At 43.1% G+C, this 142591-nt stretch overlaps 10 protein-coding genes, 1 long non-coding RNA gene and 1 other non-coding gene across 18 annotated transcripts; 7 read left to right on the top strand and 5 right to left on the bottom strand.

The window, feature by feature from the left end:
- The first annotated feature begins 837 nt into the window (after positions 1 to 837).
- Positions 838 to 23007, top strand: LOC127768597 (probable polyamine transporter At3g13620). Of its 4 annotated transcripts, none has more exons than XM_052294206.1 (3): positions 838 to 1871; positions 3092 to 3161; positions 22237 to 23007. In XM_052294206.1, exons 1-3 carry the CDS (start codon positions 893 to 895, stop codon positions 22766 to 22768), a joined length of 1581 nt encoding a protein of 526 aa, XP_052150166.1. In that variant the 5' UTR covers positions 838 to 892; the 3' UTR covers positions 22769 to 23007. The 4 variants fall into 4 exon arrangements, with proteins under 4 accessions (XP_052150166.1, XP_052150164.1, XP_052150167.1 ...); XM_052294204.1 differs by lacking the exon at positions 22237 to 23007 and adding an exon at positions 7916 to 8764; XM_052294207.1 differs by lacking the exon at positions 3092 to 3161.
- Positions 8875 to 10819, top strand: LOC127768595 (uncharacterized). The gene has a single exon (XM_052294203.1). The coding sequence runs from the start codon at positions 8993 to 8995 to the stop codon at positions 10688 to 10690; it is 1698 nt and encodes a 565-aa protein (XP_052150163.1). The 5' UTR covers positions 8875 to 8992; the 3' UTR covers positions 10691 to 10819.
- A 7116-nt stretch (positions 23008 to 30123) lies between the features above and the next one.
- Positions 30124 to 38347, bottom strand: LOC127768685 (glucan endo-1,3-beta-glucosidase 1-like). 2 transcript variants are annotated; one of them, XM_052294314.1, is made up of 5 exons: positions 38035 to 38347; positions 33631 to 33749; positions 31754 to 32716; positions 31624 to 31651; positions 30124 to 31272 (listed from the first exon to the last, which is right to left on the bottom strand). In XM_052294314.1, exons 2-5 carry the CDS (start codon positions 33695 to 33697, stop codon positions 30891 to 30893), a joined length of 1440 nt encoding a protein of 479 aa, XP_052150274.1. In that variant the 5' UTR covers positions 33698 to 33749; positions 38035 to 38347; the 3' UTR covers positions 30124 to 30890. The 2 variants fall into 2 exon arrangements, with proteins under 2 accessions (XP_052150274.1, XP_052150273.1); XM_052294313.1 differs by having other exon boundaries at positions 33631 to 33758; positions 38035 to 38346.
- Positions 38348 to 43059: 4712 nt separating this feature from the next.
- Positions 43060 to 46437, top strand: LOC127765295 (serine/arginine-rich SC35-like splicing factor SCL33). 2 transcript variants are annotated; one of them, XM_052290160.1, is made up of 6 exons: positions 43060 to 43168; positions 44172 to 44323; positions 44874 to 44951; positions 45516 to 45680; positions 45784 to 45918; positions 46000 to 46437. In XM_052290160.1, exons 2-6 carry the CDS (start codon positions 44178 to 44180, stop codon positions 46127 to 46129), a joined length of 654 nt encoding a protein of 217 aa, XP_052146120.1. In that variant the 5' UTR covers positions 43060 to 43168; positions 44172 to 44177; the 3' UTR covers positions 46130 to 46437. The 2 variants fall into 2 exon arrangements, with proteins under 2 accessions (XP_052146120.1, XP_052146121.1); XM_052290161.1 differs by lacking the exon at positions 43060 to 43168 and adding an exon at positions 45212 to 45320 and having other exon boundaries at positions 44268 to 44323.
- Positions 46438 to 55999: 9562 nt separating this feature from the next.
- Positions 56000 to 59205, top strand: LOC127765377 (IQ domain-containing protein IQM2-like). The gene is made up of 9 exons (XM_052290262.1): positions 56000 to 56166; positions 56296 to 56853; positions 56966 to 57031; positions 57129 to 57217; positions 57310 to 57400; positions 57499 to 57645; positions 57745 to 57837; positions 57963 to 58064; positions 58209 to 59205. Exons 2-9 carry the CDS (start codon positions 56332 to 56334, stop codon positions 58830 to 58832), a joined length of 1734 nt encoding a protein of 577 aa, XP_052146222.1. The 5' UTR covers positions 56000 to 56166; positions 56296 to 56331; the 3' UTR covers positions 58833 to 59205.
- A 53-nt stretch (positions 59206 to 59258) lies between these two features.
- LOC127769136 (U5 spliceosomal RNA) lies at positions 59259 to 59377 on the bottom strand. The gene has a single exon (XR_008016704.1). It is a non-coding gene; the product is annotated as a U5 spliceosomal RNA (small nuclear RNA).
- Positions 59378 to 60088: 711 nt separating this feature from the next.
- Positions 60089 to 64404, bottom strand: LOC127768715 (uncharacterized). The gene is made up of 5 exons (XM_052294344.1): positions 64216 to 64404; positions 62166 to 62436; positions 61522 to 61758; positions 61189 to 61406; positions 60089 to 60733 (listed from the first exon to the last, which is right to left on the bottom strand). Exons 1-5 carry the CDS (start codon positions 64266 to 64268, stop codon positions 60472 to 60474), a joined length of 1041 nt encoding a protein of 346 aa, XP_052150304.1. The 5' UTR covers positions 64269 to 64404; the 3' UTR covers positions 60089 to 60471.
- Positions 64405 to 67907: 3503 nt separating this feature from the next.
- On the top strand, positions 67908 to 71853 carry LOC127768827 (protein COP1 SUPPRESSOR 2). Its single transcript, XM_052294481.1, has 6 exons — positions 67908 to 68142; positions 68245 to 68481; positions 68597 to 68711; positions 68814 to 68887; positions 69822 to 69979; positions 71167 to 71853. The coding sequence occupies exons 1-6, from the start codon at positions 68066 to 68068 to the stop codon at positions 71337 to 71339; spliced, it is 834 nt and encodes a 277-aa protein (XP_052150441.1). The 5' UTR covers positions 67908 to 68065; the 3' UTR covers positions 71340 to 71853.
- Positions 71854 to 90249: 18396 nt separating this feature from the next.
- LOC127768326 (uncharacterized) lies at positions 90250 to 91338 on the top strand. Its single transcript, XR_008016574.1, has 3 exons — positions 90250 to 90578; positions 90654 to 90759; positions 90955 to 91338. It is a non-coding gene; the product is annotated as an uncharacterized LOC127768326 (long non-coding RNA).
- A 4999-nt stretch (positions 91339 to 96337) lies between these two features.
- On the bottom strand, positions 96338 to 100024 carry LOC127768529 (uncharacterized). The gene is made up of 5 exons (XM_052294126.1): positions 99549 to 100024; positions 99075 to 99452; positions 97818 to 98423; positions 97201 to 97328; positions 96338 to 96605 (listed from the first exon to the last, which is right to left on the bottom strand). Exons 1-5 carry the CDS (start codon positions 99936 to 99938, stop codon positions 96602 to 96604), a joined length of 1506 nt encoding a protein of 501 aa, XP_052150086.1. The 5' UTR covers positions 99939 to 100024; the 3' UTR covers positions 96338 to 96601.
- A 2129-nt stretch (positions 100025 to 102153) lies between these two features.
- Positions 102154 to 103419, top strand: LOC127768360 (heavy metal-associated isoprenylated plant protein 43-like). Its single transcript, XM_052293916.1, has 3 exons — positions 102154 to 102491; positions 102590 to 102665; positions 102759 to 103419. Exons 1-3 carry the CDS (start codon positions 102480 to 102482, stop codon positions 103088 to 103090), a joined length of 420 nt encoding a protein of 139 aa, XP_052149876.1. The 5' UTR covers positions 102154 to 102479; the 3' UTR covers positions 103091 to 103419.
- A 2480-nt stretch (positions 103420 to 105899) lies between these two features.
- On the bottom strand, positions 105900 to 114173 carry LOC127766625 (protein phosphatase 2C 32). 2 transcript variants are annotated; one of them, XM_052291724.1, is made up of 6 exons: positions 113972 to 114173; positions 112778 to 113385; positions 109942 to 112449; positions 107772 to 107885; positions 107047 to 107311; positions 105900 to 106263 (listed from the first exon to the last, which is right to left on the bottom strand). In XM_052291724.1, the coding sequence occupies exons 3-6, from the start codon at positions 112381 to 112383 to the stop codon at positions 106148 to 106150; spliced, it is 2937 nt and encodes a 978-aa protein (XP_052147684.1). In that variant the 5' UTR covers positions 112384 to 112449; positions 112778 to 113385; positions 113972 to 114173; the 3' UTR covers positions 105900 to 106147. The 2 variants fall into 2 exon arrangements, with proteins under 2 accessions (XP_052147684.1, XP_052147683.1); XM_052291723.1 differs by having other exon boundaries at positions 112808 to 113385.
- Between the last annotated feature and the right edge of the window lie 28418 nt (positions 114174 to 142591).

The following is a 142591-nucleotide window of genomic DNA, read 5'->3' as shown; positions in this document are numbered from 1 at the left end:
ATCATCAACCCCTAAATTAAAATTTTTTATTTTTTCAATACTCTCTAATTGTCCACCTATCAATACTATTTTCTATTAATGAAGGATATTGTCGGAGGGTAAAACTCCTTTAGCGGGAAGCGTGAACTTCCCCATTGGAGATTCGGCCAGAGAGCGAGTGAGCGGAAACAAGGCAATGGATAGAAAAACGAGGGATGCAAGCTTTATTCATTGTTCGATCTCCTTCTGAATTTTTTAGAGTGAAAGCGATTATGTGATTGGAGTACAGTGAGCTTGATCTGATAGCCAGCCAAAAACATTTCTTCTACTATAGCTACTCTTTACAATTTGAAAAAAAAAGTGTTTATCACCAAAAAAAATAACTATGCATTACAACCGACTCATAATAATACATGATAAGAGTAAATTCTTTTTATGCTTTCAAACTTTAGTCTGTAATACATAATTTTATTTTAAAATGGTATTAATAGTTTTCTTATAATCATCCATATCAGTGGATTTAGAGCAACAAATAATTGTTATGTTAGCGTCTTTTTTTTTTCACCATGAAGATTCAATTCACCTATAATAACCTCAATTAACTTGGTGGCTTTATGCTCCCACCCACTGGCTACCACTTTTTTTTCCTTTGACTGAGTGCAACGCACGGGCATCTTTTTATACTATAACATATAGATTTTTCATATGTGTATGTCCTCTGTATGTACGAAAGTGATCACGCGATCGGTAGCGTTTTCGTGGCGATACGGCATAAGTGGTGTAGATTTAAATGTCCAAAAACTCGGCACGATTTAAATTCAGATCGCCTCGTTAAGGTCAGATCGTATTGGCCGACCAGGTTATGGTTATAAAAACACGAATGAAGAGAACACTAGCAACTAAGTAAGCTCGCATGAGTGAGCTCACCATGGACCAAGAAATCCAACTGAACCAGAGGCCATCGCCGCAGCGACAGCAACAAGCACAAGAACATGGCGGCGCCACCGCACCGGCGCCGGCGCCGGCGACGCCACAAGATGATGAACAGCAAGGGCACCAAGCAGCTGTCGCCAGGCATGGCTGCGGCGGCGCGACAGCCGAACGCCACCACCAGACCAAGCTCACGCTGCTCCCGCTCGTCTTCCTCATCTACTTCGAGGTGGCCGGCGGCCCGTACGGCGCCGAGCAGGCCGTGAGCGCGGCGGGCCCGCTGTTCGCGCTGCTCGGCTTCCTCGCCTTCCCCTTCGCGTGGGGCGTCCCGGTGTCGCTCGTCACCGCAGAGATCGCCGCCCCGCTCCCGGGGAACGGCGGCTTCGTCGTCTGGGCCGACCGCGCCTTCGGCCCGCTCGCCGGCTCCCTGCTCGGTACGTGGAAGTACCTCAGCTGCGTCATCAACCTCGCCGCGTTCCCGGCCCTCGTCGCCGACTACCTCGGCCGCGTCGCCCCGGCGGTCGCCGTCCCGGGAAGCAGGGCGCGCACGGGCACGGTGCTCGGCATGACCGTCTTCCTCTCCTTCCTCAACTTGGGCGGCCTAAGCACTGTCGGGTGGGGCGCGGTGGCCCTGGGGTTCGTGTCGCTGGCGCCGTTCGTGCTGATGACGGCGATGGCGGCGCCGAGGACGCGGCCGCGGCGGTGGGCGGCGCGGGTGCATGTGAAGGGGAAGAGAGACTGGAGGCTCTTCTTCAACACGCTCCTCTGGAACCTCAACTACTGGGACAGCGCGAGCACCATGGCCGGCGAGGTGGAGCGGCCGGAGCGGACGTTCCCGCGGGCGCTCGCGGTGGCGGTGGTGCTCATCGCCGTCAGCTACCTGCTGCCGCTCATGGCGGCGGTCGGCGCCACGGACGCGCCGCCGGAGGCGTGGGAGAACGGCTACTTGGCCGACGCAGCAGGTACGTAGTACGTGTGTACGTATATACGCTGACGCGATTACGATATTGATGATGTCACAGCTTCTTTTATCAACAAACAAAACACACATGATGTCTCCGGCAGATCGCCGTACCGGTAATTGTCGCCGTTGTTTATTACTTTATGAGTTATTTACTCATCATATGAAAAAGATCCAACCTTACATTTTCTTGGTGGAAGAAGTGGCCATTATTTTCTCAATTATTATTATATTATTATACAAAAATTGATGATGTTTTCGTCTAAATTTTAATACATCATTTACATTTGAGTTGGTTATATGTTGCTCATATCTAATTCGACACGAGTCAGAATAACTATTATACACCCCGTCATAGCCCAACCCCTCCTCGACCCTCTCAGTCCAACCCAACTGGCTCACACCATCCCATCACCCCATCCCACACGCCTCCACTTGAAGCTGGGCGCGTCAGTCCCCGATCGGGGTCCTTTTTCTCTTTTTTTTTCTTTTTCTTTTTCTCCCAATACAAAAGACACTGTAATTTTTTAAAAAGTATCAATATAAAATTTTTTTAATATTACTTGAAATGTATGTCCATATATTTAAAAAAATTTTGGCACACGGAGTAAAGAGAGCCTTAATTTCCTGGATAGTCTGCCACAACAGGCTAGCCTTAACGTTGGCACGGGCAGTTTCCAGGATAACCGGCGTCTGAATCCATTCTGCTGCTAGCCGAAGCCCGTTTCTGCGCGCAAACGCTTCTGCTTCCTCGGCCCACTGACAACTGCGATACATATTCCATGAAGTCAGGAGCACGTCACCCACATGATCGCGAATGACAATGCCAGTTCAATCATTCATCTATTCGGCTCTTCAGCGTTCCATTCAATTCTCAATCTTATAAAAAAAAAAGAAAGGAAAAACACCACTCTCGACAAGATGGGATAGAGCATCACCACCAATGTATATGTCAAAGTGATCCATATAGATGGGACCCACATAAATTGTTTTTCCCTATAGCAATCTCCACAGTGTATATAGATACAAGGTATCAATAGAAGAAGAGAGAGGAGTAGAGATAGATAATATAATTTATTCCATATGGGTAGTCTATATGCATATGGGTATCTTTTGTTATTTTTTTCATATAGACTAGTTGCACAATGGTTATAGATGGCTGAATAAAATATTCTATTGCTTATGAACTACTTTTACACCACATTGTGGATGCCCTTACAGCGACGAAGCTTGTGAGGAATCTCAAGGGACCAGCTACAAGTATTCCACTCTACCAAAACTACAATTCACTGTACGTTATGTTTAGTTCCCTTCAAACTTTCGATTTGTTTGTCACATAAAATGTTTCGACAGTACATACATGGAGCATTAAATGTGGACAAAAAAAACCAATTGTACAGTTTGCATGTAAATTGCGAGATGAATTTTTTAAGACTAATTACGCCATGATTTGATAATGTGGTGCTACAGTGAATATTTGCTAATGATAGACTAATTAGGCGTAAATATTTACTGATGATGGACTAATTAGGATTAATAAATTCGTCCCACTGTTGACACACGAAATCTGTAATTCGATGGTTCGAATATGTGTTTCCATAATCCATACAGTATACAGTAGCAGTATATCGCAAAAATCAAGGCAACACCACAGTAGAGGGCAACAACCAACGAGTCAATGCCAAAATCGGTAAAGAACAAACAGTAAATTCTACTAGCACGGAACTATTCCTTCTGTTCTACTCGCTTCGTCCCTAAATATTTGACGCTATATGTTGACTTTTTTAAATAGTTTGACCGTTCGTCTTATTAAAAAATTTTACGAATATTATTAAAAAAAACTTAAATAGTAGTAGTATATTTAACAATGAATCAATGATTGGAAAAGAATTAATAATTACTTAAATTTTTTTAAATAAGATGAATGGTCAAACATGTTTAAAAAAATCAACAACGTCAAATATTTAGGGATGAAGGGAGTAAATCATAAGGAGTAGGGGTATATATTTTTGCATGACCTTAAATAACATACTTTGACCATTCATTTATTTCATATTATGTCATCGATAACTATAAAATTAGTATCACATAAAAGTATTTTTAAAAATATTAATCTAATGATATAATATACATAATACTTGACTAGATATTATTAGTATAACTAGCTAGGTGGGCCGCGCAATTGCGCGTCTAGCACCCAAATAAAATCATATATTTTTCAGTATGATTTTACTTAAAATTTATTAAATAGATATCTTGTTCTCTTAAGACTTTAAAAGACCAAACCTTATCATCCTCGTATTTCCAATTATATAGTTTTTAAAAGTCACATCAGCTGCTATGCTACCCCTTACTTCAGTCATATCCTTCTTTATTTGCTTGCTCGATCTACCACTATTTCTATTCATTCTCTTTGAAACCTTTAAAAATTGGATCATATAGTTCTTAGAGTTTATTGTCTCATTGGGTTTCATTTTTATAATTTTTAGAAATCCCGTCAAACACTGCAATTATACTCCTCTATGGCCCATCCACTGTCTTTTCTCTTTATTGTCATTGGGATTTTAAATTTTGAACATAATTATCATTCGGGTTTATTTTTTTACTTTCTAGAAGTCCCGCCAAACCGTCAGCGACTTTGCCATTGTACTCTTTATGGCTTGTCCGCTGCCTCCCTTATTTATTGTCATTAAGATTTTAAAATCGAACATGATTATCATTAGATTTTTTTTTACTTTTTAGAAGTTCTGGACCTTTAAAAATTGGACCTTGTAGTTTGTAGAGATTATGATCTTATTGGGTTTTATTTTTTATAATTTTTAGAAGTCTCGTCAAACGATGCCTACTGTTTATTGTCATTGGGATTCTAAAAATCGAACATAAATATCGTTGGAATTCATTTTTTTATTTTCTAGAAGTCCCCCAACCGTCGGCTGTTCTACAACTATACTCCTATACACCCCGCCCGCTGCTTCTCTTTTTTATTATCATTGAGATTTTAAAAATCGAATATGGTTATCAATGAGGTTTATTTTTTTACTTTCTAGAAATCCCGACAACCGCCTTACCCATTTGCTTCACGACTTGCCTATCGTTCCTCCTTTTAATCGTCATTAGGATTCTATTTGATGTTTTATTAACAGTTTTTATATATCGTATCAACCGCCACCGCTCTACTCCTTTATAGGCCTGTTACTTGAATTATCTCATCATGTGTATTAGGTGATCTTTTCTTTCAATAGTATTTATTTTTTTTCACGAATTTTAGTTATTTATAAATTGTATTCCTAATTGAAATATTTTCTTTCTTTTTCAAATTTCAGAATTTATTTTTTTCAGATTTTAATTAATACCGTATAGTGTTCTTTTAATATTTTTTTTTAATTTTAGTTGTTTCAAAATTGTATTCCTACTTAAATTCTCTTTTAGTTTTTCTAATTTTGGATATTATTTTATTTTTATTTTGAATATTAATCAATCTCGTATTGGGTTCTTATATAGATTCTTCTTTCAATATTGCTTATATTAAATTTCGAATTTTAATTAATTTTAAATTGTATTTCTACTTGAACTCTTCTTTTAATTTTGCTAATTTCGGATTTTATTTTTATTTTTATTCCGAATATTAATTAATCTCGTATTGGGTTTTATATGGACCCTTCTCTCAATATTCCTTATTTTTAATTCATATTGAATTTTATATAAATATTCATATTGACTACTAATGTGCAATATTCATATTGTATTTTATCTACGTGTTAGTTATTAATTATTTTTAATATCAAGTTTTAGTTATTTCTAAATTATATTCCTATATGGACTCTAGACTCGTCTTTCAATATTTCTTTTTTTAAATTCCATATTTTCATTATCTGTAAATTGTATTTCTATATAGACTCTAGGCTCTTATTGCAATATTATTTATTTTTAATTCTGAATTTTTATTATTTCTAATTGTATTTCTATGTGGACTCTAAACTCGTCTTTCAATATTCTTTAATTTTTAATTTCGAATTTCAGTTACTTCTAAATTGTATTCCTATATTGATTTTAGACTCTTCTTCCCATGTTTTTTTTAATTTCGAATTTTAGTTATTGGTAAATTGTATTTTTATACAAACCCTAAACTCTACTTTTAATTTTATTATGTTTATTCCGAATTTTAGTTAGTTTTAAAACTTTTATTATGTTTATTTCGAATTTTAGTTAGTTTTAAATTCCTATATGGATTCTATACTCTACTTCTAATATTCCTTATTTTTAATTATGAATTTCTATAATCTCTTAATTGTATTTATATATGGACTTTATACTCTACTTCTAATATTTCTTATTTTTAATTCCGAATTTATATTATTTCTTAATTGTATTCTATACAGACTTTATACTCTACTTATAATATTTCTTATTTTTAATTCCGAATTTCTATTATTTCTTAATTGTATTTGTATATGGACTCTAGTCTCCTCTTTCAATATTCCTTATTTTTAATTCCGATTTTCAGTTATTTCTAAATTGTATTTCTATATAGACTCTGTTTTTTTTTCTCCGATTAATATGAGAATTTCTAGACCGTGGGAGCGAACATGGAGACTTTTTTTTTTATTTCTTATTAAGTTAATAGATTAGGTGCACGAACCGATTGCCGCATGAGATTTTTGAGGTTGTGTGCGAGCTGACAACTCTGCTCTGTCATGTAAGCGCGTTGCTCGAGTGGACCAAACCCACCACACATTCTCAAACCCGTTAGCCAGAGATCAAAATCTAACATACCCTGCATCTTAAAATGGTTTTTGTTAAAATATACAAGGAGAAATTGAAGAATTGCGGTATTATTTCAGTACAGCACGTAAATAGTAAGACCCCTTCCCACTTTATATGTTGTGCGCAATCCGACTGGGCTGGGCCGGAGATAAATGTGCAATTGATGGCTGATTTGGCCCAAGGATAGCATTATCAACAGGAATAAGTTCATATGAGATCCCTTAACTTGTCAGCGAATCCGATTTTCGTCCTTCAACCAGAAAACCGGATACAACAGATCCCTCAGCTGTCAAAACCGGTGTAAAATAAGTCCAAGGAGGTTTGGATGGCGATTACAGTTGACGTAGCTGCTATGTGGTTAATTTTACTCGGTCTTCCTCTAACGTGGCATTGACATGACGCTTACGTGGCAATTTGATTTGGAAAATAATAAAAACCCTGAGCCCACATGTCAGTACCCAAGAGGGGTGGGCGAAGCATGCAGGGGCAGCAGGCGAGAGCGGCGATGGTAGACGAGAGTGGTGGCGGCGAACGAGAGCGGCGGCAGCAGCTGCTGGCGCCCCGTCGCCGCCCAACTCCGGTGACGCCTGCCCCCTGCTCCGCTTCGTGAGGAGATCCACATTGACCTGCTCCGCTTCCCGGGGCGGCGCGAGCACTACACGAGCGTCGGCCGCGCGTGCCCACTATTTTGCGCGTCATCCCCTCCGCCTCTCGCCGCCAGCGATGTCATCGTGCCAGCCACCTCTCTCCCCTCTCCCACGACGACGACGACATGGGGCCAGATAATGGAGGAGCGCGGCCGGCATCTTCTCCCCCCTCTCCCACGACGACCACGGTGACATCGACGAGAAGGCGCTGGGGCAGCAGGGGGATGACACCGATGAGCACCCTGATCCCGGTGCTGCCTTGTCGCCCCGCCACCCCTGCCTGCTTCGCCTGCCACACGCTCGCTCGTCGTGCTCGCCCGCTTGCCCGCCGCCGCCGCCATATACATGTGGGCCCTGCATACTTTATTTTTTTTTTATTTTTCTGACTGGGATGCCACGTCAGCGAAATCAGGCGTCTATACTCTTATAGACCTAAATTGGAAGCTTTTATACAGTTTAGGAATGAAGATTTTTGATATTGAGGATAAGGGATGTAAAAAAAAAACTCGGTGTAAAGTTGAGGGACGGCCTTATTCCCCGTAAAATATGAACATGTTAGGCTCGATTTAATCTCAGCCCAGCCCATGTAAGTTTTACAGATTGGCCGTCTGATTTGACGTGATTTTCGATGCAGGCATCATCGGCGGGCGGTGGCTCAAGTACTGGACGGAGGCCGGCGCGGTGCTCTCCTCCGTCGGGATGTTCGAAGCGCAGCTGAGCAGCGGCGCGTTCCAGCTCCTCGGCATGGCGGAGCTGGGCCTCCTCCCCTCCGTCTTCGCCCGCCGCGGCCCCGGACGATCCGCCACCCCGTGGGTCGCCGTCGCCGCCTCCGCCGCCGTCTCGGTTGCCGTCTCCTTCCTCGGCTTCGACGACGTCGTCGCCACCGCCAACCTGCTCTACAGCCTCGGCGCGCTGCTCGAGTTCGCCGCCTTCCTCCGGCTCCGCGCGAGGGAGGAGAGCCCCTCCTCGCTCAAGCGCCCCTACCGCGTCCCGCTGCCGCTCCCCGCGCTCGCCGCCATGTGCCTCGTGCCGTCGGCGTTCCTGGCGTACGTGGTCGCCGTCGCCGGGTGGAGGGTCTCCGCCGTCGCCGCCGCGCTCACGGCCCTCGGCGTCGGCTGGCACGGCGCCATGAGGGTGTGCAGGTCCAGGAAGTGGCTCAGGTTCAACACCGCGGTTGCCGCCGACCATCGTCTGCAACTACAAGATGCTCCTCCTCCTCCTGCTGGTAGAGTCTGAACTCTGAACCCGTTTTGGCAGATTTCGTCTTGCGAAAAGATGAAACACGGTAAGAAACTCGAAATATTTGCTAGTAGAAGACTAATTGCAAGCTATACTAGTACAAGACTAATTACATGGTTGGATGAAGCTCTAAAGTTGGCGTTTTCATATTTGTTCCTCTAATTAATCACCGTGTACGATTGTGGTTCATTATCAGAGACGCGGTTTAAATTGAACGGTCTGTCTCTCTCAAATCTGAAATGGTCACATTTGTAGTGAAGTGGACATCCATGAAATGGCGACAAGGAGGCGGACATGATCATATTCATATCCACGTACTAACCCAGCTCCTCTTTTGTGGCACACGCGGCTCCACACTACAAACCTCCGTTCCGCGCCACAAACTGCAACCACCACACATGCTCCATCGCCCGTAGTCATCCTACAAACCAATAGACACCGCGCGCGCGGAACGCCATCGCTGCCACATCTCATGGACGACGTGTGGCCGTGGCTGGCCGGCCTGGCCGGCGAGGAGCCGCCGCCGCCGCAGGCCGTTGTCGCCCTTGCCGCCTTCGCTGACGGCACCACGTCCATTGTCCTGCAGGCCGACCACGTCGCATTGGCTGAAGGTGATGAGGAAGAGAACACTCTAGTAGATTTCTCTCTCGCCTTGAACAGCACCAATGGCGGCGCAGCGCGCGTGCTGTGGACGTCGGGTCGATTTGAGGCCGCCTCCGGTGTCGCGTTGCAGCGGCAGCTGCTGGCGAGGCTGCTCGACGAGGTGATCACGCTCTCGCCGTCCGTCTCTTGCTTGAGCGGAAACCTCGGACTCGGAGTCGGCGGCGCACCGGAGTCGAAGTTGGACGAGGAGATCGTCGCCGGCATCGGGAATGATTCTGCCGCCTCATTCTTCTCGCTGACTCTCCTTCTGCGCCTCTTCTGGCTGTGCGCCACCGAGGCACCCGCCGACACCGGGTTTCTCTTCTTCCAAGCTCTCGGCGCCGACATCCAGCGCGCTCTCGTGGACTGCCGCCCAGCGCTCGCCCTGTTCCTGGCCTCCCTCGGCCCGGACGTCGAGGAGCGGTTCATGCGGTCGCTCGGCTACATGCTCGCCAAGCTGTGCTTGCTACGGGAGATGCAAGCGGATGCGGATCAGCCGGCGCCGGCGGCGACACGGCGCCCGCGCGCGCTCCCCGCGGCGTGCCTGTCGTACGCCACCGAGGTGCACGGGCTGTGGGTTCTGAGAGGATACGCGCCGGTGCTCGCCATGCCCCGTGTCACCTGCGCGGCATCGACGACGGCGCCCATCACGGCGCTGCCGCACGAGGCGCCGGAGGAGCCGGCGCTGAGGTACGGACTGGTGCACCAGCAGCTGGAGGTCGTGGCGCAGCTGGAGTATGCCGTGCGCGCTCGCCGCGGCGAGAGGTTCATGACCGTCGCCGTGCGCGTCGACAACGTCCGGGTACGCGTCGCGCGGCTCGGGTTCCGGAGGGACGACGCGGACGCTGACGCCGACGGTGGCGACGCTCACGACGACGCCATGGACGGCGAGCGCCATTTCCCGTCCCGTCTCCGCCTCTGGGTCGGCCCTAGGTTCGGCGCGTCGTACGCGACCGGCCCGAGCCTCGGCCGGTCGACGGGGAACCCGGAGCAGGACGTCGAGACGACGCGCACCGTCAAGGGCGCCTTCGCCGCCGCCGGCGCCACGAAGCTAGCCAACGGCGGCGTCCCTCCGAGGATCAAGGCCAAGACGCGGTCGTCGGCCCGGGCACGCAACCGGAGCTGGCGGTGGGAGCAGGAGGCGGAGGGCAGCGCCGGCGTGTTCGAGGGCGTGCTGTGCGACCCGGCCACCGGCACGGAGATCTCGGCGTGGCGCGGCGACAACAACAACAACAATGGCGGCGCCGGTGACCCGCGCAACGGGATGCGGCGGCGGTACGGCGGGCCGGGCAGGGCGTTCAGCAAGATGCGGGGGCTGGTGGTGGCCGGCGACGAGCTGCCCGAGGAGGTGACGTGGAGGGTGGGGAGGGAGGCGGAGGGGAGAACGCTGCCGTGGCGCGTGGGGCTCAAGGCCTGGTTGACCTACCTTCCCAACCAGGTGAGGAGCCGCCATTTCGAGACGAGGTGCGTCGAGTGGGCACACGAGGTCGACCTCCCGCTTGCCGCCGTTAATGGCGACGAGAGGTAAAAAAAAAACAAAAGAAAATCTCTCTTTATATCACCTATGAACACATACTAGCCAAAAGAAATGAAATGATCTTATGCACGTATTTTGTATATGAAATGAACAGCTAAAATAAGAGATTAAGAATCTAAATTCAGATGCTGTCCATTTGCACCGATTTTTCTTTTTTTTCTTTTTTTTTCGCAGGGCATTTGCACCGACTTTAAGATAGATCATCTTAATACCTGATCGGAGACCAAATCGTAATGGATGCAAAACTATTTCTATAAGGGCACAACTATTATACCGCCGTAATGGTATAACCCCCCATTTCAAATGCTCATGCGTCCACTCACTCTCCCACTCCATGCGAGCACGCAACTCCCGACACGTGAGCGCCTGACACACGCCATATGCATCCATTATGTGTCAAGCCATCTTGATATGTATTTATCGGGCTGAACCTACTAGTCAAGTTTGGTTGGTTCTAGAGACAAAAGGGTGGGAGGTTTCGACTCCATTCGGTTGGGCTAGTTCGGTAGTTCCATCTAGCTCTTTTCTCATTATCAAGTTCTCACCACACATATATTCATAGTCTTGACCAGTACATGTCTATGATACTTAATTGATGCTTAAAAGTATCATCACATATATACCTTCCAAATGGTACTCGTGTCGAGCGATACTAGTCGGCATCAGACATCATCCCCTGATACCTATCGATACCAAGACTATACCAATCAGCACTAGGTCCAATAACGTTACCCTCTATTGGTACCAAGCCGGTATTAGGGGCCTGTTTGATAGAGCTCCAACTCCTATATTTATCTCTAGGAGTTGGGTTTGAAGTGGAGTTGTGGAGTTACCTAAACCTAACTCCACCTCTCTAGTTTATTTTGTGAGAGACCTCCACCCAAGCCCGCTCCCATTTTAGGTGGAGCTGAAACTGTTTGGCTGAGCTCCAGCTCCAGAAGAGGTGGAGCTGGAGTTGGAGCTGTGACAAACAGGCCCTAGGTCTAATACTCATCGATGCTACACATGGTACTCCTGATACCCATCGGTACTAAGCTAATACCGATCGGTACTAGGTAGAGTATATTGGTCAGTACAAACTTGTTACCCTTATTAGTACCAGGTCAATATCAGGTCTGATACTCGTCGATACCAGAGTTACTACTCCTAATACCCGTCGGTACCTATGCGATACCAATTGGTACCAGGTCTAATACCAATCAATACAAGACTTAGTAGCCCTGATACCCGTTGATATCAGACTAATACATGTAGGTATAAGGTTTGATACATATGTACTAGCCTAATATTTGTACGATATTAGGTCCTATATCTTAGAACAAAGATATGAACCTCCATCGGAAATAATATGTATATACCAATTGAAAAAAAAAAGAAGAAATGAACTCTATATAGCAAAAGAAGTGAAGAAAAATGTTCTCTTTTACACTTGACACCACTTAAGAAAAGAGTATATAAATTAAAAAGTACTAGCTATAATAAGTTGGCAAGAAGGTCACTAAGCTCAGTCTTATCGCATGATTAGGGTAATGGTTTTATTTTTTCATACATCTTTCTCTTTTCTTCTCATTTTGTTTTGCCGCCCCAACATCTGCAGTGAACAGTTAGACATCCATAGAGTAGGCTGATCGATAGTTGCACGTTCTGACACATGTCATCTGTACCGAACCACGTGCAAAGTTACTAACCATATATAGACTTGTGTACCCACGAAGTCTGTATGCAAGAAGGAATATAATTCCATAAGCTCATGTAGTTTCTTACATTAAACTTTTAAGTCAGTCTAAGAGCAAGTTTAATAATATTGTCAACTACTATCTTTAAAAATTAACACATATCATCTACAGCCAACCTAATAATCTGTTCACTCATACAATAGTTAGTTACAGGCCCGGCCACAGGGGAGGTTGGGGGGTGGGGGGGGCGGGGTTGAGCTGTGCCACCGCACAGGGCCCACAAAGTGAAGGGGCCCAACCCCATATATGTTGTAGATAATAGCCCATAGAAATTAGGAAGCCTATTAGCCCAGGAGAGAAAGAGACACACCTACATGAAGAAATTTCCATCATTTTGGCTTCCTTCCGTGCTATCGCCTATTCGCCTCCGCCGCCCTTCCGGCCACGTCATCTTATTAAAGGGCCCATTTTTCTAACTTCGTTCTAGGCCACTAAATTGACACGACAGGGCCTGGTTAGTTGTACATATGTATGATGCATCATTTTACAAATATGTGATCCTGTTTAACATCGGAAATACTAATCTATGTTCAGGTGTACGCATGGATCCTAATGCGAATCTGACGTCTCTCCACTTGAGTGCTATTGCACCCGGGTGCAAAAAAATACTTTCCACCTTAATCAACCAGGTTATATACACACGATGCGTACAAGAATGCAGGGCACTGGGAACACACTAACTAGCTTGCACTTGTGTTACTTAGCTAGTATAATTAATTAAGCTCACTCGATCGCCATGGACCAAGAAATCCAACTGAACCAGAGACCATCGCAGCGAGAGCAACAACAAGAAGAGCGTGGCGCCACCGCGGCGATGCCGCCACAAGATGATGAACAGCAAGATCACCAAGCAGCTGCCGCCGTGCATGGCCAGGGCGGCGGCGGCGGCGCGACTGCCGAGCGCCACCACCGGAGCAAGCTCACGCTGCTGCCGCTGGTCTTCCTCATCTACTTCGAGGTGGCCGGCGGCCCGTACGGCGCCGAGCGGGCGGTCCGCGCGGCGGGCCCGCTGTTCGCGCTGCTCGGCTTCCTCGCCTTCCCCTTCGCGTGGGGCGTCCCGGTGTCGCTCGTCACCGCCGAGCTCGCCGCCGCGCTCCCGGGGAACGGCGGCTTCGTCGTCTGGGCCGACCGCGCGTTCGGCCCGCTCGCCGGCTCCCTGCTCGGCACGTGGAAGTACCTCAGCTGCGTCATCAACCTCGCCGCGTTCCCGGCCCTCGTCGCCGACTACCTCGGCCGCGTCGCACCGGCCGTCGCCGTCCCGGGCAGCAGGGCGCGCACGGGCACGGTGCTCGGCATGACCGTCTTCCTCTCCTTCCTCAACCTGACCGGCCTCAGCATTGTGGGGTGGGGCACCGTCGCCCTGGGGTTCGTGTCGCTGGCGCCGTTCGTGCTGATGACGGCGATGGCGGCGCCGAGGACGCGGCCGCGGCGGTGGGCGGCGCAGGTGAAGGGGAGGAAGAGAGACTGGAGGCTCTTCTTCAACACGCTCTTCTGGAACCTCAACTACTGGGACAGCGCGAGCACCATGGCCGGCGAGGTGGAGCGGCCGGAGCGGACGTTCCCGCGGGCGCTCGCGGTGGCGGTGGTGCTCATCGCCGTCAGCTACCTGCTGCCGCTCATGGCGGCGATCGGCGCCACGGACGCGCCGCCGGAGGCGTGGGAGAACGGCTACTTGGCCGACGCAGCAGGTACATGGTTATCAAACAGTGCACTCTCAATGGCATTATAACGACGGCCAGCATGACAGCTTAGAAACTCTTTTCAAACATACAAGCAAGCATTGGAAAATGAAAAGTACCTCAACAAAATGAAGATGCAACACTAGAGCATACAGATAATTTGTCAAACAAGAGAAAAGATATATTTATTTATTGCCATTTTAATTTGAGATAAATTAACATAAATAAAAACATCCCCGCAAAAAAAAAATAAAGAAAAACAAAGGGAATATAAAGACAGTAACAGAAGAAGTTTGCCTCGCGGTCACCTAAAGCCTGCACCCTGTGGCCTGTGACATCCCGTCTCCATAGGAGCTGAGGATTATACTGACCCCTTTCGGTATAACGAATCGGATAATCATTTTCTCAGATTCGTGGTACTGGGAGAAAACATATCTTTTACTAGGTCAGAAACCAATGATCCAAGAATATCCAAAATGAATGCTCTAGTGTAATGCTCAATTTGCCTTTTTTCATTGCATTATCTGGCATCAACTTGAACTGATCCCGTAATTTTTTTAAGCTGATGGAGTAGTTAGAACATGTCATCATCCCGTAACTTCCAAGTCACCATCAGCTGCCTTTCGCTTTTTTTTTTTGCTTCATCACATGTTTTACTGGAGTAATTCCTTGTAAGGTCTCAATTTCATCAATCGATGGACCCTCTGACTTGCCTATGATAGGCTCAACTTAAATTGATAAGCCCATAGACAACTCACATCTTGCAGGACGCCATCATTCTACTAATGCTCCAATTAGAAATCTGTCTATACTCATTCCAACCATCTGAGCAACTTGATAAAATCTAAGCCTCTTCAATAGCTGCTCACATAAATAATAGTATGGAATGTCAACATGGTGATACCTGACACTTGCACCATCATTATCCTGCATACATAGGGTAAAAATTAGTCAATCATTCTTTTTTTGGAAACAAGTATATGAAACAAGCTAACGACAACTTACATTTTCCCAAACTATTGAGATTTTGTACTGGCAATGGGGCATCCACAGCACTGCACTGAAATGTTCTGAAACACTTTTTTCAGTTTGCTGAACTAAAGTTTGATCTCCATCTAATAAGCCTAGCTCTCCATCAGTTCTTGCAGCCGATCAACGAGCATCTCTAACAGTCTCTCCAAATCTAACTCTCCAAATGTCTATTTGGCCAACTCTCCATCTAATTTGGCAAGTCAAACTCATTGTTTACTCCAACAGCCTCCTCATTCATCCTCTCTATTATGAGTCTATGATAATAGGACCCACATGTCAATCTCTACAACTCTTTCTTCTTCTTCATCTTTCTCCCCTTCTCTCCAAACTCCAAACCCCCTCCCCTCTCCCCTCTGCTGCCATCCGCCTCCGCCACCGGCGCTCGGGCTCCATCCTCATCTGCTGCTGCCGCGGGTCGGCGACGGCAGGGCGGCGGAAGGCGAGGGGCAAACAGCGGAGATGTGGATCTTGTAGGGGATCCCGGCGTCCTTGAGCGGCTTGGCCAGGTCGTCGGCCTTGGACACGGTGAAGGCGTTGAAGTCGTCCTTCATCTTGCGGGCCGCAGCCTCGGCGTCGTCCTTGGCGGACAGCGGGTTGCCCATCTGCCCGCCCTCGCCGCTCTGGCTCCGCCCGCTGTTGCAGCTCTGGCCGAGCTTGGGCTCCATCACCATCCGCCTGCCATCGCCGCTCCGGCTCTGCCCCCATCAGCCGCTGCTTCGGCACCATCCCCATCCGCCGCCGCTACTTGGCTGAGCTCCCGTGCTTGTGCGAGAAGAGAGAGAGAGGGAGGGGAGAGAAAGCGAGAGAGAACGTGGGTCCCACTAGATGAGTGGATGGCCAGCCGGCTTGACTGGCTAGATTTGGCTAGCGGGAACTCAGGTTTGGCCAACCAGATGACTTGGCCATTCGGTTGGAGAGTCTGTTGGAGCACAATTTTTTTTTGTTAGAATTGCTAAAATTTAACTTGGCCAGCCATTTGGCCATTCTATTGGAGTTGCTCTCCCATCTAGAGTAGTCCTCATCTTACTAGTTGTCTTAAAAAAATTAATAGAGCATGTCCAACAATTTACAACTGGTGTATTTTTTTTCTGCAACTAAAAAATAAGGATTGTACGATGATTGGTCCTAAAGTAAAACTAATTCATTTTTTCCAGATTATGTGCACACTATTGTCTCCTTAATCATCTTGTTATGTTGACAAAACAGGAATTGAACAGATAAATCTTCTATTATATACTAAAAGTTCATTAAACTTCCTATAAACGCTCTCAAACTGACATGTGGTTTCCTACAAATACTCCTAAGCCACCACGTGGCACTCAAACAAACTAAACAAAATCTTAGAAATTCTTAAAAGAAAAAATCCGGCACAATATGCACCCTCCCGTATGCGTGGGTAGCATCAGGCCTGTCCCTCGCTCTTTCCACCTTTTTTTTTCTCTGCGGTAATTGAAGATATAAGTTGTTCCATAACAGATTTCATCCAACCATGCATACATGTATATGGTTCTCTCCTTTTCACCGTACGTGTCCATGCCTCTCTCCTCTTCCCTTTGTTGAGTATTAGTTGGGATAGAAACACAAGTTAATTAGGAAGTCATCAAGTTTCAATCCATCAACAGTAACTTTCAAGTTTTATATCCGATTTTTATCTATTTGAATCATTATATTTCGCAACTAAATCCACAATTCAATGCCCATAGTAATACATGCTAAACATATTTTAACATGTAAAATAATATATCATTTTGAGTTGTACTGCTGCCACGTGGCAATTAGAGAAATCTTAAAATTTTTAAGGAAAAACATTTAGCTATTAATGTATGCTTAAACGGATGGAACCATAATTTTGCACCATTAAATTAGATTTATCTTAAAACAATCAAACAAGACCTCCCATCTTTCTCGCCTGCATATGCACGTGTCGGCACACCCCTTAGATCCTCCTCCCTCTCCTTTGCTCTTTTTTTTATATATAATTAGGTAACATTTATTGTTTATCATAATAAATTTAAATCGCTATAACTTTTAAATTATACATATAAAAATTATGTTCACGCCATTGTAATCTTTTGAATTAAATCAATTACTTAAGATACATGTTGAGTATATTTTAATATATATATATATATATATATGTTAATATTATTACTGGTAGTATTTTGACCATTTGCATTATATCTTAGGGAAGAAAAAACAACAACATAGATTATTATATCATATATCATTTTACAAACATGCATGGCTAATAAATTATCTATATTTACCATTAAATTAACAATATAGTATTGCTATATTTAGGTCATATTTTGATTCTTTGAATAAAATCCAAACATATATGAAAATTATGAAAGATGATAATATAGAGCATATTACTAAGTATCTGTTATTAGTTCATAAATTTCCACGATTAAATCAGTACTACAATGTCAACAAGTAATAGGTCAAATATTGGTACTTTGCATGGCATTTTAGAATTATGACAAATCTTTTAGCCTCATCATCTCGCTTATGCTTATGCTTATAAGTCAAAATTTAAATTTTAAAACTTAATTTTGAAGTTGATTTCGTGGGGGGTTTTTTGTGGTTTATTTTATAGCATTTGTTTTTGAACCGCTAAAGACACGTGTACAAAAGTTTTACCCACAACACAAGCAATATAAATAAGCATAAGCATAAGCATAAGCATAATTGAAACGATGGAACTCTTGGAGAAAATAATGATATGGATCATATTATTATATAGGTATGTTTAACATGTAGAATCCAGTCTATTTGCCCATAAGGGGATAACCTAAAGTATCAATCCTATTTACGACCATATAAGTTATGAGAGTACATACCATGTGTTTTTTCCTCTTTGTTTTCTATTAAAAACGCATGGTATGTGAATATCTTATACTAAGTTTGGTTCATTAGAGAGTACAAATCATGCTAAACTAATATATCAGAATTCACGAAATGAAAATGTGCTTTATAAGAAGAATTGACGACCTAACAAAACTGTACTTTAGTCGATGGCACTAAAACTAGAAATGCTATACATATAGAATTAGATCAGTATAATTGCGCTCTTATTGCAAATTAAATTTATTTCCAAAGAAAATAATAAAGCATATGAAATAAAAGGAGAAGTGAGTAGAAGTATGTCTTTAATGAGATGAAACAATCCTACTGGCCATATTTTTAATAAAAAATATCATCGAGTAATATATCGTAAAATCCATAAAGATATCTATAATATACAATAAAATTTGTTACTTGAAGTTTAGAAATTCCCAAAATAAGATGTGCTACATATTAAAAAACAAGAAGAAACACGCGTAGTACAAATGATAGTTTCATATGAACAAATGATAGTACGGTTTCAAAGTAATTTTGGTTTAGAATCTACATGTTGGAGGGGTAAGTAGAAAAAACCAATTCAAAACAAATTATTGATAAAATATTTAAGAAAAGTCACCTACACATAAACATTCATAATAAAATTTCAAGCAACACTAAATTATATAATCTAGGTGCTCGCGCATGTGCGCGGGCTACTTTCCTAGTTAGCTTAAAAGCATTTGCTACGATGGCTGTTGCTCATATTTCAGTCATTGTCCTCTAAAACATACTCCCTCCGTCCCAAAAAAAAGACAAAGTCTGGTTTCCGTGCCCAACGTTTGACCGTCCGTCTTATTTAAAAAAATTATAAAAAAAATTAAAAAGACAAGTCACACATAAAATATTAATCATGTTTTATCATCTAACAACAATGAAAATACGAATTATAAAAAAAATTCATATAAGACGGACAGTCAAAGTTGGACACGGAAACCCATAGTTTGTCTTTTTTTTGGGACGGGGGGAGTAAGCACGAAACAGCTATTGCCTGAGACAGTATTAGTGCGATTAACGTATCAATAAAGAAAAGAATACTACACAGGATTTACTCATTTCCTCTTGAATGCAAAAATAGAAAAGAGGTAATCATACAACCTTGATCGGTGCTTCAATGGTGGGTTTCTCATTTGGGGTTTTTACTGTGAGAAGATGAATAGGGGATTCTGTTTTTAGGAAGTTTGGACGCTATATATAACAACGTCACGTCCGCTGGAAGACTGGACGCTCCAGATAGACTGCGTCTAATTAGGCTAACAGGATGCTACGAAATCACGCCGTCCTGTTTATAAATAAAAATTCACACCGCCCTGCTTAGAAAAAAAATATTTCTTGTTTTGCTCAGATAAAAAAAATCGGATTATTTTTCACAGAAAAGAGAGATGGATTAAGCGAGAATAAGCACATCATGGTTAGGAACAAAAATTGAAAGGGAAAGAACATAGGTAGTGGCGCCACAAAAAGAGAAACAGTTAACTTTTAACCATATATATTTTTTATGCAGTAATTCTATATATCCATACTGAAAATTCCACATTTTTAATTACACTACTTTAGATTCATAACTCTTGCAATATGTAATTGTACATTGTTTAAAGAATTTGCTATGTAGAGAACTAGGAAAAGGAAAATCGATTACTTGCCTGATTCAAGAAAGATGGTAGTACCAGTGCAAATTAAAGCATGTGTCACCCTCTATTTCGTTGTAATATGTCTCCCCTCAAAGTTTCTCCACTATAGTGAGCCGATCGATCCTCTATTCTTTTCGCTCTATATAACTTCAAAAAAAAAAAAACCTAATATAGTACATCCTTCATTGAAAACTGTATGCCATACTTTGTTTTGGTTAGGACAACACTACTTTATTATGATATAATTTTTATGGCGTAAAATTGATCTTATTACATTGGGAACGTACGTCTAGATTTTTGTCACTTTTTTCTACCTTTGATGGTAATCAGTGATTCTCATTGCTTCTTCCTTTTTTTTCTTCTAAAAAGGTTGAATAACATATTTAAACATAACAATATATGAAATAAATTTACAATTCATAAACTTTACAAATTATATAAAAAATATTCAAACCTAAATAAAAATAATGTAAAGCTAAATATGACAACACAATTATAGTTAAAAGGAGTAAAATTACACATTGCATACTACTGCAATTTTAGAATTATTATCAATGTGCGATGTTAGGTGACAAATTTACAAATTTGTATCCCCTATTAGATAGATGGATTTATATTCAGAAGTACTTACTTATAATTATGCTTTTGTATCACATAAATTATATTATTGGTAAATATATTGTTAATTAAAGTTTTTTTCTAATGAAACAAAATATTCTTAATAATAGAAAACAGAGTAGTAGCATCTATCATTGTACAGGCATTTAGGATCAATTTTGATATTGTAATACACATATCCTTGACCCACACACAGCACCTCTGTCTGAACAAAATGGGTTATAGCAGTGACGAAGCTGCTAGTGAGTTTTGAGAAATCTCAAGGGGCAGTTGCATATCTGTTCCGCTCTACCAAAGCTACTTACAATGCCTTGTCTGTTCCGGTATCGCAAAAGCCAAGGCAAGAGAACAATAAGATCAGCAACAACACCAACATGCCGAAGCAGGACCAATGCCTAGATCGGTTATGAAACAAACAAGCACACAGCTACCAAAACAGACAAAAGTAAGCATAAATTAAGATCATGGTCGGATGATATAAAGCTAGCAGTATATTACTGTCTCTATTCTAAATATAGATATGATATATTCTAATATTATAAAACTGATAAATCTAAACATGGATCGATATGTTAAGATTTATAGCACTTAGATATATCCATTATATTGCTATGTTTTAGAATAGAGGTAGTACGTTTTTTTTATTTATACATGCATCATAAATTCTTGATTACTACCTATCATAAATAACCTCAATCATAAAAGAACATTATTAAGGATGTGTAACTGGGGACGCCTAATGCGCGACTAATCGTGCGCCTGGGGCCGCGCGCGACTACTGCTAGTACCTTTTACTCCTAATCTATTACTACTACTAGTCTATTATTACTACTATTAGTACTACTACTATAAAAAATATATACACATTAAAAAACCTAAAAAATACGTGTATATAAACTTTATATATATGCATACAAACTTTATGTACGTGTATACAAAATTTGTATACGTATGTATAAAAAACCTAAAAATAAATATGTACACAAACTTTATATATGTATACAAACTTTGTATACATGTATACAAAATTGTATATGTACATATAAAACCCAAAATAATACACATATACAAACCTTATATACGCATATACAAAGCTTGCATACGTGTATACAAACTTTATACATGCGTATACAAAGTTTATATTTTTACGTATACAAAGTTTGCATACATACGTATTAAAAACAAAAAAAATACGGAAAGAAAAAAAGAAAAACGAAACCGAAAAAAATACGAAAGAAAAACAAAAAAAAAGAGAAACCGAAAAGAAAAAAAAATGGAAAACACGGAGCTCCTCCCGCGCGGCGCGCTGTCCGGCGCCCCTCTCCGCACGTGACACGTGTCCAGTCGCGCGGAGAGAGGCGCGCATGACTGGTCGCCGAATAGCAGTTTCGTGTGTAACTACCACAAGTTAACTTGATCAGGTTTTGCATATAAACAAATAGATATTCAAGTTTATCCTAATATGAAATTTATCGTGTTCCACTTTTGTAACTCTTTCTACACAAAAGATTAAGGACAAATTATTCAAACCAATATCGTGCTTTAAAAGAAGCATAAGTGTGGTGGTGTAATCATCTGTACATGACTCCACCCAACGTGTTTCAAATCCAGCGTCAACGAATATGGACAGGGTGACACGCATTGCCCAAAGAAGTTTTTACAGAACATACGACAACCTTATTTCAAGTAGGGTTTGAAATTTCGTTTCGAAATTTCTGAAATCCCCCCCCCCCCCCCCCCCCCCGCGCCAGCAAGCTCATATCTCACATGGAATTTTTTGTTTTTCTGCATATTTTTGAGAATTTGACCAAATATTATTCAAATTCATTCAAAATCAGTCAAAATTTTAAATAATTTCGGCCAAAAAAATTTAAAATTTCTAAAATTTCGGTGCCCCCAGCAGAAATAGCAATTTCTAAATTTAAAACCCTGATTTCTAAGAGATTTATTTTATGCAGGCATCATCGGCGGGCGGTGGCTCAAGTACTGGACGGAGGCCGGCGCGGTGCTCTCCTCCGTCGGGCTGTTCGAGGCGCAGCTGAGCAGCGGCGCGTTCCAGCTCCTCGGCATGGCGGAGCTGGGCCTCCTCCCCTCCGTCTTCGCCCGCCGCGGCCCCGGACGATCCGCCACCCCGTGGGTCGCCGTCGCCGCCTCCGCCGCCGTCTCGGTCGCCGTCTCCTTCCTCGGCTTCGACGACGTCGTCGCCACCGCCAACCTGCTCTACAGCCTCGGCGCGCTGCTCGAGTTCGCCGCCTTCCTCCGGCTCCGCGCGAGGGAGGAGAGCCCCTCCTCGCTCAAGCGCCCCTACCGCGTCCCGCTGCCGCTCCCCGCGCTCGCCGCCATGTGCCTCGTGCCGTCGGCGTTCCTGGCGTACGTGGTCGCCGTCGCCGGGTGGAGGGTCTCCGCCGTCGCCGCCGCGCTCACGGCCCTCGGCGTCGGCTGGCACGGCGCCATGAGGGTGTGCAGGTCCAGGAAGTGGCTCAGGTTTAACACCGTCGTTGCTGCCGGCCCTCATCTGCAACTACAAGATGATCCTCCTGCGGCGGACAGAGTCTGAACTCTGAACCCATTTTTGGCACAGTTCATCTTGCAAAACATGAAAAATGGAAGAAAATGGTAGTGTTTCACTTGTATATGGCATGTACCCGTGTTTTGCTTAGCCGATCCTCCCGATATTTCTTGCTGTAAGTGGATAATGGAAGGATTACGCTTATATATGTACTCCACATTTCTATCAATCTAATCATTCTGTTGAGTCATTCAATCTCAGGTGGTATCACAATGTTATATGGAACATGTATTCAAATACAAGGTAAATCACTGCCAATTCAAATCTATGCAAGGATTGTCACTCATCACCATGTACATGTATAAGAGGCATGTTGAAGAATGAAGTGTCAACACTACTACAGAAAAGACCTTTGGTGCAAGTTGGAAAGCGGTAATAGGTGTCGGATTTCCCAACCTACACTTAGAAGGCGGCACCATTGAGTCTCCTCAAAGGTGCCGGTACCTTTAAGGTTCCCGGGATGAAAAAAAAATGCTCAATGCATCATCACCGAGCACATTCCCCCTACTTCGCCCCCCAAAATCAATCCATCGGTCCGTATCACAGCAACACAACAACAACATCATCGCAACAACACAACAACAATCAAGCCGGATCCGCCCACGGGAGCCGCCGGCATTGCCACCGCCACCGGATCCGCTACGGGAGAAGCTTGGGGCAGATCCGGATCCGCTACCGGATCTGCCCGCCGGAAACACCTCCGTCGGATCCACCTGTCGGAAGCGCCACCGCTGGATCCGCCCGTGGGAGCACCGATGCCATCATCGCCACCGTGGGAAAAGATTAGGGTAGAGGGGGAAGGGGAGAGGGTAGAAAGACTATCGGAAACGCCATCGCCGCTGCCTCTGCTGGATCTGCTCGCGAGAGAAGCTTAGGGATGGAGAGGAAGAGGGTAAAGGACCGTCGGATCCAGCCCGCGGGGGCCGCCAATGCCATCGACTCTACCGGATCCGCTGATGGCGAAGGAGGCGAGAGAGGAGGGGGCAGGACGAGAGAGGGAACCGGCGGAGAGGGGAGGAGAGCTCGAGAGCTGGAGAGAGAGAGATACGGCCGAGAGGAGGGGGTGAGTAGATAAGCCCCCCCCCCCCTGGCTTCCACGCTAAAAAGAGTTAGATCCGGAATGGTTCAGTTTTTTTAGTGTCGGTTTTTAATTAACCAACACCTATAATATATTAAAGGTTTTGGTTCTTTTACACTGACACCTATAGTATAGGTGTTGGTTTTTCTCAAGAACCAGTACCTATAGTCGTTTAAAGGTATCGGTTTTTTTTATTTTCAGCCTATGAAGGTGAGAAAAATACTAGGCGTCGGTTTTCGCTATTCCAGCACGTAAAATGCTGGCTTGTGCGTGCCTTTCGTGGTAGTGCAAAGACTAGCATATATATATCCATGCTGATCAATCTTTTTTTCTCTGAAGAAAAGTCCTAAAAGGACAATGAATTTCTCAGTTTACGAGGTTACGAGGGAAACCGGGTCGAAAAACTTTACAACGATACGCTTATAATCGAATAAAAATTGGCAAAAAAAAAACAGCACGAAGAGCAGACAAAATCTTGCGGCAGCACTACTTAAACTCGTCATAAGTAATCATTGCCGATCTCATCGTAAAAACGATCCAGCAGCTTTAGCCTTCTATAGCTGTCTTCACCCCTGTATACAGGGTTGGATGAAGCTCTGAAGTGACATTTTCTTATTTGCGCAAGCATGAACAGGATGGTTTAGAAGAATCAATCAAGCAGCATCTTTCCATTCTAGCCTGGGGAAAAAAAGAAAGGAAGGGCTCTCTTTTTATCTCCAATAGGGTCACATTTGTAGCGAAGTGAACACTCATGAAACGGCAACACATCACCATGGAGGCATGGAACACCAAGCAGGTGACACGCACTATACAGATCAGCCTGCCACTGGGTATTCAGTACCCATCCCCATACCCATACACATTTTATTTGGGTAGGGTATAGGTAAAAGAATTACCAATTTAAATTTTGAATATGGGGAAGATATTACCCATTTTACCCACTTCATCTGTACCCATTTGCTATGGTGTAAAATTCGGACCTAAAATTTTTAAACTCGAACTCACATTACAAAATCTTATCAAATTTGACTGAAATTTGGAGGGATGATTTATTATATTAAAGAGCAACTTTGTACAAATTTTGATCCATTTCTACATGTGGAGCCCACATATGTCTCTTCTCTTATCCATTGGGTTACCCATACCATTGGGTAATACCCACTTAATTTATGTATGGGTCATATTTTTTTTAGATGGAGACAAATAAAATTAGGTATGGATATGGGTTACCCAATACCCTTCCCGTGGTAGGCCTAACTACTGATAAAAAAAACTAGCTACTAGCGTCTCTGAAATAGCACCCATGACGCTTTGAATAACATCATGTCTTCTTTATTCGATCGATCGAGGCCAGGCGCCACGCAAGTGCAAGACATTTGCCTAGTTGGTCCTCCAAAACAGAGTTTGGATCTCAGACAGACTAACAACCAGAGGATAGCCAAATGGCTCCACATGCCCACTCTATTGTCAGACTCAGAAGACGGCCCTTCACCTACTAGAAGGATGTAGATACATGAGAAGAATCTGGGAGGAGATTGCACGATGGATGGACTGCGACCATCTAAGCCTGTCGCTTTGGGAGCCGGCCTCGACGGTACATGAGTGGTGGGAGGCCACGGTTAATACGAGAGAAGCGCCGAAAAAAGCACTACATATGCTAACCTTGTTGGTCGGATGGGAAATTTGGAATGAGAGGAACCGGAGGATCTTCCAACACAAAGAGATGTCGGCCTTAAATATACTCTCCAAGATAAAAGGAAGAAGCAAAAACGTAGAGCCTCGCGGGCACGAGACACCTTGCCGCATGGCTGAAAGTGTAACCTTTTTTGGCCGCTAGGGCCGAGGCCTCAAAACTTTTAATTACTTACTTTTTGTACAATTTTCACTTCTCTATTCAATGAAAATTGGTAGCTTGCCGATTTCGTTAAAAATAAAAAAAGGATCGACCGAGGCCAGGCCTCTCTTGGCCAATCATCACATATACGTGCAGAGAAGAAACGCGTGCTTCTTCTAATCACCCCATATGATCGAGGTTCATTATCAGAGACGCGGTTTAAATTGAACTGTCTCTCTCGTACGGTCACATTTGTAGTGAAGTGGACACTCATGAAGTGACAACAACAACAACCAGCTAAGGAATGAAAAGAAATGGTCTTTAATTAATACGTTTAGCACTCATGTTAAGCATCATTAAGCCCTGAAAAGTATTGGTTTTACCAGTGTCTTGCATAATATCTTCTTGGAGCTTTATGGTTTATGCTTAGTGACATGGTTTCCTCCTGCAATGAAGAGATGCCAGCAAAGAGCCAGAATTAAGACGTGTATGCATTGCACAGTTGGCTTGCATTATAGATAGATGATGGGTGGTAGATGATGGATTAAAGTGGGTTTATGACAATTATTCAACGATAAAGACAAACAAATGAATTAAATGATAGACAGTTGAAAATTTATTAAAAATAGAGTCCACGAGAACACTCCCTGATTGTGAATAATTACTCATCATCGGAGCTCAAGGGTATAAGAATTCCTACCGGTCATGAATTGCTACCTAATATGATTAACCGGGAATTCTTGCCAATTGATGATGCATATACAATCTAACTTCCCAGGAAAGTTAATACAAATAATCTGAGCACAAATTAGTAGTTAAAGAAAGTAAACATATGGGAGGCGTACGTTGCCGTTTGCTGCTTCAAGCAGCATCTGCTAGAGGATGAAGCAGAAGTGCAGGAGAGAGACTAAACTTGGGGCTACATGTCATAACAGTATGTTTAGATATATAGTTAAAAGTTATTATATTTTTTTTACGGAGATAGTACTATTCTTGAGAAACAGAGAACTCGGTGTGTTAGAACTCAACCATAAACTAAGCATGCAGAGTAGAGAAACGAAGTAGGCAGAAGGCTACATGCAAGTGCAAATTACAAGTATGTGCTGTTTGGATATTTAGCTAATGTCAAGAGTCCTTGTGTAAGAGAATTGAAAAAAAAAACACTATATGTCATAAATTCATCTTCCATCTTTTTCTAGTTCCTTTTTACTTTTATTTTCTAATTCAAAATATTGGTATCAAGGATTTGTTAATTCGTTCAATTTGTTGATGGATGAGAAAATTTATTTCCACACGTTACGGTGTACGGGTATAATGCTAGTAAAAAAATAAAAATGAGGGGGTAATAGACACAATGAGTATACAAGATGAGGGTCATCCAGCAAGAAGCCTTTGTGGTGGCTGGACTGCGAGGCAGCAACGGCGAAGCAGAGGTGGTGCCACATGAGGCAAAGGCCGCCGGAGAGGAGGCGGTGGCCAAGTGCATGGTGGAGGCTAGCAGCAAAGAGGCAACGTCACCCGAGATGGAGGGGCCCCTAGGAGACGTTATAGTGCGACTGTACGAGGTGGAAGCCACCGAGATAGAAGGCGCTGGAGTGTTGCCTTGTGTTATCGGCGGAAGAGCCAGTTTAAATGTTTGGGCCTGAGTGAGCAGGTTAAGAATGGAAAGAGATGGGATTTTTTTAATCGTTAACTGCACATGACATTCAGCCCTTGCAGGAGTAAAAAGTCTATATGACTTAACGTCTTAGCATAGCTTTTCTTTTAAAACCCTGTATAAGTATAGTTTTTTCCATTTTATTCAATGAAATTAGCATGCTTTGCACTGGTTCATTAAAAAAATTGCACACATGGCATGAGTCCCACATTGTTTGGTGTTAGCAAGCGATATCGAACCGAACATGTGAGATTTTATACTTTTTGCTAGCTGCTTCAATACCACACTGTCAAATGGTGCTCTCCTGGTCGACTTTGATTTTTTTTTCCCATCGAGACACCACAGCCAATGCTCTCATGCCATTTTGAACACAATATACTACATCACTGTCACATCACATGGGCCTTGTCGCACCAAACAAAAAATAACCATGCTACCCCTGCCCTTCATACGCAGATCCTCCTAATCCCCATCGCTGCCTTCTCACTCTCCATAGGTACTCTAACCCAATCTTCGACGATGACGACAATGGTGGCGAGCAGCGCTAGAAGAACAAAAACCACCAACAAGATGGCAGCGGGGTTCGTGGAGCAGTTTTCGGCGAGGAGTTCAGGACTTCGGGGTAACACAGTGCTACCTCGACATGCATACTAGCGCTACCCTAGCCTACCAGATGATCCACCAAAAGGTGATGGCAATGCTGAGGACATGTGGTGCGAGGTGAAGATCATGCATGCTACGTCCACCTCGTCATGGTGCTTTGCGAGAGCAGCAAGATCACCCCCACAGCGTGGGGAGGGAAAAGATGGGCAATGGTGGGGAGATGGAGGAATAGAGCACCTGAAGTGGAGGCACAGTTGAGGTGGTCAGGGTAGATCTGGCATCCTCGAGCTCAATAGCAGACTAATATGAAGCCCTCGGGCTCGTCGCGGCTGGCTCTGGCAAGGAGAGGCAACCAACTTGCTATGTGGTTCTCTGCGTTGGTGGTGGCAGCGGCGATGGCTCGTCATCAGAGAAGGAGGTTGGTGCCATCACCGTCCATTAGTTGTTGCCAGTTCGTCTCCTCCCGCATGAACTATATCCAAAAAAGTGGAAAAATGGGCAAGAGAGTCAATTTCCCCGAATTGCATACTTATCATGCTGTGTTACAAGAAGTGATAAAATAAAAACAATTCAGAGTTCATGAGTGTCAAATAATCAAAGTCACTCAAAGATGGCACTCGTAGGGTTGACTTCTCCTGCCTGGTTCGGTTGCCAACATCATTGTGCATTGGTAGAGTTGTGCATACATAACTTAACTCATCATGATTAAAATCCGACTATATCCATAAATTGAATTATATGCTCTCGCAGAGTCTGTAAGTTATACCTCTTTTGTGAAAAGAAAAAATAACCTCGAAAGCCTAAAGCTACATCAATGTAAGTCAAATTAGCATATAGTCCTGCCAAGCCGATTTGCCATGCAACACTATACAATGGATTAAAATTTGTACCAAATTTATCGAGCCAGATCCACTCATGCAAATGGTGATGATATTACATTGAAAATAATTGTCACTCTCTGTCTCCCCCATGTATGTAAGGCATATACAATTATAAGAGTTTTATTTCAACTCAGTATCACAAAAGATTTGATAGAAAATGGCTCTTAGAGTATCACCTTCCCAAAACAGATTTTGAGGGATTTTAGGTGAAAATTTTGATCAAATCCCCTATAGTCCAACACACGTTTTGGAGTTCTTTGAGTTCTCTTCCCTTATTTCTCGCTCCGTTGATTTAGGGGAGAGAAAGCGCTCCCCTCCGACTCGTCTCTCACATGTGAGGGAGGAGCGTGATCTATTCTGCGCGAGAATTCTATTTGTAGTTTAACAGAAAGGTCCACTTTTAGTTTTTTTTATAAAATTTAATTAGGTTTCTCTTGAAGATATCAGTATATTTATTTCTATTTTTAGTTTAGGAAACCAAAAACAAATTTTTAGGAGGAGATTATTCATAATCTCTTGGTAATGCCCTTAGATAAATGTGCAATTGATGTCTGGTTTGGGCCAACTATATCAGGTCTACTTTACATACCTCACCTAAGGTTCGAGTTTCAGTCACATCCCTCAACCGTTATACTAGGTATAACAATCTCTCATCTTTTAAAATTAGTATAAATATAGTCTCAAGGCATTACTAAGGCTGATTTTGGTTGATATCGGCGTTCACATGACGTATTAACTAAGTTCTCGTCCCATGAGGAATTTATGTGGCACTTATGGTTAGAAAAAAAAAATGGTAAGATCCACGTGGGGTGGGGCTCACCTGTCAGGGGTCTTCTTCTTCCCCTTTCTTCCCATCTCTCTCTACATCTCCCCTATCTTCCTCTTTGTCTCTAGGAAGGCAGGCGGCGGGGATAGGGGTGACATCTAGCAGGAGAGGAGCAAGGCAGCGGCAAACTCGCCTCCGTGGGGGTGGGCAAGGTAGAAGGAGTGTGATCGATTGCCCATGTGGGTCCTATCGTTATTTTTTTTTCTAACGGTAAGTACCACGTAAGCGCTACGTGGCACAAAGAACTAGTGAATACGTCACGTGAGCGCCGCGCCAGCTAACACCAACCTCAATATTGCCTTAAAATTATATTTACACTTGTTATAAAGATGATAGATGTGTTGTATTCGGCTTTAGAGTTGACAACGTGATTGAAACTCAACCCTTACACGACGAATGTAAAGTGGACTTCTTCCTTATGGCAAACATGCCACGAGAGCCTCTAAATACAGGCCCAACACTGATCTAACATGGACATGCTCAGCTCATGCAAATTTACAGGTGGGCTCCCAGAATTAATGAGAATTTTGTTGCAGGCATCATCGAGGGTGCTGGCTCAAGCATTGTAAGGGGAGGCCGGTGCGGTGCTCTGCTCCGTTGGCTTGTCCATGGCGGTGCTCTGCTCCAAGGTCCAAGCAGTGCCTCATGTTCAACACCGTGGTTGCCGCTGACCATCATCTACAACTTCAAGATGCTCCTCCTGCACTGAACTCTGAACCATTTTGGACAGAGTTCATCTGGAAAATATGAAACATGGAAGAAATACATGTACTGTACTATGTATTTAGTGGAATTTTGAGATGTTATGGAACATATATTCAAATGCGGGATCAATTGTATATTTGTATCGCCAATTCAGTATCATGTAAAGATTGTTTTTTTCCAGATCCAACTCAACCATGCGTGAGGCTAGTGGCATGTACATGTATAACCATTAACTGACAGGTCGAAGAACAGAAATTGTCAGCGACTGACTAGCACATATTTTTTTAGATAATGTCCATGCTGATCAAGTATATATACTATACATGCATAATTACATATATATATGAACTCCTAATTTTTCGTATGCATAATTTCAATCCGCCGCCTACAGAGACCAGCAATTTCTCAGAGCAACATCACAACGCATGATTCCCAAATTTACACAAATAGAAACGAACTTCACATGAGATCGACGGACAGGAGCAGCACGGCGAGGGCAGCGGCGGCGGCGAGGCGAGCGCCGGAGGCGCCGCCGTCGCGGTGGCCGGCGCCGCCGTACGGGCTGAAGGCGCTGCTGGGCCCGAACGACGAGCCGCTCCCGTTGAAGCTCCCCGGCGGGCCGAACCCCGACGGCGGCGTGCCGAACCCGCCCGACGGCGGGGTGCCGAAGCCGCCCGCCGGCGGGGTGAAGCCGCCGGCCGGAGGGGTCGTGCCGGCCGCCGGCGGGCTGAAGTCGGTCGGTGGGCTGGTGCCGACCGGCGGCGTGAGGCCCGCCGGTGGGGAGAGCGTCGTCGGAGGGCTGGCTCCCGGCACGCTCGTGTTCGAGCCTCCTGCCATCGAGCTGCACAAAGTAAACAGAAATAAATATGATATTTATCCTTGTCGCATTCTTGCATTGCTAATTTGAAAAGCTAAATTTCAAACAATCTTTTATTATTCACGTTTCGTTTTCAGCTATCCTTTAAACATTTAACATTTTTATCTTTATGATACTCTAGATCATTTTCAACTCTTTTATCAATCTATATCCAATTTATCATATGCTGAAAAATGGTGGTTACATATAGCTATTGAAGTTCATTGACGAATATAAAATATCGGCAATAAAACATGTCTAAAGTAAAATTTACTCTCGTATGAATGTAATATGTGGCTGATTTGTTCAAGAATTTCCACATTTGAGCTCACTCACCTTCCTGTGAAGACGCATGATCCTGAGCCTGAGAGTATTCAAAAGAAGAAGAAAAAAATTAAATTCAGCAAAAATTCAGTGACCGAGGAGGGAGTGAAATACTCCGTATTACAGAAGAAATGGAGCTTACTGGGATCGGCGGTGGTGGTGGTGGCGGTGCCATTGAAGGAGCAGGTGGCGCCGGTGGACGCCATCTTCTGGTAGTAGTCATTGTAGGCGTAGGACGCCAGCGCCGGCAGGTTGTTCTGCTTGTAGCACGCGCCGCCGGGCTGGATCGCCGCGCAGTCCGCCTGCCCGGGCCCGCACGCCCAGTTCAGCCCCGCCTGCAGCGCCGCCGCGTCCGCGTTCTGCAGCGCCACGCAGAACATCCCCGCCGACGTCGCCAGCGACCGCCTCTCGCCGCCGCCGACGCCGCCGGAGGCCTGCAGCAGGTAGCTGTGGTACACCACCGTCGTCGCGCCACCGCCGAATTCTTCTGTCTCCACCGGCGCCGCGATCACCGGGATGGCGCCCCCGGGGAACCCCAGCGCGCGCATCGCGCCGTAGGCCGCGTCGACCATGCTGTCCGTGGACTCCGACGGCCGGGTCTTGAGGAACAGCGGCGCGCCGGTGGCGTTCAGGTACCGGAGGAGGCCGCCCGCCACGGCGGCGGCGGCCCACGCCGGGGGAGCCTGCAGCGCGGCGCCGGACACCGCGCTCGACACCTTCACGCGGCCGTCGAGGCGCGACGCGGCGAGCGCGGCGTGGAGGTTGGCCATCGCCGGGAGGAGGAAGTACGCGTTCCCCGGTGACCTGGCCACGACGTCGTCGCCGGCCACCACGTGCGTGATCCTCGTCGCCGGGAGGAACCGCGCGACGTTGGCGGCGACCCAGAGCTCGGCCTCCTCCAGGAACTCGGCCATGTGCTCGAGCTGGTCGTTGGGCACGGTGAGGATCACCTCCTCGCCGGTGTTCGCCAGTGATCGCAGCGACCGATGGTCCGCGCCGCCGATGAACACGCGCGCATGCTTCGTCTGCTTAGACTGAACAATCTTGGCGAACTCCGACGGCGAGTTCTCCGGCGAAGGGATCGTGTTGGCGCCAACATAAGTCCCTGCTCATCATTGGAGCAGAAAATTTAGTGTAGAACAGGCGAACACAACAGGTGATTTCTGAATTTCTGATTAGTGACGAAGTGCAGAAAGATAAAAGTTCAGTTGGTTCAGTCTAGTCTACTTATCCTGTTAATCCATGTTAGTAATTGATTGGACCAGAAAATTTTAGTGTAAGACAGGCAAACACAACAGATGGTTTTGAATTCTGAATATCTGATTACTGACGAAGTGCAGAAAGATATGAAAGTACAGTTGGTTCAGACTAGTACTTAATCCTGTTAATCCATGTTGGTACTTGGTTGTAGTACATGATGGTTGTGCACTTCATAGTTCATACAAATAATGCATAGAATGTTAGTACTCTTGTTAGATTAAGAGTGTTAGATCATGAAGCCCTGGAATCATTTGCTGTCATCAGGGAAAGAAAACATGACCTGCTGCATGAAAGATCAGAACTGGCTACAGTTCAGGTTTCAGAGTGTTCAGTATTTGAATGTTTGTTTTCTCACAGCTGACTGATATGATTTGGGTTGTATCAAACAAATCATTGGCTAAGTATATATTATTCGCACCATTCTACTATTTCTTAAGCATGAGATAACTGATAAGTTTCTAGATGTCACATGTATGGCGTATGCTTTTTGTGACTGAAGATAAGGCATGCAAAGTGGGGAAAAGCACAAGCATATCAGAAAACTTTGTACTAGCTTAAAAGTCTCCTATAATGTTCTGCACTTTAGGCATGTATGTTCATTTTTTTTGTAAAGAATCTCAGTGATGAAAAAGAAAGTGAGAAAGGAACCTGGTTCTGTTGTTAACTGAAACTGAAGCAAAAACTAACAAGAGAACAATTGATACGGAGTACTAATTAGTAAATGATAATGCTACTTTTGCTACTACAGAGTGCACATACCTGATGCATTGCAGACAAGACAGATGAGCAAAAGTATGGTTCCCCGCCATCTTCTGTCCAACATCATTGATGATAGATGGTGCTACAGGAAGGGCAACTTCTTGATGCACCTCTTGGACCTGTTGAACCTAGCAATACCATCAGAGAATTCCAGAAGATTATAGAAAGTATTTGCAATTGGACGCTTGCATCATTGCATGCTCATTTTGGAGTCAGGGGAAAAATGACCTGTTTCCAGATCCTCATGAACTAAAGCACAAAATTCCCAAAAGAAAATGGGGCAATACCCCCTTGCAAAAAAGAAGAAGAAGAATACCCAAAAGAAAGTGCCTCTTGCAAAGTGCAAGCAAAGCTAAAGGACTTGCAAGGAAAAGACTACAATATAATAAAATCCTACAAAAAAGTTCCTATCAAATTCTCCATCATTGTTCACACAACCCTTAGCAATTACATGCCAACTCTATAAGAACAATACATGTCAACCAGCCCCGTGCATTGTTTTGATGATTTTCTACTTAGTAATATAGCAACCTAATATCGAATAGGACAAACACTTCATATTACAGCGAATCGAAAAAAAAGCATGTCCGGATCTGGAATTTCCAGCCGATTCAGCGAGAAGTTCCATGTCCTCTGAATAAGTCCGGTAGTTGGGACGTTGTTGGATCAGAATTCAGAACAGAACAGAACAGAACAAACACAGCAATATTCATAATACGGATGCTGCGTTATCTGAGGTCGGCCGGGCCATACATTGTAGCCTTGAAGATGCTTCGAGAGATGGAACCATATACTCACCAAACAACCCTACTAGTCCTACATGGCGACGTCATGAAGAAATTAAGCAGGGAAAATAATTGAGATGCGACACGACACACATCGAAGAAAGAAGAAGAAGATGAAGATGGACTTGAATTCGCCGGACCCAGCCGGTGATCTGATCGATCACCGCTGCCTGGTGTCATCGGCAGAGCGACACGAACTAGGCTAGTCTTGAAGCCAAGTGTCCGCGTCTTATTGGGTTGACCATGAATGATCCAAAACAATTTCCTAAGCTAAAACAACTATTAGTAGTAAAGAATTTTACGGTTATTGAGAAGGTAACATGAAGTACTACAATTTGGTATATTTTGGTACTTAGGTATTATGAGTTACCAAATCTATCTATCTATCTATCTATCTATCTATCTATCTATTATATACTAAAAGTCCATTAAACTTCCTACAAATGCTCTCAAGCTGCCACGTGGCGCTCTAATAAATTAGAGAAAATCCTAGAAATTCTAAGAAAAAAGCAAAACATCTACCCCTTGATTTTCACTTAAATTGGTGGGTCTAATATTATACACCGTTAAATAAAATTGATCTTAAAACAAACCAAATACTATGGGGTCCCACCTCTCCTCCTTCTCCCGTGCATGTGTACGTGGGTATATATACGTACGTACCATGTATGTACACCCTTCTTTTCTTTTCTTTTTTTTTCTTCTTGTCCATTTATATAATATGGATATATACCTTTTTAAATAATCATAAATTTACAACACAAAGAATCTACCATCATACAACTCACTGGTAACTAAATTAGCTCTACAATTTTTGAAAATAAAATTTAAACCATTATATGTGACCATTAAATTAATAATGTAATATAGTTTCCACTTAAACATGTGTACTCATTATTTTGTACTATTATTTTCAAATAATGCACTATTTTAAAATAAAGTTTACACAATTATATTGTGTACCTATCAAATAAACAATTTAAGATCTATATTAATTGATTTATACGTGCACTTAAACCGATGGACCCATTACTTAAATTATCGGAACTATTTTTTTTATTACATTGGACTATTATTCTCAAATAATGCATGGTTTTAAAATAAAGTCTACACCATTATATTATGTACCTATTAAATTAATAATTTAAAATCTATATTAACTAATGTACACTTACACTATAACCGGTGGACCCATTATTTAAATCATCTGATATATTATTTGCTAATAAATAAAACGTTCGAAGTTCTCTTTTTTTGCCCGCTGCACAATGCACGTCTGCACCTTTACCTTTTGCACGCGTGACAAAGCATCGTGTCTGGCACTACCATTTTGCCACATATCAAATCATATATGGAGATGATTAATTTTGTTAATAACATGAAAAGAAAATTAAGGTGTGATGCAGCGAGAGAAGAATTAAGCATTGTGGGTTGTGTTTTTTTTCCAACACTTAGCTCTGTTTAAGCTGAAACCGAGAGTTGATTACAGAATAATTATAATGTATTGTGTTATGTCGTATTTGGATTTTGCACTATTTGTTCGTATAGATGAAAGAATTCATTATGTTATAAATGTGAGCACAATATTAATGAATATCAATAGCACTCTTACAAAGACTAGGGTGTTATAAAGGAGTTTAAGATCCTCTTTTTTTCCCTGATTTCATAGTTGGATTTTCGTTTGCACGCTTTCCAAGTTTCTAAATGGTGTCTCTTTAAACAACATTTTAACTTTTTATAAGTCAATTTATTCGTTTATACCCTCAAATAGCTATCATATAATAAGATAATTCATCAATTTCAGCTGTCCTAAACCCTAAGTAGTACATATTTTTTTTATGCGAGTCATGGTGATCAGTAAATTGGGGATCAACGGATAATCAAAGTTGTAAGATGAATATGTAAGAGCGACTATGAACAACTGTAATCGGTGTCAAAATTAATTGCTACTAATTAGACATCTAATGGCTTGCTAGCCACGTAATTAATTTCTCTCAACATGTATATAAACATGCACGAAGCTGGAACAAATATTACCATAAGCCCTATACATATATATATTAAGCGGTTAATATTCTTATTACATGTGTTAAGTCCTTTAAAATTTCTTAAAACACTCTCAAGCTGCCACGTATTAGAAATTCTAAGGGAAAAAAAGCAAAGTATCCATTACTTGATTTTTCACTTAATCGGTACGTCCAATATTATAAACCGTTAGATTAAATTGATCTTAAAAAAACAAAATACTATAAGGTCTCACCTCTCGTCCCGTGGCATAGGTATGCACCTACTTACATGGTTATGTACGCTTCCCCTCCCTTTTTTCATTTTTCCCTTTTTTCTTTTTTTCCATGCATACACTTCCCTCCCTTTCTTACTATATCATGCGCCTTCTTGAGACGATTTAATCACAAGAATTTTGAGTATCTTGCTCTCGCATTTTTCATTTGTGGCCATACTACACGGTATATATATAGATGGACTGTATGATAATTAACTAGCAATGGTTTCTTATTTACTCAAGAAAAAAATGATTTAAAACTCATACCTTAAGGAAAAGTTTTTGAATGGTTTTTTAAGATACCTTAAGAAAAATAGAACCCTTAAATTATTATAAAATAACATTATCCAAACTTTAGTTTGCCCTTAATCTATAAGACAAAATTTTTGAATAAACAATAATTTTACCTTTCAATAATATAAGTGTCGCGCATGCGCGCGGGCCACTTTCCTAATTTATAATAGAGAAGTGGTACCTCATAGTACCTCCTCAAGTACCGTAAAATTTCTCTTAGTAGTAGCACCCCAAGATTTTGAGTTCAAATCTTCATATGAGCGAATTTCAGATTAAGTTATTTGAGGGCTATATTTTCTATTTGATAGGTTCCTAATTTAAAAATACTGTCTATATCTGGTTGGATGTAAAGCCCGGGTAAAAAATACCCTTCTCTAAAAAAAATCAGTAGTAATCAGGATTAGCGGATTAAGTGCTTAGCTATCCCCATCAAAGGATAGATATGATATGATAAAAAAGAAACAACTTTTAAAAGTACTCTACTTAATCCCGTAGCTCTCGTATCTTCATCAATTTCAGTAGTATTGCTTTAAGCGTCAAGGTCACTGATTGATGCTCGAGAGTGAAATGAAATAATCATCACAAAATTTCCAGGTAGAAATATACTACGAGTTTAAATTGGTGGAGTAACAGTAATACGGACAACTCGGATTCAAGTAGCCTATTGGGTATGCGAGAATCCCATGCAAAGCTCTACGAGGATTTTTACAGTGAAAATAAAATCGCTCCAAATTAAACGCTTTGACTGACAGAATATGAATATCGCACATGAAGTAGCCAGCTGATTGATAGGAGAAATGAAGCGCAATAAATTTGAAATTGAGAAAAGGTTAGATCATACTGATAAGAATTAACAACGCTAGCATAACGAGGATGAACTAGTATAATTCAGCAGATAGCAATACAGAAACCGGGCAACACGATCGATTACCCGACGATCGAGAGGAACAGAAACAAGAAGCAGAAACAACAGAGTAAATCACCATGAACGAACGAATGATTTCATGCTGCAACAACTGGAATTTCACTGACGGCTGTATGTACCTGGGAGTAGCAGAGAGCTCTCCCAGCTCGCAGCCTCGGATCTCTCCTCGTTTCGCTTCGCCCGGATGAAAAGCCTGGCCTCGGAACTGCCGCTAATTTATGCTAAGCACTCTCCTCTGTTACTGTGTTCTTGGAGCTGATGAGCCAGCCAGCAGATAGCAACTGAAGCTGAAGCTGCAGCTGCGAACCGAGCAGGGAGGAGCAGAGTGATGGCAAGGCGACTGCCATTTTATACGCACGCTAATCTCTCCATCAAATATTCAATTAGTACGGTAATGACGCACGCTAAACGACGCTATCATCGGTGACAAAGGTGGCCCCGGAAGATGGCTACGAGGCGTTGGACCAAAAAAAAAGAGAGAGAGAGAGAGAGGAAGAGAAAAGGAAACCAGAAAGGAGAAGTAGATGAGCAGCGGCGGCGTACACACGCAGACACACCATCCATGCAGCGACATCTTCTGTTTATCTCGTCAGTGAAACTGAAACGTGTTTGGTTTGCACTTGGGCGCCGGCCTGCCTGCCACTACTGTAGATTGCATGCTTTGCTTCTTTCTGCCGGATAGTATACCGACGGATCGAGAATTGTCTGACCAAGACGGCATGCTTTGCCTTCGAGCCTGTTCACTTTGGTGCTATTTTCAACCTTACCAAATTTTGATAAAATTATTAAAAAAAGTGGCTATATTTAGTTTGCTGTCAATTTTTGGTAACTATATAAGAAATCCTGCTAAAATTTTGGCAAGTTGCTAAAATTTTGGTAATGCCAAAATTTAGTAAGGTTTTTTTTTTCATCAAAGTGAACAGGCCCTTCATCTTAGTCTTCAGTAAAGTTGCTAAAATTTTGGTAATGCCAAAATTTGATAAGGTTTTTTTTTTCATCAAAGTGAACAGGCCCTTCATCTTAGTCTTCAGTAAAGTTGCTAAAATTTTGGTAATGCCAAAATTTGATAAGGTTTTTTTTTTCATCAAAGTGAACAGGCACTTTATCTTAGTCTTCAGTTAGGTTTGGGATGGATTTTACAATATAAAATTTTGGTACCTGCATACAGATATTCAGTCTCGTCGTTCTATTTATGTTTATATTTGTTAGCTAAAATTTAAATTTAGAGTTGATTTTAGGATTTTTTTTTTCATCGTAGTTTATTTTTCAGCCTTTATTTTTAAGTCGTTAAGAACATGTATATGAAAATTTTATTCACAAACTATTTTTCATTTGTAAATATACGTGATGGAGCTGATTGCGCTTTGGCTTGTACTTTGAAGTTATCTAGGCTGATATAAATTCAGAGATGCAATTTCTTAACAACAGTATTTCATGGATCTCATGCTGATGTGACATGGCAATGCCAAAAAGGATCGGAGCCATTGCCTGACAGGTGTGATTGGGTGCCAACCCCTAACCGAAACATCAAGAGAAGCATCTGGTCAAACCGACCGGACAGTAACATCTGGCTACGACTTGGGAGTTTCGGACTTCAAAACAGGTGATCCATCTTCAGCTGAACGGCATATCCATTACAGTACTATCTTCCAACCAAACTTAACTGATACTCTTTCATCCGGCCGAGTAATTAACCTTAAGCAATCGATTGATTGATTAATTAGTCCCTCTCTAATCTTTCTTGAGGCTTCAAAAGCAAAAGAGAGTCTAATTTGCCATGTCATTAGCCGACTGCTTTTTTGCTAATCACCCAATGCATGATAAGGTAGCATTTCGTTGGTGCCCTGCTTCTGCTTCTGCTTTGCGCCGATGAGCCGATCTAGTTGCACCAAAAAGGGGCAACTAAAAGAGATGCAATGTGGAATTTGCTTTGTGCTGCATTGGGGACGGATAAGCCTCGACAAGTAGTCGACAGAGAGTGCTTGATGCGTCGCGCTTTGGACCTGCTGACGGGGTTTCTCACATGCGCTGATGCACGGCACACAAAAACCGACTAGATTTCGCCGTTCTTTTATCCGGCTATATCCTGCAACCTGCATTAGAAAATCGTCATCATTCTAAGGGTCCAAGATTACCACCCATCTTTATTCTGATACACTGCACGTTCCCAATACATTATACTCCTGCGTAAAAGTTAAGGGTCTCATTGGTTGTCCTATAGCTTATAAGTCAAAGCCAAAATTTAAATTTTAAAACTTGATTTTTAATTTGATTTTCAATTAACTGGTGCTACATGGAGTATGGGCTCCAAGATTCAAATTGAGTATATACCCAATTTAAATGAGTATGAACTTTTTTTAAATGTTTAGATATGAACATTAACTTCTTTACTAACAAGTTCAAACAAGTTTGAACTGAGTTTGAACTTTTTTTTTTGTTAGATTTTGGTTTTAGGTATATAACATCCAAACATATAATTCGTTAGGTATGTAATAATGAATTGTGAAATAAAGTTGAGTTTGAGTTGTTTTGTTGTTAGGTATTTGTATGAATCAAATTCATATACCTAGGTATATACTCACAATTTGAAAACTTTTAAAAATTTAAGAGAATTTGTGTGTTTTATACCTTGAAGCCCGGGCACCATGGAGTCCCATATGTGTATCCTCTCTATATATATATATATATATATATATATATATATATATATATATATATATATATATATATATATATATATATATATATATATATATATATATATATATATATATATATATATATGCGCACACACACAGAGAGAAATTTTACTCATGTATTTTTTTTAATCGTTAATAGCCCGTTATGGCTTATAATAAGTCATAAGCAACTGATGGGGATAATCTAATTTATTTTAAAATGGATGAAGTATCAAACAAACAAAAGTATCAACGTTATATATGGCCATTGGAAACTCGATGACACACTTTGGCCGAAAAGAACATAGTTGTACATCACCGGATCACCCCTGCGACACCATACGTGGATTCAAATGCAGTCGCACTCATCAGCACGGAGCACGTAATTAAGTAAAACATTATCTTGTGACAAGGAAAAAGGAGCCGGCACACGTTGCATCATCATATGTATTGTTGATATACACTTCTTCAATTCGTTGGCTTTTCTGCAGAGATCCATCAATCATAGCTTAGGAACAAAGGAAACTTTGGCTCAATCTCTCCCTAGCCTCTATGTACACATGGGTCGTTGCATTCTGCACACATCGATGCACATGGCTCGATTGCTTTGCTTGGGTTGGTTCTCGACCTGCTGGCCGGTGATGGACAAATGGCGGTGTGGCGCCCGGTAGCCGTGTCTCGACTGTTCTCTCTCTAAAACTTTAGTTTTGTGGTGGATAAGTGTAAAGTTAAGGTTTCGTTATTTTCGGCCTCATCTTTTCACTTAAATTTTAAATTTTCAACATTTAATTTGAAGCTGATGCCATTGCAAAGAGTATTAACAAAGAAACATCTAATAGAATCGGGAGAATGAAAGTATACCCCGAGAACGTCCCACCGCTGGATTTTGAGGCAGGATTGCTTCCGTTGATGTCGTTCATCATCTTGTCTCCAATCTCCGTCGACATCTTGGTGAAGGCGTCGATGCAGCAGCAGTAGCCGTGAAGAACAAGAGCAGTCGCGCTTGAAGCGTTACCCAAAAACTTGATCGCCCGCCTACCCGTGCAGGTTCTCAAGCGGACGGAGTTTTGGAGGCACCTGCTCGTCCTGTACACCTGTGCGCGTAGGTGAACAGAACCGGGGAAGGATTCTACAGCTCAAGAACAGAGGAGGAACTCGAAGTGCAAGAGAGGTCGGGAAGAACTTCTTTCGTCCTTCTAGTCGCTGCGGAGTATATATATGCGAGCGCGGGAGTAACGTTCGGAATTATCAACCGCGGTGTTTAATTTCGTAAGTGACGCGCTCGTTAATACGGAATCAATTCACGGCGTTTAATTCCGTAACCGACGGAATCAATTCACGATATTTAATTCCGTAACCAACGCGTTCATCGATACGAAATCAATTCTATGTGTGTTTAATTCCGTAACCGACGGAATCAATTCACGACATTCAATTCCGTAATCGACGCGTTCATTGATACAAAATCAATTCTCCGTGTTTATTACCGTCAATTCATGACATTTAATTCCGTAACCAACGCGTTCATTGATACGAAATCAATTCTCCGTGTGTTTAATTCGCGTTCATTGATACGAAATCAATTCTCTGTGTTTATTACCGTTCGTTACAAAGCGAGAGAGCGCAGCAACAGCTGTCTGCCTCACCCCGCCTGGTTGTCCGCGCACCATCTCAACCGGTCAATAGAGACTCTCCACTAGCTCTGTATTTAAGTTGAGACCTCTTCACTTATATTTCCAAAGTGGTATTATTACCCATAGCACTTAATGTGGGTCAATGGAATTTATTAGGATTTAATTGGGCCTAGCCCATTAATCTAACAGTTTTATTAAAAAATTACTCTTTGTTTGCAAATATGCCGTTTGGCTTATGATGGGAACCTTTGTTTTCTATTTTCTGCTAGTGTGTTTAGACCATTTTCAGCAAACGTAAGAGTTTTTGCGAAATGAGGTTAACCCCCTGTAGGAGCTGAGAAAATTCATTTGTTACAAAGAAGGCGTTGTAAAACGAGAAAAAGGAACAATACTGATTGAGAGGATGGAAAAGGCAGAAATGGGAAAAAAAGAATATGGTATGAAACAAAGAAAAGAGGGGAGAAAGTCAAAGAAAGAAAACATACCAAACTTTTTCATGAGGGGAAAAATATGCCAAACTTTTCCTGAGAAGGAAAAATTTATACTTCTACCAAACTCGAAAGACAAAAAAAGAGAAGAGAAAATGAACCAGACCGAAATGGGAAAGCAAGAAAGTAGCCGAAACCGGAAAGCGAGAAAACATACCGTCATGGGCCAAATTTCTCTACAGATCAAAGCCCAACACGAGCCCGTTTGTGTACAGCCCATCTTACCCGTCACGGCGTCACCTCCCGCATCCACCGTCCAATCCCCGCCCCCCCGGATCCAACGGTCCACGCGACATCTCTCCCCTCATTAAAGCCAAAGGCAGCACGCACGCACCCCTCCCCCTCCGCGCTCCTCCTCTCCCTCCCCCTCCGCGCAACATCCGGAAGCTTCTGGAAATCTGGAGGCGACGAACCCAGGAGCGGCGAAGCGCCTCCAAGCCCTAGGCGGGAAAGGTAATCATCATCCGATTCGCGAGGCGAGATTCCTATCCCCCCGTTCCCCTTCTCCTCCTTCTCCTTCGCCGGTGAGGAGATTTCTAGGTTTGGATTTGTATTGGTCGCGGGATTTGATGCGGTTTGATGGTTGATTCGTGCGCGCGCGTGTTACATACACGTCGTTGTGTGCCGCGCGCCATTGGGGAAACCCTAGCTCGCTCCACCGCGCGGTGTGGTTGCGGTGTGATGCCGCCCGTTAGGCTGCAGCGTTTGCTTGGAGGGTGGTGGTGTCTTTGAGGCCGGTTTTGTGAGCGGCGGGCCGATTCGAGGGGGTTGCGTCGCCTGATTTGGTTATGTTTTGCGGTTTGCGTGGGATTTCCTTTTCGCTAGGGTTTGGGTGTTCTTGGCGGGGTGAAGGATGGAGTGTTTGCTGGTGGGATTGAATGGCAATGATCGACAGCTGTGTGGATTGGCGGCGTGCTCATATTCTTTTCTAACTCTTGATTTAGATGCCATAGGAAGATGTTATGCATTCATTCACAACAGTTATTTCTTGTACTTAAACTTGATTGATATATAAAGTATGCTATTGAACGCTTCTAATCATTTCATCAGTACGGAAGATGTTATGTATTCATTCACAACCATTGTTAACAATACAGTTAATAGTTCTTATAGATTATTAAGTTGACGACTCTTAAGTCTTGAATGCCTTGTGTGCGTTCAAGGCACTACTTAAATTTACCATTGATGGATTTAAATTGGGAGTGGCAATTATTTGATGCATAGAAATATATTGTGATGTCTATTTTTCTCGAATGCTGAAATGTTGTAGCTTGTTTTATTCCCTACCAGCATCTACAGAACCTTTTTAGCTAAAAAGAGCTGAATGGAAGAATGAGTCTTGTTGATAAGGTCACTTGCTGTTGGCATTGTTCTTTTTAGTGGAACGAGTAGCTTATGAAACACAATCGCATCATTTGAATTTCCTCTAATGGCAATTTTTTTCCTGTAAGCTTAGATCACTATGGGAAGAGGCTATGATTATGGTCCATCACCGCCAAGAGAATACAGGAGAAGAGCCCGCAGCCCAAGTCCTCGTGGGCGCTATGGAGGCCGTGACAGGGATCTCCCAACTAGTCTTTTGGTGAGGAATCTTCGCCGTGACTGTAGGTAAGTTTCTTTGCACCTTGGTCAGTAACTGAATGAGTGTTTTCTTGTTAAGTAACACATGCAATCACACATTCCGGTTACACTAGTTGTAGTTGAGTTGGTGCAATTCATCATCATTTGGGCCAAGATAATGTCTCTTTATAAAATTATAATACTACTGATGTGCATTTTTGAAATCCGTAAATTATTTTTCATCTTGAGCTTCTATTGCATACAGCTCATGAGCTTGGTTTGCAATGCCAAAATTCATTTAGTCATCACTTATAAACCAAAGAAGCATTGCTTTGGCGCAAAACAGATTGGAGTGTAAATCTAAACATTGTTCTTCTGTTGTAATGACATAAGGCAAATGAGTAAATGTTTGTTGTTTTCCAAAGGATTTTTTTTGTAACCTGTGTTATTATTGTCATCTGTTGGATATTATATATTTGATTTACAGAAGTTCGTAACTGTAAGGATTTCTCGCCTTTTCATGTCTTTTAATTTCAATGCTATTTTACCACTTTCTCCATGTTGCATGTCTTTACCTTAGACATAATTATGAATACAGGCCTGATGATCTACGAAAACCATTTGGAAAATTTGGTCGTGTCAAAGATATATATCTTCCAAGAGATTATTACACTGGGTAAGGCACCTCAACTCAAATAGAGCCAGTGTTCATTTTCAACTGGAGGCCTACATGCTGTTTAGGGATCAAACCATGAGATGTTTAGGACGCTGTGATATTTTTTCAATCCAGTAATATGCTATTTTTGGATTCATTTGCAATTGGCTTAAACATGTGCTTTGGAAATGTTTGTTTGTGCTTTAGTACATTTGGTGCACCTAAATTGAATGATTTTTGCCCCACCTCTTAAGATTAACTGTGAAAATAATTTTTTGAAGACACAAGCCTTAAGAGTACTCTGTTGAAGAGAAGGGAAGAAATAGAGTATAAGAGATATGCAAGTTATGAAGAGTTTCAAGTCTATCTTTAAACTCTGATGAGTACAAGGTCAGCAGCCTAGTGCTTGCTTTATCTGTTGAAAAATTTGTGTATCAACATCCAGGGAAAGGAATCAAGGTTCAAGGATATGAATAATCAATTGTTCCTTTACTTGACTAAAGTCAAGTATCCTTTTCAGGATTTTCTTGTATACTGTTCAGAATTGTGCAATTAATTAAAGCTAAATCTTGTTATCTGTAACAGGGAGCCTCGAGGATTTGGGTTCATCCAATATTATGATCCTGAGGATGCTGCTGATGCAAAATACCACATGGATGGGCAAATTCTTCTTGGCAGGGAAGTTACTGTTGTATTTGCTGAGGAGAACAGAAAGAAACCATCTGAGATGAGGGCTAGGGAAAGAGTCGGGTATTGCACTGCTCTCTTTCATCTTTTTTCTCTAATGTTTTTTGTTTTGTTAAAGTATTATCTCTTTTGTGGCATATGTAACCAGTTTGTTCATCTTCTGCAGTAGCAGGGACCGTTCTTATGATCGCAGGTCGCGCTCTCCTAGATACTCCCGCTCAAGGTCACCTGTGTACTCTCCAAGATCACGGTCCCGTAGTCGAAGCTACTCACCTGCACCTAAGAGAAAGCACTATTCAAGGTTTGACTTCAGTATCCTCCATGGACGTTTATATTAGTTTATTCACAACAAAATCATTCACATGTTTTACCATCTTAGCAGGTCTCCTGCCCGTCGGGAGAGATCTCTGTCGCGCTCACCAGCGGACAGCAGATCACGAAGTAGAAGCCTCTCTGATGACCGCCGCAGCAAGTCACCTGACAGGGAGAGGTCTCTTTCTGTTAGCCGGTGAGGAGCTTAGGACCCAATGCCAACGGGGCACTGGGTTGAACCATGTTTCGATGATGACTGCTTCTTGTTACTAGGTTGAACCATGTTTCGGAATTTTTAGGCCATCCTGATCTTCTAGGAATGTTAATGATGTGTGGTCTTCTAGGATTTCCTTTTCATTGTTGGATCCTGAAGATAAAAAGTCGAAGCATCGAATAACTTATCATATTCTAAGTGACTGGTTATTGCCTTTTGTGGTCCTGTAACGTTACCAATGATTTCCCCATTGGCGAGCAGGCATTGTTAATGTAAGAACTCAAGTCAGGATTACTAGTTGTCTCAATTCTGCTTTTCATACTCATCATCTGGAGGTTATTTTGTTGGTTAATAAGAACAGTTTTTTTTTCTCTGATACAAACAATGTACCTGGAGTTAAAATCGGTATATACTCGAGAGATGTGACGTGGCAATCTTCCCTTCTTTTGGCGCCCTTTAGATCTGGAATTTCTTTAAGGAACCAAGATCATTGCCTCACAAAATTAGGACCTCACAAAACTCTGCTATTCACATGATCTCCTGGTTTGTGGCGGCACTGATTTTGTTTTGTTCCTCGCTTAGACGCGTAGTCGTAGCTTTCGCAAACGTAGCTGAGGATTTGGATCGTTCGCAGGCCGAAACCAGGAGACGATGAACGACGATGCAAATGCCAATTGGACGGCCCGGCGCTGATGCAGTTATGCTTATGCAACATATGAATGTGATGAGCGCAAAATGATCCACTGCTAAAAGGAAATTTATACAGATGTTGAAAGGTCAATTGAGAAGCTGGAACCGACCATGACCGCGCATGGTCCAGTACAATATAGAAATAGTAGCACATCAATGGGTTTTGAAGAAAGAAAAAAAAAAAGAACTGGGATCAGTAATAGGCTTATAGGCGTGCCAACTCACCTCACCTTCAATCAAGTACTCTACAGAAAAATGGTACTTCAACCAGCAACCAGTGTAGTAAAATGGTCGGTAAAGATAATGTGGCCCAGCAACCAGTGTATATGTAGGAGCAGCTTGGAGTTGGCGAGGATTTGGTCGGCAAAAGGAGGCCGACTGCCGGTTTGACCACGGAGTAATAAGCACTGCATTGCCTTCTGGTTGATCTCCCGGTCCTTACGAGTCAAGCAGTAAACTAATCTTTTAATCAGCCGGCAGCTTGGCCACGGTTAAATGTCCTGCAAATTTCGGTCGCACGTAGGAGTAGCTGCCTAGAAAGAGCGTGTTGACTCTCCAGGAAAGGCAACAATTAATTAAGAAGAAAAAACCGAATTAATTGCCGGACGAGGTTTCCGGTCAGTTTCATCGATGTCCCAATCCAGGACACCATGCAATGCAACTAACTTCTCCAGCAGTCAGCAGCACTGCGTTGGGTCGGGTCGTCCATGTGACGCCTCATTCCCGATAGTCATAGACAGAGATATCATATCCACTTACACTTGATTAGCTGTAGGATCTGAACAAGAACATACTAGGTAAACAGTTAACAGTCCTGACCACCTCTGTTCATGCCCCAGAAGAAGAAACATTGTTCAGAATTTTATTTTCTGTACTTGATGAAAGCAGGTTACAGTGTAATCTTCCTTTTTTATATAGAAAATTTTGACAACAAATTAATCCATGATCACACGTATATGCACACCATAATCTCTTCTTGGTTAGGTCATGCCCAATTGTCCATCGACACTAACTCATTGCATCCACAAACGAATGATGCAGATGGATTACTGCTTGCTGGCTGCCTACTGTTCTACTTCAGCTGTTTTGCCGGTGACACCGACAAGTTCATGATTCTCTGCAGGAAATCAGTGAGAATGCCGATCGAAGCACAATCCATGACATGACATGGCATATACGAGCCTGATTGATTACCATCTAGAAAATATGTAGTTATCATACAAATATATGCGGCTTGGGTCTCTTTAATTACGATCTGTAACTACGGTTTCATATGGCAGCAGGGAAAGGGCAATGCGTATCATGTCAGGGTTATCAGCCACCCATCAAAATCAAGCCAGCCATGTATAATTGTATATGAAGTGTATTTCTTTCAAAATAATAATAATAAAATGTATATGGAGTATATACATGCATACATGTCCGCATCTTGATCGATCGGTGCCTGTGATTAATTCAAGATCACAGAAAAAAAAAGATAATGCACAGTGTCAGCACAGCTGGAATAGTTGTTGGCCAAGCTGGATTCCTGTCAGGTCCAGTGTACATCATCTCTGACACCCTTTTTAATCGATCAATAATTAATGTTACTTAGTACTCCCTCCATTCTAAATTGATTTACATATAGTTTTTTTAAGTTATTCTTAAAGGATCTACATATTTGTATTCATTCATTAAGTCTATTCGTTATTTGTACATTGGAGTAAATAGACATTGATGCATGCATCCATGCATACAAGTATTTATAACCCACATGTAATATCTTGATTTGCTATTGGCTAGGAAATAGTGAGAATGGTGCATGCATCGAGTTTGTTGCTAGAGTAAATATAGTATGAGAGATTTATTAGTTTTTCTTGGTCTTGATATACCATGAAATATATAGATCAATTTGGAATGAAGGGAGTAGTACATTACCACTTAACTAACGAGGAGGAGGAGCGTGTAATGCTGCTTAATTATATAGAGCAGCTGATGCATGTGAATATATTGATGTTTTTGTTTCCGAGCGGATATATTAGATGATTTGACTCTCTAATCCAATCCATTAATTTTGCTCAGATATCCAATTAATTCATGTTTCTTTCATCAGGTCAAGCAAATTAAGTATACTCTCTATATCTCAACCATGTCAGTATGGTTCCAAGTAGTTGTGGTACTAAACAAATGGACGGTGATGGAATCAGTTTATTTTTTTAAGCTAAAAATCTTAAATGTAAATTTTAAGAACTTTTTTGACACTCCTTCCATTCTAAAATATAAGCATTTCTAAAGTTTCATGTGAAAATTAGGAAAGCAAGTGGATATAAATTGTAATGGTTGTGGTGGGTTGAGATGAGAAAGAAGATTGATTGAGATTTAACATGTTATATTCTGAAATGAGTATTAAATGTTCGTATTTGTTCCCCGCAAAAAAAAATGTTCGAATTTGTTATATTTTAAGATGGTGTAATATATTTGGACTAATTATCTACTTATACATATCTAACATGCACTAATTGAATAAATAAGTGACCAAGATCTACTAGATTTTATCTCGATCCTACGCGATATAGAAAAACATGAGTTTAATTAGTTTGGATGTCAATTTTTTCCCTTAGAATCATAGGAACAAGAAAGCTTTCTACTCCATCCGAGTCCCTAAATATAAGAGATTTTAGTTGGACGTGATACATCTTACTATAATGAATCTGAATATAATCATGTCCAAATACATTGTACTAAGATGTGTCACATTAAACCAAAATCTCTTATATTTAAAGATAAAGGGAGTATATTTTTCTTTTCCTCATTCTTTCGAATCAAATGCATGAACGGTAACCTTTCCTAGTACTCCTTCCGTCCCACAAAGGAGGTCATTCTGCTCGCAAGCAAATGTCCCATATTTTTTGACGTTGTACGCTGTACTTCCCCAACAGCACACAGTTACGAACTTCTAGAAAAGCATCCATAAAAATGTTTTGAATTAATTGAACCGGTTACATTAGTTTAATCCATTAAGTAGTAGATGTGGTAGTTCATTTTCACTCAAAACTAATTTGGCTCAATCATCCTAGAACGTCCAGCATTTTGAGACGGAGGGAGTATATGATTTCAATTGCTCTTTTTTTCCTCTACTTTTTGTCCAATTCAAATGGTTTAAAAGGGGTGTGTTTAGTGAGAATAACCATGGTTTATATGCAAATAATTTAAAACGGGAAGTACATCTTGAAAAGTGTCACGCGTACTAGTAGATGAACACTACAGCGTCCATGTCAGCTGGCCGCCGGCGCACGTGGGAGTTTGCCCTAGCGGTGTGACCCGTACGAGCGTACGTACGGACGCACGAGTGCGTCCTAGCTACACGCAGGCTAGCAGCTGGCTGATTAATTGGGCCTTTAAATGCAGTAACCTACGAACTGTACCCATCTTTGACCAGAAATCCCCGAACATTATTACTCCATTATCTTCAAATTTTCCAACAACAGTAGTAAGAATGCAAGACCGACAGTAGTCAAACGAATATGCAGTACAGCAAGCATAGACGACTTCAGGTCTCTTTAATTTAACGAAATAGGTAGCACGTTTTCTTTAAACGATTCCAATCACTCATTTTGCCATTCCTAAAACAGCATGATTATTAATGTGTAAAATTAAGTTTATCAATATGTTCTTTCCAGCTTCCTCTTAAAAAAAAACTTCCTCCGTCCCAAAATATAAGCATTTTTAGAATAATGCAAAGACGAAGATTTTTAACTTTGACTATTAATAGAAAAAAGTAAAAAAAAAACATCAATCATGTAAAATTGGTGTTACTAGATTTATCATTCAATAAAGTATCATAATATACAACTCATTTTATTTAAAACGTCTTATTTTTATAGATATTGTTGATCAATGTAGCATCTCAAAAACTGTGTCGAAATCTAAAAATGCTTATATTTGGGACAAAGGGAGTATCTTCTTTTTAGCTATTTACTATTTTTCAAATATACAAAGTTGTTACCTTTTGAACATCATTGTTGCACAATCGTCTTATTAAAAATAATTATGTAAGCATCATCTATTTTGTTTTGAATTGTTTTATAATTAAAGTTATTTTAAGCATGATTTATATTTTTTAAATATTCACACTAAATTTTGAATAAAATGAATGGTTAAACATTATGTTCAAAAGTTAATAATATTATGCATTTAAAAACATAAGGAGTGATATATATATTCTACAATGTAGGAAATGAACATACTATATCATCATGATGCCATCAAGCTAGCTAATTATAACATGTAAGTAATCATTAATTTGCACCATAGGACTATTGTTGACACGCTTTATTTTATCATTAAGTTCGTATGTAACCGGCGGATCGACGTAGACTCAATTCAAACCTTCATTAAATTTAAAAAGGTTATATATCCCCGTTTTCTCTCCCTAATCCAGTCTGTCATGTGCTTGCTACTTCTTGATACAATCGTTCGTAAAGTGCAAGTTTAGCAGATCCTCCCCACTTAAATTAATTATTATATCATGCCGAAAGAACTTAATTAGCAGGGCACACGTTGTTTCTAGGCAAGATCAGCAGCATTTCATAATATATATGTGCATGCATGCATATATGTAGATATGTCAGTGTCATGACACTGAGGAAGCTAGAAACTCTCACTTATAATTCCACCACACACCAAACCATTTGTCTCATCGATCAGTCCCCTACGCCATATTAATTGTTAAAATGACTTTTTGACCTAAATTTGTGGTCCAATATAACACACATTATATGAATACAAAAAACAGAAATAATGCTGTTTTTAAAATAAAATGTTGGCAGAAAAACATGAAAATAAATTAACAATGGGATTATAGGATATTTCTTAGATCCTTCATGTGTCTAAAACCCTAGTCGTCGCCACAGCCCGCAGGAAAAACAAGCTAGGCCTAACAACAGCAACACTAGTGCTGTACATATATAATTATATATTTATTCATGCTGCCAAATTAAACTAGATGCATGTACATTAGCTAGGTTGTGCGTGTCGGAGCCCATAAATCCCTCTGCCCTTCGCGTGATCCAGGTAGATTAGATTTGCCTTGCTGCTGTCTCTCATGTGCACCGACCCCCTGTCTGATTAATTAATTTATTACTAATCTATAATATAAAATACTTCTCAATTTATATAATATTATAAAATCGAGTATCCTGAACTAATTAATTCGTCCAAAATGGAAGCTTCCACGGAAGTTTCTTCTGTGTTCTTCTCTCCTTGGACGTACTCGACCCCATGCGATTCTAGGCTAGCAGCTGGGAGATCGAGAGTATAGCAGTTTTTGCTACGTCATCGATGACCATGCATTAGGCTAGCTAATAATCAAGCCATGCATTGGTTAGTTGATTAATTTCAACGCATGATTAAATTAGCGTCAAGAACACCCTGGCATTTCGGACTTGAAAACTGCATATCATGTTGCTGGTTAAGGTATATATCATCATGCTCCCAACGGAGAGTACGGAGAGATGAGCGATTAGATTAATTAAACAGGGTGCTTTCGGTGTCTTCTTCTTGGATAATCTTGGCACTTTTCTGCATAATTAATTGTTAGTGCATATATGTATATGTATTTGTGTCTGTATTTTGTGATATGTTTTTGGGCTCGGAGGTTGTGTGCCGTCGGGCTGGTCAGCAATTGCGTTCAGAGGGCAACGTCTTAGGGCTTTCTTTTTCGATGAATAATTTATCTAGGTATTAATATAATTCCTTCTGTCTTGAGCCTGTTTAATTCCAAGAGACATTTAGCATTTGTTGTTTGTTCCTGCTGCTAGCTTTAATTACTCTGCATCATTAATACGGTCCCAGTTTTGTTGGCAACACTGGTATTAATACGCATCTCTGTACTCTATGATTCTCTCTATATTTGCACTGGGATTAATTATGAGAGCATTTCCTGTGGTCTAGGGGCTGAGTATAAACTCTCAGCAAAATGTCATGAATTTAGGAGGGAAAAGAATGTAACGAAGGCTTTCATCCACTACTCATCATAAACTTCAGAAAAAACAAAAGAAAAAGTTCCCCTAAGAAATTAACCCGATATGAAATGGGAAAATTTTTAACTGCAGTTTAATTTACAGCCTCATCGTTTGGAATAAGCCAAATGGTATATTTGTAAACGAAAAAAATTTACAAAAAAATTTATATATGTGTTTTTAACTATCTAAAAGCAAAGGCTGAAAAAATAAACTACGATGAAAAAAAAACCCTAAAATCAACTTTAAATTTAAGGTTAAAAATTTAAATTTTAACTGATGAGCATACAAGTATAAGCGAAAAGATGAGGCTGTTATTGATTTTCCTTGCACAAGTCATGAATATACATTTGATTTGATTTTTTTTTCCTGGAGTTATAGATGCCGCAATTATGCATTTTACCAAAATTTTGATTACTCGCTGTAAGGTATTTTTATGGTTAATTTAGTACCCTGTTGACCATGCTTAGTTACAATCTTGTTGCAGATCTGCTCTATGATGTGCTAACCTAAGTAGGATGCACCCACATTTGGGTTTTTGCTTGGAGACCTAGCAACATTGAAGGAAAACAAAATTGTGGCAGTGTCCAATTTCTCAACTCATGGCCCATGGTGTCCACGTAGACAAAGAAATATACTATTTGAATAAGGCTGTGATCCAAACTTCAGTTCTTTTCTATCACATCAACATGTCATACACACAATTTTTCAGTCACATCATTTCTAATTTCAACCAAAATCTAAACTTTGTGCTGAACTCAACACAACACAACCGCACCGTCCAAATTTCTCGACAAATTTGGAGTTTTGGACTGTCAGTCCATCCCATTTTTGAGTCTTTCACACGGTATGGGCGAAAGTAACCGACCGACCAGCAGAGCTCAAGTCAATTTAAGCAAAAACAAGACAAACTGTAGCCATCAGGCCATGGCGTGCCACGTGCCACCTAGAATGGCAACCACGTCATCAACGTATATGCAGTGACGTGTCCATATACAGTTGATTTGCACGATAAGAGTCTCATATACAAGCAAAACTAACGAATATGTTTGTTTGCGTAAACATCATACACTGACCATTTCTATTAGGCGTAAACCAAAATCAACTTCTGTGTACACTGATGAAGAGAAAATGGAATCAAAATCTAGCAATGTGGAGTACGTACGGTAAATAGGTCAAATTCAAGGACAAATTCTTTCGTATACTAGAAAAATATCTGTGCGTTGCAATAGATGAATGTTATTTTAATTTTATTATTGTTATATGATTTAGGTAGAATGAAATTTACTGTGTTAAATTCACTTGGATAGAAAATCATGAGCTGCAATTAGGAGTCCGATCGTCTCAAGTTAGCATACGAATTATTTTTAATGAGATTTCTTATGCCATTCCTTTTGTATTTACAAAAGTGAACGAACTTAAAATCCAACTCAAATATGGATCTGTGTTTTCAAAAGCAAATGAATTTACAAACTGATTCATCCATAGATGACGTACCAAAGTACCGATAAAAATATCTTCAATTTTTATAATAGTAGAGATTCGTATATATAGTTCCTATGAGAGGCTATTTGGTTGGTGTTTATAGATTCTTCTTTTATAATCCTACCAATCTAGCCTAGAAGTAAAATTTACTACTCCTTCTGTTTCATATTATGAGTTGTTTAACTTTTTTTAGTCAAACTTCTTTAAGTTGTCTAAGTTTGTAGAAAAATATACTGATATTTTCAATACAAAACAAACATATTTTCAAAATGTATTTAATATTAAATTTAATAAAACTAGTTTGGTGTTGTAGATGTTGCTATTTTTTTCTATAATCTTGGTCAAATTTAAAGAACTTTGTATAAAAAAAGTCAAACAACTTATAATATTAATCGGAGGGAACAGTTAAGATTGTTTATGAAGTAAACATGCCATCTTTGGGCAATGCACAACACGAACTAAGTGAATCCTAACCATCTAGAAGTAAAATTGTTTAAATTCAAAATTGCTCAAGTAAATATGTCATCTTTGGACGAAGCACAATACAAACTGAATCGTACCCTTCTAGAAGTAAAAGAATTTACTAATCCAGATTGCTTACCAAGCAAACATGTCATCCTCAGATGATGCACAAAGTACAAACTAAATGGATCGGATAAACTGTACCTTTTGAATCCGTCCATAATTAACGTATCACCTGTCGCTGCCATCGTCTCTCCTTGTCGCTGCAATTGACTTTCAGCATCCTTCCTAACGAATAACCATGCATGGTTACAAGAAATTGCCGCGTGTATGTCATTACCTTTAGCTAATTAAGTCCCTTCATAAGCTTTGGTAAATTATGGTGAAAAGGTCCAGCACTCTGAAAAATTCCATCAAGAACATCAGTAAACAGCATTTGAATACTTAAAACTGAAATATGGGCTACATTCACACTCGATTTAACTATGTTGACGGAGATTAAGTCAGCTGATAAGTTTTGCCAGTCAAAGCGCAAATATTTCGAGACGAAAATGACTCATGACTATAAATAATCACTCCACAAGCAGAGTAGTAGTAGTAGTAACATTATTTGACCAAACCGACCGACCTATATGCTGATTCAGATTGCTTGTGTTTGTCATTTTCCTCGTTGCTCTGAACTTCTACGTGTAAAATCCATCGGCATTGCCATTTCACTTTCAGTGCATTGTAGAGGAAAAACAAAATCAATCCAACTTTAAAACAGGTCCTGCCTGAAAACGTCAAGAATTTGCAAAGAATGTGTAAGCAGTAATGTACAGAGGCAAATATTCAGACATTCCAAGCAGAGGCTCTTTTGCTGTACAAGCAATAACCGTATACCAGATCAGTAGAAATTCAGACATTCCAAACAAGCTAGTATTTGCAGTAACTAAGAATTTTCAGAAGAAAGAAATAGTAGTAAAAAACACGAGCAGATCCATGGCTAGAGAAGAGGAGACAGGAGAGAAGAGGACACCACCTACCCAAACAGCGTCGTCGCGTGGTTTGATACACGCTCTCACCTCATCTCATCTCGTCGCCATTGACAGACTAGCGCCGGCCTGTCCAGTGCCGATGCCGAGTGACACACCTGCCTGACAACACGTACGTACGTGGAAATCATAAACCTTTTTTTTTAATTTTATTTAGTTTCTTCTCGCCACCGCTCGCCTTCGCCGAGCTCCCTATATATCGCCGTCGTCTCGCATTGCCTCCATCGGATATCCAGCTCCTGCAGCCAAGAAACACTCGCACGCACAAAGCGATCAGGCACTTTTTGTTTTGTTGCTTTAGAGGTTAATTACAAACAGGAGGAGAAGATCCTAGTTGTCTAGTTGAAAGTGAGGTGAGTTCTTGTCGTTTTGAGTTTTTGATCCAATCTTGTTAGTGAAGTCGTGAGCTTGTTGTTTGTTTGGTGGTGTTTGTTGCTGTTCTTGTTCTTGAAATCTGAAGGTGTTGTGTTTGGTTGGATTAGGTGGTAGAGAAAGAGAGAGATCCGGGCTGCAAGCAAATGGGCGTCCTCTTCTCGTGCCCCGTCGATGACTACGACGCATTGGAGGAGAGCGCCGCGGCGGCGGCGGCGGCGTCGTCGGAGTCGAACTCCGGCGGCGGCAAGCCGGCGGCGATCCTGAAGGCGTTGGGATCCGGGAAGCTGCTCATCGAAGGGTCGCTCAGCTTCAAGCGTGACCAGCAGATGAGCCCCACCTCCCTCCTCCAGGTGGAGACCGAGATCTCCATCAAGCCCGCCGCCGCCGACATTGCCGCCGCGCCAAGGGCGAGGTTCGCCGCCGACGGCGGCGCGGCGGCGGCGGAGAGCCCGAAGCACGAGGCGGCGGCGGTGAAGCTGCAGAAGGTGTACAAGAGCTTCCGGACGCGGCGGCAGCTCGCGGACTGCGCCGTGCTGGTGGAGCAGAGCTGGTGGAAGCTCCTCGACTTCGCCCTCCTCAAGCGGAGCTCCGTCTCCTTCTTCGACATCGAGAAGCAGGAGACGGCCGTCTCCAGATGGTCCAGAGCAAGAACCCGAGCTGCCAAGGTAACAACACTGCCTTTTCTTTTTCTTTTTCTTTTTCTTTTTTTACCACCTGCAGTTTGTGTCTGAGTAATTTGATCTGAACATCTTTTTGCAAAATTTGGCTGAATTTCAGGTCGGGAAGGGATTGTCCAAGGATGAAAAGGCACAGAAACTCGCATTACAGCACTGGCTCGAAGCGGTGAGTACTGAGTTACAAGTTGAATGTGTGCAAATTATTCAGTTTTTTTTTTTACCGCTGTTTTATCGTTCAATGAGCTAATGTTGCAAATGTTCAGATTGACCCGCGCCACCGGTATGGTCACAACCTTCACTACTACTATGATACCTGGCTCCACTGCGAGAGCAAGCAGCCTTTCTTCTACTGGTCAGTATACTTGTCACTCAGATATCACAGTTTCAGACTGAATAGAAATGTTAGTTCATGGATCATGATCCTGATTTGATTATGTAATGCAGGCTTGATGTGGGAGAAGGGAAAGAGATCAATCTTGAGGGCAAGTGCTCCAGGTCGAAGCTTTTGAGCCAATGCATCAAGTACCTTGGTCCTGTAAGTGGTTGCAAACATGATGCTAAGAATTGCTAGAGTTAGAACATCACGAAGTTGTAAAGTGGCTAACATGAAAAAACTGAAATTATTTTGTGCAGAAAGAAAGAGAGGACTATGAAGTTATACTTGAGGATGGCAAGTTCTTGTACAAGAAAAGCCGGCAAATCCTCGATACCTCTTGTGGGCCAAGAGATGCAAAGTGGATCTTTGTTCTTAGCACATCAAAGAGCTTGTATGTTGGCCAGGTAATTTTCACATATCTTGTGTCATATTGGCTAAAACTATTGCCAGCCTTAGAAATGTCCGTTCATTGTGTAATTTTGTTTTTGTAATCTCAAATGCAGAAGAAGAAAGGCAAATTTCAACATTCAAGCTTCCTTGCTGGAGGGGCGACTTCTGCTGCCGGGCGATTGGTGGTTGAAAATGGAACCTTAAAGGTATGTATTGTTTATAGTCAGTCCATTGAACAACTTGTTCATCCTTTACAAAGAACTGGGTCATGTGTTGAGTTCTAGTTGCAGACAAAATGCTGACACAATCATGTTTCCTCTTTGTCTGACAGGCTATTTGGCCACATAGTGGACACTACCGCCCAACTGAGGAGAACTTCGAGGAGTTCAAGAGCTTCCTGAACGACAACTCTGTCGATCTCACCGATGTTAAGGTAAGCAAGCACATCATGTAAATTCAGACAGAAACTGAAAAAGAAAAATTCTCAATGCTGCAGTTATCCTGTAAATTTTCAAGCAAACTGGAAACTCCATTCAGCTGCGAATTTGTAATCTGACATCCTTTTGAATTGGTGCAGATGAGCCCAGCAGAGGAGGACGAGGAATTCTGGGGTAGCCTGAAAAGGATCAGTTCAGAGAGCTACCCCAAGAACACTGCCACTGACAACTCTGAAGACCAAGCCGCTGAAGCTGAAGAAACCGGCAATTCCCAGATGCCTCGAGTCTCTGACGAACCAACCTGTGCAGAGATCGACGGCTGCGACGAACCGGCGGCGACGAGGAGGGTAGATTCGTCGTCAGCTGTTGCTGCTGCTGCTGAGAACACTGAAGCCGAGGAGGAGGATCAAGAAGGCGGCGGCGAGCAGGCGCCGGTGCCGAGGGAGAAAATCCTGGAGAGGATCAACTCCAAGAAGGGGATGAGGTCGTATCAGCTCGGGAAGCAGCTCTCCTTCCGGTGGACGACCGGCGCCGGGCCGCGGATCGGGTGCGTGCGCGACTACCCGTCGGAGCTGCAGCTGCGGGCGCTGGAGCAGGTCAACCTGTCGCCGAGGAGCGCCGCCGCCGCGTCCGCGTCCTCCCGGTTCTCGTCGCCGCAGCGCCGGAGCTTCAACGGCGCGGCAGCGCCCGCCACGCCGAGGGAGGCGCTCCGGCCGTCGCCCCTGCAGCATGGGCTGGTAGCCACCGTCGCTGCGGCTGACTGATCATGGGCGGCCTTCGCCGTGGAAGAAGAAAAAAAGATGAAACTTTTGCCGAGTAATTTGTATAATTGCATACTAATTTAAATTTTAGTGTAGATCTTGTAGAACAGGTAATATACATTAATTACATATACATTGACATAGTACTAGCAAAGTTGTTTGACATAGTGTACATATACAAGTTTTTTTCATTCTTGGAAGAAGTTGACCACAAGTGCACGAATTGATATGATATGTTCCAAAAATATGAATGTATTTACATGCCCATATGTTAATTAAATTTTGATATAGATTCATGACGAGAATCTTGCGACTTCTGAATTGAAAGAAATTTATAAACTGCTTCGAAGTCTATATCGATACACTAAGAAAAATTTCAACCGCAAAATTTGATTACAAAGAGAAAAATGTTTGAATTCATTTGTGGGGACCTCCTCAGAAGAGTCGGTTCCCTCCAAAAACTAGCGTATGCTGCTAATTGCGGCGCGCACACGGTATTCTTTAGTAAAAGGCGAAAGAATAGTTCGCTTTGTGCTCACCGCGCAGCTGCGTGGGTTCAAGCGTTGGCACCAGGCCCCTATATATAGCAGAGCTCCCTGTGCCCTCCGACTTGGGTAGGCGAGGTGGGACTAAACGAGCAGACAGCACTCTACTCTCTAAGACTCAACTGTTCGCCCTCCGACAGCTGATGCGGCCCAGATACAACGAGGAGGCCTACATGGGCCGGCCAACCTGTAGGCCCAAAAGCGAAGACATTCATGCTGAAATTGGAAAGGAAACAAGAACAGCAGCAGCAGCCAATTCCAAATCCTAGTGCTACGGCAGTATCATTTCCCATGGCACAGTATATTTCCAACCATACCATTATTTACTAAAATCGACAATTATATAACTAAATGTACCCCTTTAAATCGCAGGATTAAAAAAACGTAGGAGTAAAAAACCGTTTGATTAAACGTAGAAATTGGATGAGAGAGATAGACTCAAAGAAAAATTAACAAGAGGTTGAAGCTCTTGCTAAATTTCCTTCAAAACCTCTGTAGGATTGTCCATTCCATAGGAAGGGCTTTATAGGAAATTTTTCTATAGAAATAAAATCCTCCAAAATTTATAGAAATAAAATCCTCTAAAATTCATATGTTTTTCCTCCAATTCAAATACTATTGACTATGAAATTTTGACAACATTATTAATCTAATCCTACCAGAAACCTACACTACCAAAATTTTGGCACCAATCTAAACAGAACCGAACCAATCTGAACAGAACCGAAGAGATCTGTATATTTGGGGGAAAAAGAAGGAACAAGGGGAGAAAAGAATCGACATTTTCACGAAGGTGGAGCATGCAGACATGCTAGTACACTTGCTGCAAGATCACCAGACAGCCACCAGCAATCACTAGTCAGTTGACACGCTAAAAGACTTCCAGCCAACAACAATGCAGTCAATGAATCAACAATTTTAGTTAGGGCGTGTATTTGAGTTAAGACAGGTGCATCCACCTTATGCAATTAGCCTACCTACACTACACCTCTTCTTCTTCCGCTGGAGAAAAGCAGACGAGAGATGAATATCCTACTTTCTCAGTTTCTCCCTTTCTGAAGCAGCCGTATGTACTTTGTCCCTGTAGAACAACGCCGTCATACAACATCATCCAATGGTACAGGCCGTGATGGAGAGCGCTCTTGATGGGGATTCTTGTGGCCGGTAGATCTGCCATACTCTTCTGTTAAAATACCTTCCGACTCTTTTATGTCATTCAGAGCTCTCTTGGCGTACACCGTGAAGGCGACCGTGAGGACGACAGCGATGACGAACGAGATGGCGTTGTATGTTATCTCCACCGGTGTCATCTTGTAGTTGCCATACTTCATGTCAGCCAATGTGCGTATCAACCGCCCGCTGCACCAAAACATAAAAAGATGAACAATCAAAAGCGCATCACTGAACACCATACCTAGTGCACTTAGTAACTCCTGAAAGAAAATTGCATGTGTCGGTGACCTGCATTAGTTGATTAACTGCAAGTGTATACACTACTGAATTGCTAAAGTTATTGTAAAGATAGTTATCCTGCACAGATAACTTTTCCTATATAATATAAATTTACTCTTTTATAATAAGTTATCAATCACAAACCTTCTGACATGTTTTCATGTATATATAGCTTGCAAAACTAGTATATCCAATACCGTTTTACTGGTGAGCTTATGCTTGAAAGAGAGATTCATTAAAAATCAGTGACTAGGTGCACTATTGTTGACAACATGATAAATAAACAGCAATGGAATACAGTGAGTGAGGACATATAGGTAGCAAAATTGGATGTCTGCAGATTGGAGAGGTATGTAACCAACCTATAAATATAGATGAACGCCTCGGGTATCATTCCAGCAATTGAACCACATAGATAAGGGTTGAACTTGATTTCTGTCACAGTTACAGCGTAGTTAAAAATTGTATATGGAAATGGCGAGATTCTGAATAGTGCAACAACTCTAAACTGCTGGAACCAATTTCCTTCCCCAGCAAGTTTTATTAGAGCTATCTGCTGAGGCCATCTTTTTAACCATGCCTGCATTAAAAAATGTAGAGGGAAGCAGAGAGCAGAAAATTAGGGCAAAGCTCCTTCAAAAAAGATGCAGGTCCTAAAATAGACATCACAAGAACAAGCAGTTCAGAATTTTTACATGCAGACGTTCGCGGAACAATGAGCCAATCCAATATGGAACCACCATGCCTATAGTAGTCCCAACCATAATAATCAAGAAACCCCAACCATAGCCAAAGATCATTCCAGCTAGCCACATGGAAGGTCCAGAAGGGACTAAAATAACTGGGAAGAGGGCTAAAGATGCAACGAGAACAACAGCCAAAACTGGACGCCCAAAGGCACTTGCTTCCCATTGCATGATTGGCAAGAGAACCTACAACAAACAGATCTTCCAACATAAGTCCAAACAATTTTCTGGAAAATGAATATGATTAAAATGTTACTCCTATCTGGCACAACATGGTACAAAAACAAGAGATAATTGAAAATTTTGTAAACTTGAAATTAAATTGCATTGTGACAGCCGTGCATCCATTAACCATACATTCATATAGCATTCCAACTGGTGTGCATAAACTAGGTATACATGGGAACATATGGACTAGTCAAACTATCAATCAACAGTTTGAAATTTCATAAGCAGAAACCTCCACTAATGCATGGTAGTGGAGGTTTCATAAGCAGAAACCTCTGCCGACAAACCATAAAAAGAACTAAAGTCAAGATTTCAGTACTTGGTCAACCTATGAACCTATGATAAATATTACCCTTGATGCTCACCTTCTCGAAGGCAAAGGGGACTCCCCATTTCACGAAGACACAAGATACTAATATAAGAAGGAAGCAGCCAAGTAGAACTTTCATCCACCAAATGGACCTTGAGGTAGGTTCTTCAGGTAGGACTACCGTGTTATCATCAGCTATTACACTATGAGCTGGTCTGACCAGCCTTTCATATTCATCATCCTTTGTGTTTTGCTCAGGTTGTTCGATTCCGTTGCCTGATGCCACTGCGGAAGAGCTTGGCATGTCTGTAACTACCTCTTCACCTCTGTTTACAAACCAAGCAGATTAGAATAAGAAGTTACTCAAAACATGTAACAAATTTTATCAATTTATCTCATTGAAGTAAAGATGCCATGTGCTTGTTTTGTTTTGTGTACTGGAAAAGCATGGAAATTAGTTGTATGGATTAAATCTAAACAAGATGTGCAACAAAAATTAATCTGATATGCTCACATTCACAAGCATGGCTCATATCTTTGTCATTTGATCTCACATTCTAGGCCATGATAATCTACATGGCTTTTCCATACAGAACCTGGTAAAATGAGGACGACGATAAAATGAAGTGCTAGATTTCATGACCGAACAGAGAATGTACATCGATCTATAGCTCAATCAATAGATGCCATCAGGGTGCTACATTTGGACAATAAAGTGCAGTAATCCCTAAAACTAATGCAATAACTGCATATCTATTCTACTGAAATACTCCCTCCGTCCCAAAAAAAGGCAAACCGTGGTTTCCCGTGCCAACGTTTGACTGTCCGTCTTATATGAAATTTTTTTATAATTAGTATTTTCATTGTTGTTAGATGATAAAACATGATTAATACTTTATGCGTGACTTATCTTTTTAATTTTTTTTCATAATTTTTTCAAATAAGACGGACGGTCAAACATTGGACACGAAAACCAGAGTTTGTCTTTTTTTGGGAGGGAGGGAGTACAGGTCATCTTTCTCACACCACAGCAATGTGGCATGAACTAGACAAAACATTTGACATGTGACAATCCTTGATCTAAAATTTGAATAACCAGGTCAAATGTTCCAGTTCGTATTTTTCTATTTGTTTAACACAATACAACAAGTATACTTAATTTACATATCTAGTCAAACTGCCAGCGGCCAATTTCTTCCCAGTTTATCTGCAATACTCAACACCCTACAACATTGGTTTCGTAAAGAGCAACAGACAGCACTCAATCATGACACTCCATCTTTCCATGCGAAATACTGCTATAACCAGAATTTCAGATATGGTTTTAAGCTGTAACAGTAAAAAAACCGATGTTGTAAACATGGTTAAGCAAGATTTCCCAAAATAGCTCCCGCATGAGTTGCAACGATTTTGAAAGAATCCCAAATGGATCACTCCATGCTCGCTGCCCTTCTTGCTCGTTCATGTGCCACATTGGCCAACAAAAAACGAGGCGTAGGTGAAGAAACAGTTAACAACACCCCGTGAGTCTTGTGTCCGTGTCCGTGCATGGTACTGCTGCGAGGGGAACATCAACCCGTGCCCATCACACATCACAGCGCCCGTGACCAAAAGGCTCAATGGGCTCTCTAATGGCGGATAAGCGGCAACGAAGAACAAAGTGCACCCACAGCACGCATAAATGCCACTTTTGTTTTCCTCTTGGAGTACGGAAAATTGAAAGAACCGAATAAGCCCAAACCACACGCCATGACGCAATGCTATTGCACTTTGGTGGGAGAACGCAACCGACCTCGAGGCTTAAAACCAACAACCACACCCGCAATCTTTGGCATACAAAAAATTCTCCAAAATTTTCGGCCGACAAAAATTCTATTTTGAATTTGTAAAAGAACAGATTAACAAGAAGCCTCCCAAACAAACCACCTTGGATGCATCGTCGGCTCCAACTAAACCCAAACTCCTTTTTTCTCCTACTAAGAAAATCGCCAACACACCACCAAACTTCCCCTTTTTTTCGAAGGAAAAAAATAACTCCAACAATCTGAACGCGATGAACAAGCAAACAAACAGATTGCAGCGAGAGCTTGGGGAAGGAAGAATACCTGGGCATGGCCATCTCCCCCGCCTCGATGCTGAGGGGGAGGACGCGTGCCATGGAGAGACGAATACCAAAGAGAGACGCGTGGTTTGCCTTTGCCTTTGGCTTTTCCACCTCCTCCCTCCTCCCCTTTCTTTCTGGAAGCTTTGCAGCAGCGGAGGGGGGAGGAGAGACGAAAGCAGCAGCAGCAGCCGCGCGGCGCACCCGAAACAAGAGAGAAAAACAAAAAGCGGTAGTAGTAGCAGCCGCGGACACGGCGAATTTACCGGGATGCCCCTGGGTGGAGGCGAGGTGGGCGCGACGCCGTGAGTGAGGCGGACGGAAGACGGAACTGCCCCTGCTCGCACGCCCGGGGGGTGGGGAATATTCGTCGGCGCGCGCGGGGGCGTGGAGTCGCTGACGAGGTGGGCCCACCGGCGGGGGGGCGGGGGTCGAGGTCTCGGTCTCGGTGCGTTGCCGCGTGGTGACGCGTGTCGGGGGTGGCTGCCGGGTGGGGCCCGGCCGGGATTGCTTCCGTGTGGGTTGTGGTTGGTTGCTGGGTAGTTGCGCGGTTGCTCCTACTGCTAGTACTGGTCAGGGTTCATAATTCCCACCAAAACTGGTCGAGTTTTACGAAATTTGGATATAGCTTGAAATTAAGTTCGATTAAAATTTTAAAAGTTAAACAGTATATTTGATCGAATTTCAGTTAAAATTTATCGAAAACCGATCAAAATTTATCAAAAATTGTGATACCAATGGAACTCAAAATTTAGTAGTCAATCGGTAATGTTAATGTAAATGCTGGTACTAGTTTCCCCATATTTCGAAGGGAAGCAGAGTAGTTAATATGGAGTTAAGTTAATTAATGGGTCGTCATTTTGTCTTGGTCAAACCATGCTAGCTGCTGCTGTTGTCGTCGTTAAGGTTTCGCTTTGAGAATTCTTCGCTTCTAGAGCAGCAAGATGTGTTGTTGGACGGCTTCTAGAATTGACCTGATCATTTTGGCTGGATTGCTGCTTGGTTTTATTCTAAAGTAAAAGTGTATGCATGGCTAGGGGTTGACTTTTGTTAACCATGATGTATGGGGTGATTATACTAGTGGTATAGTGGGCCGTGCTTATGGTGCTTTTAAAGCAACAGTAGTGCAGGATACGCCCTAAAACCTTTAGCGAGGTGTCACGTGCTATGTAGGCCAAGACACTGAAGCCTGGTTTGGTTCCCAAAATTTTTTCCCCAAAACATCAAATTGAATCTTTGAACACATACATGAAGTATTAAATATAGATTAAAAAATTAATTACATAGTTAGGAGGGAAATCGCGAGACAAATCTTTTCAGTCTAATTAGTCCATGATTAACTATAAGTGCTACAGCAACTCACATATGCTAATGATGGATTAATTAGGCTCAAAAGATTCGTCTCGCGGTTTACATGCGAGTTATGAAATTATTTTTTCATTCATGTCCGAAAATCCTTTCCAACATCCGGTCAAACGTATGATGTGGCACTCAAAAATTTTATTTTTGCGAACTAAACACACCCTGAATGGACACAGGTTTCACGTTGTATGTGGTCTCAAGGGTCTATACATAGGCTCCACAACAAATATCATGTTACGGTCTATCTCTGATGAGCTCAGGAACACATACCTCAGCTCCTCACATGGAGTTAGGCTTGGGCAGAATAAGACCGAACCGATGAGCCGAACCGAAAAGACTGAGACCGAGACCGAGAAATTTGGTTAGTAGTTTGGTCTTAGCCATCGAAAGACCGAATTTTTTCGGTAATTCGGTTATAGGCTTCGGTTAACCGTATTAACCGAGAAAACCGAATTGTGGCCCAATAGGCCTAGGAAGCCCAATAAGCCCAGTATATACAGCAAACCCTAGAGGAGGACAGCCGAGTAAAGTCAAGCACGCCCTCACCGCCTCACATCCATCGCGCTGCCTCCAAACCAATCCCCACCCTAGCGCACCGTCACGCCTCCGCCTCGCGTCTCCTCCGACCCCCGCCTCGTGTCGCCTCCGCCCTCCGCCTCCACGCTGCCTTCGCCTCGACGCTGCGCCGCCGCCTCCGCCTCCATCGTGCCTTTTATTTGTGACTTGTGAGTTGTAGTGTTGTATTATCAACTGTTGCTGTTGTGAAGTTTAGACTTGAGACCTATCTTGTGATATATTTTTTGGTGTTTGATGTTGCCTATTATTTGGTATTTTTGTGATATATATGACTGTGAAAAAATGTCTGAAAAGAGGGGAAGTGTTGTCAATTTTTTTCATTTCAAACTTATCTCCTGAAAATTCGGTCAGACCGAGACCGAATTTGCCGGTCCTGAGTTTCCAAAGACTGAACTAACCGAAAAACTGAAAACCGAGACCGAATTTTTTGGTCTGACCGAACGCCCACCCCTACATGGAGTACACCGAGCGCAAATATGGAGGATGAACAACACATCAACACAATTTCTGTTGTGGATGGTCTCATTGTAATAAGAGAACATTTTTATTTATCCACATGTCTGGTTATGATATGCAGTGAATGATATATTGTGCTTCACTTATTAAAAATGAAGTATATAAATCCACAAGTAAATAGAAATATTATTTATCCATAAAGATATTCCGTTTGTGCATAATTTCTGCACACATGATTGGCACTGATGTGGATGGTTTTCTAATAGTAACTCATTGTTTTGTCATTTCATCGTTGAGCAAAACGCATAGGTAGGAGTTAACATTTCTTAACCTTAACCAATAAGTTAAAATCAAACGCGGCGATAAATTCAAACAAATAGGATCATAAAAAAATTGTGGCGAACAAACTATGGTTTTGTTTAGTTTATTTTTCTTTTTAATGTTAATCTTCCTCCACACAAACCATCCCATCTACCTCACTCTTTTGTATTTTTCAATCTTTTCTACTTCAACCATTTGTTCAATTGGTGGTGTATAGGTTTATCGGATTGAACTTTTAGCATTTGAGCCAAACCATATCATATGGAAGGTATCATATGGCATGTTCGATTGCCTTCGCTGGCCTTGTGCTCATATCTTGGGTACACAGAGCGATTTGTTTGGTTACGTGGTTATGCGCTCCACCTAAATAGAATATGTATAAAATGCATCCCGATCCTAAACAAGAGTTGTGAGCTTTGCTGTGAGATAGGGATGCATAATGCAGGCGGACAACTTACCCTACGCACATATTTGTGTAGCCTCGTACTCACGCGCACGATCTTTATCAATAGAATCACTATTTCACACTCGACAACAACTTCATTTGTGGATATTTTTAAGGTCTCATCCCATTTATTTTAAATATATGCCATCAAAATATGGTACTTTTAGGTACTACTATCCTACCTTTAAATGCTATTTCAAAAATTAAACTAATGGTCATCAAATGCATGGTCATGCGAGGACTGATTACTGGAGGCAGGGGCATAAGAGTAGTTTACAATTAATTACGCAAACTCCGTTTTGAGTTCAAACTTTGAACGGTAGGGACAGAACGAAAATTTTGATTCAAACTCGATGGCTGCTGGACAGCTGGAAATTCAAAACACCCCACACGCGTCCGCCCACTGTCCTTTTGGACCCAGATCGCAGCGGAGAAGCGGACTAAGCGGTCCAGACCCGGTTCAACTGTCCGCCAATGAACCGGGTTCATCCCGACCGCCCGACCCGGCCCGCTGCCTTGAGTCGGAGGCGGCGGCGGCGAATTCGTTCCGATTTGGGGGAAAAAAAAATATTCGAACCAAACCTATCCAAAATCCCCATCTCGCCACCATCTGCAAACCTCGCCGCCGGCCACCCCGCCGTCGACGAACCCCACCCAAACCTCGCCGGGGAACCAGTCCAAGCTCCGTCCAACCATGCGGAAGAACTTCCGCAAGCGGAACCTCGAGGCGGACGCCGCCGCCGACCACTCCGACGACGACGACGCCCGCCGGTACCCCTCCCCTCTCCCCGCTCCCGCCGCCGCGCCTCTCGCTTGGGTTTTGTTAGGGATCTCTCGCTGACTGACGCCTCTCTCCCTCTCCCCCCCTCGCAGCGTCGCCCTGGAGGAGATCAAGTACATGCAGAAGCTCCGGGAGAGGAAGCTGGGCATCCCCGCCGCCGCCGCCGCAGCGGGCGCGTCGTCAGCGGCTTCTGCCGACGGGGCCTCCCCCCGCGGAAGAGGCGGCGGCGGAGGTGGGTTAGCGGCCGGAGGGGATGCCGAGAAGGAGGACCTCGTCCTCCAGGACACCTTCGCGCAGGAGACCGCCGTCACCATCGAGGATCCCAACATGTGCGTTTTTAACTTCGCGTGTGATTATTCTTGCCAATCTGTTGTTTTCATTCATCTTTGATGATGCCGGAATTGAAGCGGAGCGTATGTGCGTGCGTGGGTCTGATGTTTGAAGGCTGAGGTATGTGGAGAACGAGCTGTTGAAGAAGAGGGGCAAGAAGGTTGATGTGAAGGACAAGGAGGAGAAAGACCAGGTCAATGAGCTCTACACTGTGCCAGACCACCTCAAGGTTTGTAGCCGAACAGAGCTTCGATGCACTCCTGAAAGGATATTGCATGGTTTTGATATGTGTGCATTGTAATGATGGTGCCAATCAATTTTTTGCTTATAGGTTAGGAAGAAGAACTCGGAAGAGAGCTCAACGCAGTGGACCACTGGCATTGCTGAAGTTCAGCTGCCTATTGAGTAAGTTCTTGTGCCCCTTCGTTTGTTCTTGTTTATAAAAGGTTCATTTGTTCATGTTTATAAAAGGTTGTTAAGGTAGTCTTCCATATTATGTTGAATTCAAAGGGGAAGGTGCCCAAAATACTGCAATGCATCATAAGGAGATGTGCATATGGGCTTGTTAATAAGGATATTTTTTAATTGACTAGCTGAATGCCTGTGCATTGCAACAGAATTTTGGAAAAGAAGAAATTCATTATACACATTTTAAATACCCTAAACAAATTTGCCACATTATTTTTCTCTAATCATCTAGATAGATGCTTTCGCCATCACCTTCACACGGGAATTTAGAAGACACATGTTACGCCCTAACAACAAGTAGCCCACCTATCAGGGAGTGGGTGGTGGTGGGCGGCAAATTCACCACTCAGCACCACCATTGGAGTCTTTTAAAATGGTATAGATAACTGAACCTACAAAACTCCCTACAAGTATGCACTGGTCTTATGGACATCTCTGGTTGTACTTCTATTAAAAAAGTACAACTTTTCTTCTATCATACATGGGAATGATGTGATAATCCAATTGAGACTTTTTGGGACAGCATGATAGTTAGATAAGATAAATGGTCCAGTGGGATGGACAAACCTGTAACTGTTATTTTCAATCTAAAGTTCTAAACTGATCTATGCATACAATGGTGTGCTCGAATTATAATTCCTGATTTCGAAGGTCTCTGAAGGGTCAACAACTCAACATTGTACTGTCAGCATTGTGGGTTCAATATAACCTAAAAGGTTCCTGTTCCTCGTTAATATTCTCAAGGTTCTTGGTGCTATATATGTATATTAATCTATTATTCTGGTACTAGAGTCATGCACTCATGTGTTTCTTTAGAACTGGGCCTGCAGCTATATACAGATTCATGTTACCATCTTCTTGATTGTTGCAGGTACAAATTAAGAAACATTGAAGAGACCGAGGCAGCTAAAAAGATGCTACAAGAGAAAAGGCTTGCCGGTAAAACAAAATCAGATGCTAACATTCCGTCGAGCTATAATGCTGACTTTTTCCATCGCGGAAAAGATTACACCGAAAAGTTGAGAAGAGGTTTGTACATATACCTTTCAGTTTTCAGGTTATCATAACTAGTTTTACACTTGTAGTGTCATCACCAGAAACTATCGAGTCTTAAGTCTATCTGATATTGTAAGGCACATAATGCTCCCAGAGGAGTTTACCAGTCTAATAAACAGAAACGCCTTCAAAAAGTACTATATGTTTCTAATTGTGGTTTCTAGGAACGAATAATTTGTAAAAGTACAACTTTTTTTAATTTTATATTTACCTCGCACATAAAGTTAAATAACAGGTCAAGTCTATCAGAAATGTAGAATTGTAGACAGGCATAAATTTTGTCACTAGTACACTGCCGTAGTGCTGCACCAGTTCTTCAAATAAATATATATTCTATCTATTTTTTATTTAAAAAGCCAAAACAACTATCTTCCAATCTAAAACTAAGTAAAACATGTTTTCTTGTAATCTACATATGCACATGTGTAAACGATGCAATTGGTTAAAAAAGGATCATGCAAATGAGTAATTCATATGCATAAATACATAGATGATCAATGTAAAGCACACGAACACCATTATCGATTCCTCTTTTTTTTTTTTTTCATGAGTAAGAGAGAGATGCAAGGTATGCACACACCAGTCTTATCAGATGCCAGCTTTATGTAACAACTGATGATTGGCACTTGATCTAAGCCATGAACAGAGCTTTCGAATGATAATTTGCATATCAGATATTCCTCTTGATTCACTTCAATCACCTGGGCCTGCTGCCAGCTTTGACCAGTTGCAGAGCAACACTTCAATCACAACAACTTATTTCCAGTTTTAGCATACCGAATATAACTTTATTCTTAAGATATCCCTTTTTATTAAGAACAATTTGCTATATAAAGAAAACAGAGGTACCCAATGGACCTACAGCAGAAGTATTCAGGTTTTATATAAGAGTTTTGATCTTCAGCTGTCTTTAATACAGATCAATTGTTCCCCTCAATAGACCTGAATTTTAAATTAACATTGAAGGAATCCACTAATCGTTACATAATACAAATTGCAAATAGCCTGTGAAACAATCTATGCTGCATCAAAATCCACGAATATGGGAAATGTGATGGTAGCAATACCATTTTTGAACTTCTGTTTTAGAAACAATAGCTGTGGCATATCATTGATATAATTTATCGTTTAAGTGCTAAACTGTTCCATTTTCCTTGCAGAGCATCCTGAACTGTACAAAGATCAAGGTTCACAGGCTAATGGAACTGGAGGTAAATCAATGGGTGGTAACCATCCAGATGGTGCTGGTGCAGGGCGGAGAGAAGCTGCTACTGATGAGTTGTTGCTTGAGCGTTTCCGCAAGCGTGAAAAATTCCGTGTCATGCGCAGATAACATGAAATGGAATAGGATGCTAACTTATGCTATTTCCTTTAAAGGGCAAGCGTGTCAGTGTGACCACATGATGGCCCTCTATACATCGGTTGATTTTGGCTTTTGCTTCTAAAGCCAGTGTCCATGGCTCATCATGTTATAGGCGTATCTTCGAAGCATTTGGGAAAATTGGACAGGTCTTCATGAAACTGATCAATATTGTTCTGTACTGAGCAGCAATCCAGGATCTCGTTTCTCTCTTTTCTTTAAAACTGCTGGTTCAACCATGGATAAATTGCCAATGATCTCAGATATGCCTTTCCATCCCGATCCTGAGGCTTACCTTCCATGCTTATCATTTCTGCTGCTTACACAACCACCTTGCGGCTTGCACCTTATTACTGAAAATTTCCTGGATATAAGCAAGCACTGGCAATGTACCTTATGTTATATTTTCATCAGAAACACTCAGCTTTGTTGATGTTGCCCTTCTGAAACAAGGAAAAGCTGTCAGTAAAGAAGTTAATTTCTGCTCCGTGCATTGATGTGACCTTGCATAATTTTTTGAACCATCATTTGTTTGGTACATTATGATTATCGCTGTATTAATGTTGACCGGCTATTTTGCATCTATAACTGGATTGGATGGCGTAATGCTTGTAGTGTGCAAGCTGTTAGTACATATGTTAGGTTAAGAGAATGTGGGTTTGTCACAGTTCAGAAATATTATGTCATTTTAGCATGGTTGCATGTCGTATTTGAGACCGTACTGAAGTTGAGTTGGTGAATCATCCATTCTGTAATCTCAACCTGTGTACTGAGGCTGTTTATTTGGAAATATTGTGCATGCTCATACTGGGTGAGTCTTCTGCCCCTCGGATTGATGAGATTTTGGTCCATGTGTACCTTTTCAGCCGTCTGATTTTCTGCTCAATGTTTCGATTTTCTGCTCAAAAGGCTTTCTGGAAATTTTTTCCATTGCTTGTTGGAATATTTGGAAGCAGAGAAATGCCTTCATTTTTCAGAGTGTGGATCCACATCCTTCTGATTGGTTGGTTAAGTTCAAGCATGAAATTCGATTTCATAGTTGTAGGATGAAAGAACCTCTCTTATCTTCGGTTATTAGAGATTGTTTAGATCCCAAAAAATTTTGGTAAAAAACGTCACATCAAATGTTTGGATATATGCATGGGGCATTAAATATAGGGAAAAAACAATTTCATAAGTTTGTATGTAAATTGCGAGATGAACCATTTAAGCTTAATTACGTCATGATTTGACAATGTGATGTTACAGTAAACATTTGTTAATGACGGATTAATTAGGCTTAATAAATTCATCTCGCAATTTACAAGCGGAATCTGTAATTTGTTTTGTTATTAGTCTACGTTTAATACTTCAAATGTGTGTTCATGTACTTTAAAAACTTTACACCCAAAGAATTTTAAGGGTGTGTTCGCTATTCCCGGTTGGGAACTTGGAATAGTACGCACGGAAAACGGAACGGTCCATTAGCGCGTGACTAATTAAGTATTAGTTATTTTTCTTCAAAAATGGATTAATTTGATTTTTTTAAGCAACTTTCATATAGAAATTTTTTGCAAAAAAAAGTATCGTTTGGCAATTTGAAACGTGTGTGAGTGGAAAACGAGGGAGATGGGTTGGGAAAAGGGAGTGCTGAACACACCCTAATTAGTTGGTTGCAAGCTTTGTAATCATGGACTTTTTGTAAATTCTATATATTTTTACCTATTATAAAAGTTCAAGGTGTTTTTGCCAGAATTTTGGTACGTCATCCGTGTTTGAAACGATTTTAGTTTTATGTTTTGATTTTAATCTATACCTCTACTAAAAAAATTCCCGTCTTATATACGTAAAAAAAAAGAAAGAAAAGTCCGAATCAAAAAAGGTAAATAAAGAAAAAAAAGAAAGTCCGACTTAACGAGCTATTAAAAAAAAAGCTTCCGTCGTCGTTAGTAAAAAAAAAAAAATCTCTTGTCTGACTCTATAGAAAAAGGAAAAAAAATCTCCCAGTAAAAAACAAAAAATCTGTTTGATTTTGTTGGCACCGGTATTTTTTTTCCTTTTTTCTTTGCACGCAGAGTTTTTTTCCTTTTTTTCTTTGCACGTAGAAGAGTTCTTTATGCGGCTAAAGCTTTTGGTTTTTTATATTTTTTTAATCCGATCTATTCACCGTGCATCTCTTGGGTGCTTATAGTTTTTTCGTCAATATTTTTTGTCACCGGTTTTTTCTCCCGTGTGCTTTTTGTTTGTCTCATCCGGTTTTATAATCCCATCTGTTCACTGCACGCCTCCCAAGGTAAACCCTGCGCCACGCCGCTGCCATATTGATAGTGTGTTTTCTCCTCCAATTTAATTGTAAAAATCGATTCCCTACTCCTCTCTCACCATTTTCTCAATGATTTCCCCTTCGATTTAGCTTTAATTGCTGGATTTAATCTCTGTTCTAAAGTTGCTGATTTTGACGGCAATCTTCCCTGTACATTTTTATCCCGAATTTTACGCTCTGATTTTGGGGAAAACGGAAAGAGTAGATCGAGTGGATCAAAAATCTCGAACAATTTTGGTTACCCAAGAAAGATTCGTCTGGATTTGATGGGGAGATTTGCTTTGGCAAACATACGGGCACGAGATTATCTTCGGGCACGGGATTATCTTCGGGAGTCTTCGGGAGGTTGAAGATGGTAGTCATATTCGGAAAGTTGAAGATGGTAGGGTCGAAGAGAAGCAGACCAAATGGAGGGAGGTAGCGGGCTAGCTTAGGGCTAAAAAGGAAGGAAGTCTTTCGGCTAAAAACCTAGGAAATATTTTTATTAACTTTTTTTAATTATAATCTATAGCGATCCCAATGTTAAGATTTTTATTAACTTTTCAATTATAGTGTATAGTGATCCCAATATTTTAATTTATTACTTAGCTCTTGATATATCACTGCAAAAAGTCTTTACCCGTTGCAACGCACGGGCATCTTTTCTAGTATTAATATAATTTAAACTACTGGGCGAACCCCGGTAGTCTTTCTCTCTCAAAAAAAAAAAGATGATGAAAACAAAAATCCGCAAAATTTTGTTTCTGCCATTTGCTGCGCAATCCAAAATTCGTTACGCACCAAATCAACACGATGGAACAAAACTGTAAAATGTTGGAACAAAAATGGAAGCTAGAGGCGGTAGCAACACTGGCCCCAGGCGTGCAGCGACCGGGAGCGCGAGAGCACGCGCGACGCCGCCCCGAAGCTCACCTCGTGCGGCAATGGCAGGACGCCGTGCTCGTGCCTCACCATCGACACGTGCACCTTGCCGGCGACCGACCGGGCGACGTCGTTGGCGCCCTGCCACCTCCCTCGCCGGAGGCTGTACGCGTTCACCTGGCCGCGGGTGTGGACGAACACCTTGTCACCCTCCTCCTCCGCGCCCTGCACCGCCTCCACCTGCTTCAACGCCGGCCACAGGTTGCGCCGCCAGCGCCACCCGCGCTCGTCCCTGAGCAGGTCGATCCTCCTCTTGAGCTGCCAGCTCCGGCGGTGGTCGCGGTGGTAGTCGTCGAGCACCCACATGCTCACCGTCGTGCCGCGATCCTCCACGGCGAAGACGCACAGCTTCCCGCCGGCGGCGGGCAGCACGCTGATCCGCGCCGTCTCTAGGTCCATCGCCGCCATGCGCTCCGGCGTCTCCTTCAGCCGGAGCTTCTCCCGGGACATGTCGAACGCCAGGAGCTTCAGCTTCCGGACGGCCGGCCAGCGGCCGCCCGACTGCACCAGCCAGTGGAGCTTGCGGTGCAGGGCGGCGGAGCTAGCGGCGGCGTGTCCCGTCGTCGCCATGGTGATCTTGGGTGGCGGCGCGGGGCCCACGCGCCAGGCGGCGTCGCCGACCGTCTGGACCCGGAAGACGGCCGGCGCCAGCTGCTTCCGGTAGTAGTAGTGGCCGACGGTCTTGCCGGAGGCGTGCAGGATGTGGAAGCGCCCCGTCGCCGGGTGCGCGTAGGCGCCGACGAACTGTCCGCCGCCGCCGCCGCCGCCGGCGGCCGGCGCGGAGACGGTGGCGCAGGCGTTGGTGAGAGGGTTCCAGAGCACGTACACGTCGGCGCCCTGGCCACCCGTCGTCATGGCCATGCACAGCACGCCGTCCCATGAGCCGAGCACCAGCGACGAGATGCTGTACTTGTCCGTCGTCGCCGCGGCGCCGAGCGAGAGGACGCGCCGGTACGGCGGCACGGCCGCGCCGTCGACGTTCCAGTGGCTGCGGAACAACTCGAACCGGACGACGGTGTCGGTGGCGCGGGTAGTGTTGATCTTCACGGTGACCTTTGCGGCGACAGGCCGTGGCCGTGGGACGTAGGCGCGGTAGAATTCCGGCCGGGAGGTGGAGGCGGCGCCAGGCCTTGCACGCGGCGCGGCAGCCGGTGACGATGCTGCGCGGCGGCAAGCGAGAGATGATCTTCTCGACGATGTCGTCCGGCAGCTCGGCGGCGGCGGCGGCGGACATGGTCGTTGGAGTTGGAAAATAATCGATTGAAGAGGAAAATAGATCAATTAACGCACATATCTAGGGCAGCTAGGGCTGGCCTGCCTCCAAAGCTTAAATTTTGTTGATTCACCATGTAAATTTTTCAGAAAACTAATACTACTCCATTAGTCAAGGTCTATCTTAGCTCTAGTCTTGTATAATTTTTACTCCGTCACTGCATATCATGTTTACGTTAGATTTTGTTTTACTTATCCATCCAATAAGTAAAAATCCTAGTCGACAGTTTCAGCCGTTGGATGCGGCCATGTAGGCAATTTTTTTTTAACGCTACGCTAGATATGAGGGCATAGACATTAAACATAAAAAGGGAACGTATATTTGGTTATAGGCTTATAGCTATCCTGCCCTATTTTATTCCGCTAACTCCTCCGGTCCAGGACAGCTATACGAAAGATATTATTAAAAATAAAAATTACACAAATATAATCACAATGTAATCAAACTGTAATTATAATGTGATTACAGTGTACCGTAATTATAATTACAATGTAATTACAATGATACATCATATTTACACTATAATTATATTGTTCGTGTGCTTATTAAAACAAAATCGGTACCTACCTCATCTGGTAATGGCTGCATTGCATGTTCTCCACCATGAGATCCTGGATCATTCTCACCCCTTATGCTAGCCATTCTTTTTTTTTCCCACCAGCTAATACGTGAATCATTGGGATTGCTATACACAAATGGAGCCGCACGCCCACTTGTATTGGATCAAACTAAATGGACGGGCATGACGGCCTACATATATATGCAATGGGACCTTAAAAAGGCTAGTACGTGAATTATTAGGATCACTATACACAAGTGAAGCCACACGCCCACTTATACTGGATCAAACGAATGGACGGCCTACATATATGCAAGGGTACCTTAAAAAGACTAGAGGGGTGAATTGTGTGATTTTTGTATATATTTCGAGGATGCTACGTCTCTGTCAAAGGCTCCTGATCAGATATCGGTTGCCAGCTGATGGGGATTGGGGAGTTCCATGCAAGCCTATAGCACAACATTGACATGGCATAGTTGACCGGGAACATATCCTATGCACACAAACTTTCCGTGCACAGTACTCCGTGCACGTACACCAACTAGCAAATATTACAGAAAATTCTAGAAAAAAAATGGACACATACTTATAATAGTATTACATCTACACGTGAAATCTTATCTTCAAATTCATTATATTTTAGCCGTAACAAAAAAAAGATAAAATTCTGATAGATTTTTATCCTTTAAACTGTCAGATTTTTCACTTTTTTTGCCACGGCCAAATATAATGAATTTGAATATGGAACTTGGCAGATAAGTGTAGTACAATTAGGAGTAAATGTCTAATATTTTTTAGAATTTTTCGTGATATTTTGCTAGTTAGTGTGTACGGGAAGTTTGTGTGCGTAGGATATGTTCCCCTCTATAGTTTTGTTTCAGTGTTTATGACGCTGACTGCAACGGGGAGGTGTCATACTGTCATTTGATGATATCTTGAGCATCTTGCGAGATCTGACTGGTTCTTCTCTGACTGAGCAGCAGAGAGCCATAAGAATTTGTATAATTGCACGTAATTGTAGTTTGTAGATTATTGCTCATGTTGTTACAACTACATGCTGCGGCTAAAATGGGTACCTCACATGTCGCTCTGATCAAGCTGATAGTCATGAAGTGGTCATAAACTGTTGAACGACCCTAAATGCCATGCGCTGGACTACTTTTTTTTTTCCCCATGATCACATTGTTAGTCTTGCTGGCTGGAGTAATTGTTGGAATCAATAGAGATTAATTTCTACCTGCGAGTCTTTTTTTTTCACGAACGCGCAAAAGAATTGCACATCAGTATATTAAAAGAAAATAGAGTTTTAGTTACACAACGCAATCGGCCAGACCGGTCGTTGCCGGGTATAAGGAACAGGATTGCGAGAATGAGAAAAAAAAAAGGAAAAAGAGTAATAGTAATAGTAATGTATTTTTGGTGGAGCTAGCACTCGTGGAGAAGTGATCTTTTCCCGTGGCACCCAAAGTCACAATTGTCCCGATTAGATTAAGAACCGATACTAAAGATGCTAAAGATGCTTCAAGGCCCTTGAAACATTTTTAGTCTGGGTTTACCAAGCGGGACTAAAAATTGTTCTTTAGTCCCGATTGGTACTAAGACAAATTTTTAGTCCAAGTTGGTGTTATCAATTGGGACTAAAAATACCTCTAGGATTAGTTCAAAAGGAAAACATCTTTATTCAAGTTAGATGTGTGTAGTGTGTACAAGGTGGGATGGTTATGCGCGTGAGGGATCTTGAGTTCGAATCCCACATCCCATATATATTTTTTATTTGCTATGTAACTTTAGTACAAGTTCTCTGTAGTTCCGATTTACTCGTCCTGGTTGCTATAACCAGGAGTAAACCGTTTCTCCAACAGTATACACTACTACAAAAACCATTTTTCGTGGCGGCCATTTTGGGTTTTCGCTGACAGAAATTGGAGCCGCCACAAAGCAAAGGCCAGTGAAAATCAATGATTTTCGCTGGCGGTTACGATTTGTTTGCAACAATAGATTTTTCCCTTGTGGACAATTAGGAGGACAGCCAGCAAAAAACTATTTGCGCAAGCGGCTAATTAGGTGGACCGCCAGCAAAAATCTATTTGTGCAGGCGGCACCACTAAGAGGATCACCAGCAATATCTTTTTGCAAAAATAATAAAAATAATAATTCACATTCAGAAGAAGCATTGTTGCATTTTCAAATTTCAAATCCACATCAGGAGATCATATTCAGATCCAATCCAGATTCACATCAACATCCAAGATCACTACATCGATTTCTCAGTATTTTCAACATGCAAACATCAACACATTGAAATGAAAATAACATGCAATCATCAACACGTCGTCATCGCCGGCGACCTTGCTGCTGTTGCCGCCACCGAAGCAACTGTCGCCGCCTCCCTATGGCAAGAGGGAGGAGACCCGGGAGGGGAGGGAGGGCGTCGCCGGTCCCTAACCATCCTGCCACCGGATCCGCACCCGTCGCCATCGCCATCGCCGCCACGACCGCCGTCGTCTGGAGGGGAGGGGAAGGCAAGGTTGCCACCGCTGGATCTGAGAGAGGAAGGGAAGGGGAAAGTAGGGTGGCCGCCACCGGATCTGAGAGAGGGAGAGCAGGGTCGCAAACTCACCGTGGCCCTCTCGCTACCCAATCCGCCGTCCGTGCCCGTCCCGCGGCCGGATATGCCGCCCGCGGCCCTGCAGCGGCCGGATCCACCGCTAGCTCTTGCGCCCTGCGCAGTCCGCCGGGGTCGCCGCCGTTGCCGTCGCCGGTCCGCCGTTGTCGCGTGCCCGTCTTGCGGCCGGATCCATCGTCTGTGACCCTGCAGTAGTCGGATCCACCGTTCCCGTGCCCATCCCGGGCGGGGATTCGTAGCCCGAGCCCCTCGCAGGCCGTCGTGGTTACTGTCGTCTCCGTCGCTGATCCGCCGAGGTCACGCCGATCGATGCCGAGAGGAGGAGGAGAAGGTGTGGACGCCGAGAGTAGGAGGAGAAGCTTTGGCCTGTGGGAGGAGAGGTTGGGGGAGGTAGGGGGAGAGGTGGGAGATGAGGAGGAAGTGAGGTGAGAGGAGAAGATAAGATCGTCGGTGGGAGTGGAAAGAGATAACATCCGTGCGATTTTAATATAGGGAATTTCTTTTTGCAGTCGGTGCTTGTTGGCGGCTGTTAAATGCTGATTCTATACCGCCAACATCTGCATAAAGTTCAGATAATAAAACATCCAATATAGTGATAGGTGCTTAATCTTACATATTCCATAGTGTTGGTGTATATTTGTATGCAGGTGATAAACCCCAATGTTGGGAGGAAATCTAGACTAAAGAGAGAAGAAACATGTATCCATACAAGGAGGGGTTGTGAACTTCATCAAAATATCAGTAAATCAACCCAAAACTCCGAGAAATGGATAGAGGAAGGTCCAGGGAGTCCACCGACCGAAGGCCAGGCCAGGAGGGCCCAGCTCAGGTTCGGCCGAACCCCCCTGATCACCGTTGATCCTGGGGTTTGGCGTGGGCGCTCCAGATGAATTACCAATGACGGTTGCGGGGCAGTTCGGACATTTCCCCTTCTCACAACCGTCATAACTTGCCTATAAAAGGACCTCACTTCATTCACTCTCACACACACTTCCAAGCTTGAGCTGAATTATAAGAGGCTCTATTGTACTATATTGTATACTAGAATAGAAAAAGAGTAGAGTAGAAGAAGTCGGAAGAATTCCGGAGCTGTCGGTAATCTTCTCCTATTTATTTTATTCTGTTTATTACTTTGAATTCAATATAATATTCTCTTGAGTAATTTAGATTTATCTTGTGAGAATTATCTCTTGGTTAGTTCCTAAATAGCATACGGGATTATTGTTCACTATAAGCAACTAAAATATAGTGATTGCTTTGGTGAGTTATAAACACTAAAGTAGATAGTAATTGCTTAGACGTGGTGTTTAGGTAATTGTTATCTAGTAATTGCTGCGTATCCCATAGTATGTTTGAGGTAGGTGTAGAGGTGGTGACAACCCTCGAGATCACTTAAGTCCTCCCTGTCCGGGTACGTAGTAGAGCGACATCTAGGAACAACGGGTTGCCTTGGTCTTCCTCTTCCTACCGGCATCAGCTGGTTCTCTTATTTGCCCTTGGAGTAGGCTTGAGGTCCTGGGGGCATAACAGCCGATGACAGGGGGAGCTTGACCACCTCCATTTAGTAGAAGGCCTGGAGCATATTCTATGTCTTTGCCGCTATTGCTTTTGCGATGAGGAGAGGATTCTATTGTCTGCAAGACAGAAGAAGAGGTTAGTCAAAATACAAATCGGCTGACAGTCATTTTACATGATTGACAAAGTAAGGATTTACCTGAGGGATAACATCTGGGAATAGATCTGTCATGTACATGGAAGCCGATTGGTGGAACAAGTGTTGCTTCCATTCACCCCACCATTTGTCAAAGTTCGTGCTCCTGAACCTTGCTAGTTTTACATTATCGATGCTGCCCAAAGGGGCTCCTGGGATGTTGAGCAGCCGATCCATCATCAATGTTGATGAGATTTCGCCTCTGCATTGAATTTTATCGGCAAAATACAAGCCGATTGGCAGCTGTCCCATCCCAAACTGCCTAGCCGAGCTCATGGGATGGTAGAACTCATAAGATACTTGTATGTTTCTCCCTTGATGGATGCCAACAGGAAGAATACATGGACTGATAGCAGCCGAGAAGACTTCTCTAGACTTATCATATTTTTCAGAATTGATTTCTTCAAATATGAAGTCTGATGGTAGTTCAAAGCTCATTGAGTCTTCATATGCAAACCAAACTCGGGCATCTTTCTGAAAACCATCATAGAAACTGAAGAACTAGTCCTTCAGTAGCTCAGCCGATAACTTGGATTCAGAATCGGCTGGTGTGGATGCAGCCTCTCCATATGACATGCATCGGCGGTGGGTGAGTTCTTCTCCATCATCATTTATAATCGGTTCTAACCTTGGAAATCCAGCATATGTCAAAGATGACCGATTCACAGCCTTCATGGCAACAAGGTTAAGCCATGTTTGCAACAACCACCAAGGGCCACCAGCACCGACTACTGATCCACTGGTTATCTTAACCGATGCATTGTTTAACATCTGATACAGATAGCCGAGGATGATTTTTCCTAAAGGGATTTGTTTCTTCGCTTCAAGGCTTTCGGCTAAGAACTGCCAATTGGTAGTAGGGCCACAACTCGAATCGCAGAACAGGAATTTTTCAAGCCACATCAGTAGGAAGGCTACATGTTCTTGGGGAGTAACAGATCCTTTGCCCATGTATGCAGTAATATAGCCGGACCAGCAACCTATGGTTTTGGTCTTGAATCAAACTGATTCTTGGAGTTCAAGCTCATAGGGTTGGCTGATGCGGTGATGTCTAAGCCAGTAATCATGATGACATCTAGTAGAGTAGGGGTCATCGGCCCTTGGTTAAACATAAAGGCATTGAGGGTGTTGGACCAGAAGTATGTTGCAGAAGCCATCAGGGGTTCATCCTTAGCTGAATTTGCTAAAGTAAGAGCAAGGGCTTGGCTGATTCCTAGTTAGTCCCAATGAACCTGCTTGCTAGCCGATACACGCTTGTACCATACGGGCCAGCTTTTCTCAGGAGAACTTTTCTCAAGGGAAGGCCAAGATTTGAAAGTATTTTTCCAGTGACCTAGATTTGGGTTGGCTAATCTAAAGGGTATCCTGTTGGTTTCGGTGCTAATGAACTCAGTGGGGTCGGAATAGCCGATCGGACCAAGGAAATACTGATGCTCATGAGATAGACTGGGAATTGCAACCAGATTGAAAAGATGCTAAAAATGCAAAAAATAATAGAGAGGAAGAAACCAAGATGAGATAAGGAAAAACCAATCTACTGCACAAAGGAGAGGATCTAGCCGATGGGTAGTTACCTCTGCGTATTCGGCTGATGGCGCGGCAGACGGGCTGGCGGAAGTCGACATCTCCGCAGGCGGAAGCTTGGCCAAAGGGAGAGTCGCCTCGAGATCGCCTTGCGCACCGAGGGGGTCGCCGGAGAGAGAGAGAGAAGACGAAGTTGGCTTGAGCGGTGAAAACGGAAGTAACGGTGTGAAATTTCTCAGGGGTGACGGTTAGTATTTAAAGTGCTGTGGTAACGGTCGGAAAAACGGTAATGAGCGATATTCCTGGAGAAGTAGATATGGCAAATCCGAAACATTACCAAATATTCCGGACTTGGGGGGCATGTGTTAACAACCAAATTTGGTAATTTCAGTATCGGAGATGAAGATAAAACCGAAGCGGAATCCAAGGATGGATCGTTCCGGAAACAGAGCAAGAATCGGCTGAAGTTCGAATCGGCTGTGACTAGAATCGGCAGAATTTGAGTCGGACAAGGTTAGCCGATTAAGCCGATTCTGACAATACGACTCAGTACACGTCATCGGGTTAGGTTGAAGTGCTTCATGTGGGTTGCCATGCACGGATTGAGTCCTGGAAAGGCAATTGTATCTATTTCTTAGGATGTTTTATATAATTTCCTTAGAGATAAGTTTAGGCAAAAGTCTGCCGTAAAGACTTATGGTATCTTAGAGTTTGTTAGAGATAAGAGTCGTGTCCGACGAGGACATATTTTGTATCTCGGGTATAAATATCACCCAAAACTATGTAATCAAACAACACACATTCAATACAATATCGGCGCATCGCTACCCTTTTACTTTCGTTTCATCTCAACGAGTTCTTACTTTCGGGTTGAGCTGCATCGTTTCGATCTTCAACTAGAGGTAAACTTGTAATGGCGACTTGCGTTCTCAGGATTAGTGCTTCCATCTTTATGACACTCTAATATTGTTTATGTAAGTTGTCGAGTTATAATATATCCTATATAATCTCTGGCAATATTGTTATTTAATCCTCAGTCAGCCAACATCTATAACTAGAAGGCAGCCGATCAGGTTAAATACCGACGTTGACTTATATTATATAAGGTATCCACAACTCTATGAAACATCCAACAGCTTGATTGTCTAGGTATTGTTATTCTTTTCATACTTATAGCTGCATCAGTTGAGTTTGATATTATAAGTCGTGATTAGAATCTCAATCTCTAGCCTGCTTTTGATTGCCGATTAGGGTAGTATCGGGGTTTCAGCCGATCTTATCTGATTTAACTACTTTATATCCTATATGCGTGATTGATATGTTAAATCTGCTCTTTATGTTAAGATCTTGTTGCATTTAGGTATATTAAACTTCATGTCTGATATATTCTGCTTGCTTTAATATCTTAATGTAGAGTGATACCGGAGTATTAGCCGATACATGCTAGATCTATCTGATCGGCTATGTTATGAATGGTTATAATCTTTATGTTAATGTATATTTCGATCTAAGTGATTTATACTGTCTCGGCATGGCGACCGATCTATCCCAATCACTTGATTTAAAAATACATCGACAGAAGGATTATATATCATTAATATCTACAGCCGATCGAATAGATTTAGTTCTTTCTTGCTTACTTATGACTGCCGATCGATTCGAATATGACATCGGCTCAAAGATAAATGATATGTCATCGGCGACTGGCCGATCGGCTATCGTTTATGGATTTAACTGCTATTTTTCTGTCTTTGTTTCTTGTTGATTGCAGGATTAAATCAACTGGCATGCTCATGAATCTAAAGGCAAGATTTTTGGACCTGCACTGGAGTTAAGTAGATCTCCCAGGCCTTGTGTTTTTCACATTGACACCTTGCGTACCTCGTGCAGCAACTCGACATGCTTCTGGAACTTCCGAACTTGCCGATGGCGGCTTTGATCAATGTATGCCAGGCTTTTCAGCTCGGCGGCGCCGATGAGCACGAGGGTTCTCGGCACTTTCGGTGCTAGCTCTCTCCACTCCTTCATTTCCATCGATCGAGCTAGCTCTCCCCCGACGCAGAATCGTCCAGGCGTCGAAGAACTTGGGAGTGACCAACACCAGCGCCCTGGGTGTTCTGGCCAGGGCCTTGTCGGCCGGTGATGCGGATGGCGTCCCGGTAGTGTGTTGGATATTTTGTAATCTTGAGCATTTTATATTTCTGTTTTGCATGCACGTAGCGGTTGGCTGAAGGTTGTTTTGGCCGGTCGGTAGAATAGCTGTTTCCTTCTGCATGTTTTCAGTTTTGTTTAGCTGCCGAATGACCCGGTTTCAGATCGTGGGATGGCGCGGTCAGTAGCCGATCCGGGTTGCTCGTTCCTTTCAGTTGTGCATGTAAAAAACTCCGTTTTGGTGGAGGAGAATAAAGAGTGAAAATAGAAAAGCAGCAGAAGTTGCGCTGCACAAAAATTCTACTTTGTTCTTCAGTTCTTGACGTTTCCTGAACTTCTTCAGGTTACTGTCGTTGTCCGGCAATTTTCAGAGTGAGCGAGTGTGAGCGATTTCAGAGTTTGTTCTTTCCGTTTTGCTGACAATTGGTATCAGAGCGGTACCACGACGGTCCTACGACGATGTCTGATGATGGCGGGCGATACACACCGCCCGGACGCCGTGGTGGCGGTGGCGGCGGCGGAAGCGGCAGCGGGCGCGGAGGCGCAAGTGGCAGCGGCGCGGGGGGTGGCGCAGACGGCGCGAACCTTCCTCTCGTGCCACAGGGGAGAGATGCTGGGCACACTGCTCGCCTCCCGGTGCTGTCGAGGACCAATTATCCGGATTGGGCATTGTTGATGCGTGTAAACCTACAGGCGCAGGGGTTGTGGACGGCGATTGAACCCGGATACACGGAGTACCGCGATGATCGGGCGGCTCTCTCGGCAATCCTTCAGGCGGTGCCGCGCGAGATGTTGCGCGGGCTGGCGAAGCATGACACGGCGAAGGCGGCGTGGGACGCCATCAAGACCATGCGGGTCGGCGTCGACCGTGTGCGTGAGGCGAAGGAGCAGGGCTTCCGTCGCCAATTCGAGGCGATGCGCTTCAAGGATGGAGAGACACCGGAGGAGTTCGCGATGCGGCTCACTGCCGTCGTCGCGGACATTCGCGACATGGGTGGAGTCATGGAAGACGAACACATCAACAAGAAACTGCTGCGCGTAGTGCCCAAGAAGTACAAGCCGGTGGCGATTTCCCTCGAGCAGCTTCTCGACGTGAAAACGATGGCCCTTGAGGAGCTCGTTGGGCGGCTGTCGACGGTCGACTCATACAGTGATGATGAGGAGGAAGGTGGCGGCGGCAACCTCTACCTCACGGAGGAACAGTGGCAGGCACGCGCAAGGAAACAGGAGCAGGAAGGCTCCGGCGGCAGCAGCAAGAGCAGGGGCAGCTCTGGCACCCAGAACAACCATCGGGGCAAGGCCGATGGGTCACCGAAGGGGAAGGAGACGATCAATAGTGGGAACACCAGCCGTGACTACGCCAAGGTAAAATGTTTCAATTGTGATGAGTTTGGGCATTTTGCAAGGCAGTGTCGCAAGCCGCGGCGCCAACGTCGAGGGGAAGTAAACCTGACGCAGGGGGAGGAGGAGCCGACCTTGCTCATGGCTCACGTCATGGGGGTGTCTCTCGCCGGTGAGGAGACACTCGGGCGAACACCTGGTGTGCACGAGGTGCATCTCACTGAGAAAAAGGTGATTCTGGATCATGAGGTTGCAGAAGAGGAGGACAACACCATGGAATGGTTCCTGGATACTGGGGCCACCAATCATATGACCGGCTCTCGGTCGGCATTCGCTGACCTCGACACCGGTGTTGTTGGTACTGTGAAGTTTGGTGATGGCTCAGTTGTGGACATCAGGGGACGCGGCACTATGTTGTTCCAGTGCAAGAATGGAGATCATCGCTCGCTAGAGGCAGTGTATTTCATCCCCAAGCTGTGCAAGAATATCATCTCCATCGGCCGGCTTGACGCGCGTGGCTACGATGCTCACATATACCATGGTGTCTGCACGCTGTGTGATCCTGATGGTCTACTGCTTGCCAAGGTAAAGCGCTCCCCAAGCTTCCTGTACATTCTGAAGTTGAACATGGCGAGGCCCATCTGTTTGGCGGCGAATGGCACCGAGACGGCGTGGCGTTGGCACGCCCGTTTCAGCCACCTCAATTTCCAGGCCCTCCGGAGATTGGCGCAAGCGGAGATGGTCCGTGGACTCCCCGTGATTGACCACGTCGATCAACTGTGTGATGGGTGCCTCGCCGGCAAGCAGCGACGAGTGCCGTTCCCAGACGAAGCCAGGTTTAGGGCGCAGGATGCGCTCGAGCTGGTTCATGGCGACCTGTGCGGGCCGATTGCGCCGGCAACGCCAGGCGGCAGGAAATATTTCCTGCTCCTTGTTGATGACATGAGCCGTTTCATGTGGATACGGCTCCTCTCCGGCAAGCACGAGGCAGCGGCTGCGATCAAGCAGTTCAAGGCCGGCGTCGAGATGGAAAGCGGCCGAAAACTGCGGGCGCTGCGCACCAACCGGGGAGGAGAATTTACCTCTGTCGAGTTCACTGAGTTCTGTGCCGATCGGGGTGTGAGTCGCCAGCTCACGGCTCCATACTCGCCGCAACAAAATGGGGTCGTCGAGAGGCGAAACCAGACTGTCGTCGCTGCTGCTCACTCTATGCTCAAAGCGGCGGGGATGCCAGCACAATTCTGGGGAGAGGCAGTCGTGGCGGCGGTGTATCTATTGAATCGGTCGCCCACAAAGAGCCTGGATGGTGTGACGACATATGAAGCGTGGCACGGGCGACGTCCCTCGGTCGAACACCTGAAGGAGTTTGGCTGTGTCGGCTACGTCAAGATAGTGAAGCCAAATTTGAGGAAACTTGATGATCGTGGCACACGAATGGTGTTCATTGGTTATGAGCAGGGCTCAAAAGCCTATCGGATGTATGATCCGGTGTCACGGCGAGTTTATGTGTCACGCGACGTCGTCTTTGATGAGGCGGTAATGTGGCCATGGCGTGATCCGGAGGTCACTCAAACTGGAGGCGAGAAGGATTTCACTGTGGAGTTTTTTTCCACTCCGCTGGGTGGAAATCATGTTCCTGGCGTGGTTGTGGAACATGGAGGCGCACGAGAAACTGAAACCGCACCAAGTCCGCTGGCCACGCCCGACGCGGCGCCCGTGTGGTCTCCAGTGACATCAAGCTCACCTGCCGGTGTTGAGTTCTGTACACCACCATCTGATGCCAGTATTGAAAGCGATGGAGCTCCTCCCCGTTTTCGGATGGTGAACAATGTGCTGGCCACCACAACTCCGGTGCTCGATTTCGACTACGATGACGAGTGTCTCACAGCGGAGCAGGAGCCTTTCAGTTTCAAGGAAGCTGAGAAGGAGCAGTGCTGGATGAAGGCGATGGAAGAGGAGATGAGCTCCATTGAAGGTAGCAATACTTGGTTCCTCTGTGACTTACCATCTGACCATAGGGCAATTGGTCTCAAATGGGTTTACAAGATCAAGAGAAGTGCCCAAGGTGAGATATTGAAGTACAAAGCAAGATTGGTGGCAACGGGGTATGTTCAGCAACAAGGCATAGATTATGAAGAAGTATTTACTCTAGTAGCAAGGATGGAAACTGTGAGGTTGCTGGTTGCTTTGGCAGCACATGAGGGTTGGCAAATACATCACATGGATGTGAAGTCAGCTTTTCTCAATGGTGAATTGGAGGAAGATGTGTATGTAGTCCAACCACCTGGTTTTGTTGTTGAGCACAAGGAGAACAAAGTACTGAAGTTAAAAAAGGCCCTATATGGTTTAAAGCAGGCGCCAAGAGCTTGGTATGCAAAGCTGGATTCTACACTTGCAAATCTGGATTTTGTAAGAAGTGCAACAGAGAATGCAGTGTACACTAGAGGGGAAGGTAATGCCAGACTCGTGGTGGGAGTATATGTTGATGATCTTATCATTGGACAGAAATAGCAAAATTCAAGGAGCAGATGAGAAGTATGTTTAGTATGAGTGATCTTGGATTACTGTCCTATTACCTGGGAATGGAGGTTAAACAGACTGAAGAAGGCATTACAATGTCCCAAGCTGGGTATGCAAGAAGAATTTTAGAGAAGGCTGGGATGCAAGGTTGCAATCCTTGTCAGGTTCCTATGGATGCTAGACTGAAGCTGAAAAAAGGAGAAGTAGAAGATTGCATTGATGCAACACAGTTTAGAAGCATTATAGGAAGCCTGAGGTATTTGGTTAATACAAGGCCCGATCTATCCTACTCTGTTGGATATGTTAGTAGATACATGGAGAATCCAGGTGCTGAACATTGGGCTGCCATGAAACATATTTTGTGCTATGTGGCAGGAAGTCTGAATATTGGTCTCAAGTTCAGAAAGGGAGAAGAGAAATTTCCTCGGCTAGTTGGCTATAGTGATAGTGATATGGCTGGGGATGTGGATGATAGAAAGAGTACAACAGGGGTGTTGTTTAAGCTGGGAGAAAACTTAATCACATGGCAGTCTCAGAAGCAAAAAATAGTTGCATTATCATCTTGTGAAGCTGAGTATATTGCTGCTACAACTGCTGCCTGTCAGGGGATTTGGTTAGCACGTTTGCTGGGAGAACTGCAAATGAAGAAGCCCTGTTGTGCCATGTTAAAAGTTGACAACAAATCTGCAATCAACCTCTGCAAGAATCCTGTACTTCATGATAGAAGCAAACACATTGATACAAGATATCATTTCATCCGTGAGAGGGTTGAAAGAAAGGGGGTCGAAGTGGAGTACACAAGTTCAGCAGAACAACTTGCAGACATACTGACAAAGCCTCTTGGCAAGGTCCGATTTCTGGAGCTGAGGAGAAAGCTGGGTTTGTCTCCAGTGTGATGCGTCAAGATTAGGGGGAGAAATTGTTGGATATTTTGTAATCTTGAGCATTTTATATTTCTGTTTTGCATGCACGTAGTGGCTGGCTGAAGGTTGTTTTGGCCGGTCGGTAGAATAGCTATTTCCTTCTGCATGTTTTCAGTTTTGTTTAGCTGCCGAATGACCCGGTTTCAGATCGTGGGATGGCGCGGTCAGTAGCCGATCCGGGTTGCTCGTTCCTTTCAGTTGTGCATGTAACAAACTCCGTTTTGGTGGAGGAGAATAAAGAGTGAAAATAGAAAAGCAGCAGAAGTTGCGCTGCACAAAAATTCTACTTTGTTCTTCAGTTCTTGACGTTTCCTGAACTTCTTCAGGTTACTGTCGTTGTCCAGCAATTTTCAGAGTGAGCGAGTGTGAGCGATTTCATAGTTTGTTCCTTCCGTTTTGCTGACATAGTGGGTGTCCCTGCTGGTGCACGGCGGCTTGACGGCTCGTGCTGGATGCCGATCGACAAGCCCGGCGTAGCGCACAACGATGTGGTCGGCCATCGCGTGGCGAGCGGTGCCCCGCGAGAGTCATGGTGGGGCAGACTCCAACGGAGGCCGGGTCGCCGAAGAGGATCATGGCAATGGCCACCGGCATCCCGAAGCGTATGTTGCGCATCAAAGCAGAGCGCTCTTGGATCTTCCTGACGGCTCGCATCCCGGAGCTGACTTGCATGAGCGTCCATTGTCGCCGATCGAGCTCTTCCTCTCCCTCTCGCTCTTTCTCGCTTCGATTTGGTATTGGGATCTGAGCGTCTTCTGTGTGTGTGGCAATTTGGATGGAGACGAAGAGGAGTACAAAATTTATAGATAAGCGCTGTGTGAAGAGTGGAAATGGGAAAAAAAATTTGGTGCATACCGGATGTAAATCTCACCCCGTGCATACCTAGCTTAGATACGCGACACGTGGGCGAGGCGCCCATCTGACGGCCGGCCTGCACTGCGCGCGCACAGGCGCACAGCCATGCCTCGTACTCGGCTGGGCTTGCGCGAGCGATCTCCACGCTCGCCTACGCGGCTCGTACTCGCTCATCTCGGCTCGATCTAAATCCGCTTCGCTTATAGCGCTAGGCTCCCAAAAGTATTTCCTCTCCGCCGTTCCCCTCTGCGATCCCGCCGCCGCCAGCCGCCTCTCTCATCCGGAACCCGTCTGCCGCTGCTACCCTCTTCTACGCGTGGGAGGGCGCCGTGCCGCTGTCTGCCTGCTGGCCGCCACTCCTCGTCCAACTGCCCGAGGTAGCTGCCGCCGCTTTCTTCCTCCACGGCACCACCTGGGTAGCCGGCGCCGCCCACAGCCGCTGACATATTCCTCCTCACGCAAGAGGGCCACTGATGTGGTGCTGTCGTCCGTCGTGACTCGTGAAGGTGGCTGCTTACCATCTTGAGTGGTTATGCTATTGACTGTTTGTTTATAAACAATAATTATTTTTTCATATACAGTCATTTACAGTCAGTTGCAAGCATGCTCACAAATCGATATGCTTAGTCATGTTGGCTGATTCTTAGTGATGGGAGCTGATTCCAAATACTTCCTCCGTTTCACAGTGTAAGACTTTCTAGTATTGCTTTTATATATATATATATATATATATATATATATATATATATATATATATATATATATATATATATGTGTGTGTGTGTGTGGGGGGGGGGGGGGGCAATGTTAGAAAGTCTTACATTGTGAAACGGATGAAATAGTAAATTACTCACTACATTTTTACATACAACATCTTTGCAGGGGAGACAGACATATGGGGTGAAGCTTGGCTGATGATTTAACATTAGAAGACTGCAATGAACAAGAGGCCACTTAAGAAATACCATAGAACAATCAACGACAGAAAAATATGGACTGAAGGAAATTATTCTGGGAGCTGATGTGTGAAAGTAGTTAGTTTTGCCTCATGTCTGTAGCCTTTCTTTGTAAGATGCACTAAAGTAGCTGGGTAGTCTGTACATAGTTAAGAGTTTGCAGGGACAGTAGTCATAGATGCTACAAATTTGAACCCCCTTTTGGTTCAAATAGCAAAGAAACTCATATCTGTACAATATATTTCTTTTATCACCTGGCGTGTTGGATGTTATGAAATCTGCAAAGTGATTGATTTGTTAAAAAAACTTGTGGTTGTTTCTCTGATTCCTTGCGAAAATAAGATCTGCAATATTGTGTAATCTGAAATCGTGATGTTCAAATCTGGAATGTGGGGCCTGTTCACTTTGATGCCATTTTCAACCTTACCAAAATTTGGTAACATGCTAAAAAAGTGGCTACATTTTTCAACATAGTTGTCACACCCCAAACTGGCACCGCCGTACAACGGTACCTGATAGGAGCGTGTCGTAGGAAAAACGGCGCGAACCGCTTCATACGAAACCGCGATCTCAGTATCAGTCCCAGGACATAACGCTGGTACCCACGGTGACAAATATGAATCATTGCAATCCTTAAATAAATAGAGGACTTATTTACCTTAACTTAGGTTGCAGCTCAGACAGCCCGAGAATGCAACCGACGACACGAACGAGGCAAACACCAACAACAGCAGCAGCAGCAGCGGAACCAACGGTCTAACACCCAACACCACAGGCAACAACAGGGAACTAGGACGAAACCCTAATCTTTACTTCACTTCAACTCCATCTTCAGAGCTGGCAGAACTATATTTACATAGAGCAAGGGTGAGTACTTACGTACTCAGCAAGCCAGGGGAACTTAGGTGGTTAATGCAAGCTTCAAAGATAAGGCTGTTATTTTTCAATCGGTTTTATTTGCAAGTTTTCAACAATTTAAGTGTGTGCTTTCCACTACCAGAGCGAGACAAGTCTCAACTCGACCGGGGCGAGAAGTAACAAATTTATGTATCAAGATTTGCACAACTCCCGGAGTTGGCTTCGAATACGGTTTTTCCCAAACCAAACCAATTTTCCGAACTTCCCGATAATAGTGGTCCCCAAACGACCAATCACTTCCAGGGACTCCCGGTCCCACTGTCCCCCGGACAGCTAAATGCTTCCCAAGCATTAGGTTTCCCAAACCTTAACACCTTTTCATAAAACAGGGTAAAACAAAAACTACACTAAGGAATCACCTCACATCCGCCCATGACCGTGGGCACGGCTGTTCGAACAGTTTGTTAACCTCTGCAGAGGGGGTACACTTTACCCACACGACATTACTAACCCGGGTCACCCAGCCCGTGCAGAACAGCCACGTCTGGTGACTTTGGGGCTTTCATGACAAGGCATTTCGAAAGCCGACATAGGATTGCCATATGCCAACGAGAGGGGTTCCAGACCAACAACAAGTTTGGTCCTAGACCATACTGTGCTAGGAAGCCCGGGGGTTCTCCCCGACACCACCCCGTTGAATCCACATGTCTCTTGGCATCAAGGCTCCCCTGATTAGCTATTTACTCAGCCAGGGGCGTCTCATTCTACCCATGTGGTCGCACTATTGTATGCTCGGATGTAATTCCAAAGGAATCGGTCCTTAGATGCGACCGCACAAGTATTCCGCCCAGGAATGGCCTTGTGTCGCGAGTTTCATTTTTAAAACTCATTTTCTTTTACAAGGCACCGACCCAAGCGTCGGGTTTTCCAAAGCTTTTGTAAACCAAGTTTTACCTAAGAAGTTACTCAGATTTTAAGTTTAAAGGTGACCGTCGATACTCGCACAGAGTGCACGAATATCGAGGCACAACTAGATGGTTACAAGGGAACATGATATAACAATTAACAATGGAAGGATCAGATACAACAAGTTAGGTAGGTCCACCGGTCTGCCTCGTAGACGGGGCAAACAGATTAAGTGCAATCCTATTAATGCATAATATTTTGCAAGCAATATAATCCCTTCTTCCTATATATAGTTGGTACCCACTACAACATTAACTCCTATAAAGGAAGCACCAGGTTAAGCCACGTCATCGAGACTTTAGAGCCGTCTGATCAATCTATTGTCAGATGCCAAACACCGTTAGATCTTATTCTCGGCTGGACACAGAAATCAGGCCCAAGTTGGTTAGCAGGCCCTGTCAAGCCCGTCCGAACTCCTGCAAACCTCTGCTGGACACACTCCTCGAAGCCACGCATTGACGGGGATTTCGATCGGCTTGCTTCCTGGTCCTGGACCGTGCAATCCTCACATACTTGGGAGACGGAGCGACAGAGGCCGTTCATATCCTGCGCTCCACCCATCCTTTCCTCTTCATCAATCACTGCCAATTAAACTAGAAAAAACAGCCGCTATCAATTGCCTACTTAAACTATAACTGCGTCGATTTACCAACACTCGCAGGGTCTCTTCTTACTCATATCATCACCACGACGCTGGTATTCTCAAGCATGGCACCGGATTAATCTACTCTGCTTTCAGTTTGGTCACATCTTCAGCAGTTCTGCATGCGAGAAAACTGTGAGTTAGCTCAATCCATGTAATTTGCTTGCTTTGGATGGATCTACCGAGCACAACAGTTGGCCGCATTCTCCTCCTGCACTAAAGATGGTAGACCATACATCTCTGGCCACTGCCGTAGAAGTACTTCTGTGCAGAAGGTATCTATCTCCACTTCTTTTCTGGTTGGTTAATTCAGTTAATGGAAATTGTTTACAGATTATATTCAAGGTGAAATTGCACTACTGCAGGTTATAAATCTTTCCATTTGCAACAGTTCATGTTCTATCTCAATGATATTCAATGATTGTACGCATCCAATTCAAGGGTGGTTCGAACATTTTATAGGCTCGGCTTGAGCTCGATAGGCTTGAGCTTGTATCGAGCTCGAGCCTAGGCAGGCGAGCTCGCTCGAGCTCGGCTCGTTGACAGCCCTAGTCCCATCTTCAATCGGGAAACCACCCTTGAATTGGATGCGTACAATCGTGAGTTTTTGTTGTGGGCAAGTATTGGAAGGGTGGGATAACTGCAAAAGCACCGCTTCTCCATGGATGCAAGTGGGGTGAGCAAGCAAGTTTTTTCATGCTCCCCCGTTGAAAAAACTCCCCTATTTTCATATTATAAGTCATTTGATTTTTTTAGTCAAAGTTCTTTAGGTTTAACCAAGTTTATAAAAAATATTAATAACATCTACAACACGAAATTAATTTCATTAAATTTAGCATTAAATATATTTTAATATAATGTTTGTTTTGTATTAAGGGACTATTCAAATTTTGAGTATTTGAATTCAAATTAGATATTTGGACTCAGGAAAATATGTAGGAGTCAAGCATGGGACATCGAAGTGGGAGGTTGATATTTTTGAAATAGTTTTATATTTGGGGCTTGGAGAATTATTTGGGAGGGATTTAAGGAGAAAGGAAAGAATCTTAGAAATTGGGGTTCAAATAAAGGAATTGAATTTGGAATTTTCCTTGGAGTTGGAACAAATATTCGGGAAAGGATTCAAAGGGTTATAGAGATAGATAGAGCGAGGGAGAGAGAGATGGATGAAACTTGAGAGTTTGAATTCAAATTCGAGTATGGATTTCAGGGGACCCAGGAGAGAGTTTAGGGTTTGGAGGTGAATTGTTGAACCGAACTTGAATTTGAATATTCGACAAAATTTGTGGATAGGGTTTTAGTAGAGAAATCTGAATGGAAGAGATTACTTTGGAACGAAAATTTGGAGGGGTTGATTTTTGGCATCATGAAGACATAACAAAGGAGGGATTTAACTTGAGATCTAGGGTACAACTTAAGCTCAACACTCAAAGAACGAAATTTTCGTATATATAATTTTTTTAAATTAGTTTTTAATGCCACACGAAAATTGGGGTGTTACAGCTTTTAATAAATTGATCAATGCCCAATGAATAGTCCACATTAACTTGGTATACCGTGAAATAAATATGCTATAAATACTAAGGAAATGTCTATCTAACATTCAACAGAAAAAATCCCTAAAAATATGTCAAATGCAGTTGCACCGTAATATAATTAATATATAACTATAATGTAAATAGAATGTAAGTACTCCCTCTGTACTCGTAAAGGAAGTCGTTTTGGACAGCGACACGGTCTCTAAAACACAACTTTGACTTCTTGTTTCTATAAAAATATTTATTGAAAAGTAATATATGTATATTTTTATGAAAGTATTTTTCAAGACATATCTATTCATATAATTTTAACATTTTCAAATTCAACAACTCGAGAGTTATTCATGATTTATATTCCCAAGGTTTGACTTAAACATTTTCTTAAACGACTTTCTTTACTGATACGGAGGGAGTAGGGTGCAAGTACAGTAAACTTGGCAAAGCTCAGAGGCTGCGCGCGCGAGGGGGAGGTCGCGGGTTCAAGACTTAGCAATCTGTAGTCGAATCTCAGATGAAATCATCCACCCCCCCCCCCCCCCCCCCCCCGGGACACACACACACATAGAGCACGAATCTCAGATTATATTTCTACCCAAAAATCTGTCGAAAGTTTTTTTTAGCAATCCCGAATGCTAATTGGCAACAAATGCGATGGAACTTGATCTCGTGCGCCAGGCATGAGCTCGAACACGAGCACCTGCAGCTGCAACCAGCCAGTGCAGGACGACGGAGCGGGTTCCCTGCATCTTAGAGAGATGGATGTTATTGGCGCACCTACCTATTCGCCTTCCTAACCATGTCGGATTCTCTGGAGGTAGTAGGCAGTCGGGAGAAACATGCCGGATTCTAGGGGAAGGGGACCTGCGGACTTTGCCGGAAGCGGTGCAGGGGGTGGAAGCGCATGGCCGCCGCCGCGGCTGGCCCGGGGGGAGAGACAGTGGCGCAGGCAGTGGAGCACGGGTTCCAGAGCATGTAGCGGAGGCTTCGTAACCGCGCTCGACACAGAGACAGACCACACGCTGTCTCAGGAGCCAAGGACCAGGGTCGATGTACTCCCCAGTCCCCAGGCGAGGAGACCTTGGACGTTACCGACGGCGGCACGGCAGAACCAAAATTGTAGACTATTATGTAGACTAGCCTAGATCTATGAAAACATTGCCAAAATTGTCTGCCTAGCAACTTTTGTTTGTACCAGTTCTTTTCCGGCAAAACCAGTCTTCAAAACCCTTCTTGCAGCCCGTGCTTAGAGCACAACTTTTCTAGAGGAAATTTGCAGTGCGTATATGCAGATTGAAAATCTTGGGTAACTTCAGTGTAAAATCACATTCAAAATAGCGCCACTGTGTCCATTAGATAACCTACGTCTTACACGACATATTTCTCATACAGAAGTCCAAACATGGTATACACTGGGTATCTAGTCGACAAAAACCACAAACATGGCACAAGATGACCCAGGAGGTATCAGTGTATCATATCTTGCCGTCGTACCTTGTAGGATGAGGATCTCCTTACGACTCACATTGCGTCATTATCGTGCAGAACATGTTTACAAATCAACATGGTTATTACCTGATCAAGTAAAAAAAAGAGTCAAATCAGTATAGAGAGTAGAGAGAATATTTGTATAAATCCACTAAAAAGTGTTTACATCAAACCTAAGAAGGAACGTGTAGCGCAAAGCAGAGCAGAGCTAGGTGCAATCATGAAACCAAATTGGTTTTACAACATCAAACAACAAAGAAACTGCCAACTATATAGTTCTTAATTCTCTTCCCTTAATTGTTTTTGATGTTGGCAGCAAAAACAGGACAAAATAAAATTCAAGTAAATGGGAAGGGAAGAATTCACTCAAGATTAAAAGGTGACAACACTTCGTGAGCTGTCTACACAAATATCTTCTGTTCTGAGTTCTGAATTTCTTTCTAGCTGTTTCGATGCCCAAATCAAAGTTGTTGCAAACTTGCAATTGGATCATATTCTGCAGTAGATAGTACTACCCAGGATGGGTATATCTACATTTCACTTGACATAACACTACCGCTGAATTCTTTATCTAAGGAGCAAACAGTGGCGGAGTTCTTTTTCATTTCTTCCAGCAGCAATAAGTCAAAACCTTTGGGCATATTCATTTCAGATGGTGTAACGTGGCAACAGGGTGACTTACATTAGCCGTATAGAAGCTGGCCCTGTAACAGCAGCAACCTTCTGAGCCTTCTGTGTTTCAAATTTGTACAGGCCTTTCAGCTCTTTCTTTGCTTTCCGTGCTTCTCTCTTCTCTTCTTTCACTGCAGCCTACATGTATACCAAGAAACAGCCCAGATGACAAGGATGTTACACATACCAATAAACAATTTAAAAATTATTAAAACAAAAAAAAGTGGTTCACCATATTAAGCCGATTTACAAATCATTTTACAACACTGCTCCAGCTAGGAACACATTGTAATCTTGAAGAACACTTATCAATTCAACATAACCACCAAGAAATACGTTAATAGCTAGGCAACTGTTGTACCATAAATTAACGCTAGTTTATCTTGAAAAAGTTTAAACTAAACTTGAACCTACAGACAACTTAAAGATTAGTACTTCAAGATTTTTATACTACAAATGATGAAATGACTACATAGGTCGCAGGTATAATGCAGCATACATTTGGTCAACCGTTGAAGCCTCCAAATGAATCAAATAAACACAATTAAAATGCTTTCCCGGTATTCTCTACTGTTTTAAGGAATAACAGTACATGATTGCAAGAATATCCTAAAACCACTCTTTTACCTTTCTTGCTTTCTTTTCCTCCTTTGTTTCCTTTTGAGCTCCTTTCTTAAAACTTTCAGCACTTGGAGTTTCTGTTGGCTTTGCTTTCTTCTCCTTCTCACCATTTCTTTTCCTCTGTGGTAGGTATTCTACTGGAAGTCTCTCTTTGCCTTGAAGCCTGATGATATCTTTCGTTGTAGCTGTTTCTCCAGGAAAAACTTTAGGGAGCCTATTTTTAGGATTTCCTGGTGTTTGAATCTTTCCAGGATGGTTGTCAAGATTTGAGTATGTGGAAACAATAGTCTCACAGTCCCAAACTTCAGACTCATCACTGCTTTCTGAAACAAGTACAACTTCTTCCTCTTCAGCAGTTTCATTTAAATACCTTTCAGCATATTCAACACATTTTTGGATTACATTAGCAGATTCATCCACCTCCTCTGCTGTGCTTGAATCCAATTTTCTACGAACAAAATCTGCCGGCGTTCTATATTCTTCTGTGACAGATACATTTTGACTATGGAACAGTTTCAGTTCATCAATAACCTCAGTAGGCAGTTCACATTCCCCATTTCTAACACCTGGATCATCATCATCATCACTGTCACCATATTCTTCCAAAGCAAGCTGCAAGTTGATTCACAACAAGTCAGAATTGGGCATACCATTTGCGATTCGCAAAACAAACGAGTCCAAATTTGCACGATGAACTTCTAATCGTAGAAAGACATGACTGATTAGGCGTCTGGTGATGATTCCCTCAATTCATAAAATACATGTAATTTTGGACAATGGGACACTATCTAGAACAGTAGTTTGACCACTAACTTTTAGTGCATTATGTATATCAGACCGTGTAAAAAGTATAATATTCAAGAAAGTTCTTGAGACAAATATACTACATAGTGTATTGATATTCGAAGTTTCGAAAGTCAACTGGATGCATGTCTAAAACAACATACGCTTCCAACTAGAGGGAGTTGCACAAGATACAGCATCCGGTATGGTATGCTCAATTAGTTTGATGACCAGCATTATATATGAACACAATCATCCATTATGCGTAATCTTCAATCTAGAAGCTTCAGATCTACCATCTACACAATGATACAAATATATATTTGACAAGCACATAAATACTTAGAAACTTATGCAGCTATAAGGGTAGTCCCGTAATATGCCCCTATAGAATAAAAGGAAGGAAAGTTATACTGCCCCTATAAAAATGGTGTATGTGAAATCATACTGAAGGAAACACAAAATGCAAACGAAGCATACCAAATCAAACTGTTCATCCAGCAACCGCCGGACCCTCGGCTTGGGCTCACCCTCATCATCCTCAAACTCCTCTTCCTCTTCAACATCACTTAAGAACACACCATCCACCACTTCCTCCTCTTCATCATCATCATCTTCCTCCTCATCCCCCTCAGCCCGGTTTGCCATGATGACAAAATCCTCCTCCAGTCCCTCATCCTCCGACCCGCCATGGGAGACATCGGTCTCGTCGAGCAACCTCGCGATGTCAGGATCAACCGCCCTCTCAATCCGCCTCACAGGCGCTGTCTTCGCGGCCACCTTACACATCGTCCTCCCCTCGTCCATCTCATCCTCAACATTGCCAGAAGCAATCCGCACCCTACTGGCATCATACGCCTGCACGCCCAAAACAACAGCATATCATCCTAAGCATCAGACAACCGAATAGCAGGAGAAACGAAAATTGGGGTTTCGGGAAGGGAAGTCGCGGACCTTCACGTCGAGGGGGAGAGGCGGGGCAGCCTGGTTGGGCGCGAAGGATGAGGCGGCGGCGGCGGCGGAGGGGCGGAGCTCGCGGAGGTGGTGGAGGTAATTGTAGCCGTCGTCCGGGAGGCCGAGCTCGAGGATCTCGCGGCGGACGTGGTCGGGGAGGGGGCCGGAGGCGGAGGAGAAGTGATCGCCGGCGGCGGCGTCACCGGTGAGGGAGAGGGATGAGGAGTCGAAGGCGTCGTCGTCGCCGAAACCGGGGACGGTGTAGTCGTTGCTGTCGACGCGGACGAAGACGCGGTCGTTGGGGTCGGCGGCGCCGGCGCGCGGGAACAGCCGGAACGTGGCGAAGTTGCGTGGCTTGCGCCCTCCTCCTCCTCCTCCTCCTCCTCCCATGGCGGCGGCGGCGGCGGCGGCGGTGGCGGCTGGTTGGATTAGGGTTTTGGGGATTTGGAGTGGAGCTCGTAAACAGAAGAGACGGTGGCGAGGAGAGAGGAAATTTTGAGGCGACAAGACGACAAGTGCGTGTTCGTTCAGCCCATTTCTTCGAGCGGTTTCGGCCCAATAGTGCGCATAATTTCGGCCCAACCACGAGCGTTATTTCGGTCCAGAACTGCTCGCAACTCCGGCCTAAAGTGGAGCGTAAATCCAGCCCAAAAATGTGGGTAAATTCAGCCCGTAATTGTCTATCCGTTCGTTTAATTTAAGCCCAACTAATAAATAAATAGTGTTCATAACCGGCGTTATGGCGATAGCGGATATGACACAATTTTGCTATATATTTGTCAACAAATTTTCTCCCAAAAATTTAACAGATGTAATTACAGTACAATCGTAGTGTAATTACACTGTAACTTGCATGTAATTGCACTGTAACTATAATGTAACTTATATGTAACTTTCAAAAATCTCTCCGTAACATGTTATTTCGGTAAAATGGAGGTCGTGGGAACAAATCCTTTCACATATGTGTGTGCTGTGATTTTTTTTCTTCCTCACCAGAACAAATCTTGTAATAGATCTAACGATTCCAAATTACGTGAAACTTACATACAAGTTACACTACAGTTACATGCAAGTTACAGTGTAATTATACTACGATTGTACTATAATTACATCTGTCAAATTTTTAGGAGAAAATTTGTCGACAAATGTATAGGTAGTCCCGATATGACATAGCATGTTGGAACTAAGTGATCGCTTTTTTTAAAAAAAAAAGTACAAATGACAACTATTTTTGTTTCGCGGGCTGCTATAGCATAAGGCCATTTTTTATAACTACTAACCCATAACAAATGACGAGTTTATTAGTTGTTTTGTCTCTTAAAACCTTGTATTCTTGTGAGTCGGAACATATAATGAGTAGAACATCATATATGTTCACTTCTTAATTTAATTTGAGTTGAAATAAGACATCAACTCTTCGATTGCTACTAAATCTATATTTATACTCAGTTATATGAGTATTGCTTCTAATTTGTTTCTCAGTTGCTTTGTTAATGTTTTATAAGATCATTATTCATGGCATATACTCAAATTTATGCGTGGTTATTAAATGTTGCTATTGGAACCTAGCGTCTGCTATAATGCTCGTTGTCTGCGATTCGCTACATAGATATCAATATGCTACTGACTCATTATGTGCTATTTATTACTCCCTCTGTCTCATGTGTTTTTTTTGTGTCCAGCGTTTGACCATTTGTATTATTTGAAAAAAATATAAAAAAAATAAATCACACATAAAGTACTATTTATTTTTATCATCTAACAACAATAAAAATACTAATCAGAAAATTATTTCAAATAAGACGGACGAACAAACGTTGAACACACTTAAAATGGGACGGGGAGTACCTTATTTAGGCCTCCTTAACAAACTTCTTGTGGGCTCGATTTCTTCATGATTTTCCGTATCACCAAAAATTAATGCAAATTTTGGCTTGGAGATACCAATCCCTCATGTCACGCACACGATGTTCCCGTGGATGGATTATTAGTCCTTAGATTAGTGTAGAGAAAATGTTTTGAAACATCTCTCTAACATTCTAATCTGTAGTATTATACTCATCCTCTGAGAGAGTGACTGCTGACTGAATACTGTCATACGTACTGATCAAAGTTTAATCAGGCTTCACCTCGATCTACGTAATCAAAAGTCTTCGTGCTTGACCTCTGATGAGTTCAGAGAAAGTACATGCATCCACGTTCTCGAAGCAATTAACAAGAGCGCGCCGCATCTGGATTCTTGAAAAAAAAAGGAGATAATATTATGAAACTTAACGAGTAACCAGTTAAAGGTTATATATTATCCTGTGCATTACTAGGGACAGATTGCAGGAGAAGATTAGAAAAAGGTAAGAGGCGGCTGATTGAGACAAATCGTTATCGCTCAAAATAAAGTGCACTGATTCTTTGTAAGATTGTGATCGGCAATAAAATATTTATTCAACACACAATCTCTGCCTTGAGAGAACAAAACACTAGCTGTAATTTTTTTATAATCCCTTCTGATTATTTAATCTCATATATATATCAGATCAATCACCCAGAACAACTCACCAAAAAGAAATATATTTACAAAAGTACGGGTGATCTGACACCGCCGGCTTACCTCCGAGAAGAACAAATGTGAAATGCGTTCTCTAATGCAAAGCATTGTGCTCAGAGAGAGAAAAGAAAAAACAAAGAATTCGTTAAAGCTGTTGACCATTTCAGCAATTTAACACACTAATCAATCGAATTGGAATAGTTACGACAATTAGTTTAATTTGCAAAGCTCGTATAATGACGCAGATCGATGTCGATCCATACTGATTCAATTATGGCGAGATACACGCAACCTCCCTTTCTTAGCATCAAAGCTCCTCACCCTCTCACCTCACCTGCTCCACTTCGTCTTCCTCCTCCTCCTCGCGCTAGCTCGATCGATCGCCCGCCATGTCGTCCAAGGTCAGCTTGCTCTTCCTCTCTTCCACTTCCAGTTCGTCGTATATGGCTATATGCATTGCGATTATATTAGAGACTTAATCCTAACTGAAATCTTGCAGAAGATCGTGATCAAGGTGGACTTCGTCCGGGCCAAGTGCAAGGCCGTCGCCATGACCGTGGTGGCCAAGATCCCAGGTACTAATTTGTTGGATGAATCAGGTGCAACTGCAGCTTGAATCATCATCGATGGAGCTGAATTGAATTGAATTGAATTGATTAATTTTGCAGGGGTGAAGTCGCTGGTGGCGGACGATGAGAAGGGGACGATGACGGTGGTGGGGGAGGTGGACGTGGTGCAGGTGGTGGGCGAGCTCCGCAAGGCCAAGTTCGCGGCGGAGGTGGTCAGCGTCGAGCCGGAGAAGAAGCCCGAGCCGGCGGCGCCGCCCAAGAAGCCCGACGACCCTCCCAAGAAGCCCGACCCGCCGCCGCCCTGCCCGCCGCCGCCGTGCTGCCCCGGCTGCAACTCCTGCCGCCCCGCCTGCCAGTGCGCCGCCGCCCCCGGCGGCGGCGTCGTCCTCTACGAGGTGGAGGCCGACGGCTACGGCTGCATCATCGCCTGATTTTTTTTTCTCCTTCTCTGATTAGTTAATTATTATTATTACCACTACTCGACCATTGGGATCATTTTCTCTTTTTTTTTTCGAAATTAAATTAAGATTAAGCTTCTTGGTTATTTATTTATATATATATGTAGACATATAGTCAGAATTGTCAAGATATAGACTTTCTTGTACATTTCGCAGGAGCTACAAGTACTCCTCTAGAAAAATGTGATAATTAAAGGGGGGAAATGTGTACGTACCTACCAATGGTATGGGTGTTTTTCTTCAGTGTTGATTTTTTTAATTAATTATTATGTACTTGCATGCATGACACTAAACACCCATCCAGGTAGCTAGTATCAAATGTATTATAATGTTCACATTGTACAAAAAATAAATCAGAAATAATGTTATGGTTCATGATGGGCGAAATCATAGTAGCACAAAGATAATGATGAATTAGTGGGTTAGTTCAGGATATTATACTAGTTACATGAGCAACCGTGTACAGCCAGCGTGATACTTACTCGAATGCGTTTGCTTTGCAAAGTCAGCTGGGAATCCAAGATCCCATTAATATTAATTAACAAGACCAGCTAACCAGTCAAGTATTTCTTGGATTTTTTTAAAAATTTTTTTACAAAGAGAGCAGCGAAATTTGATTCTGCCAGTTGGTTGGACCTTCTGCACTTCAGAGATTGACAGCTACAAAATGCAGGACAGTTTGATGAAGTGGGGTCTGAGATGCCCAGTTTTTTGAAAAAAAAAAAAAACGTAGTCAAAACTTTGTGAATTGGAAGGCGTTTAGAAGTAGCATAATGGCGTATGCTTGGTGCAAGAGAATTCAACTTCTGCTGCAATTGGAGATACATGTACTAGGCCCTGTTTTGTCCTTTTCTCATTCTAGATTTTCTTTGCGCGCTTGCGTTTAGTGCAAAAGGTTATATAAAATTTTCTTGTAATAGATTTCTAAAGCAAATATTTTAACTTTATAGTGATTGATTCATTCAGTTATACCCTCAATAGCTATCATAAAAATTAGATAATCCATCATTTTCAGCAATCTCAAAAATGAGGCCATAGGTTTTTAGTCTCGATTTCACAATCTTAACGCCAATTCGTTGTTGTTTGCTTGCACATGAAGGAATCGAAAAATTTCCAAACTCTATTTTAGTTCAGAACGACATCGTGGATTATCCCCAACAGGTTTCCAAAATTTCTAAACGGTGTGATGTTTGTAAAACCTTTCAACGGTATTACATAGAGAACTTCAATAAATAAACTTCTCAAATTTCTAATATTTAATTTATTCTTTTGTGCCCTTAAGTAATGTGACATGAACTCAGTTTCATTCATCATCTATCAGCTGGTTCGAACTTTTGACTTGAAATGCTGCCAACTGAAGACCAAGTGCTGTAGAGTGTACTAGTCGTGTACATGCATCTGTCACAGATTAGCTCGTATAGGGTCGTACAGAAACCAAAGTACAACTATCTAGTGGGTGAAGTAGAAGTACACCCTTCCCTGCATGAACCATACACCAAGACAAAATTATAGACAATACTCTCTTCATTCTATAATATAAGACACAATCACTTTTTTTTGGTGTTCTATGATATAATACATGCAAGCATGCAATTAACTATGACATCTTCTCTATTAAATTATTACTTTTTTAAATCCTCCACTCTCGTGTTATCTAATCCTATTGGATGCATACATTATATTTATTAGAATGATTCAAACTACAAAATGATAATAATTATTTCTTGTACTTTGGGTTAAGGGTGGTTGTGTCTTATATTTTGGAATGGAGGGAGTAGTACACTACGGCATAAACATGCTATAGCTTGTACTCCGAGGGTGTGTTTGGCAAATAGGATAAAGGAGGTGGGATTGAGAAAAGGAAATGAATGAATGGCCAGGATTAAATGAGGTATGAAGAATAGATGGCTAGGATGCAATATTGCTCTTTAGAGCATGCGATATTATTTTCCAATCCCATTTGCCAAACAAAGCATGAAAAGTTTGGTGCATAACGAATCCAGCCTTTTCAGTACATGGATAATTGATCGACGTCACCACGAACTTATCCTAAGATAATTTTCTAAGGAGCAGGTAGCTTAAACAGTCCGAAAAGTACCTCTTTGAAAGGAAAATAGCAACGAACTTGTATATATATTTTAATCTACAATTTGCACGAATATGCACCAATCATCTGTAGTAAAAAAAAGAAAAGAAAAGGAAGTTTTCCATTTCCAGTTTTCCATCCTATAGAGAAGCGGATAACAAAACATACTAACCAACAACTCACTGCCGGTACATTTTTTAGCAGAGATCTCACTGCCGGTTCATTTTTTTGTCTAGCTAGTAACAACTCCAAAGGATTCTGAGCTCAGAAAGACAAGTGAATAGTATAGAACATGGATCATTCATTCATGATCAAGCCTTTAAGCTCCCTTGGAAATAGGGAAGTGTCTCTTTTGTACATTCCCTTCTGCACCATCTGAATAATGCGACATTTTGCAAAAACAAACCATTACAGATTAAACAGTCAAATTGGCACATGAATGAAAGCTTGAGAATGGCTACCAAAATGCACAATGCAGCTGCTGCTGCTCTACAGTGCACAACCACCAGCCATATGCCCCCAAACAGATGGAGTAATGCTGAAAAAAAGCCTGTAGATCAGACAACTCCAGCAGCAGTTGTAATGCACAAATTCCAATCCCCCACGCCCTGTTTTCAAATGAAGGAAAACAAAATGGAAACACAAATATACACAATACACTTAAAGTAAGCTAATAGAGGGCACAGGGAATAAAAATCCCCACAAAAATGAACCTTTTTTACTAATAAGAAACAAGAAACATGTATAAGTCAAAGTTGGACTGGCCAAGCATGCACCACAAATCCAAAATGTTAAGGCAGAAAAGGCACTATGTATTGCCTAATGAAATTTGATCAGAACTTCAAAAACTGAAGACAATGAACAAGACAATGATGCCTTTTCTGATTGATAATTCACTACGCTAAGTGAGGCTGCAAGGAACAGACCAAGTCACATCTTGATGCTCAACCAGAAGATCGCCAAATTCTGCCTTCAAGGGAAATTACCATAACAGAAACATCATCATGGTATTTTCGGCGATCACCCTGAGGGATATCCAGCAACTCATGAAAGTCCATGCCTGCGTGTATCATACAATACCCAAGATAAAAGGGTTAGCTTTTGGAGAATGACGAGCACAATAGTTCTTCCATAGTTTTATTTCAGGCAATAATTCAAAGCTTCAAAAAATAGCATTACTATATACAACTCGGTTCATACAAACATACATATCGTATGCCAAAATAGAAAAGGAGTTCCTAGGAGTCAGTAAAGTACTTCCTCTGTTTCACAATGTAAGTCATTCTAGCATTTCCCACATTCATATTGATGTTAATGAATCTAGATATCTATCTAGATGACTTACATTGTGAAACGGAGGGAGTAGCAAATATATATGGAAATAGCTCATGTGGTAAAGAAATGTTGGGTCAATCCCTTTAAAAAATAATAGGATATTTCCAGAGTCCTAATAGGACCGTGAATTGCTTCAACAATTTCAAGACAACCAAGGTATGACCGGAGTCTTGATTGGTGAAGGTAGTACCAAGACCATGAAGGATTCAAAGGTAGCAAGGCAATGCATGAAAGTGTCATAGATCAAACTGAGTGAGCATATATCATCAATTGACACGCCAAAGTTCAACCATGTTAATATACAAATGTAAAGAGGCATTAATAACAACGCTATTAGCAGTTTAATTTGTTATCAGATTTTAGTTATTATGGATCATAACAGATCTAGTTGAGTGTACTTGAGCCTGATACTCTCACTGATGGCATAGATAAAAATGCGCACCACAGTAAAATGACATTTCCTTGTATGAACCAAATAGTACATGCTGTATGAATAAAGACAACTCACCATTCTTTTTTGCTGCACGGCATAACAGCTCGGCTACAAGGTATTGAGCAGGATCACCCTCTGGTACATTTTCCATAAACCATGCAACATGTGAAACAACCTCATCATTGCTGAAATATTGGTACAGTCCATCTGAGGACAGGACAAGAAACCGGTCATTTGAGCAAAGACGGTGGTGAAGGACAGCAGGGTTGCAGCTGATATATGATGATGTTCCAACATAGTCGATGCGAAACATCTCAAGTAGTATGTCATTAAATTTTGGCTGCAACAGGCAAAGAAGATATTTTAACCATTTGCATAATAGAATATTACATTGTAATATAACCTTCGAAGTTACAACATATATAAATACACCTTTGGGAATGTCTAGACTACAAATGTGTGTATGTCATATCCAAAGAGAAACTTACTTCATACCTATTTATTTCAAAAAAGATTTAATAACATTAACTACAATCCTACAAAAAAAATTTCACATTAATGATTAATCTTCAATTTTCTGATTAGATGGTATCATATTGCTTTTCATTGTTATTTTGATACTGCCAGTTCATTTTTTCAACAGAATCACTGAAATATTTGGTTTGCATAGTAGGGTACCTCTAACTGTAATATTTGGTTTGTTCAACAGAATCACTGTAATATTTGGTTTTCAACAGAACCTTGGACATGAAAGCAGTGAACAACAGTCATGGACCAAAAAAAAAAAAACTCTAAGCTACCTTCTTTAGAAAACCTGCACCAAACGCTCTTGTAACCTTCAACTGTCCTTTCACCCTGTCATTAAATACAGATTGAGGGTCGTCAGGATGTTCTGCCCTAATCCTCGAGACTTCCTGCAGAGAACATAGAAAGAACAATGAGGTTAACAAATGATTATCATCTTTAAAATAGAGTACAAGATAAAAGGGTAAAGCCTAATTTTATAAATGTAAAACCTGAACAAACAACTTAGGTGTTTTAACCAAATAATCCCACTAGCATAAAAACTCCATTCTCCCAGTAAAACATAAGGCACAAATGAAGGATTCACACTGCGAAAGGATGAAGCAAATTTACATTGCCCGTTTCACATCCTGTTCTAACAGCTAGTTACAAAAGAGAAGACGATTGCTTCCAAGGAATTTATAGTCGACAGAGATGCTTGATTTCATCCATATGAGAATGTAACCAACAGCACATCAGGACACTTCCAAATAACATGACTGAATATTCAGAGTAGCTTTATCACTACCACCAAAGAAATTTCGAAAAAAGTATTCATTCTTTCAGAAGGTGTATTTGCAAGGTGAGCTAGTACCATTTTCATGATTATGCAAACTATAGAGAGAAATGTTCTCAGTGGAAAATAGAGAGGGTCAGAGTACTATTGAGGCGGCACTTGAAAATATAAATGTTTGACGTTAGGAGGGTCAAGGCCAACAGATTACTAAGAAATAAGTTATTAAATCTGAAAGGATGTTAATGTGTAGACCCACAGAGTAGATAATAGAGTTTTTGTTGAATAATTATAAAGTATATGGTATGCGAATCTTGTTTTATGTACCTGCGTTTGGTTTTGGTCAATCTGAAATAGGATTTGATATTGGGAACTTGGAAGGCGAAGACTGAAAACAAATGCAGGTTTTCCGCTTGGCTTATGGTACACAGGAAAATCTTGACCTCTGACAAGCTTCAGCTTAGGGGATGGGACAACAGCCCCATCTGCTCCCTATGCGGCATCGAGCCAGAGACAGCCCGACACCTCATCATGGAGTGCTCATTCGCGAAACAGGTTTGGAGCACAATTTGGTCCAAACTAGGACTCCAAATGCACGCTACAAAATCTCTGCAATGGAGACATGTTGGCATGGTGGGATACTTGAAGGAAATCAATGGTCAAGGAGCAAAGATGAAATTTGGATGGCCTAATGTATACAGCTTTGGAGATCTGGTTACAGAGGAACAACAAGATTTTCAATGGCGTGTATAGCATGGTTCCGCAAGTGGTTGACTCCATCATTGCAATGTGCAAAGCCTTCGATGAAGCTCAGGTTACGTAGATGATTATGCGTCGGATTTGATGCTTGTTGCTTTACATTTTCTTAAAATCTCCTGAATTCTCTCCCCTACCCCCCTGTGATTTCTTCTGTGGAACCTTTGAGAGGTGAACCTGTATCATTTCTATCCTCCTTAATGAAATTGGCAGAGCTCCTGCCTTTCCCCCTCAAAAAAAACTTGGAAGTACTAATTAACTGGCAGCCATGATTCATGCAAACAAAATATAGCATAACTATTTGGTATTCCTAGGACAACTCAATTTTGCATGTGGCAGCTTTGATCCTCCAAGTATGCCTCAAAGCAGATGAACAAACATTAACAACGACTCAACAAGCTAATAAAAATCAACTCATTTTTTGACATGTCTTGAGAGAAAGTCAAGTAATAATGAAGAACGTCCAGATAGCTCATAAGCTTCATTTTGTTGACCAGAACAAAGATAGCATACAAAATAACTATCATATTTTCTCTTCCAAATGATTTCCTCAATTGTTGTCCTCCTGTTGGTTAATGTACTTGACATTAACTTTAATGGTTTAACCCAAGTAATATGGTCATACGGTACCAAGAAAAATCTACAGCATTTTTTAGGAGAGCGGACTCAACAATCAATACCATCAATTCAGTGTAAGCCATCACATTAAGAGGACATATATAGCATCACTCTGGCTCAGGCACACGGTACATTTCATATCCTACCGAGATTTTCAGGGAATCACAACGATGGTAATAAATGACTTGGTAAAATATGCATGATTTGACAGATGAATCAAAATCACCAAATTGTGATGCAGGACAGAAGATGCTAATATCAAATGGAAGGCATGTGACAATCAAATATCAGAAACATACCTCCTCAACGCTTGTACTATGATCAGTCGATAGTTGAACTGCTCTCATCTTTAATTTACAAATAGTCAATTCCTTAGTTTTTGTGTTGCTGCTTAGATGGCTATTAGGATTATGCATTGGTGACTCCTCAGATATCCTATCAAGTTCAACACGAGCAAGTGACTCCCTTGACCTGTTACGATGTCTTAAATCACCTTTTAAGAAGCTTGAGTTATTGTATTGCTCATTATCTTGTGCCAAGACAACTCGGCTATCTCCAAGATTCATAACATATACATCCTGATCTTTCATCAACATCACAAGCACACATGAACCCATCAACGCGAGCTCTGGATTTTTATCAAGCTCCCTTTCCACTACGTCCATGTATGCTTCCTCAGTGTTTTCAAGCGCCCGTGACATTGCCCTCAATACAGCATCATGGTCTACTGGTCCTGATTTGCATCTCCTAGTAACTTCAGAAGGTTTGATAACACTTTCATCAACATGAGGTTGGTCTCTATGCCAATCATAGTTCCAAGGGAAAAACTTCTTCTGCAACAATTTTTGCTTCTTGTACATCTTCCTCAGCTTTGACCCAAACAAATATCTTCTCAGAATTTGTTTGTGCCCTGATGACGATGATGAAATTGAGCATTCATTACACTCTTTTGGATCTACCCCAAGCACACCGTCACCTGATCTTGAATGTTTATCATTCTCAAAATCATCAAGGCATTCTCCAGTTGCTGCCATTGAAGACCTAGAGAGCTCGGCTATATCCCTAGAGCTTTCTTCTGTAGTTCCTGCCTGCATATTAAATATGCTCCTCCCTTTCCTTCCCTCTGGTGATAATTTGGAAACATTTCTATTATATTCTTCGAGCAATTCCATCTCAAGTAGCTCAAAAAGTCGTCTGCTCCTTCTGATTTCTTTCGGTGATTTGACATCTTCATTACAACAAGTACTAGTGTTTACATCTGATGTACAACCAAAGCTAGTGTTTACATCTGTATTTGAAATATCTCTACCAGAGTTATAAGACTCTGTACTCTGGAGATTATTCCCCATATCAGCCCCCACCTTTTCCTCGACTATTTCACCAGCATTCAACTTCTGATTACTTGAAGCCTGCAACACTAAATCTCTCTGACCACTGGTGTTCAAATCCATCTGAACTTGCAAAGCACCCCCATCACTTATCTTCACATTGGATACATCTTGTTCCTCAGAATTAACAAGTTGTTCTGATTCAACACTATCAGCTTGGAACAGAATGTCACCTCCATCAGGCAGGTCCTGAGGAACTGCAACGGATTCACCCTCTCCAAGAGTAGATACATGAGCACTCCCTTCAGGACTGTCTTCATAAACCCAGAGAAGTCCTTCCAGCTCTTTATCAATGGCCTTGTATAGATTGCTCATTAAGAAGTCCGGTGCATCCGGACCGCTAAAACCATCATAAATTCCAATAAACAACCACCCTTGCTCTTCAGAGAGGACAACATGAACCCTATCCTCTCCTGCCTTGCCATGAGCCCACTGCAGGTTCCTTGTTACACTATACTCAAGCTCAGGGAGCCCAGCTTCCAACCCATTATGTGAATCTTCCGACGTGCCCTTTGCATCCCTTGACAAGCTCAGTTGAGCCATAGGATGCAACAGAAATTTTTGGACCCAACCAGTACCTTGTGAGCTCCTACTAAATGTTCTTGACAGCGCACTTCTCATCGGTCTGCTAATGCTACGTACAAGCTGTCCAAGACCAGCCTTCCTCCGACCATATGAAAGAGGTGCTGAGAAGTTGCTTTTGTTGCCACTGTCAATAGGACCAGACATGAAGACTCCTTTATCCAGTGGCCCAGACATGAACCCAGCGCCTTTATCCAGCGGCCCTGACGCAAATCCTCTCTCAAGCGGCCCTGACAAGAAGGTATTGAGCGGCCCTGATCCCCGTGGCACCGGCTGCAATGGAACGGCGGCAAAAGAGGCGGTGCTCTCGAATGCAGCGGCAGGCTCCTGCACATCAGCAGCAAGGGACACACACAGGTTGCCTGTCCGAGCCGAGGACGGGTTGGCGCTGACGGAGGCCCCCGAGATCGTTCGGAAGGTGGTCTCCGAGAAACTCTTGCTTGGCCTCTGCAACCCAGCCATGGCTGCCGCCGCCAGGTCGTCGACAACGACGACCTCCTGCCGGAATGACCCGCTGCGGGTCTCCGAATCCAGCACGGAGGAGTCGAGCGTGTACCTCTCAGAGTTGGACGGCGTGATGGCCGGCGAGTCAGTGATGGCCCCTGGGCGAACATAGCAGAAGGAATGGCCGAGTCCTTCGTCCAGCGGCTGCAGGAACTCCAAACCGACGCCGCCTCCGGCGGCCTTGTCTGCTGGTGCGAAGCAGCCGACGACCCTGGAGGTGCTGTTACCCATGGCTGGCTGGTTGGCTACACCCAGTCCCAGCACCATCCCTCCGCCTCCACCACCCTACCTCGACGGCAGCAGCAACACACTAGCGACCCCCAATGCCCGTCGCTGAAACAACCCAAATTTGAATCACCAATCAAGTTAACAGTTAAGAGGCTAAATCGCCTGACTAACTAAATAATCAATATAAATTATGGTAAAACAAAACCTCAGATTATTCAAATGCATCCACATAAACACAAATGGTTGAAGATTCAGTATTACAAGTGCCATCGTAATTAGTAAATGTTCAATTTACACATACTATGAAGAGCTATATACGAATACAGATACATCAATGTATTGAGGAATGATTAATTTCTTCTATCAATCAATAAACAGCTAAAGCAAATTAATATCACTCATTATGAACATGTTGCTTAGAATACAAACTGACCAATCAAACTATGCCGCACAAAAGCCACACCTGTGTCCACGATGAAGAGAGCCACATCTGAGCAAGGAGTCAAACCTTAGCCACACCTGAGCTCAATTAGTCAAGCCCCACACAGTGAGAGGAGTGGGCTGCCACCCTCAACCAGTGAGGAGCAAACAAGTGCTAGGCCACTTGACATTCCTTATTTAGCACAATAGTAGCCAAGCAGGCAAGCAGCGCAGTGCCATTCTTCCTCCTTCCACTGCCATCATCCTAACCATCGCCATGAACAGATGGTGACCCAGTTAACCATTGTAAGGCCAGCTAGCTAGGGGCCAATCAGTTAGAGAAACCAAGCAGCAGAGGAGGAACAAGGTAATCAGCTGCACCACAACATTCAATCCACAGAACAATGGCACCTCTATTCATGCCTGTAGATTCTTCCACACACCAAAACCCAACAGCAGCTCAAGCTCAACATGTTTATCTTGTCCACCACTAACTAGGCAGCCAGAGGAGATGGAGGGGCTGACCAGCATGTATCAACCACAGGAAAGCTTGGAGTAAATTCGTCAGCTACCAATAAGGTGATTCTTGTCTACTTGCCCTCCTTCCTCTGCACTGCACCCCTACACAGAACCATCCCCAAGCAAGTGTTACAATCACTAAAGTAGTTGGATTAAGCTAAGCAATGAGTTAGCCAAACCAAACAGATAGCAGTATATAATCCTTAAAAGATTCAGAATGTAAACTTAGCACATTTTATCTAGAAATTTCGGGTAGTAACCTGGGATTATTCACCAAGTTAACAGATTAACACAAGGAAACAATTACTTTCGCCTATCATTGCCGAATAATATAATATCCCAGTTAAATACCTCTTACTAATTTGGGGGCACAAATCATATTTTAGGCATAAGGAGTATCTACAACAAGAAGTTCACAAACTTGGGAACCAGATTAGCATGCATATATCAAATTAATAGTCAGTATGCTCACTCCATCGACTATATCTGAATAAAAGAGGAACAGCACACAGCAGGGGTAGTAGCAGCAGCCGCAGCAGTAGCATAGAAGGGAGAGGGGGCAAGGGGAGCTCGCCGCCGGCAGCTCTGCCCTTGCGGCGAGCAGCGAGGAGAAATGGCGGTGGCGATGTGGAGCTAGGGCTGAGGCTCAGCCCTGACAAAGGAGAAGCAGCTGAAAAAGGAGGAATACCTGAGCTGATGTGGGGGGGGGGGGGGGGGGGGCGTCGACGAGGGTGGCCGGCGTTGACCTCCGCCGCCGCCGGCGGTGGTGGATTGGGCGGCGGGGCGGCAGTGGAGGTGGAGATCAAGCAGAAAGTTGGGGAAGAAGAGGAGGAGGTGGCTGCTGGTTGTGTTGGTGAATGGGGAAGAAGACTAGAGAAGAGAGAGGGAGCAACCCCAACAGCCTGTGTGAGCTTAGGGGTGCCCTCCATTTTATATTTTAAGCCAAGAGCAAAGGCTCTATAAAATGCTCTAGAAAACAATGTACTCCATCCATTTCGTATCCTCCCTTTATAAGTCGTTTTGATTTTCTTTTCTAATCCAATATTACAAGTCGTTTGATTTTTTTTTATAATCCAACATTTTTTTAGTTTGATCAAGTTTATAAAAAAATTATAGTAATCTTTTGAATACAAAACAAATATATTATCAAAATATATCCATTGTTAGATTTAATAAAACTAATTAGATATTTTAAGTGTTGCTAAATCTTTTATAAAACTTGATCAAACTTAACGAAGTTTGATTAGAAAAAATTCAAACGACTTATAATATGAAACAGAGAAGTAGTACTAACAATTAACCCAGTTACGATACTAAGCATGACAGATGATAAAAAAAATTATGTACTTATATAACATAACAACATCCACTTAAATGTAAGTATATTCCTGACATGAGAATTCTATTTTTAATTAAATACATTTTATACCTATTAAAATTTTGAAGTACGATAGACGTTCACAACAGATGACCGGTGATGAATTTATTTTCAGGCACTAAAGCAAGTCTCCCTTTTGATATGTTGATAGATGACAATACTATTTTAAATTAAAAACCTATTTCATAAAAATATTTCTTCCAGTATTGCATCAAAGTATATTTTCAAAAATATAGTAATAATTCCATCCTACTCTCTGATTTCTTTTTTTTTTGGAATTTTCAACCCTGTTTATTTAGCACTACGGGGAATACGTGAGGATGAGATGGAGAGGAAGGGCGTGTATTGGGGGTAGAGTTTGTGTAAGTCTTGTCTTTTTTGGCTTTAGACAGTTTGTATTCCACTTTAGCTCCTTTAAATTTTATGCCTTAATTTTTACACTACAACTCTACTGCCACCGGTTTCCTCTCAACGACAACAAGTTCGTCTCTCTGCGCCTTTTGTTTTGCTTGCATGATTGGATTTGGTGCTCTCTATAGCTAATGCTTGTGAGAGTCAAAATAAAGTTATTTTCTTTTTTTAAAAAAAGGCAGGCTGGATGATCCCCTGCATGGGACCCTCCTAGCTTGGCCTCATCACAAACCCAATCCATCATGGATTTTATATATCATCACCATCATATTATTGTAAAACCATATATAATAATCAGATGGATTGATGATGGAGAGGGTGGACTTAATTGAGGTTTTGCTTACCCCAACAACCATGCAAGACATTCCTCAACGAGGATGATGCATGGTATGTGCTACTTGCATATATGATGTTGAGTCTTTCAATTCCTACATCATTTGAGCGTGAATATATATATACCGTTTGACGTTTATCATATGTTAGTTAAAGTTGATATGGGAGACTGTAAAGCCTTTTATGTCTTTATCCATGTGAATTTAATTACTATTAAAGTAGATCCTATCTAGAATATAATGTTGTATACATATATTCTTTTGTTTATTTTTAAAATAAATGCAGAGAAAGAAAAACACGGGTAGGACTTGTTATGCATGTTCATGGGCATCAGTACGTTTTCCACAATGTTGAATTGGGAAGGACATGCAGCTGGAGCCTAAGCATGAAGTGAACAATCAGCAAACATGTGTGGGCATGCATCCAAAGAAAAGTTATAATGTGCGAAGTTGTTAACTTTTAAATGTATGTTTTACTATTTTATTCAAAAGTTTTGTGTAAATATAAAAATTATAAGATGCTTAAAGTGTATTTAATAATAAAACGGATCACAATAAATAAATAATAATTTCATATTTTTTTTAATAACATGGATGATTAAACACGTATAAAAATGAACGACGTATTAAAAACAAAGGGAGTGTGTTTGTGTTACGTACAGTAGCAGCATTTCATAATGGCTATGGTGTCATAGAATCTTGCCAGTTTGCATGTTGAAAATAGACTGTTCGATGATGCCCAAGTTGGCAAAGTTAACTCCACTGTTATCGGCGTCATTGTCGCCTATTATTCTTGTCCCCATACTTCTCATGAAGAAGAGATTAATTGTCCACAACCACAAGTCAACTGATGAGTAATCGTACCATATTGTTTATTAACCACTAACTAGTCCAGCTAATTCTCGATCAACAAGTTATTAGTAGCACTCAATTACTACATGGAAAACGAAAATTGGCCCTATTAATTTACTCCACGTTAAGATCCAGAAGAAATAAATTAACCCAATTTACAAGGGAGACAAATGATGATGAGGAATATATATCAAGCTGACACAAACGGGATCTCCCTCTATATATATGAACATATATGTGGAAAAGACAACAAACTTCGGAACACAGAAACTTTTACAGGATTTTCAGAACAATTCATTTCGTCCAAAGTTCTCATGAAATTCTTCCAAATAGGCTCGACATATCTTACTAACCCTACCCTACAAAATTTTAGTAATTCGGGACCTTTTACACTCAAAATTTCTACCAAAATTTTCACAAACAAAATGCCACCAATCCTCATCTTATTACCAAAAAAACTTTGGTAGGTTTTTTTTCAACGAAATGGGCAAACCCATAACACCTGCGTTCCAAAACACAGAATTTAAATTATCCTCCAAATAAGCCTTACATTTTTAGAAGTAATAGATTGTAAAAATCAAGGTGTTTAAGTTTTTTCTTTGAATAATTTGTCGGTTTAATACTTGGATCAATAAAAATATAGAGTAAAGTACAAAGCCAACCCTTAAAGTTAGAACATGGTGTCACTTAGATCCACGATCTTACAACTCTAAAATTGACATCAAGGTCCATGATCTTATTTAAGTGAATCATTGTGGTCCAAAGCACGTGATCGGGTTAACCTGCCTATGTGGCTATCCAGCATGACTACATCTTGCAATTAGCCCCCTTCGTGCTTGATCCACCCACTTCACCCATTTTGTTCTCCTCTTCTCACTACGATATGTAGGGTTGTGGCGATAGCAACAGGGACGGAGGTGAAGACACAGGTAGGACGGAGATGGCAAGGAAGGTGGGTAGGGCGGTGCTAATGAGGAAGGCAACGACTAGGCTGATTCGTGAAGTACACTGATATATAGGGGAGCCTATGGCTACTTGAAACAATAGGTCTTCTTCAAGTGCCCAGATGAAAAGGCACGATCTTTCATTGATCTAGTGCCCTTTCTGCCACAAGAAGAGCATCATGGAGCCCACTACAACAACACATGCTAATGGGGGTTGCATTTTCTTCACGTGTCCTGACCAGGAGGTAAATATGATTTGATCTTTTTGTGCCTTCCTATTATGAACTGGGCATTGGTTGCCATTGATGCATGTGTCTAGAAGGATGTTTCTAGATGTAGTTTATGGTACTGGGCATGATCGTCAACGCCCACGGCCACGATTGCCGCCCTCAGAGTCATCACCACTGTGCGAGTGGGGGAGTGGTTTCGAGTGAGAGTGGAAGCAGTGACCATGGTTAGGTGGGATATTTAGGGGAGAAGTGGGTGGATCAAGCGCGGAAGGGGCTAATTGTAAAAATGCGGCCACACTGGACAGCCATGTAGGTAGATCAACCCGGTCAGACGCGTTTTGGATCGCAATGATATGATTCACTTAAACAAGATCATTAACCTAAATGTTAATTTTATAGATCATGGATTTAAGTGATACTACGCACTAACTTTAAGGATTGACGGTGTACCTAAGTACAAGAGTCACATAAATGTGAAATGGACAATTTGAACACAAGACTTGAATGGTCTGAACCTTTTAGCCTAGATTCAATATGCCATCTTTATATGTGAAGTGACACAGGCAAATGATCGAGTGTCAGCACTGTCAAATAGATACTTCTAAATGAACTCTTGCGTGTCATGTCATTGCAAATACAATTAATTATAAACTCTTAATTACCGTGTCAATAACTCCATCCGGCGTATTTCTTAAGTCAATTTAATCTGGTTGTCATTATCATCGATCATCATTATCATCTGATAATATTATCCGGATCAAGCTGATTTAAGGCGACGTGCTCAAGAAAAGCTGCATAATTCGAGAAATTATATATCTTAGATCAATGGTCTGGCTTACTCTAATTATATTTAATTATAGTCATGTCCATAATTCGAGTAATTTGATAGTAGGATTTTTTGTATATATAAATGCAAATGCTGCTGCATCTGCATATGATTCCGACATGTACGCGTAGCAAGCACGCCTAAATTGCCTATAGTTAGTCATGTGGCTGGCCCACGGGAAGACCAGCTCCACGATCACCAACAACAAACCCATCACCCTCTTTGACTAATTGGTACGGAGTAAGTAGTTAATTATTTATAAGCTGTTCCTCTAGAATCCATCGCATCCCTATCACCAATCGTGATTAATTTAATGGACAATTAGAGCATTAGTTTATTGGACACTTGGTGGTGTAATCAGGGAGCTGGAGAAGAGAGGTAGCTACCTAGTACTTCTTCTCAACCTTGAGAAAACAAGATAGTGGGTCATGTGGACAAATCAAAACCTCAAAGTGATTGTAGGTTGTCATCTCTTGTCTAAAGTCCAAATACCCCATTATTACTAGTGTTACTTTGTGTTTTCTTTTTCTAAAATAGTGTATTACTTCATCTTGGTTGCTCAAGTCCTCCCTTGGCTAGCTTTTGAGAACAGGTTTTGTATTGCAACAAGTTGTCTCTCTAATATTATCCATGTCATTTACTCGTTAATTAAAGGTTAACAATTATCCTTTAGTACAGTACTTGCCTAATTAGAGGTTAACGGTTATACCGAAGCTTAGAAGCAACGGTTGTATAAATATTCATCAACTTTAGATTTTTTTATATAATTCATCAACTTTAGATAGAGATTTATCAACAGAATTACTGTTCGAATAAGTTACGGAGTATATCTCTTCTTATTGTTGGTGGGTATTAATTTCTTCCTCTGGTCTTCCTTTGTGAGATAATACTTTAATATTTAATATTTGGTTTTGAGCCGGAAAAAAACTTTAAGTTATAATAAGGGGATGCAGTTTCTATTGAAGCAAAAGCTAGATTATATTAATTATCTTAAAAATTAGAGGTTAACACAAACACAACATTATCTTTAAGTGCACCTGTCCCAATACATCGCAATGGCTTTATTTTGCTCGTTGCGTTTTACTCCCTCCGTCCCATAATATAAGGGATTTTGAGTTTTTACTTGCACTATTAGACCACTCGTTTTATTCAAAAAATTTTGGAATTATTATTTATTTTTCTTGTGACTTACTTTATTATCCAAAGTACTTTAAGCATAACTTTTCGTTTTTTGTATTTGCACAATTTTTTTATTGAATAAGATGAGTGGTCAAACGGTGCAAGCCAAAACTCAAAACCCCTTATATTATGGGACGGAGGGAGTAATTAAGAGTATTGGTTTTCTTTTCTTTTCCTCTCTTAGAACTCATGTAAATGTTGCCTCTTGCACGACACGAGCCACCACTCCTTTCCTTCTTTTCTCCTTTACTTATCATTTGATCCTTGCACCTACGAGCTAGCACCTATAACTCCCCAACGAATCCTGGTAGTTTTTTTTTTCCCGCATGAACATTTCTCAATCGTTGCGTCTTCATTTTAAATCCATTTTAAAATGAATTTAAATCCATTTTAAGCATTATATCCATTGTAAATGAAAAAACAAGACCCACATTGAATTGTACATACTTCATGCTAAACAAATTATGATATTTGAGGGCACATACCATCTTCGTTCTATCAGCTTATTTTTGGAAACATCTTACTTATAATTTAAAATCAATTTGTTAGACCTGTTTCCAAAACAAACTGCTAATACGTGTGTCCGTGTGAATGCTTCTAATGATAGAAAACGAATCTAAATTATCCATATTCTACCACCGTCATATTCGATTGACGTAGATTCGTTTTGACCATTTGATTCAAACAAATACTCTACTTTGGCCGTATTTAGTTTCCCCCCTATTCCCAACTTTCCATCACATCATATTACATCAAAAACTTTTCTACACACATAAACTTTTAACTTTTTTTTCAAACTCCTAACTTTCTTCAAACTTTCAACTTTTTCAGGAACTAAACTCACTGTTTATTTCTAGAACTTGCTACAGTAAGTATTTACAAGTTAATTTCCCCTTCCACTATTCCTGGGCTCCCCATGAGAGACAATAGTATAAATTTTTGATTCCGAATTCCACATTATTTTATCTAACCAAAACTAATTAAATCAAGATTCACCCGAACTTTTCCAAGCATATCATCATTTCAGAACCTAATTTTTAAACCAAGAAAGTAGATCGATACAATGAAACCCACACATCGACGATCGATGGATCGATATCAGTATCAATCAAGCCCGGTCAGCATGTAGATAGGAAGATTCCCTGCACGGCAGAAAATCAAAGATTGCGCACACACGCAAATATATAGTCCATGATCGATATTGATCTGGCTCCATCACGACGTATATATGCAACGCAACAGAGAGAGAGAGAGAGAGAGAGAGATAGATGAGTGCATGCGTTGGCGTGGTCTTCCACCTTGCAACCGCTCCATCCATCCACGATTTGTTTGGAGCTAGCTCGATCGGTCGAGCCGATCGATCACGTGAGCCGCCACATGCGTCTGCATGGGACGACACGAATCAATTATCAATCAATATATACTCCGTACCAGGGGTAGTGTCTACGTGTCCTTCTACTCGATAAGGGCAGCCACAATGTGGCCATAAGAAGAGGCCATAAGGTTTTATAGTGACCATATACATTGTGAAACAAAGCCATAAGACATTAAATGCAAAAGAAAGCTTTAAGCTTATGGCTTGACCACAAGCAATAAAATAATAGGGTAAAATGAATGTGAGGATGAAAAATTTACATGGCTGATAAAAGAAGTACTAGAATAGTACATTGTGGGACCCATCTTAAAGTTTACTCTTGCTTCAAACATTGTAATAATAACCATAAGAATAGTGGGACCCACCTTAATGCTACTTATGATCATAAACATTGGAGATGCCCTAACCAAACCTGGACATATACACCCTCTGTCTCAAAAAATACCAACCTAGTACTAGGATGTGACACATTCTAATACAACGAATATGGACCTCCTAGTACTAGGTGGGTTTTTTTGACGGAAGGAGTACACTGCTTGCCTAGCCTAGCTAACACTGTATCACACTACTAGGAAAAGCATTTTTGCAAGCGACCAAAAGCAATTTTTGCATGCGGGGGAGAGGACCGCCTGCATATGGACGACGGTGAAAGTCATCCATTTTCGCAAGCGGGCAAATGGCCCGCCTGCGAAAATCCAATAAAAGAAAAAAAAATCGCCTCGCCGCCGCCACCGCTGCCGCCCTCTCCCGGCCTCCCTCTGGCCGGATCTGAGAGGGGAGGCCAGGGAGCCGCCGCCGCGCGCTCCACCGCCGGTGGAGGGAGGGAGGGGAGGGAGGGGATGGGATGGGGGAGCTGAGAAGCCGGTGGTGGAGAGAGTGAGAGAGTTGAGAAGATAGAAATGAGTGATAGGGATGGGTTGGAGTAGTAAATAAGGATTGAAGTTTTTTTTTTGGGTAGGTAACATTTTTGCAGGCGAACCACATAAGGTGCGCCTGCGAAAATAGATTTTCGCAGGCGCGGCTTAGGTGATCCGCTTGCGAAAATGATTTTCACAGGCGCCGCTTAAGTAGTCCGTCTGCGAAAATAGATTTTCGTAGGCGGACAACAGACTTCACCCCGATTTATATTGTTGTAGGCGGTCATTTGACTCTCAGGCTCATGTCCGCCTACGAAAAAAAGGACCCCTACGTTGGGAAAAATGTTTTTTCTAGTAGTGTCAGCTTAGGTGTACGTAGTATCTGTAGCATATGCGTATTTTGCACACACCCATAACACATTCTGATTCTGCAAAGAAGAAACAGCATATGGATAGCTCGATCGGAGTCTCAAACATTCTGCCCCTAGACACTGTCCCAAATGGATCCTAACTCCTGGAACATAATTAACGACAGGTCCAGTTTCGTGAAAAAAAAAAAATTTTAAGTGTCATATCAGACGTTTGATCGGATGTCGAAAGGAAATTTTAGATACGAATGAAAAAACTAACTTTATAACTCGCCTAGAAACCGCGAGATAAATTTATTAAGCCTAATTAATCTGTCATTAATACAGGTGGGTTACTGTAGCACTTATGTCTAATTAATTAGACTCAAAAGATTCGTCTTCAAGATTTTATGTGATGTTTTGGGAAAAAAATTTGGGAACTAAACAAGGCCTAAAGTCATCACTAACTTTAGTTTGCATGACGTATAATTGCCCTTTGACCCGATCGATCAGTGGAGCCAGTAGTAATTAAAGCAGCTAATTTTGCTCTCTTTGATCTTTTCTTTAACTACTACTCCGATCGAGCATCATCCATGGAATGGCATGATCGAGCGAAGGAGCAAGCTATAGGATTCGATGGCATATGTAGCCATATGATTCCAGCCGACCTCGATCGCAGCCTTTTCTCTTTTTTTTTTTCTTTCCCTCGTTCCAATCTCTCTGGCCTTTTCCTTTTCTCTTCTCGATCTCTTCTCTCCTTCGTTCTCTCCTAGGAGTATGCGTACACTGGATGCTCTTTTGTCATTGGGATGCTGCGAAAGACAAGTCTGGAAATTGACCTGTCAGTGGAGCAGCTTTGCTGACTCCGCCGGACTTTTGACCGCCGCCGGCCGGCCGGCCGGCCATCCCCAGTTCAGTTTGAGCTCGATCTGCCCTGTACTTACTCCATCCCATCATTTTTAGCTCATTCAATCTATCTCGTTTAAAGTAATCATTGTACCAGAGTGTATGAAAGTAGTACCAGAGTGTATCAAAGTAGGAAATAATTATACTGAAAGTAGACAAAGTAAGAAATAACTGTATTAGAAATTGATCAAACAAAAATATTATAGTCTTTTTATTTTTATACTGGTACATGTGAGATGAATGAAAAATAAACATATTTTGAGACGGAGGGAGCAGTAAGATAGGATGTTGTCAGGGTTACGGGTTAGGCATACCCTTTACCCTTCGATATACGTTACATATCGATATGGCATACCCACGCGTATGCGGATATTTCCTGTATATTCTAAGGAAACCTTTCACGGAATCTACAGATGGGAAGAATCCTACTCGGGCAGAACTGGGTCGTTGGCGTATCGTATAGGGTCTGATACCTCCGAGTTCTATGAGGAGACCTCCACATCTGCGATATAAAAGGGGCCCCCCGAGGAGGGTTTAGGCATCGAATCTCAGAGCCAACACAACCTCCACAGCCTACGAAGCCGGAGCTTACGAGGAGCCAAGTCATCGAGAGCTAGTCGAATCAACTCGACTACAATCTCGCCGGATCCGACAAGTTCTCTTGTTCTCTTTGTAACTTGTGTTTTCTACCATATAATCCCACATCAACTGGATTAGGGCTATTACCTATCAAGGGGCCTGAACCAGTATAATTCTTGTCTTTTGTTTGCTTGATGTCGTACTACGTAGATCCTTGTACCAACGTACCTCAATACCCTCTATATCCAATCTACGGGTATCACCCGTCGACAGTGGCGCGCCAGGTAGGGGACCTTGGTACTCAAGGTTCTACTACTATGTCATCCAGCTTCGTCGACAACAACGTCAGCACCAGCCTCAACCAAGTACTCCCTGCTTCAACAATGCTGGTATGGACTCAAGTCGGCGAAATCGTCTTCCCGGTTTACACCACGACGCCGATCTCAACCGGTCCTCCAATGACTGGAGACGAGAACGCAGTGGCTACGAACCAAGGCGATTCCATGTCGAAAAATCCTCCCGTCGAGACGGAGAACGGAATATCGACGACATCCAAGCTCAAGAAGGATTCTGATACGGCCAAACCTTGTCCTTCCGACATGAACCACGAGCCGACAAAGATGACTTCCGAAGCCACAAGGTCTTGGTGTCCTATCCACAAAACCAAGAAACACTCCCTGCAAGATTGCTGGGTTTTCCTCAACGTCCGTGCTGAAATTCGCGCCTGCAAAGAACGTGGAATCCAATGTACTTCTCCAACTTGGGATGTCTATTGTCCTATTCACAAGACAAAGAATCACGACCTCTCGAGCTGCAAAGTCTTTCTCGGCGCCATGAAAGCTCAGTCTCCTAAGTCATATATCCCTATCAGGGATAACGGCAAGGAACAAGGAGTGACTCCAACTTCAGATCGATTCGTTGGGGTAATCGATATCGATCCTTACGAACCATCGGTCTTACATCTCCTCGAGGACTATGGGTCATCGACAACGAGCGCGCTGCGGGAGGTATTGGCTATCGATGACGTTGGCACGTCAGCGCACGCCAACACAGAAGCGGGGAATCAATCGACTACTCCAGCCCAGCACATCAGGGCCGTTCAAGCGATACTGAGGGAAACTCCTTACGATCCCGTTCTGAACGTTGACCTCGAGTGTTGGACAGAACGACTACGGGAATCGGTGACTAACCTCAGCAACACGTTTGAAGAAGCTGCTACCGCAACACACCAGGAGCAGCCACCAACTAGAGAGGCCAATGGTGAAGATCCGGAACGGAGGGAATCACCTCAAAAAGCTACCCCTCCACCTCGCGGCACTGGCGATCTTCGAGATCAAATCAACGGCCGCCGGGAAGCCCGATGCGCACGAGACAACGTGAATCGCTCTCGGCGTCATGTCTCTTCACGGCGCCATGATAACGGAAATCGAGGAGATCGCTCAAACGAGGACCGGGACCACGACAACCACCACGATCACAACGATCGCGAACGACGGGTGCCAGACAATACTGGTCATGGCCGCCGCCGTATCGACGACGACGATGGAGATCGGCACCGAGACAACAGCGGAAGACGACGACAGGATTCCCGAGATCCAGGTCGTCATCCTCGTAATCGTACGCCGGAACCAAGCGACCCATCGTCATCGTCATCATCCGCGTCCTCCTCATCGTCAGACAAACATCCACGAAGGACACACGACCGCCGACAACCCACCGCCCCTAACGCTGGGTGTAGGGCTTTCGGTCGTTCCCTACGTGATGTTCGATGGCCTGAGAGATTCTGACCCGGAGCAATAGAAAAGTATGATGGGAGCACCGACCCAGAGGAGTTCCTTCAAGTCTACTCCACAGTACTCTATGCTGCCAGAGCAGACGACAACGTGTTAGCGAACTATTTACCAACCGCGTTGAAGGGTTCTGCACGCTCATGGCTGATGCATCTTCCTCCCTACTCAATCTCTTCGTGGGCAGACCTGTGGCAACAATTCATCGCCAATTTCCAAGGAACATACAAGCGCCACGCGATCGAAGATGACCTACACGCGTTGACATAGAACTCGGGTGAATCATTGAGGGAATATGTTCGACGTTTCAACGAGTGCAGAAACACAATTCCTGAAATCACCGATGCTTCTGTAATTCGCGCCTTCAAATCCGGTGTCAGAGATCGCTACACTACCCAGGAGTTGGCGACAAGACGCATCACAACCACTCAGAGATTATTCGAGATCGTTGAGCGATGCGCCCACGCAGATGATGCGCTAAGACGCAAGAACGATAGGCCGAAGACCGGGGGAGAGAAGAAACCAGCCACGGATACATCTGAGTCAAGCAAGAAGAAAAATCGCAAAAACGGGAAAAGGAAAGCTCAAGCGGAAGTCCTCGCAGCAGAATACGCGAACCCTCTCAAACGCCTAGACCCACAAAGCAACGACACAAAGAAATCATGGTGCCCCATACACAAGACGGACAGACATTCTCTGGAAGATTGCCTTGTTTTCAAAAAGTCGCTCGAGAAGCACATGGCATTTGAAAAAGGCAAGCGAGTACGCGTTGTCGAGACGAACGAAGAGACGACTCCTCACGAACCGGACTCAGCGTATCCAGACTCCGACCTCCACGTCTCACACATCTTCGGCGGTTCCACAACATACTCCTCCAAGCGAGAATACAAGAAAGTGGAACATGAAGTCTGCTCGACATGGCAGGGGGCTGCACCCAAGATGAAGTGGTCCGAGCAGAAGATAGAGTTCTCGGAAGAAGACCACCCCAAGACCGCCGTTATCCCAGGACGATATCCGACCGTGGTCGAACCCACTATTCGGAACATCAAGGTAGCGCGAGTTCTCATTGACGGTGGCAGCTCAATCAATCTTCTTTTCGCCAGCACTTTGGACGCGATGGGAATTCCGCAAAACGAGTTGACACCAACTGATCAACCCTTTCATGGAATTACTCCCCACTCATCGTCCAGACCTTTGGGCAAGATTACGTTGCCCGTGACTTTCGGCCAAGCCAACAACTTCCGAACAGAACAGATCACCTTTGATGTTGCTGAATTCGATACAGCTTACAACGCCATCATCGGGAGAACTGCACTTGCGAAGTTCATGGCCGCATCTCACTACGCATATCAAGTGCTTAAGATGCCGGGACCGAAGGGAACAATCACTATTCAAGGGAACGCAAAGCTGGCAGTGCAATGCGACAAGCGGAGCCTCGACATGGTCGAGCAAATGCCCAGCCCACCCGCCACGACTGAGCCACCCAAGAAAGTGACCAAGACAAACAAGACGCCGAAACCAGACGGCGCCATCAAGATTGTTCCACTCTCCAGTGCCAACCCCGACAAGACCGTCAAGATCGGGGCGACACTAAACGAGAAATAGGAACTCGCGCTCATCACCTTCCTCCGCGACAATGCCGACGTGTTCGCTTGGCAGCCGTCCAACATGCCGGGGGTCCCTAGGGAGGTGATTGAGCACAAACTCATGGTGCGACCCGATGCCAAGCCAGTAAAGCAAAGACTGCGGAGATTTGCACCAGACCGAAAACAAGCCATACGAGAAGAGCTCGACAAACTTCTCAAAGCTGGCTTCATCAGAGAAGTACTTCATCCAGAGTGGCTAGCCAATCCAGTCATGGTGCGGAAGGCTGACGGAAAATGGAGAATGTGTGTCGACTTTACCGACCTCAACAAGGCGTGCCCCAAGGATCACTTTCCACTTCCTCGAATAGACCAACTGGTGGATTCAACAGCCGGTTGCGAGTTATTGAGCTTCCTCGACGCTTACTCTGGCTACCACCAAATCAGCATGGCAAAAGAGGACGAAGAGAAGACAGCATTCATCACGCCGTTCGGGGTATTTTGCTATGTTAAGATGCCGTTCGGACTGATAACAGCTGGGAATACTTTCCAGCGCACGGTTCAGGGCGCACTTAGCAATCAGCTTGGCAACAATGTCGAGGCTTACGTCGATGACATCGTTGTCAAAACCAAGACAGGCGACTCATTGATTGACGATCTGCGGAAAACGTTCGACAACCTTCGACGATATCGCGTCATGCTCAATCCTGAGAAGTGCACGTTCGGAGTACCGTCGGGCAAGCTGCTCGGATTCCTTGTCTCTGGCAGAGGGATAGAAGCAAATCCTGAGAAGATCAAGGCAATCGAGAACATGAAGTCGCCTACAAGACTCAAGGAGGTACAAAAGCTAACCGGATGCATGGCAGCACTAAGCAGATTCGTCGCTAGGATGGGAGAACGAGGAAAACCTTTCTTCGCTCTGTTGAAGAAACAAGACAAATTTGTATGGACACAGGAAGCCGAAAAGGCATTCATTGCACTCAAGCGCTACCTATCAAACTCCCCTGTACTTGTTGCTCCCCAAACTAATGAAGAATTATTCCTCTATATTGCCGCCACGCCACACTCCGTTAGCACTGTCATTGTTGTCGAGAGAGAGAAAGTACAGCGATCAGTTTATTACGTCAGCGAAGCTCTCCACGACGCCAAGACAAGATACCCACAGATCCAAAAGCTGCTTTACGTAGTCATCATGACATCAAGGAAGCTACGCCACTATTTTCAAGCCCACAGAGTCACAGTTGTCTCCTCTTTCCCTCTTGGTGAAGTTATGAGAAACAAAGACGTTGTCGGTCGCATTGCAAAATGGGTAGTCGAGCTGAGCCAGTTTGATGTCCACTTTGTGCCACGAACAGCCATCAAGTCCCAGGTACTCGCTGACTTCGTTGCCGATTGGACTATGCTAGATAACAAATCAGACAACCAAGGCGACAATGCAACATGGACAATGGCGTTCGATGGCGCACTCAACAGCCAAGGAGCTGGGGCAGGATTTATCTTGACGTCTCCCTCCGGAGATCAATTCAAGCACGCAATCCACCTCAACTTCAGGGCGACCAATAACACTGTAGAATACGAAGGACTACTCGCCGGGATACGAGCTGCAGCTATACTTGGGGCTAAGCGACTAATCGTCAAAGGGGACTCCGAACTAGTCACGAACCAGGTACACAAAGATTATAAATGCTCTAACTCCGAGTTATCCAAGTATCTCGCAGAAGTCAGGAAGCTAGAGAAAAATTTCGATGGGATCAAGGTCCGATACGTCTACCGCAAGGACAACGTCGAGCCAAACGACCTAGCACGACGTGCGTCCAGACGAGAACCGCTCGAGCCCGGCACTTTTCTCGATATGCTGACGAAGCCATCGGTGAAAGAGGTTAGCGGCGAAGTCAGCCCGAACACCCCCGACATTAGCTCGGAGGTCACCGAGGCAGAACGCCGTTGCCGACATCGAAACCACAGACGACTGGCGCATCCCACTAATCAAATTCATCAGCAGCGAGGATTTGCCCGAGGACGATACAGAGGCCGAGAAAATAACCTGTAAAGCAAAGATCTACTGTATGGTCGGCAACGATCTATACAAGAAAGCGCCAAACGGGGTACTTCTCAAATGTGTCTCGACCGACGACGGCAGACACCTCCTCCTCGACATACATGAAGGCATATGTGGGTCACACGCCGCCGGTCGGACATTGGTCGGCAAAGCTTTTCGACAAGGCTTTTTCTGGCCAACCGCCCTTAAAGATGCATGCGACATGGTGTAGCGATGTGACCCTGTCAATTCCACAGTAAACACACAAAGCTACCCGCGCAAGCGCTCCAGACTATCCCTCTGACTTGGCCATTCTCGTGCTGGAGGCTAGATATACTTGGGCCATTCCCACGAGGACAGGGCGGCTACAGATTCCTATTCGTGGCGATCGACAAATTCACCAAATGGATCGAAGCAGTACCCACGAGGGAAATCAAGGCCGACAACGCCATCAAATTCATCAAAGGGATATTTTGCAGATACGGACTACCACACCGCATCATAACTGATAACTGTTCCCAGTTCATCAGCGCCGATTTCCAGGACTACTGCATCGGGCTGGGGGTCAAAATATGTTTCGCCTCGGTCTCTCACCCTCAAAGCAACGGACAAGTCGAGAGGGCAAACGGCATAGTACTACAAGGGATGAAAACCCACGTCTACAACAGGCTCATGTCACACGACAAAAGGTGGGTTGAAGAACTCCCATCAGTACTATGGGCCGTACGCACCACACCGACAACGTCTAATAAGGAAACACCCTTCTTCCTCGTGTACGGCTCTGAGGCCATGCTCCCAGGCGAGCTACAACATCAGAGTACACGAGTACAGAAGTACTCTGACGAGAACCAGGAGGAGCAGCGAAATATCGATGTAAATCTTCTCGAGGAGCATCGGGAACGAGTTGCCATCCGAGCAGCCAGCTATCAATAGACCCTCTGCCGTTATCACGAGAAGCGCATCCGTGCACGCATACTTTTAATCGGCGACTATGCCCTCCGTCGAGTTCAAAGCCAAGCAGGGCGAAACAAACTCTCACCTAAATGGGAAGGACCTTGCACGATCACACAAGTCTTGCGGCCAGGCGCATTCAAAATCGCAGACGGCGACGGTCGCGAATTAGCAAATTCTTGGAACATTGACCAACTACGTAAATTCTATGTATGAGTCAATATCATCCATACCTGTAAGCACCCTTACAGTATCAATAAAGGCTATTTCTAGGCCCATATCACAATCAACGTGTTTCGCCCGATGATCCCTCACTCTGATGACACTTAGCGTTGAAACCTGTCCTTATGTCCCTTTACGCCGTCTCGACAAGGCCTCCGAGGAACCTAAGGGATCTTCGGCTGGGGACGCCCAGAGCCGATAAGGCCTTGTCAGATCCTGTAGAGACGAAAGACCATGTAAGATCTGGTCGTGTAAGAGTTCTCGCCGTGCGTATTAACCAAGCCGTGAAATCGGAAATCAACTTTCCAACTTCACAGCTGGGGCCTAGGATCAGAGCTTATTCAACCAAGGCAGGTCAAAGGTCCAAGAGCCTTATCCTCCGAGAAAATTTCTCCGACGACAAGGCTGGGGGCTAGGGAGAGTGTATGACTCAAATGGATGACTAAAGTCGTTAACTGAGAACACACTCTTACACATGACATCCAGAGTAAGAGACATTTGTCAAAGATAGATTTCTTTATTCACAAAATACTCCTTACAGTTTTTTCACAAATCTTTTGCTACATTACATCTTTTCCTAAGATATTTGTCACAGGGTACGAGTACTACCAAGAAGGCCAACGCCAATCCATAAACTGGAAGATTTTCTCGGACAACGGCGATATTGACCTTGCCAGATGGTCTATCTCCATCGGAGTCCTCCGAGAATAAGCAAAACCCTCACGAAGATATTCGAGGTCCAGGTGCGGGCAATGATCTCGTAGGCAAGCCAACACGTGCCCCCCGGCATATCGGCTCGATCGACGACACTCCTGCTTCAAGACCTCGTCGATACGCTTGCCGATTCAATCGAGTTGGGCACAGGCCCCATTAAGCCACGAGATGTACCCGGCCGCCGACTCCTCGGGATCTCCGCGGACTACTCGAAGCTCCCTGCATACTCTGGCCATGGATGTGTAGCAACTCTTCAAGTACGAGTTAAACCATACCTCACGGCCTCGGAGCGTTTCCACAGCCTGCTCTTTCTTCACGGCCAGCATGGTTCTCTCGAGCTCCGGCACTTCAAACTTCGTCTTCCAATATTGGATACGACGATCTTGGCTAGCAAGGGCACCCTCGGGATCTGCTAAACGTGATAACCACTAAGTCAAGCTATACATCTCTTTCGGGAACATGGCTGACCTAGTCAGGTGGGCATTAAGGGGTGAAGGGACTACTAACCTGAGGAAGTCATCGCCATCCTTCCCTCTATATCAAGGGGTTGATCCACATGGTCAGGCGAGACGTGTGGTTCAAACTCGAGTACCGGAATTACTGCCAGTGACTCGGGCTGCCCGCGCTGCTGGACATCCTCGTCATCAGTATCTCTACAGAGGACAAAAGTTCCCGAGGTCAGCATACCAAAGTAAGCCGGGATAGTAATCGCACGCACAAAGGCGGTCAGAGTTCGAGTTTTACACATTATCTAGGAAATACAAGAAGTCCTACTCTTCAAAAAGGGGGAGAACAGACTCCCCCAGATCACCGACTTCTTCCATCATCTCCTTACGCGTGTCGCTGGCTGCCCCCTGGTCCAAGATCTCGCGCAGATCGAGTTCAGGACGCGACAGACTTACACACGATAGGACATGACACGCCCCGGTGTAGATTCCGTTTGACGTCTCCTCCGCAATCCTGGCTGCATGCTTGGAGGGGATTTCCCCCATCGCCGTCGCCAGTTCCGCGAGAGAGGAGGTCAGCGAAAACTCATCGGGAATCGCTGGGATCGTGGACGTGACGCCGCATTCCCCGGCGAGCTGGTGAAGGCCAGTGTAGGTGACCCTCAACGAGCCCCGGATCTCAGATAGGTTGTTCCCGAGTTCCGACATTCGGTCCTCGAGCCCCTTCCGTTGTCGCTCGTTGCCGGCCGCCAACTCTCTCATCTTCGTGAGGTCTTCACGGGCTTCAGCCAACTCGCGCACCAGTCTGTCAGCACGCGCGTTCGCCGTCGCTGCTTCCGACCTCGCCTCCGCAATCTCGCGGCCGATGCCACGAGCACCGGCTTCGAGGAGGCGCCCCATCTCGACTTGGAGCTCCTCCCAGGTGAGGACTACAGCTGGCAGATCACGACCTGCCGCGGGGTCACTGACTGGGCCACTAGGCGTCGCCTCCCGGCTCCCGGCTGCAGGCACGACATCCGTCGAGGCCACGACGGGCGACGCACTGGAAGCTCCTTCGGACTTAGCTCGCGCAACCTTTGCCCGCGCCTCCCTACAGGACGACCACGAGTCAGACAACAATCGAATAAGAAGCGCGGGGATTCAAGAATTCATCTACTTACTTCTCGCCGATCGTCACAATGCGTTGTCGTCGTGGAGGTGGGGGAGACGCGTTCGAGGCCTGGAAGACAATCAACGCAAAGTAAGGAAAAATCCTTCTTGCTGCATGATTTAACGACAAAATAAATTACCGAGGGAGTCGACGCCTTGCGACGTTGTCCGCTTACATACGAGAATTTCCTCGGCTTTGTCGGAACATTGCCACCGCTAGTGGTGGTAGCATCAGACACCTCCTTGACGACCTTCACTTTCAGAGATGACGCCAACTGATGGTCCGCGAGCGGTCCGATGATATCAGTCAAAGGAAGGGCCTACGCTCAATCAAGTCATAAAGTGATTTCGAAAGGAGAATGCGGGATGTTCATCGAATATACTTACGTTGATGGCTTCATCACGTTCCGCCGCCCCCTTTTCACAAAGGGGCACAGGGATGTCACTCGCTGTGGTCGGGCCACTGATCATCACTTGGCCGACACGGCGCTTCACGGTTTCATCGCTCAGACCTATTAATCGAGAACCAACCTTCGAAAAGTCAAGAGGAATGCGAACACAAGTATGTCGAGATAAATGCAAGAAAGATACCCCGAGGAGAAACCCGGGTCGCGTCCTCTGGCCCAGAATAGTTATAAGCTGGATGGGCCCGAGCCTGAAGCGGCTGGATCCGCCTACCAACGAAGTCTGCAACGACTTCATATCCCGACAAACCCCATACTCGGAGATCGTCGATGATGTCGATAAACGACTGAAGAGAGGGGGTCAAGGGGGGCTTTGCGGTCCAAGACGGAATCTTGTCCGGTTGATCTTCGGGAACCACGAAGACAGGGTTCGAGTCCTTGATCTCAAGATAAAACCACCTATTCCTCCACTTGCTGCGAGAAGAAGGGCACTGGAAGGGAATGTAACGCGACTTCAGGCCATCCCGAAGTCGGAACCCGACGCAACCAGATACCCTGTTGGATTCCATCCAACGCAGTTCGTAGTAAAAGCGAAAAAGATCAAGGAAAGGCTCTACCCCGATGTAGGCCTCGCAAAGATGCACAAAGATGCTAAGGAAGGCGATGGAATTGGGGTTCAAATGGAGAAGAGAAAGACCATAGAAATTCAAAACCAGGAGAAGAAATTCGGAAGGTGGAGGGAGAAAACCGCAGAGAACATAATCTTCGATCGCAACCATGCGACCCAAGATGGGCTGAGGATTAGTACCTCCTGCTTCCCTCTCAATGGTTCCACGGCCAGGAAGAGCGCCATCCTCCTGGAGTTTCTTCAACGTTGCACTGGTGGAAGCTGATTTGCCGAGGTCCATTGCTGATTGAAGGTCGCCGGAAAACGAGCCTAGGTTGATGAACTAGGGTTTCTTGCGGCGGCAGAGAAGGCAAAGAGTGCTTGGAGGTGGTGTGTGTTTAACAGGTTTGGAGGATTTCAAAATGGACTCCCAAAATTCCTTTAAATAGGCGCACTACCGACGGTGCGAATTCCAGGGAACAAAGAGAGATGCCCGCCGGAAATTTCTGGTCCCGTTACGCGCGGCGGTTTTTTTTGGACTTCAGTTTAAAATTCGCTCGTGACCGTTGGGCTTCAAATGGCGTGCTCGACTATGGTCTATCTCCGCGGTCCTCGCACCGGGGGAATGACAACAGTCTCGACACCCGAAGTCGCAAATGGTTGCACGAGTTCATTTTAAGCAGAAGTCGGGGGCTACTGTCAGGGTTACGGGTTAGGCATACCCTTTACCCTTCGATATACGTTACATATCGATATGGCATACCCACGCGCATGCAGATATTTCCTGTATATTCTAAGGAAACCTTTCACGGAATCTACAGATGGGAAGAATCCTACTCGGGCAGAACTGGGTCTTTGGCGTATCGTATAGGGTCTGATACCTCCGAGTTCTATGAGGAGACCTCCACATCTGCGATATAAAAGGGGCCCCCCTGGGAGGGTTTAGGCATCGAATCTCAGAGCCAACACAACCTCCACAGCCTACGAAGCCGGAGCTTACGAGGAGCCAAGTCATCGAGAGCTAGTCGAATCAACTCGACTACAATCTCGCCGGATCCGACAAGTTCCCTTGTTCTCTTTGTAACCTGTGTTTTCTACCATATAATCCCACATCAACTGGATTAGGGTTATTACCTATCAAGGGGTCTGAACCAGTATAATTCTTGTCTTTTGTTTGCTTGATGTCGTACTACGTAGATCCTTATACCAACGTACCCCAATACCCTCTATATCCGGTCTACGGGTATCACCTGTCGACAGGTGTGACATAAGTGCACTTAAGATAAGATGTGACGTGTGTACTAATAATACGAATCTGAATAATCATAATCTATATTCGTATTCCTAGAATATACCACATCTTATTCGTAATACGATACTTAGGGTGTGTTTGATTGCCGATCACACTTTGCCACAACTAAAGTTAGGCAAGTTGTGCCAGCCATAAAAGTATGATGGATAAATCGCTACCACAAAGTGTGGTAAAGTTGACAGGAAAATTGAGTTTATGATATGTGGGACATGCTATTGAAAAAGTATGGCAAGTCGCATGCCTAATAAACTGTGACAGCCAAAAGTGTGATGTGGCAAAGTGTCACTAGTGGAGAAGTGCTTTTTACTCCCGGTTCGTAACCCTCCCAGTAGTCCCAGTTTTCCAACCGGGACTACGAATCCGGGACTAAATATCGCTAACCGGGACTAGTCCCGATTGGTGTTTGGACTAAAGAGAGGGATCTTTAGTCCCGGTTGGTAACACCAACCGGGAGTAAAGAGAGAATAGCGGCAGTCCCAGATGGTCCCCTTTTCTTTTTTTATTCAGATGGTCCCCTTTTCTTTTTTTTATTTTCTCCCAAATCAAGGTGGATGCATATCCCCAAATCAAACTAACATCCCAAATCCACATCACAAATAAAGTAACAATCTAAATCCAGATCACAAATCTTAAAGTTACATATACACACAAATCAAATACATCACAGGTCATCTCAGATCCATCCAATAAATCACAAAATTATACATGTGAATCACAATTTTTTTTAAAAAAGAAAACAACGCCGTTGCCGCCGCCCGCCGGCCGCCGGCTGCCGGATGGGAAGGGGAGGATGGGCATGAGGAGGTGGAGGAGAGGGGAGGGGATGAGGAAGGGGAGGAGGTGGAGGGGATGGATCGAGATGAAGAAGGATCGATCTGAGATCTGAACTGTAGGAAGGGGAGGAGAAGGGAAAGAAGGGGGAGATTCGATCTGTGGAGGAGAGGATAAGGGATGGGGATTATATACTATGCTTGGAATTTTAGTTCCGGTTGGTGTTCCCAACCGATCTTTAGTCCCGGTTGGGCGGTTGGGAACACCAACCGGAAGTAAAGTGGTGATTTTTAGTCCTGATTGGTGACACCAACCGGGACTAAAGATCATAGAATGGCTCTAGGGTTTTCAACTGGGACTAAACATCATTTTTAGTCCCGGTTCTTTTTGGAACCGGGATTATTAATGGTTTTGGGTCAACCCAGCAAAAATCATTTCTCCACCAGTGTGTAGCCCATGAACCAAACACCCCGTTATATTGAGGGCATGTTTAGTTCACGAACGAAAATTTTTGGCGTGTCACATCGGATATACAGACACATATTTAAAGTATTAAACATAGACTAATAACAAAACAAATTACAAATTTCGCCTGGAAACTGCGAGACAAATTTATTAAGCCTAATTAATCCGACATTAGCAAATGTTTACTGTAGCACCACATTGTCAAATCATGGCGTAATTAGGCTTAAAAGATCCGTCTCGTAATTTACACGTGATCTGTGTAATTAGTTTTTTTTTCCATATTTAATACTCTATGTATGTGTCCAAATATTTGATGTGATAGGATGAAAAATTTTTGTTTGGGAACTAATCAAGGCCCGAGATAGAGGGAGCAGTAGGTAGGTATAAGAGGAGGTACAATAGCAGGCTACAAGCCAGCTGCAAACATATTTTAAGGAGATAAATGAGGAGAGAGAAGAGCAGCGGGCTACATATTTGTAGCCAGTTGTAGCATGGACTCCAAGACGCAGTGTGTGTATGACAGGTGGGTGTAGGATCGAGATGTCGATTAGAGGGGGGGTGAATAGGCGATTTAAAACTAAATAACACCTAATCAAAACTAACCTATGTTGCTAGACTTGGTGAGGGTCAACTCTAACTAAGCAACTAAGTTATGTTTTACAAACCTAGGGTGATAGTGGCTCAATTATGTCTCTAGGAAAGTAAATCACACTCCTATGTCAATGTTTAGCAATCCTAGGGTGATATGATCTCAAGTTTGTCTCTAGAAATGTAAATTGCACAAATGTAAATGCGACAATCAAATGAGACAAGGACACAAGAGATTTTTTACCGAGATTCGGAAACTCGCCGGTTTCCTACTCCCCGTTGAGGCGAGCCCAACTCCACCGCTCAACCACGAAGCCACCGCATGTCCCCTTCGTTCACCTTGCCCTTGCTCTTGTCTTCAACTTCGGCTTGATGAGCAATGCACTTCTTGGAAGGTGATGCTTCCTCCATCTCCTTCTTCTTCAACTTGTACATGTCATTGGTGTTGATCTTCCCCAAGAGGCTTGCGGGTGTCATCCTTGACATGTTGGAGTTGATGAGCATGGTGACAAGGGTCTAATACTTCTCCGGTAGAGCCCTAAGCATCTTTTGGGCAACCTCAAGATCGGTGTAGTTTGCCCCAAGCCCCTTGAGATCATTCACAATGACATTGAGCCTCCCATGCATGTCATTCACACTCTCATGAGGCAACATGGAGAATGTCTCATATTGGATCTTGAGGAAATGAAGCTTGGCATCCTTGTACTCGCTTGTGCCCTCATGGATCTCCGCCAACTTGTTCCAAATCTCATGTGCGGTCTCAAGGTTGCTCACTCTATCGAACTCCTCTTGGCTCAAAGAGTTTAACAAAGCATTCATACCTTGGGCATTGAATTGGAGGTTGCGGTGAACAATCTCCGTCAAGGGCGTGCCGGTGATAGCAAAGCCTACATCCACAATTCTCCAAATATGGAAGCTCATAGCTTTGAGGTGAGTAGACATTTTAATTTTCCAAGTGGAGTAGTTTGTGCCATTAAACATGGGAGCCTTCCCTACATGGTTCACCTCGTTCGACATCTTCTCTCTAGGCGGTGAAGCCCAATCAAGAGAGACCAAGCTCTGATACCACTTGTAGTATCGAGATGTCGACTATAGGGGGGTGAATAGGCGATTTAAAACTAAATGACACCTAATCAAAACTAACCTAAGTTGCTAGGCTTGGTGAGGGTCAACTCTAACTAAGCAACTAAGTTATGTTTTACAAACCTAGGGTGATAGTGGCTCAATTATGTCTCTAGGAAAATAAATCACACTCCTATGTCAATGTTTAGCAATCCTAGGGTGATATGATCTCAAGTTTGTTTCTAGAAATGTAAATTGCACAAATGTAAATGCGACAATCAAATGAGACAAGGACACAAGAGATTTTTCACTGAGGTTCGGAAACTCGCCGGTTTCCTAATCCCCATTGAGGCGAGCCCAACTCCACCGCTCAACCACGAAGCCACCGCACGCCCCCTTCATCAAGGGGTGGGCAAGGCGGGAGCCGGCCCATGGAGAGGACTACCCAAGCCTCGATCTCTAGGGTAGTTCTTCCTTCACTCCGAAGGTGGTGAACTCCAAACAACTCACAAACCGGCGCCGGGCCTCCTCCACAATCTTCTCGGAAAGGTCACCGGGCAACTCCTCCACAAGCCGTCTAGGAGGCGGCAACCTCTAAGAGTAACAAGCAATGACCCGGCGTGTAGATGATTAATCAAGTGCCACACTAGCTCTACAAATGGAAGCAATGCACTTGACTCTTGGCTAATCAACCCTCTAACACACTAGATGAATGAACACAAAGCTCAAGTGGGTGTGAGAGAGGTGCAAAGGGTGTATGCAATTAAATTGGGTGCCAGGAGAGCCCCCTTACTGCTGGAGGGGGAGTATTTATACTCCCACCAATCAAAACTAGCCGTTGGGGGCGAAATCCCCCAACTTTGTGCTCTGCTGGTCTGACCAGAGGTATGTGGCCGGTCAGACCATGCTACTTTGCAACGGCTAGAAAACTAGCCGTTGTAGCGGCTGTCAGAGGGCCCCATCGGCCTGGCCGGTCAGACCGGCGTTGAGTGGGCGGTCAGACCGGCCTCGGCTCGATCAGACCGCCATCGGCTCGGTCTGACCGAATACGGCTCCGTCGGCTCTGTATCGGCCACCCCGAGTAGCACAATCCCGGCCTCCAAGGGGCCGGTCTGACCGCGTATGTGCCGCCGGTCAGACCGCCGTTGTGGCGCCGGTCAGACCGGCCAGGGCATGCCGGTCAGACCGCCACAATGTGGCCGGTTTGACCGCCCCTGGTCAGGGCGAGCCCAGTGAAAAGTAAAGTGTTTGTGTGTGTGTGTGATGAAAATGTGAGCACATGTGAAAATGCAATGACCTAATGTGGCAATTTAATCATCTCTTTGTTAGGTCATTACCCCCTTGATAGTACGGCGAAACTAACAAATAAATTAGCAAATTTGATCGCCCTTCACCTCGATCAATTTTAAAACTAAAACACTAGTTTTACCGTTTTCTTTTCTTCGCTTCGCGCCATCAAATTTTAATCCATCGATAGTCATCCATGCGCACACATGACATGGATCTAACTTAAAATATTATCTTAATAGCAACGGTTAGTTCACAATTAGCGCTTGTCATTAATTACCAAAATTAACAACGGGGTCTAGATGCTTCAGTGGGACCAAGTATTAATAGTGTAGTATGCAACTATTATATAAATGAGCTATTAGATTTGTTACAGATAAATTGTAGCTAGTAGTTGGCTATATTATTAAACTTGCGAGCTAGCTGCTGATGCATGGAAAAGATATATAGGGTGTGTTCACCTAAGGGTTCCCAACACCTCTCCATCGTTTTCCGCGTGCACGCTTTTCAAACTGCTAAACGGTGTGTTTTTTGCAAAAAGTTTCTATACGAAAGTTGCTTAAAAAAATCATATTGATTTATTTTTAAAAAAAGATTAGCTAATTTTTAATTAATCACGTGTTAATGGATAGCTCCGTTTACCGTGCGGAGGAGATTTGCTCCCAACCTCCCCCAGCAAACACAGCCATAGCCAGCTGGTCACCGCTGTCGTGCTGCATTGGAATCCGTGCACGCGACACTGGTTAAACTAATCCATGGAAGTGCAGGGCAGGCGCTAATGGATTAGCGTGTGACACGTATACCAGGATCAGCCAGGCATAATTGGAGTAATCAGGTACTAGTAGCCTATCTTGTGTTAATTTGTGCAGTGGTTGGTCCGATCCAGCCACGTCAGCGCGTCTAGCTATTTTAATCAAGGCTTGATATTCATATTCTGACCGCCAGTCAGAGACAAGAATGATTATATGATTATGATGCAGCAGTACGTATAGGGTATACTAGCTAGGGCAGAATGTTGTGTTCAGGCCGTAGAAAAAGACGTACTGTAGCTAGGAGTATCATCTTTTCTACTGGTTGGGAGTTCTACCGGCCGGCTTATGGACTTTTCACAGCAGTATTATCGATACTTATCACATCAATATTATCTATACTTTCTTCGTTTCAAAATAAATTTATTGCTTATATTATTTGTTCTAAATAACTTCATTTCTCTTCGATCTCTTACCTATTCCCGGTTCACAAATTGGCGAGTTCTATTTCTTTAATGGAAAAGGCTATCCATACTAACTTTTTCTTAATATACAACTCACAAAACCTTTAGTTTTTTTCCTCCACCAAAGAATAATAGGATAGAGCAAAATACTCTTTATACTATTTATTTTGGGATGGAGATAACTAGTTTATTCTAAGCTATTTTACCACCCCTTCCATATAAAAATATAAAGATTGTTTTGTTTAGTTAGGATAAAATTTGGATCAATAATTACTCTATTACTCACAAAACCTTTAATTATCCATCCACGGACCCACCTGTATATACTGTTTTGATTTCCACTTAATAATGACTGACACTTTTTAATCTTCCTCCCCCCCTAGTTTTGAGCACCAAAGAATAAAAGTGAAGTTATTTTTGAGACGGATGTAATAGGTGATGAGGAACACTTTAGTTTTTTTCCTCCACCAAAGAATAATAGGATAGAGCAAAATACTCTTTATACTATTTATTTTGGGACGGAGGTAACTAGTTTATTCTAAGCTATTTTACCACCCCTTCCATATAAAAATATATAAAGATTATTTTGTTTAGTTAGGATAAAATTTGGATCAATAATTACTCTATTAGAATTATTAGTTTCATATTCAAAAGTACTTTTTTACAATTATATACTTTTAGTAACATAAACGAAGTCTTGTCACGATAAAACAAAATATACCTTATATTTGTATATGGTTTATAAGAATATATTTCACTCGGTCAAAAATATTTTATGTTTAGTACAAGGTTTGATTAAAATTTAAAATCATGCACCAATATTATCGCATGCTTAGTTTAAATAAAACAAATGATACACATAAACCTGCCTTCAAATTAAAGTACAATCATAAAACCATATTTTATATTTTATAAATTTATTTTAATATAAAAATTAATTGTCAGAATTTTAAAGTTGTGATCAAATCTTGTTTTAAATGTCAAATAAGAGTATTTAAGACCGGAGAAAATATATTCTAATTTATTTTTGATAAGCAATTGTCCATATATAATCAATCCAATCGTTTATTTACAACACCTGCAGATAGGAGTAACTATCAGCAGCTGCCCACAACCATTCCTGCAGATCGAGCAGCACCAGCGCAGCAGCAGATAGTAGTGAGTACCACTAGTAGTTGTCAGCGACAATTAGGTAGTAGGAGGCACACTCTGTCACTCTGAACTGCATGCATATACAGTTCAGGAGTGTATAACTACATTAATAATACCATGGGAGTTGTATGGGACCCCTTAACCTTTGGGATATCATTTACAGCTCTCTTAGTCCATATACTGTATACTCTATTGCTACTACACTATGGATCAGTAGTAGAAAATTATTACACTGACAAATTAGTGATCTATCGACACCATGTTTAGCATGAACTGAGGTTGAACAACCTGCAGACTGCAGTCAGCTGCTTCGGCTGTGTTTAGTTCCACGCCAAAACTGAAAGTTTAAAGAAATTGGAACGATGTGACGGAAAAGTTAAAAGTTTATGTGTGTATGAAAATTCGATGTGATGAAAAAGTTAGAAGTTTGAAGAAAAAAGTTGGAATCTAAACCTGCCTTCATTCCTATCCTCCTTTCAAAGGAAACAGTGGTGGCCATCACCACTGTCTTCAATACCAATTCCCTAATTTTTTTCCGAGACCTAAAAGGATAAGTCAGGCTAGAGGGCACATATGTTAATTACTCCTTACCAACTCTCTTTTTTTAAGAAAAAACAATGAGCTATATAGCAATTAAGAGATAATATACGGGTTAATCATGATTTTTTTAATTAAAATCCCGTTGCACGGACAATATTGCTATTCTAATAATTAAAGGAATTAAATTTCAACCTTTAGCTCCGGAGCTTCTAGCCCAACATTATCACAAAAGTTCAGGACTTAAGCTGTGCCATCTGACAGCATGGTGGTGGAAAACTTCAGCAAAACAAAGCTAACATTATTTAGATGAAATTATTAAAAACATATTATACTGCTAAAATCTTCATATGTGATTGGAAAAGATGTGCATAACCACAGTTGTATATTTATATATGTGTAGGCATGTGGCCTTGTTTCAGTGCTGAAATACAGCATGATATGCATGCATGTGTCTAGTGTCTTACATATATATAATATCGTGTAATCAAACCCCTAGGCTTATGTTATTGAGGTATATGTTATTGAGGTACAGGAATGGTAATACAATACTTTATAGAGAAAATCCAATATACCATTGACGAGCACCCTGTTCCAATAAATGTATCGGCGGATGTAACTTTCAGAAAATACCACTGTACGAGTCAAACATATTCCAGAGATGCTATTGCTATTAAGGTTCCATCCACTTCTCTCCGTTAAAATGTAATGGAGTTAACATAATGCAATTAATGGATGAAACCCTAACGGCAATGGTGCTATTTCTGAGAATTGGCTCATACGATGATATTTTTTGCAAGTTGC

The sequence above is a fragment of the Oryza glaberrima genome, chromosome 3 (assembly GCF_000147395.1).
Source record: "Oryza glaberrima chromosome 3, OglaRS2, whole genome shotgun sequence".
In the NCBI taxonomy this organism is placed as follows: Eukaryota; Viridiplantae; Streptophyta; class Magnoliopsida; order Poales; family Poaceae; genus Oryza; species Oryza glaberrima.
The sequence above is the reverse complement of the archived record's forward strand: the minus strand, read 5'-3'. Positions and strand labels throughout refer to the sequence as shown.

Excerpts from the sequence above, each read along its gene's own strand:
- LOC127768827 (XM_052294481.1), top strand. The coding sequence starts at position 68,066 with ATGCGGAAGAACTTCCGCAAGCGGAACCTCGAGGCGGACGCCGCCGCC. Across the intron at positions 68,143-68,244 it reads GACGACGACGACGCCCGCCG|CGTCGCCCTGGAGGAGATCA; the intron begins GTACCCCTCCCC and ends CCCCCCTCGCAG. Across the intron at positions 68,712-68,813 it reads CTGTGCCAGACCACCTCAAG|GTTAGGAAGAAGAACTCGGA; the intron begins GTTTGTAGCCGA and ends TTTTGCTTATAG.
- LOC127765377 (XM_052290262.1), top strand. The coding sequence starts at position 56,332 with ATGGGCGTCCTCTTCTCGTGCCCCGTCGATGACTACGACGCATTGGAG. Across the intron at positions 57,838-57,962 it reads TTGAAAATGGAACCTTAAAG|GCTATTTGGCCACATAGTGG; the intron begins GTATGTATTGTT and ends TTTGTCTGACAG. Across the intron at positions 58,065-58,208 it reads TCGATCTCACCGATGTTAAG|ATGAGCCCAGCAGAGGAGGA; the intron begins GTAAGCAAGCAC and ends GAATTGGTGCAG.
- LOC127768597 (XM_052294204.1), top strand. The coding sequence starts at position 893 with ATGAGTGAGCTCACCATGGACCAAGAAATCCAACTGAACCAGAGGCCA. Across the intron at positions 1,872-3,091 it reads CTACTTGGCCGACGCAGCAG|CGACGAAGCTTGTGAGGAAT; the intron begins GTACGTAGTACG and ends ATGCCCTTACAG. Across the intron at positions 3,162-7,915 it reads TACCAAAACTACAATTCACT|GCATCATCGGCGGGCGGTGG; the intron begins GTACGTTATGTT and ends TTTTCGATGCAG.
- LOC127768685 (XM_052294314.1), bottom strand. The coding sequence starts at position 33,697 with ATGATGTTGGACAGAAGATGGCGGGGAACCATACTTTTGCTCATCTGT. Across the intron at positions 32,717-33,630 it reads TCTTGTCTGCAATGCATCAG|GGACTTATGTTGGCGCCAAC; the intron begins GTATGTGCACTC and ends AATGATGAGCAG. Across the intron at positions 31,273-31,623 it reads TCATGCGTCTTCACAGGAAG|CTCGATGGCAGGAGGCTCGA; the intron begins GTGAGTGAGCTC and ends TACTTTGTGCAG.
- LOC127765295 (XM_052290160.1), top strand. The coding sequence starts at position 44,178 with ATGGGAAGAGGCTATGATTATGGTCCATCACCGCCAAGAGAATACAGG. Across the intron at positions 44,952-45,515 it reads CCAAGAGATTATTACACTGG|GGAGCCTCGAGGATTTGGGT; the intron begins GTAAGGCACCTC and ends TATCTGTAACAG. Across the intron at positions 45,919-45,999 it reads AAGAGAAAGCACTATTCAAG|GTCTCCTGCCCGTCGGGAGA; the intron begins GTTTGACTTCAG and ends CCATCTTAGCAG.
- LOC127768595 (XM_052294203.1), top strand. The coding sequence starts at position 8,993 with ATGGACGACGTGTGGCCGTGGCTGGCCGGCCTGGCCGGCGAGGAGCCG.
- LOC127768529 (XM_052294126.1), bottom strand. The coding sequence starts at position 99,938 with ATGGGAGGAGGAGGAGGAGGAGGAGGAGGGCGCAAGCCACGCAACTTC. Across the intron at positions 98,424-99,074 it reads TGGATGAACAGTTTGATTTG|CTTGCTTTGGAAGAATATGG; the intron begins GTATGCTTCGTT and ends ATCAACTTGCAG. Across the intron at positions 97,329-97,817 it reads AGGAAAAGAAAGCAAGAAAG|GCTGCAGTGAAAGAAGAGAA; the intron begins GTAAAAGAGTGG and ends GTATACATGTAG.
- LOC127768360 (XM_052293916.1), top strand. Across the intron at positions 102,666-102,758 it reads CGTGGTGGCCAAGATCCCAG|GGGTGAAGTCGCTGGTGGCG; the intron begins GTACTAATTTGT and ends TTAATTTTGCAG.
- LOC127766625 (XM_052291724.1), bottom strand. The coding sequence starts at position 112,383 with ATGGTGCTGGGACTGGGTGTAGCCAACCAGCCAGCCATGGGTAACAGC. Across the intron at positions 107,312-107,771 it reads GTGCAGGTTTTCTAAAGAAG|CCAAAATTTAATGACATACT; the intron begins GTAGCTTAGAGT and ends TGCCTGTTGCAG. Across the intron at positions 106,264-107,046 it reads CCGTGCAGCAAAAAAGAATG|GCATGGACTTTCATGAGTTG; the intron begins GTGAGTTGTCTT and ends TGATACACGCAG.
- LOC127768715 (XM_052294344.1), bottom strand. The coding sequence starts at position 64,268 with ATGGCACGCGTCCTCCCCCTCAGCATCGAGGCGGGGGAGATGGCCATG. Across the intron at positions 61,759-62,165 it reads TCCCCTTTGCCTTCGAGAAG|GTTCTCTTGCCAATCATGCA; the intron begins GTGAGCATCAAG and ends TGTTTGTTGTAG. Across the intron at positions 60,734-61,188 it reads GCGTTCATCTATATTTATAG|CGGGCGGTTGATACGCACAT; the intron begins GTTGGTTACATA and ends GTTTTGGTGCAG.